The sequence below is a fragment of the Sorex araneus genome, chromosome 3 (genome assembly GCF_027595985.1).
Source record: "Sorex araneus isolate mSorAra2 chromosome 3, mSorAra2.pri, whole genome shotgun sequence".
Classification (NCBI taxonomy): domain Eukaryota; kingdom Metazoa; phylum Chordata; class Mammalia; order Eulipotyphla; family Soricidae; genus Sorex; species Sorex araneus.
Genome location: NC_073304.1, coordinates 102,395,862 through 102,537,514, shown reverse-complemented (window position 1 = coordinate 102,537,514; position 141,653 = coordinate 102,395,862). Strand labels below are relative to the sequence as shown.

The following is a 141,653-nucleotide window of genomic DNA, read 5'->3' as shown; positions in this document are numbered from 1 at the left end:
TTGCCCAAATGTATGAAAGGTGGATGAATGAGAAAAGCAATTCAGAGGGCTTGAACATTGCCCCCATGGTTAGGGTGATGTCTCATATTCAAGAGACCCCATGGTTCTCTCTATCCCCACTCCACTCCCCATCAAACACACACACACACACACACACACACACACACACACACACACACACACACACACACACACACACACACACCCTGACCTCCATCTCTCTCCCCCACCTCCCTAAAATGTTTTGGATTTGGAAAATAGCAGTCACTTAGGAAAATGGGAATTAGTGAAGACTCACTCACAAAAAACATGTAACTCCTGGAGTCTTAGAGAAATGTCAAGGACTTGATTAGAGCAAGCGTGGTCCCTGGTGATGGCAAGAAAATATGATCTGTTTGTCCTAGAGGGGGGAAAAGGGATCAGTCTTTATTTACAAACCAGCCGGGCTAATCCCTTCTGACAATATGAGAAGTCATTCTGCCCGGCTGGAGCTTTATTTCAGGGCTCCCTTAAGGAAGAACTATCTTCTAGTCAATTAAAGCAGAGCCTGAACTTGCTCTGACCCCATCCTTGCACAGCCAGGAAAGCAGGCGAAGATCCTCCGGCCGGGAGGCTGCCCGGGCGCCAGGCCGAGTTCTTTTTCATCGGGACGTCTGGAGCGTTTATTGGGGTGAGAAGCAGGGGAGTGGAAATCACCCCTCCTCAGGGAAGAGGAGGGCCCCACGGAGGAGAGTAAATAAGGCCTTCCTTCCCGCCCCTCCCTCCCCCACTCCCAGGGGGCCGCCTGTCAAACAGCTCCTGGGTGGTGGGGCAGCCCCCCAGGCTCCTCAGATGCTTTCTAGCACCCCCTGCCTCCTCAGAAACTTACCATCCCTTTAGCCCGCATATTTTCTGGTTGGGACCGCCTCTGTCGGCAGAACTGAGCAGTTTGGGTTTGAGCAGAGAATCCACTGAGATGGTGATCTCACTGGGAAAGCACACTCTGAGGTCTCCCCTCCCCCTGCATGGGCCCCACCAATCAGTGTGTATGTGGGGAGTGGGGGACGGGGTGGGAGGCGGGGGGGGGGGGGGCGGGGGGGGTTGGGGGGGGACTGCAGGGAGAGGGCTGAGCCTGGCTGGGGCTGCAGGCCAGAAACTCATCTCCATAGGACAGTGGCTTTTTCTGCTTGCGCTTTTCAATTACATAACAGTAAGATTGTTAAAACATCCCGTAGCACGTGGATGTCCATGTTGGCAGGGACAGCTGCAGGAAATCTAATCGCACCAGGTCCCCGTTAAAGATGTCCTGTGCTCGGTTTGTCTGAATTCTAAGTAGGACCAAGCATCTGACTCAAGAATAGCGGCGTGCTCCCAGACCACGCTGGTGTCCTTCTCGGTCCCTGGTCCTTTCTCCTGACTCTGGCGGGGACCTTAAGCTGCCTGTGAACGTCAACCCTCCAGTTTCGTTGCCATGTCAGAGGACCAGATGTTTTTTATTTGAGAGCAAATTGACACATTAAATTACACTGTGCAAACATTAAAGCCAGCCGCGGGTAAACAGGCCGAGATTCATTGAATTTTACGGGTCACAATAATGTTTATGTAATTTAACAAATTCCTGCCTTGCGGCGGAGTCTCTCCAAGAAGTATTAATCTAAGAAAGATGGGACCAGCCCAGGGCGGCTCCCCTTGCCATCCGCCCCCTTCTCCCTCTCGGAACTCTTGCTGAGGCCTGCTAGGTTGAGGCCTGGGCATCAGCATTTTCCAAGCAGAGTGAGCAACCCTCACGAGCTCTCACTTTGTCTTGAAGTCATCCCCTGCTTCTGTTCTCATGGGACCCCAAGTGACACCTGGCTCTGTGGCTTTCGACTGTTCAGGGTCAATCCATACCTTCCCTTGGTGACTATGGCTTTTCTCAAGGAACTACCATTCCCTCTAACCATCTTCCTGGGGTCCCATTGGAGGCAGACCCTCCATTAGGGGCCAGCCTGGACCTAAGTCTGACCAATCAGAACATTTCATTCTGTCTCTTGACCCTGGTGATTGGTTCCCACTTGGGAACAGGCTCAGATTCAGGCCAATGAGCATCTGCATAGCCCGGTGCAGAAGCCAGCCAAATTAGGAGCTGTCTTTCCACCAGTCTTGTGGAGTGGCCAATGGAAGGTACAAGTTTCAGGTACCTCCCAGTTACCACTTGAGACACAAGCTGCCTGGAGATGGGGTTAATTCAGAAGAAAATAAAAATGCGGATGGGCAGACAGATTCCATGAGGCGATTTTGAATTCCTGGATCTAGCAGTGGCTGAAGTCTTGCCCTGGGCTTTTGGGTTATGCGTGTTAATAAATCCACTGTTTGAATTAAACCAGCTCGAGCTGAATTTCTGTCACTTGCACAAAAGGGAATTTTCCATCAAAGCAGGAGATTATCTTGTCCCTCTCTGCAGGGCATTGGAACCCCTCCTCTATGTTTCCTACAGTACTGGATCTACCACCCAGAACATGTACTCTCTCCCAGATTCTGGCACTTTCTGAGGCTCCTTCCACCACCCCCCTTGTCCCACCATCCATGCATCCATGCATGCATCCATGTATCCGTCTGTCCGTCCATCCATCCAACCATCCATCCATCCATCCATCCATCCATCCATCCATCCATCCATCCATCCATCCATCCATCCCTCAAGACCAGGCTTAATACTACTCTGTGTGAGGAGATTGCCGGGGTTTGAACCTGGGTTGGCCGTGAGCAGGGCAAGTGCTCTGCCCTCTGCACTATCTCTCCATCCCTGGTTCTATGCCTTTGACCCTTAGTTGGATGGCTCAAAAGACATACTGAATTAGGCATTGCTTGTCTCATAGTATAGTTCCCTTTCTTCTGCTTCCACATAAGCTAAACAACATTTTGGATGCCATACTGGACACACAAAATCACGGATTGAAAGTATCTTAGATAAGAGCAATCACTCCATCCCCACAATTACAGTCCTGAGAGGTGACTTGCCTTGTCCAAGGTCAAGTCCAAGCTTGTGGCCAGGTTGGAGATAAAATTTCAGGAAAATATGTTGCCCACATGCCAACCTCCATCACTTCGGTTGGTCTATTTTTCAAGTTCAGCCTGGGTAGAGCTTGAGTTGGGTTGGCATCTCACCATCTGCTAATGGTACTGAGTCAGCATGCACTGAAGAAAGGCTGGTGGGCTTGGCTGAATCCAGAGATCTGGCTTCCATTCCCAGCTGGGCAGTGTGACCTTGGGCAGGTACTCTCACCTCCTTTCAGACTGGGCTCACAACTCCAATTTTCACTACTGCAAAAAAAATGAGATTCTTGACCTTTGTCCCAAACAGGTGTGTTTTTAATTGTGAGCTTTCTCCAAGGTGGAGCTATCTGCCTGGCTGTGTGCGGGAAGGACCAGAAGACGCCTGCGGAGTCTGTGGGAAAGATAGAAGTGACCTGGTGCCATTGGTTCTCAAGTGTGGGAACAGGGGGTGGGGGTGCAGGAAATGGCATGTGAGACATTGCCGGGCCTTGGCCCAATGGCTTTCTAGTCTGTCACTCTGGGTCAATCCATATCCTTATGGAACTGCAGACATAGCTCATTACCATCTTCAGGACACCTCTGCAGTGCCCCGCCCCCATGACAACTGTTATCTCTCAGTTGTGCGTTGCCCTCTCTACACATGCGTGCCTCAGATGATGTACACCTCGAGCCAACAAATGTAGACTTCAGAACCATACTCTTGAGCCACTGGGCAAGTGGATGAGTGTGTGGACTCGGAGGCTCCAGCAGAGACTGGATTCAGAACACGGGCAGGGGCCCAGGGTCACGGCGCATAGATGGTAGTCAGGAAACCTGCGGTGTGAGAATCTTTTTCTGTTTTTCTCCATAGCCGGCAGCAGGCATCCCGCCAAGACCCTAGAGGACTCAGAATCCTGGAGTGAAGAAGCTTCATCTGGCGTGGACTCCCCTAGGAGCTGGAGGGGTGGAAAGTAGGGCTGTCGGAGGGTCCTGGCTGTCTCTCTTGTTTACGGGAGAATTGAGGCAGACAATATTATCACTAACATCTCAGAGGAGAGTCTCAGCTGAGGGCCGTGCTCTGTCCTGAATAGGAAGGTTTCTCCACATCTCTCCGGTGGAGAGAATAGTCTCAACCCAGTCAGGTTAGGGTGGTCTCTATGTCGAGTGTCTGGTAGGTGCTCAGTGATCTGAATGAGGTCTCAGAATGAGCTCTTCCCTATGTGCCGAGGTAGGCGGGGCACAAACTTCTCAGTCCTCTTTCAGTTGCAGGGGACAGGTGTAAAGTCCAAAGGAGCTAACGGCAAAATAAACAGGGCCAGAGAGATGACTCAATGGGCTGAGCACATGTTTTACATATAGAAATAAGCCCAGGTTTCACCTCCAGCGCTGCATGGCCCCCTGAGCACCGCCAGGTGAGGTCCCAGAAGCAAAGTTACAGCTAAAGAAATACGGGAGAGGAGGCACTATTGGCTGGTGGTAACTGCTTTCAGGTATGGCTGCATCCAGGAAGATGACATTGGGACTTGCATGCTTCTCCTTCTCACTTCTCCTTCCATTGGCTTTCAACTAGCTTTCCCCAGGACACAGGTGAGGTGGGTAGTGAAGGCCCCAGCAGTTTTCCCCACCCTGGGCAGATGGAAGGAAGGCTTCTGATTGGCTCTCCAGGGTCCTGGGACCAGGATGGATCATGGGACTTGAGAGAAAGCTGTGTCAGGCAGTCTTCATGGAGAATTCCCTCTAGGAGCTGGAGAGATGGTAAAGCAGAGAGAGTGTTTGTTTTGCATACAAGTGACATAAGTTCGGTCCCCAGCTCCTCGTCGGGCTCCCCAAACCCTTCTAGGAGTGATCCCTGAAGACAGGAGAAAAACCTGAGTGTAGGAAAGAAGGAAAGAGAGAAGGGAGGAAGGGAGGAGGAAGGACCCTTCCCCCGTCCCCAGATATAGGACAGTTTATAATTGTCTTCTCAAGGGACCGTGGGAGATGTGATACTTTGCATGTACGTGGTGCTGGCATCCGTCCTCTCTTGCTCCCTGGCTGGAACGAGACAATCCCATTTCTTCTCTGGGACCCAGCGCCACCAGCTGCCCTGTCCAGGACAAGGAGCCACGGACATGGAGGTGGGGGCTCCGGGCTGCTGGTTTCCTCCCGAGAACATAATGACAGGGTCCCGACCACACAGGCCGTGGGCAGGGCTCAGCGGCCCAGGCTCTGCGGCTTGCGGCTTCGTTCCTGCCAGTGTCAACTCCTTTCCCGGCTAACTTTAGAAACCCATAGTTGGCTTCCCTTGCATCAAAGAAGTCAAAGCATTCAACTCCAGAGGGTGTGTATTTTTAAAGCAACAACAAAATCAAAACAAAGCCAGAGAGAGGTGGGGGGCGGCGGGGAGGAATAAAAAGAATGCAATGAAGCCTGGAAGTCGGGGGGCAGCTTGGCCCCCCTGAGCTTCAGAGCACTGACCGGTGGCTACGCATCAAACACATCGACTGTTTTTAAAGCTAAAAGGAAAAAAAAGGAAAGAAAATCAAACAAAATGACCTTTAATTAGTAGATGCCCCGCTTTCCTTGCCATCAAAGCCAAGTGTTTCTGCAGGCAGCAGCACGTCCTACAGAGGCCTGGCTGACACGGGTTCTGTGGAGCACGCGGCCCACTGGCTGGCCTGAGACCCGGCTAAGAGGCCAGCCCCTCCTCAGAGGAAACGGGGAGAGCAGCTGGAGAAGCGCAACCCGGCCCCTTCCCTGCTCTGCCGGCTTGACCAAATACCCGTCTGTGACACAGGGTCCCAGACCAGGCCGGAGGGGAGGCTGGGGTCCCCAGAACAGCGCTGGACTGCCCCAAGGCCGAGCTGGGCACTGGCCCCGACTGCTCGCTGCTCCTCTGCTCCTGCTGGTGACGTCCCTGTTCCTTTCCTGTCTTGGCCCATGTTCTTCTCTTCCTTCTGGGCCACGTCACCCGATGGTTTCCAAGCACGGGAGACCTGAGGAGGGGGTGGTACTGCACCCATGCAGCGGGCTCTGGACTGAGGCGCTGGGCTGGCTCGGGGCCTTCGGTTCTCTGTTCTTCCAGGCTCAGGGGCTCAGGAGCTGTGAAGAAGTGTTGGACCCGTTGGGATTTTGGGGTGGCCTGGCCGCAGCCTCTGCTGAGGGAGTCACGCATCCTTCCAAGGGAACGAGGCTCCTTTTGAGGGCCTGGGAGAGGAGGGGCAAGGGCTTAGCATCAAGCAGACGCGGAGCGGCCAGGAGGGCGGCCTGGCGGGCACACACCGTCTCAGCATTCGCTCCTAGAAGCCCTGGTCACGGTCCAACCCTCTTCACTTCTCTCGCTGCCATGACTGGCATGCAGTGTCCACACACGTGCTCACTGGGGGCCACACTCTCTGGGACTGGTGCCCCCGCTGACGTGAGGGCAGGGCCTGAAGCAGGGTTACACTCTCGATAGTGGTGCCCACATACTGCAGGTGCTCGGGGTGGCTCTGAGGCCTGTGAGGGCTTCCCCATACGCAGCTCTGGGTACCACCCCACGGGCTCAGCCATTGGATCCTGAGATCCACAGGGAATTGTGCTGTGCTGACTCATCGCTAAGAGTGTGCCAGGACTACAGCTAAAACACAGATGCTTCTGGAAGCGACTCCTTCAGTCAGGGCAGCAGGACAGGTTCCCTGGGCCCCCGAGGGTTGAGACTGTCCTTCTTTGGCTCCAGCCAAGGCAGCAAGAGAGAGTATTGGGCTGTTGGCGGCCCAGGGAGACTAAGCCCTCGCCCTCACACAAGGCTCCAGAATGTCAGAGTCCTGATATCTTTCCCTTGACTTGGATTTTCCACTTATTTTGATTTTATTTATCTGCTTTCTGGCTTTTAGGGATGGTGGTCAGGGCTTACTCCTAACTCAGTGCTCAGGGGTCTTTCCTGGGAGTGTTGGAAGAACCCTACGGAGGTGCTGGGGATGGGTTCCAGGTTGGATGGAAAGAGTTTTGCCCTGTACTGTCCCTCTAGGCTTTTTTTTATTTTTTAAAAGAAAAGGGAGATATGTTTTATGTGGGGGAAGGTGTCTGTCCTCAGTCCACAATTCGGTAACTTCCTCCAAATGTTTGTAGTAACCAGCTCAATTAGATTTAGAGCCTTTTCATCCCCCAGAAAGTTCTTTAGTGTCCTTCCTAGCTGTACACTCCCAAAGACACCACTGTTTCGATTTCAACCATACCTGAATGTGATCTGGTCGACATCTTGATATCCAAGGAATTGGTCTGTACTTGGTGTTTTACATATTGTTCTCTCACTACATTCCTGTTTGTGAAATCTCTGTTTACTGTGCCCATCCGTGGTTTATTTCCATTTCTGCAGACCCCCGTGCACAGATACGGCACCATCTGTCTCTTCCAACTGGGGTCTGCATGGCCTCTGCTGTGTCCAGTTTGGGGCTACTGGCCGTCAAGCTGTAGTGACATTCAGACCAAGTCACAGTGTATACTTATGTTTCCATTTCTGTTAGATAAATATGTAAAGGTGGAATCACTGGATCCTAAATAGGCAAATACCTTATGCTTATCAGATAAATATCATGACACCATTTTCCACTCTCACTAATGGTGAGGATTCAGTGGCTCCTCATTCTCACCAGCATTTTCTGCTGTTAGGAAATTTAGGCATTTGTGTGCGTGCGTGTGTGTGTGTGCATGTGTGCTGAATCCTTATACCCTAAAATCATAAATATTTTCTTCTAGATTTTATTTCTAAAATTCTTCATTTCAAACTTTAAAGATGGGTTATGCCTCTGACCTATCTTTAACATCTTTGTATGTAAGAGGTTGGGGTCCAACTTTCTTTATTTTTTAACCACAGATTTGGACTGGAGCAATAGCACAGAGGATAGGGCATTCGTCTTGCACGTTGCTGACCCACGTTTGATTCCTCTGTCCCTCCCGGAGAGCCCAGCAAGCTACCAAGAGTATCCTGCCCACACGGCAGAGCCTGGCAAGCTACCGATGGCATATCAATATGCCAAAATCAGGTACAACAAGTCTCACATAGGAGACATTACTGGTGCCCGCTCGAGCAAATCGATAAACAGCTGGATGACAATGCTACAGTGCTCATCATCACCATCATCCCATTGATCGCTGATTTTTTCGAGTGGTCTCAGTAACGTCTCCAATAGTCCTAGCCCTGAGATTTTAGAAGCCTCTCTTTACTCGTCCTTCCCAATGGTGCCACATTGGAGGCTCGTTCAGGATCAGGGGAATGAGACATATCACTGTTACTGGTGTTGGCATATGAACACGCCACAGGGAGCTTGCCAGGCTCTCCCATGTGGGTAGGAAACTCTCAGTAGCTTGCCAGATTCTCCGAGAGGAAGAACTAGGCTATAAGGCTTCCGGGAGCATGGTTTTATAGTCTCTGGATGCTGGCTGGCAGAGTCTCTTGCCCCGCGCCTGGCTGAGTGCTACAACCACAAATTTATCCAGTTGTTTGATATTTGTTGCAAAGATTTTCTTTGCTCTGTTAAACTATTTCAGAATCTAGTTTAAAAAATCAACTCACTGTATAGCTTTAGTTTTTTGTGTTTCTTTTTTTTGGTTTTGGGGTCACACCTAGCGATGCACAGGGGTTACACCTGGCTCTTCACTCAGGAATTACTCCTGGCGGTGCTCAGGGGACCATATGGGATGCTGGGAATTGAACCTGTGTTGGCTGCGTGAAAGGCAAATGCCCTTCCTGCTGTTCTATTGCTCCAGCCCCATAGCTTTAGTTTTATTTTTGGTCTTTCTAGTCTGCTTTATTAATCTGTCTTTCCCTATGATAGTGTCACCATCTTGATTATGTATTTATTTTCCAGTAGATCTTAAATCAGGCTGTATAATTTCTCTGAAGTTGTCTTTCTTTTTATATATTGTTTAGACTCTTCTATATCTTTGAATTTCTATTTGATTCTAAATGATATAGTTCTTCTCATTTTTATAAACATATGTGTTGAGATTTTGGGGGGATTGCTTTAGATTTGGGGAGAATTAACATACTAATCCTGTTGAATTTGTTCATGAATATGGAATACTTATTTATTTATTTATAAGCTTATTTATTTATTTTGCTTTGGGATAATATTCAACGTGTTCAGGGCATACTCCTGGCCTTGTATTCAAGAATCACACCTGCTGGTGCTCGGGAGACTATATGCAGTACTGGGATAGAATTAAGGTTGGTTCTATGCAAGGCAGGAGCCTTTACCTCTGTTCACTCTCTCTCCAGTCCTGAGAAATTGATTGTACCTAAGATGTTTGAATGTCTTTCAACAGGTCCAGGAGATGTCTGAAAGGGCTGACCTGTGCTTTACATGCAAGAGGCCTAGCCCTGGTTCCTGGCATCACCTGGTTTCCAGAAACTTCCAGAAAAGAACATAGAACACAGAGCTGAGAGTAGCCACTGGATGCCCCCCCATCCCCAATAAATAAAATATATAAATGCTTTGCCATCCTAGGACAAATGACCGTCTTTCATTACATTTATTCCTAGACATTTTGTGCTTGTGAATGTTTCTATTGAGGCACATGAAAGTCCCCCTCTCCAAATAGTTGCTACTGATATATAGAAATGCATTAGACTTTTATACATACAACTCGTGTCCTATAATCCTAGTCACTAAATTCACTTTTTAGCTCTAGGAGTTGCTTTTAGATTCTTTTAAAAATTGTGTTGTCAGAGCTGGATCGATAGCACAACAGGTAGGGTGTTTGCCTTGCACACGGCCGACTGGGTTTGATTCCCAGCATCCCATATGGTCCCCTGAGCACCACCAGGATTAATTCCTGAGTGCAGAGCCAGGAGTAAACCCTGAGCATCGCTGGGTGTGACCAAAAAGAAAAAAATCTTGTTGTCTATAAAGATCAACTTTACTGAGGCTGGAGCAATACTACAGTGGGTAAAGCCTTCACCTTGCTCTCGGCTGACTGGAGTTTGACCCCAGCACCCATGTGGTCTCTGGAGCCCTCCAGAAGTGATCCTTGAGATCAGGTCCAGGAGTAAGCCCTGAACACTGCTGGGTGTGGCCCCCGTACAGAGCAAAAGAGTGGTAAGAATAGACAGCCTCATCTTCCTCCATCTGAGAGAGAAGTATTTAATATTTTACATTGTTTTCATTTTTGTGAGGTGCATTTTGGGGTAGATATTCTTTATGAAATTTAGAAACATCCTCTATTCACTGAAATTTTCTAGAAATTGTTAAAGTATAGGATAACATTGGTTTGTCCTTTCTCCCTGGCCTCAGGGAGCGTGGGTTTGTCGGATTGCACCTATTCACAGTCTCCTGAGGCGCCCTCATTCCTCTGTGTTTATCTTTAAATTCTCTGTGCTCTCTTCCCCAACTGGTTAATCACCTATTTCCCCTAAGCAGTACCTGTGACTTGTAAAGTCAAACTCCTCAGAAATCAATGGATTTGTATTTGTAAGTGAAATATTGCTTTTCTCCTCCCCTTATGTTCTTTGCATAGTTTACTCTAAAGCAATGTCCTTTTTGTATAGATGGAGGAAGACAGTTAATGCTATGCTTTTGTAACTTGGGAGCTAATTGACTCCAAATAATACTCATTCCTGGCCTTCTGTTTTCTTGACTTAAGCCTCAGTTGCCCTTAGTTCCTAGAACCCCAAAATCAGGGTCCCAACAAGGGACTGGAAGGACCCAGGACAAGCTGTAAGCAACCCTGGCATGGAAATGGGCCAGGCCAAGCGCCACAGTACTTAACTATAAGTTAAGAGCATGGTCATGGACAAAATCTGTCATGATCAAAAAAAAAGTAATAACTGGATGGGGACCCTGCTAGAGTTAGGAAAGACTAATCTGGCCTGAGCACTGTAGTGAGATGTCCCCAAGAGAGCCACTCTACAAGCTTAATGTATCTCTTACTGTGTCCTTACAAAATGATTAGTATTATTAAGAAGTAGAATTAAGACAATGTTTGAATGGCTGTTGGACTAAGGAAAGGAGAAACACACCCCTTGATGGTATTTGCCCTTGAGCTGATCTCCTGGCTTCAGGAGATCTTTGTCTTATCTTAGAAGACCTTCCCTGGGAAGGAAGGGCTTTCCTATGTTGACTGTGCTACCTCACCTGTGTGTAGTTGCTACCCCCAATGCTTGGAGGTTGGGCCCTAGACTAAGTCTTCCAGAAGGAGCATGGGAAGACTAATGTGGGGGACAGGAGGAGACAGAAATGAGGAGCAGTGTGAGATGGGAATGGGGCACTTGTGAGACTGGAACAGGCGCGTGGGGAGAATGGAATACATGGCAACTGATCACCAACCAGCCTGGCGGCCCTGTTCCCTCCTTCATGAGTCTGTTGGCGGAGGCTGCAGGCCGGGGTGGGGGAAGCAGCTCATGGCCACTGAATGCACGTGGTGGGCGAGAGACACTGCACCCCCTGCCACTGCTCACTAATTTATTTTGTGATTACACATTAAAGGGCATTGCCAATTTTTTTTTCTGTGTCTATCCATCTATCTATATATGAAGATATATATATATGTACTACTTTATAGTTACATATGTATATATACAACACTTTAAAGTGTATATATACTTAATATATAGTATATATATATACACACACCCAAGTATATATGTGTGAGTGTGTGTATATACATATATACGCTTTATACTTTATTCTATTGATGTAGTAACTTGCACCATTAGCGGTTTCTAGAATGTTAAACCAATCTCACACTCTTTAGCCTCATTTCAGGGACATTTTATTAAGGATATTATGTATGTGAATGTATGTGCTCGTGAAAGACATTGGTCTCATTTGGCTGCTATCTAACAAGGCCCTAGACTACAGACATGCATTGCTCATAGCTCTCTGGGCTAGGAAGTCCGGCCCTGGTTTTGGCAGAGCGTTGTCTGATGCTGCCCATTTCTTGCTCCTGGGCTGGTATCTCTTTTTAATCTGTGGTCCCCTTAAAAATCCCATCCATGATGGTGCCCCCAGCATCACCTTTCAAGGTCATCTTTCAAAGGTCCCACCTCCTCATGTGACAATGTCCCCGCATTTCAAGGGGACACGGAATTCAGTCTATGATATTCTATTTTTCCTTATATCTTGTTGATCCACTCAGTGTCGGAATTCTGAGAACTACCTGGAATGAGTCAGGAAGTGTTCCCTCACCTTCTATTTTCCAAAATAATTCATACTTTGGAAATGTCACCAGTTGTCCTAAAGTGTCTAATGAAATTATTGATTTGGACTTTCAGATTCTGGGCATTTCTGTGTTGGAGGATTTTTATAATGAAATCATTTCCTTAAAATGATATCAGGCTGCCAATTTTCAGTACTTTGCAAATAATTGGTCATCTAACCTCAGTTGTAAAATGATATAGAAAAATGCTCATCATCTACTTATCCTTCAATTTCTTCCTTGCATTACAGATAACATTTGCAGCAGCTCTAAAATCTGTTATCTTCTTCTGATGAATGATGAATTTTACCCCCATTCTTGGTTAAATTGGTGGATGATCACTTTGCACTTGTAGGGATTTGATTTCGAACTTTCTTAGGACATAAAATATTTGGTTTGTGTTAGGTAGAGAATATAGATTTTATTTTGTTTAGCTTTCTTAGTTATGGAGCACAGATTTTATTTTGCTAACGTGGTAGGGTTTAGGTTTCGTATCCTTTGTCTGCAGCTGCACTTGGCCATAAGTGAAACTTCTGCTCAGCTCTCCATTCCTTAACTTGATGCCTTATCTGAACTTCTTGATGTCATGCCCATGTACTCACAGTTCACGGATCATGGAGGGTCTCAGGGTACTTACTTTGTGACTTGGATTTCTCTGTCTTCAGTGGTTCTCTCCAGGATTTCTTTCCTTGGATTCATCTCCTCTGATAGACTTGAGAGCTAAGCTCTGACACCTAGGATGAGAACTACTATGGATTTCTGCTAGAGTTCACCTTGTGGCATGCAAATCTAGGACCATGGTACACTCAGGGACAAAGTCATATAAAAGTGAATCACCCTCGAGGTTTTATTCTTTCAAGTGCTGATCCTATGCAAGTAGTGTCTACCAGGTTTGGAACAACTCTTTGGTGATTTCAAATCATTGTTTTCTATTTATTTAAATTTTTCAATGTATTTATTTTGGGTTTGGGGCCACACCCAGCTGTGCTAAGGGCTTACTCCTGGCTCTACACTCAGCAATCACTTCTGGCAGTGTTTGGGGGACCTGATGGGATGCTGAGGATCAAATCTGGCTCAGTCACATGCAAGGTAAAGTACCCTACCCATGATCCTATCACTCCAGCCCCAGAGAGTTTGTGAGAGCAATTTTGTCCATGCAGTATGACTTTTATAAGGAAGGGCTAGTCCAAGACAGCTCCTCTGATGTCACCACACAGAGAAGCTTCTTGATTCTGCCCTAGAAGTTTGTAGAAAGCGATGCAGAGAGAATTTAGGGCTTCCCAATGTCACTCTGAAGTGATGGCGGAACCAAGGCTTGCTGCCAGGCTGCTGCATCTGGCTGGATCTCAGTGCAAAGTGATCGTGATGCTTCCTAGTGAGCTCCTCAGTGAGATTTGTGGGGCCTTAGACTCATGCGCCTGCATGAGGTGGGAAGGAACAAGATCGTACAAGGTCCAGCCGTCTGGGGAGCAGGCAGGAGTTTCCAGAGGTCCACATCCAACCAACAGGTCTGCTGAGTGGACTTGGGTTCCGCAGTGGTTCAAGGATATCTTACCTTCAGGCTGCTACCTGCCCATCTTACACCTGCCACCCGGACCACACAACTGACTTGACAGTCTACTCAGATCCAAGCACTCCTAGTTCTCTGCATCACGATGCATTTATCCCGTGTTCTTGTGTTTCCTGGATCCATGATTCATTCATGTTTCCTGGATCCATGATGATGTGCTCACATGTTCCCTGAACGCATGATGCATTTAAGTGTGTTCCTGGATGAACGATGCATTTGTGCTCCCTGGCTCCATGGTGCATCCATGCTTTGTCTGTATCTGTGATGTGTTCACATGTTGCCCCAGATCCATGAGACACCTGTGTGTGCTCAGGCTCAGTCAGAGCCCCCGTCTCCCAGCGTGTCTGAGGCTCTGAGAACCCTCTCTCCCTTTCTGTGGGGATGCTGACAGAGTCCGTCCTGGGAAGCCCAGGAACTGTCCTGACCTTCCCAGTGCCTGAGTTAACTCAGGGTCTTCCCACTGCCTGATTTATGGCATGACCATGACCCTGCCTGAAGCCCCCAGCTGAACTCCGCTCTCCACACTCAGCCTCCCTGGGGCCACGTCTGCAGGCTTCCTGTTCATTTTGCTGCATCCTCCTTAGAGCCAACTGTGGCCCGTTCCCTCCCTGTGAAGGCAGATCTCTCTCTACCTAACGGGTGGGCGAGTGACAAAATGGTGCAAAATGATGGCCAGAACCTGTGACCTTGGAGAGCGTCTGTTCACTGCTCGCCACACGCTCTCCACCTGCAGACGGTGTGGGGACACCCCAAGGAAAAGAAGGAACTTTCCCAACCCAGCCTGGCCCTGCTGGCCCCTCACTCCCACACGTCCTGGCTTCCTACACAGATGTCAGAGCTCCCCGCGCTCGGGCTTCCTGGGGACAGATCAGAGACTAAGCTTACATTTTTGGAAACACCGAGGATAAAAACCCAAAGACACTAAAGTATTTAAGCCTTTGAAATAATCCCAGATCATAAAATCCTTTTCTGAAAACACAACAACAAAACAGGATCCATCTCCATCATCTCCAGGGTTCTCATTTTATTTGCTTTTATTGAAGTAAATCATTTGATTCTGGAAATGTGAGAGAGGAGACAGAGAGACACAGAGAGAAAGACAAATACAGAGAATCCCCCAAAGTAAAGAAATTCCACTCTTGGTGCTGGGACTCAGGGCCAGAATGAAGTGTGCCCCCAAGGTCCTCCATTGAAAACAAGGCTAAGTAAGGGGCTGGAGTGATAGGACAGCAGGGTGGGCACTTGCCTTCCATGCATCCAACATGGGCTTGTTCCCCGGCCCCCCATGTGGTCCCCAGAGCCTTGCAAGGAGCGATTCTTGAGAGCAGAGCCAGGAGTAAGTCCTGACCACTGCTGGGTACGACCCCAAGACAAGCAAACAAAAATCTCGAAAAATAAAATGAAATGAAACTGAAGTGAAAGATGGACTTAGTGTTCTCCAAACTCCAGAAAGGAAAAGGGAAAACAAGCGAGATCGGGGAGGGGACAGCCCGTCTCCTCTGGCCTCCTGTAGGAAGCAGGAACCCTCTGCATCCCGGGCTGCGTGCTGCGAGTCACACAGCCAACGGGAAGGCGCTGGACAAAGCCAACGAGCCCTGACAAAAGGAATTACGGCACCAGGCACATTTCTGCTCGCCCTGCCTCTCCAGAGAGGGGAGCTCACGCTTCAGCTCTCCCCGGCTGATTAATAGGCCAGGGGCACCATGTCCCCGGCAGACGCAAGGCGGGCCTGGAGGTCACCGGTACTTCCAGGAGGCACGGACCCCGACAGAGACCTCCCTAGCCCCCTTGAGTGGCCACTATGCCCCTGGGGCCCTGAGTCCAGGCCCATGCCCGTCGAGGGGGCTGCAGCTCCACTCTGCCCTCGCATCCTGCCGCCGTGGGCTGTGGGCACGCCCGGCTCCCATGCAGGCTCCCCTCACCAGGGCGCCCAGCGCTGGGGCAGGAGGGAGGCGGGCAGGAAAGGCAAGGCCCTCCGGTCATGCAGGCCGAGGGGATCCATGTGTGTGAGAGGCGTTTGCAAAGCTCCTGGGTCTTGCAGGCCTCGGGCAAGGCCAGGGAGGGAGGAGTGTGGCCGGACCCCAAATGCCACGCGGCCAGCAGAGCCTCAAGACTCAGACCTGCTGGGGCCCAGGTGGATGGATCCCAAAGCCAGCCGCACTCTGCCTCGCCTCTCTGCCTTCCGTTTCCACGCAGTGGGTCGGGGGAACTTGGGGAAGGAGGCGCTCTCCCTCTCTCCCTCTCTCTCCCTCTCTCTCCCTCTCTCTCCTTCTCTCTCCCTCTCTCTCCCTCTCTCTCCCTCTCTCTCCCTCTCTTTCTCCCTCTCTCACTCTCTCCCTCCCTCTCTCTCTCCCTCTCTCTCTCTCTCCCTCTCTCTCCCTCTCTCTCCCTCTCTCTCCCTCTCTCTCCCTCTCTCTCCCTCTCTTTCTCCCTCTCTCACTCTCTCCCTCCCTCTCTCTCCCTCTGTCTCTCTCTCCCTCTCTCTCTCCCTCTTCTCCCTTTCCCTCTCTCCTTTCTCCTCTCTCTCTCCCCTTTCTCCTCTCTCCTTTCTCCTCCCTCTCCTTTCTCCTCTCTCTCTCCCTCTCTCCTTTCTCCTCTCTTTGTCTCTATCCCTCTCTCCTTTCTCCTTCCTCTCTCTCTCCTTTCTCCTCTCTCTCCTCTTTCTCTTTTCTCTCTTCTCTCTCTCTATTCTCCCCTCTCCTTCCTCTTACTTCTCTCTCCCTCTCCATCTCCCCCCTCTCTCTCCCCTTTCTCCTCTCTCTTCTCTCTCTCTCCTTTCTCCTCTTTCCTCTTTCTCTTTCCTCTCTCCTCTTTCTCCTTTCTCTTTCTCCTCTCTTTTTCTCTCGCTCTCCTCTCTCCTATCTCTCTATTCTCCCCTCTTTCCTCTCTCTTACTGCTCTCTCCCTCTCCATCTCCCCTCTTTCTCCTCCTTCTTTCCTCTCTCCCTCATCTCTCCTCTCTCTTCTCCCTCCCTCCCTTCCTCCCTCCCTCCCCCTCTCTCTTTCTGGCTGGGGACAACCAGGAAAGGGAGGGAATTCTGATTCTCAGCTGGAACTCCAGGCTTTCCCCTTAATTGATTTCTTTTGTTTCCTTTGAGGCCTCCAAAAAATGTGTTGACATTCATTTGGAGCCACCTCAGCCGGCGGAGTGCACTGGAGCGGCCTCAGCCCTCGGCCCCGCGTGCCCTGGCCAACTGGCCCGCTGATTGAGCTGGACATGCCATGGACAGGCTTTTCACAGCCTCAGTGGGGGCCTGACCCTGCCTTGGAGATGAGCACAAAATGCCGGTCAGCAGGCGGGGCCGGAAAGAGCAGTCATGACTGTGTCCGCACCGTCGCAGCCGCCCCTGCCTCAACGTGGCGGCTCTTACCTCGGCCTCACCTCCGACCCCAGCTCCCGGGCGGCTGCTGCCGCCTTTGTGCGCCCAGTGCAGCACCTGGCATGTTCTCTGGCCCTTTCGCAAATCAAGGCTCGGGTCAGCCCTTTGGATTCTTCATCCTTTCAACTACCGGCCACTCTGCCGTGCTCAGCTCACCTGCCAGGCCGTTTGCAGAGCCCCAGAGCCTGTTTCACCGCGGTGCTCTAGCAAAACATGTTTTATGGGCTGGGGCCGGGAGGATAGTACATCAAGTAAGGTGCTTGCTTTGCACGTAGCTGGCCCGGCTCCAATCCCTCGGACCCCAGATGGTCCCCCGAGCACCGCCAGGGTTGATCTCTGAACACAGAGCCAGGAGCAAGTCCTGGGCACAGCTGGGTGTGGCAGAAAAACAAACACAAAAGTATCTAGTGAGGCCAGAGTGTGAGTCAAAGGCCAGGAGCACAGCTGCACGCAGGAGGCGGGGCTTCGTCCCCAACACCCTTTGCTCCCGAGCACCAACGGAGAGCAGTCCCTGAGCACTGAGTCAGGGAGCATCTCCGGACAAAACCAACAATGGCATTAGGCAAGTGGCAGAGATGTCCCTTCCTCCTGGTGCCCGGGGCCCAGACACAGATGCTGTCACGTGTGGTAGGTACGGCAGGGGGCCGTGGGCGTACCAGTGAGCACTGTTTGCAGTAGGAACTTTAGATACAGCGAGCATGAAACACGTTTGCCGAGTGACTCGTCAGCTCTCACACCTGTGCTCTCACACCTGTGCTCTCACAGCCGGCCTCTGTCCTGGTCCCTTCTCCCTGCTCCCCCTGCCCGCCCCACACGCCCGTCACCATCCTGAGAGGCAGTTTGGAGACCAGTCCCAGACAGCGCAGTCTCGTTCAGGAAGCCACAGAGGGCGGCCGCCAAGGGGTCCACGCAGCGCTGATGGGCGTGGGCGCTGAGGCCAACCTGGGACCACGGCCTGCCTCCCACACGCCGTGACCCCCGCCGAGTCTTGGGCCCACCTCCTGCACCTGCAGAGTAAGGAACGAGGCAGCACTCTTGCCGCTGCTGTGCTGATGAGATCAAGCGCGCAGAGGGCCTGCCTGAGGCCAGGCGCAGGGAGGCGGCCCTGTGACCCGCTCCTCCCCGGGGCTAGGGACACTTGGGCAGCTGGGTCCCCCTCCCAGGGCCGCTCTCCCTCCCCACCCCCGCTGCGTATGCACCCAGACGGCCCAGCTCCAGGCAGGACATTCACCTCTCCGCGGGCACTGGGGCGAGCTGTGTGCCCGCGCCAGCGCCCCTCTGGCTGACTGCCTGGTGGCTCCTCTCTGCTGGGTGGCCACAGCCCGCGACCCATCCCAGCAGCTCAGACAAACGCAGCGACGCCAGCCCGGAGTCCGGCCCGGCTGTGCCGTCTGGGGCCTGGCTGTGTGTTTACAAGTTTCCCTCTGACAATTCCGTTTTGAAGATGGGCTTCGTTAAAGGGCAATTATAGGTTAAGTAACTTGTTGGCTCACTGCCTGATGTGGAAAACTCGACTGTGACAATCAGATAACTCTGAGATTAAGCAGGACAGCAATTGCTACTGAAAGAAGAAGCTTAGAAAGAGGATAAAAGACTCTCTGAGCCATGACCTCATCCCAGCTGCCCCGTCTGGGCAGGAAGTCTGCGTCCAGGGGGCCAGTGGGCTCTGGGAACCTCTGGCATCGGGGGTGACCTCTTCTGGGAACAGGGACCTTGGACGGCAAAGTGCTTTCCCACCAGCGTGGAGGGACGCCCCACTTCCAGCTCTTCTGGAAGCTTCTTTCTGGGCACTGGAGACCAGCCCACTGGTCTCTCTCTGAGTTTCTGCCCGTTCCAGGCGATTTCCCACCCGCACAGCTTGGCTTATCCCATCCCCACTCCCAGCCTGAAATCCAGCATGTGCCTCTTTACATGCCTCTGATGTCAAATGCAGGAAGCTTCCCTGCCCCACTTAGGATGTCACACCCAGAGATTCCTAGAGTGTTTGGATCGCAGGAGAAACTTTATCCCCCAAATCAGCCCAGAATATGATTTATGCTGAAGGTCTCAATTGGCTCATGTATCTGACAAGCCTCAGAATTGCTGGCTTCAGACAAGGCTGGTTCCAGCAGCAAGAAGAAAGTCCCCCTTCTCTACTTTTTTTCCCCACAGATTCCACTCTCGTTCCAACCCTACAGGAAAGAATTCTACTCTCTGACAGCTGCAGCAAAGGCTCTCCGTGTATTCCACGTATTCCAAAGGGCTAGGATGAAACTTGATGAACACTGAGATTTAAGCCTGGGACTCCCGGCACCCCTGTGAGGCAGGCAGGGGAGGGGCGTGGAGGGATCCGACACAGCACAGAGCAACCAGCTCCCCCTGGGCTTCCTGAGTCTTCCTCCTGTTTTAGCTCCCAAAATCTCTGCTCCTGGAAACGTCTTGTTTCCTGGGTCCAACTGGTTCCATCCCGAAGGGCTGGAGGTCACAAGGTCATTCCTCTGCCTCAGAGGCCAGGACCACCCCAGCTCTGCCCAGCACAGGGGCAGGTGCACCAGAAGGAGGAAGGAATCAGGAGCAGGTGGGACCTGGACCAGGGCTTTACTGGATCCTGAAGACCCCAGGAGCCGGATGCAGAGCTCAGGAGTCTGAAGCCTGGAGTCCTACCTCAGGCAGCACCTTCTACTCACCCCTGGGCTGGGCTGCGGGCTGGGAAGGTGATCCTGACGCTGCCCACCTTACCGTCCAGTTACACACAGAGCTGTCACTTTGCTCAGGGGTGCACACACAAGACCAGCCTCTCACATGTCTGGGCCCGGGTGCAGGACAGAGACAGAGATGCTAGAACCCGCATGTTCTGAAGGGTTTTCTGGGGAGATGACCTCTGAATGGGGCAGGAGGTAGGGAGATCGCCCGAGGAGGAGGTGGGGAGGCTGGACTCAGGCCCCTGCGAGACGAATGGCATCAGGACTCCCTAGCTGGCTCTTGCTTAACATGACATGGGCTCTGCCTTCCAATCCCACACCTTCTATGTTCTCCGAGCTTCTGCCCCAGCCTCCTGGTCCTGTTTGGTCAAAGCACGAGGGCTCAGCAGTGGGACATGGGGAGGAAGGGTATGATTCTGTGATTCAATCACCTTCAAGGAACTGGAGTGTAATCCACCATAGGTCTGTGCGGGGTCCTGGCTTTGAACACCAGCACTGCATAAGGAAATCCATAAGTTGGGGGAGGTAGGGAGATGGATGGATGGGTAGAAGGGGTGGAGGGAAATGCATGGATGGATAGATGCATGCATGGATGAGTGGACAGATGGGTAGATGTGTGGATGAATGAATGTATCTATTCACGGATGGGTGCATGCACGCATGGGTGGGTGAATTCATGGATAGACGGATGGATGAAAGCGTGTATGGCTGGATCTGTGGATGGATGCATGGGTAGATGTATGCCTGGGTAGGTGCTCGGTTGGATATGTGGATGGATGGATTGATGGATGGATGTGTGGATGGATGAATGAGCAGAAGAATGGATGAATGTGTGGATGGATGCACACATGGGTAGATGTGTTGATGAATACATAGGTCGGTGGATGGATCAATGCATGGATGGGTGGAGGGATGGATAGATGGTTGGATGAATGGATGAATAATCCACCTCTGATATTAGACCCTTTTCCCCATAACTCCGATCCCAGGTGGTAAACCCATTTGTGGTACTTAACATTTTAGAATGTGGATCTGGACAGCTGAGTGAAAAGAACAAGAGGTCTTATCTCAGACCAGTTTAGGAAGGGCAGCAGTGGAGGGGGCTGGAGGAGAGACATGTCTTGTGGATTTGCTCATTGAGTCAACAAGTATTCAAACTGTTACTGAGCTTCTACTCTGGTCAAGTCCTGTTCTGGGACTACACGGGGGTCAATGTTGAACTTTTCCTTTTCTTTTCTTTTCTTTTCTTTTCTTTTCTTTTCTTTTCTTTTCTTTTCTTTTCTTTTCTTTTCTTTTCTTCTCTTTTCTTTTTATAAAGTAGCTCATGATATTTGATGACATTTAATATTGGAACACCAATTCTACCACCATTACACCTTCCCACCACCATATTTCAGATGTTTCCATCCCGAACCCCAACCCCTGCCCCAAAGCAGAACTGAAATAATTTCTTTTGTATTGTTCGTTATGAATTAATCACTGAAAATGATCCCCAAAAGTTTCCTGAGAGAAAGTGTGTGAAGATTGTTGTATCTCACCCAGGAGCCATGAACATTTGAGTTTGGGCAACCCTCATGCTTTTGATGGGAAAATATGTCAGGCCCAGGGGTTCTCCCACCAGCCAGATGGGAAGGAATCTCTCCAGGGACAGAGACGGTGCGTGTGAGCCTCTGTTAGCAGGTTGGAGAGAGGAGGGCCCGTGGACACAGCTCCAGGGACAGAGAGGCCTGAGGAGGCCTAAAACTAGTTTCCAAGAGTGGAATAACAGACTATAGCTGTTCCCACATTACTGTAGGCTCACACCTGACTCTATCACTGCAGGGCAGGAACACGAGGTGGTTGGGAAGTCAGTGGGCACTGTAGAGGGATTTCAGAGGGTCAGGATTGTGGCCATGGAGAGTCTGAGGTGCCAGGTGTGGTCCTAAGTGACGACAGAGCTGCAGCACACCTGTCTCTGAATGCACAGTGAGGACAAAAAAAAGCTTCCCTTGCGCCCCTCAGGAGTTAGAGGCCTGGACACACTTCTTGATAAGAGCCTAGTATTTCGTGCATATCTCACATGGAGAAACTGAATGTCAGGAAAATTTCGGTCCTTTCCATAGCTAACAAGGGCCTTGCTGGCCTCTGAGGCCTGTGTCTCCAACACGTCTCCCATCCTCTTCCTTCCTGTGTTCTCACTTTCCTGCCATGCATGTGTTTATACATGCAAAAGTGGAGAAAAGGGATTATTTCCATCTAGGCATTTGCCTTGCACATGGCCAACCCGGGTTCGATTTCTCCATCCCTCTCGGAGAGCCTGGCAAGCTACCGAGAGTATCCCGCCTGCATGGCAGAGCCTGGCAAGCTACCCGTGGAGTATTCCATATGCCAAAAGCAGTAACAACAAGTCTCACGATGGAGACGTTACCCATGGTGACCGCTCGAGCAAATCGATGAACAACGGGATAACAGGGATACAGTGATAGAGTGATATTTCCATCTCTGGCTTCAATGCTGACCACATTTTTCTACGTTACCTGACTGCAAACATGCTATTTTTAGGGGGGGTGGGAGTTTTTATACGAATGGGAACCACATCTGGCAGTGTTTGGGTCTGCAGCCACTCCCAATGGTGCTCAGGAGTCACCAAGGTGACACCAGGCAGTGCTCAGGGGCCAAAGAGTAGCAGGAACCGACCCCAGAGCCTTCCCAAGCTAGGCATGCTCTCCACCACTAAGGCCACACCCTCGGTCCTGAGGGGCTGGAATATTTTATTTTATTTTGGGTGTGGAGGCCATGCCTGTCAGTGCTCAGAGATTTCTCCCAGCTTACTGCTGGCAGTGGAAGAGAGATCCACTCCTGAGAAATTTTGTCGCTAGTGTTTTTCTTTGGGTCCACACCCAGCTGTGCTCAGGCTCACTGCTGACTCTGTGCTCGGGGATCACCCCTGCGGGTACGCGGGGGACCTTGTGCTGGTCTCTGGCCCCTGCTGGACTACTTTGATGCAAATCGTGGACGGGTTTCAGCACTCCACCCTCCTGTATGCACAGCTGAGGCAAGGGTGCTTTTCATTCCCATCACCATATGTCATCATCACACGGTAGCACCGTCGTCCATGGCTCTGCTAGAGTCCCACTCGGGGTCCCCAGTGTCCCCTCGATGGCTTCCCCCTTGGTCCAGGTGGGGTCCAGGAAAGGCCTCTCCACACCGCCCTTCTTTGCAGCTGGAGTAGTTCTGATGCTCAGGCGTCCACTCCCCCTGGCCCAGATCAATGACGCAGTACCCCGCTCTCTGCGGGTGGGGAACTGAGGCAGGGTCTCGGCCTCACACCGGTGCGGGGTGAAGCGAGGCCAAGAAAGCGGTCAGGTTCAAGCAGGACCCTGTGTGGCTTCTCTGCCCTTCTGGAGCCAGCGAGAAGTTAGCAAGAATGGCTTCCCCACACGCTCCGTGGGTTCTCAGGATATAATTCACTTTAATCTTTTAAGCATTTGACAGTATTTGCTGGAAAGAAGGAGCAACAAGTACATAATTATTGCACTAATTAAGCTGCCAAAAACACAAGCGTGCGGCAAGAGCACCTTTGAAAGGGAGCCCCGACGCATTAACATCTGCTGTAAGCTTATTAATCACCTAACAGGCAATTAGCAAGCTGTTACTGTTTGAGGCTGCTATGTAAATAAATTCTTGGGTTAATTTCTTCCTCTGATAATAAAGAAAACATTATGAAAATTAGCTAAGCGACAATGTAAATGATCTTCACTGTTAATTATATGACGGTGTTACATATGCAAGGACCCCAGCGCTGATAAGAGCCCTCAGCTCCCTGCCTCCCCAGTCCCCAGTCCCAGCCCCCACCTTGGCGCTGTGGCTTTAAAAAGGAAAGTGTTGACACAGGTAATGGGGGTGAGGGAGCCTTGGGGACAGGAGTCACAGCTGTTTGCTTACAGCTTGCCCAGAGCAACTGTCAACAGTTACAAACCCAGACTGGGGCATCTTCTTGGCTGAGCCCCTGGTGGCCCTGGGCTGGATCTGTGACCCCAGCTGGCAGGAGGGGAGCAGGGAAGGGGCAGAGGACCCGGCCTGGGCTTCTCTCTGCAGCACTTAATTAAAGCTCCTTGGGTTCAGTCTGGTTGCGTGGTACCGACTCCCGGGCTTCCCGGCTCAGCCTTCTGGCCAGGAAGGAGCCCCACTCTTGAGTTCAAATCCCGCCTTTCTGCTCAGCTGCTGGCAGTGTGGCCACACTTGTCCCAGCCTCAGTTTCCTCATCCACAAAATGGAGATGCAGGTAGATTCCCCTAAACAACCCAGGGAAAAAAAAAAAAACTCTCACTAGGTGTGGCCCCAGAACAAAACAAAACTATGGTTATTAAACAGCAATAATAGGAGAGCCCGGCAAGCTACCGAGAGTATCCCGCTCGCACGGCAGAGCCTGGCAAGCTCCCTGTGGCGTATTCGATATGCCAAATACAGTAACAATAACAGGTCTCGTTCCCCTGACCCTGAAAGAGCCTCCAATCGCTGGGAAAGACGAGTAAGGAGAGGCTGCTAAAATCTCAGGTCTGGGACGAATGGAAACGTTACTGGTGCCCGCTTGAGCAAATCGATGAACAACGGGATGACAGTGATACAGTGATACAGTGATTAAACAGCAAAAATAAACAAGCTGTCATTATTCACAACAAAAAGGGCAGGAGGAATGATAGAGGGCGAGGTACTTGCCTGGCGTGTGGCCAACCCTCCACCCCTGCACTATGGGTCCCCGAGTACAGAACTGGGAGGGGCTCCCCGGCACCCCACGGCCAAACCCCCCTACCAAATAAAATAATATGGGGAGCTCTCAGAATTAATGCTTAGAACTCGAAGAGTGTGGGGTGAAAGAGTATCTGCCCTAGACATACCTGTTAAATACACTGTTCAATAATGAAGCGCCATTTGCATGTGTATCACAGACTTTATGGAACAACGTCTTGTTGAGGAAATGAGGGCTCTGCATACACTCAGAACCACGGCTGGGCAGGGAGATGGTTCAAAGGGCGAGCACACGGCGTGCAGAGGGCCCGGGTCCATTCTCAGCACCACATGGGCCTGGGTACCTTCGGGAGCACCCCCCAAACAACGTGCTAAAAACATATTCAGATTGTCCTCCTCTCCCGGGAGGGAACGTAACAGGACACTCGCCATAACCATGCCGCCGGCCCCCGCGCCAGGCTGTTTCACTCGGGGCGCCTCCCCCGGAGCCCGGCGAGTGAGGCCCTCCCCGCCCCAAAGGACCCAGCTCTGGCAGCCGAATACCTCCAGAACTCAACTGCCGCCCTGCTCACGGCCGCTCTCCATACGCTCGGGCCGAGCCTCATCCACGAATGAACCTATTCCTGGACGGCACGGACAGCTCGTCCCTCACACCACCCATACTCCCAGAGTACCACCCCACATTTGATGGGGTTAAAGTAGGAGGCAACCAATCTTAGAGGGAAATATTTTTTTTTACAGATACATGTGTGTGTAAGTGTGTGTATGTATCTCTCTCTCTCTCTCTCTCTCTCTCTCTATCTATCTGGGCTGGAGTGATAGCACAGTGGGTAGGGCATTTGCCTTGCACATGGCCGACCCAAGTTCGATTCCTCCACCCCTCCTGGAGAGCCCGGCAAGCTACCAAGAGTATCCCGCCCGCAAGGCAGAGCCTGGCAAGCTACCTCTGGTGTATTCGATGTGCCAAAAACAGTAACAACAAGTCTCACAATGGAGACATTACTGGTGCCCACTCGAACAAATCGATGAGCCACGAGATGATAGTGATACAGTGATATATATGCATACAAGTCTCAGCCTCTAACAACATGTTACTGATCTCTTATAGAAGGACTTACCAGCCCCTGGGTGAAATACAACAATATTCACACATTTTCTTCTAAGGAAACTTTTTTGGAGCATTTTATGAGGTTTATCATAACAAACAATACAAAATAAATTATTTAAGTTCTTATTTGGGGCTTGGGTTGAGGTTTGGGATGCAAATATCTGAAATATGGTGGTGGGAAGGTGTAATGGTGGTGGAATTGGTGTTCAAAAATTAAATGTAATCAAATATTGTGAACTACTTTATAAAATAAAAATTTTTTAATTAAAAAAATTACATTTAGCATCAGATGCTCACTGACTCCCCAAAATAAAGCAAGTTGTGGTGACTCTCAATGGGGATAAAGAGTATTAATAACTTCAGATATATTAATGATGGTCAATTTCTTAAACTATGGATACATGTTTATCTTTATATCTTCTGCTGTAATAATTCCCTATATATGTATGGATTCTAACTCTATATTATGTACATGTCTACCTATTGTATAATTGAAATGCTATACATATACACTTTTAAGTTAAAAACTGGATAAATGATGTGTAACTTCATAGATGACAGAAAATGAAATGTAAATGGCTTTTCAATATATAGAAACAGAATCTTAATTTCTCTTTCACTCTCTCTCTTTTTTTCCTTTCTGGGTCACACCTGGCAGTGCTCAGGGGTCACTCCTGACTCTGTGCTCAGGAATCACCCCTAGTGGTGCTTGGGAGACCATATGGGATGCTGGGAATCAAACCTAGGTTGGTCTCATGCAAGGCAAACGCCCTCCCTGCTGGACTATCACTCCAGCCCCTTCATTTCTTCTTTAAGACACAGACAATAAAACACACTGATGCCCCATTTTCTACCCATTGCTCTGGTGACTTCAGAGCCTACCCCATCAAATGCACCCCTAGTTTGACCCACTGTTCTTTTCTTTTCTTTTCTTTTCTTTTCTTTTCTTTTCTTTTCTTTTCTTTTCTTTTCTTTTCTTTTCTTTTTTCTTTTCTAAAATATAGTCACTGTAAATTCATGCTTGGATTTCAGGCTTACAATGTTCCAGTACCAATTCCTCCACCAAGTCCCCATTCCTCCTCCCTTCCGACCGCACTATTTCCTTTCCAGTGTCCAGCCGAATCCCCAGGTTCACAAAGTGATCCAGAGGAGATGTAAGATGTAAGATGTCAGGGCGGACCAGAAGGGTGAGAGGTCAGAAACGTCCCAGTCTCCCCTTGGCCGCGCGCTAGCTTCAGGCAGCTCTGAGGTGAACAGGATGACGGGCTGAGCCACTGCTCAACCTCAGACGGATGTTCTTAGCAGGGCGTTTCATGTGAAAAGGGGCAAGTGGCCGGGCCCACTCTCGTTTCCAGAAAAGTCTGTACCTAGGCACATTATTTCCTCTCTCAGGTATAACGAAGATGAGACTGCTTCTGTGGGCATAGAGTCTTGCGGGAAGTCTTCCAGGAAGACTGTTTCTTCTGAAGAGGGGTTGGGTCGGAGGCAGGAGACGGAGCCGGGCCTTCTGCCGCAGGCACACACCCCCATCACCTTGATGCTTGCCTGTCACCTGCTCCAGCCTGTTTCATAGTAAGGTCCCCTGGCCTGCTGCTTCTTGCCCCGTCCTGGGGGGCCCCATTGACATTTTCACCATGGGACCACGTGAGGGTCCATGCACACCCACCTGAATGTGAGGGGCCTTCCCTCGGGCAGGTGTCCCGTGTGGAGACAGGCTCTGCTGGCTAACGCTCACGGTGTCCCCTGGAAACTGCCCTTCGAGGCTTCTCAAGTGGCTTCCCTTGGGCTCCAGAAACCCCCCAGCCCCCTCCCCAGCCCCCTCCCCAGCCGTCCCCCAGGACGGTGCCTGCTGGGTGAGCCCGGAGCTGTCTGCCACGCAGACCCAGACTGCGCCTTAGCGTCTGGGGGCTTTGATGTGTGTGTTCATGTATACAAATGCTCAAACGTGCTTTGACATCCAGGAGGGGCAGATTTTTATTTCCTACTTGTATTTGTCTCTGATCACCTCTGTGGTTGGTGGGGGGTCACATGCTAGCCCCCCCGCCCCCACACACAGTTGGGAACCATTCCACACAGCTCGGAGGCCCCACCTGCCCACTGCAGCTGGGCATAGGCCTCGATTGTATCCACCCAAGCCCACCCAGGTAAGCATGGGGCCCTGCCCCCTCTCCCTCTGCCCTGTTTCTGTGGAGAGCCCCAGCGCTATGGCAGGCTCCCGCAGCCCCGCCCCGCTCGGTCAGGCTCCCCCAGTGCTCTGTAAATCTCTCCATGCTTTTCCATCTGCATCCCCTGGAAATAAAGAACCAGAGCGGAGCAGGGACAAGCCCTGAAGGAAAGTGAGGCTGTGGCTGGGGGGCTCAGGATTTGCGCTCAGCATCTGCGCCCGGCCCCTGCCCCCCTACCTGCAGCAAAGTGTTTGTTTGCACACCAGCCCTTGGGCCATGGATTCTGTGAGCCAGAGAGATGAAGCATCGCAATGGCCCAGACTCGCTCCCTCCCACTGCCCCTTGGGACACTGGTGTGGGAGAGAAGAGGACGTTCGGGTCAGCCGAGCCAGGGACTCTGGCTGCCCCGGGTGACGTCCCCGTCAGGCGCCAGCGCTGGGCTGGCGCGCCCCATCCAGCTGGAAAGGTTCTTTCTGGACCCCCAGCCACCAGCGGCCGCAGCCAGAACTCTGTGATCCAGGGTTTGGTTCTCTTGGTGAAGCAGCAAAACCCTAAGGGAGTCCCGGGCCAGCTGACCTCTGGGCCTGGCCCCTGTTTTCTCCTGGACCTTTTCTCCTGGGCCGGCTCCACCCAGCCCCACCTGGCCAGGCCCCCTCTGCTTCCCGGCCACGTGATCCGCTGGCTTTGAGAAGTGGAGGGGAGCGTTGTGTGACGGTGTTTGCCCAGGTGTTTGCCCAGGGACCACTCTGGTGGTCTGAGGAGATGTCGCTGACCCATTTCCCTGCACCCCGGGCTGCACACATGGTGCTGGGCTCTGTCCTCCCTGGGGGATTCCACCCTGGCCTGGTGGAAGCTCCAACAATGCCCTTCCCAGGGCACCAATGCAGGCACCGTCGGGTTTTGCTAAGATAAATCTGCAAGTGCTCGCTCCAGCAGCCTTCCACCAGAGGCCGGCGCCAACGCGTCCAAAGGGGAAGAGGAAAATGCCCGATTCTCAGCCATGAAAGGACCAGACCCTTGGGGTTGCCGGGAAGATGGACGCAGCCCAAGAAGATTCCGGGATGGGCTTTTGCTCCCCAGAGACGCACCTGCAGTGATTCTGGCCCAGAGCTGGGGCGGGGAGGGGGCTGGGTGCCAGGCAGAGGACGGAGGACGCAAGTGGGAGAGCCCTGCGCTCAGTCCCCAGCTTCTAGCCAAGACGCTGGCCGCCCGGTTCAGTTCTGCCACGTGACCCAGCAACAGCCTCAGGAGGCTGATGCACTCCTGCTCTTGGAAGAACAGTGCTCCTAACCTGGCAACGGGAAGCTGACTCAGAGAGGTGAAGGCACTGGCTCTGTGTCACACAGCTGGGAGCGGTGGCAGGGCAGGACTTGGGATTGTAGGTGGCTCCCCAGGTTGGGCTCCACCTGCCCCACCTGCCACCACAGTTTCTCCCAGCAGCCTCAGAAGCAACAAGAGGGCTAAGGGGCCGCCTCCTGCTTCTGTTTGACCCCAGCAGGGTACACTCCCTCCTCGTCACAAGTAGCCACCCTCTGGCACAGTCATGCCTTCCCCTTGTAGGACTCGGAGGACACGCGCCCTCCCGTCACACGCAGGGACCAGGGCTCACGCACCCTCCCATCACACGCAGGGACCAGGGCTCACACACCCTCCCGTCACACGCAGGGACCAGGACACATGGGCCCTCCCGTCACACGAAGGGACCAGGGCACACGCGCCTACTCGCGCCCTGCAGGCACAGGCCACCTCATCTCCGAGCTCCTGTCCCACCTCTTCAGCCACACTGGCCTCAGGCTCTTCCTCGGATGTCCCAGCGCCCTCAGTGGTTCTGACCGCGCCCCGCTGTCTTCACGGACTGTAGTGCTTCACGGACTTTGATTCAGGCCTTTGCACCAAAGCCACGACCCAGAAAGGCTCCCCTGGAGCTTTTCTCGCGCCCCTGCCTTCTCTGTCATGCTTCTCGTCACCGCCTAGCGCAGATTTGCACAAGCTTGGCTGCCCTCGTCACACTCGGTCTGGCACAGGAAGGGGCGTTGCTGCTCTCAAGGCTGCACCACAGCGTCCCCCTGCACCTGCAGATAGAGGGGGTCTCTCAGCACCCCCACCCCACGGGGCTCTGGTCACCATCGGCTCTGGGCGAGCAGCAGCAGACCACCAGACACAGGGACTGAGCTGCCCCCAACTGTCAGCACCTGCCCCCACCACCTCGGGGACTGTTTCTGTGCCTGTGAGTCCTGGAGAACAGATGGGAAAGCGGGTGTGAGGTGTGTGGAGGGCCAGGGCAGCCCGGGGGAGAGGCAGTGCCTGGTTGGGGGAGGCCTGGGTGCATTCCCGCACCAGGGAGGGAGGGAGGGAGGAAGGAAGGAAGGAAGGAAGGAAGGAAGGAAGGAAGGAAGGAAGGAAGGAAGGAAGGAAGGAAGGAAGGAAGGAAGGAAGGAAGGAAGGAAGGAAGGAAGGAAGGAAGGAAGGAGGGAAGGAAGAAGGGAGGGCGGGAGGGAGGGAGGGAGGGAGGGAGGGAGGGAGGAAGGAAAGGAGGGAGGAAGGAAGGAGGGAAGGAGGGAAGGAAGGAAGGAAGGAAGGAAGGAAGGAAGGAAGGAAGGAAGGAAGGAAGGAAGGAAAGAAGGAAGGGAGGGAGGGAGGGAGGGAGGAAGGAGGGAGGGAGGGAGGGAAGGGAGGAAGGAATGAAGGAAGGAAGGAAGGAAGGAAGGAAGGAAGGAAGGAAGGAAGGAAGGAAGGAAGGAAGGAAGGAAGGGAGGAAGGAAGGAAGGAAGGAAGGAAGGAAGGAAGGGAGGGAGGGAGGGAGGGAGGAAGGAAGGAGGGAGGGAGGGAGGGAAGGGAGGAAGGAAGGAGGTGGGCAAGTCTAGCGGGGAGAGGGTGAAGGGCCTCTGGGTGCGGCCACCTGAGCACAGGCCAGGAAAGACGCTGCCATCTCGGACTTGGCTCCTGCGTTATCTCTGGCCTCCTCTTGCGGGGTCTCAGGCGGGCCCGCCGCGGCCTGGCACAAGCCCCGGGTCCTCCTACTGGGCTGGCCTCGCTGGGCAGCTGGGACAAAGCGGTGGCTCTGTGGGCCAGCCAGGGAAGTTCACGGGCGCCCTCCAGTCCGAGCTGACCCCAGGGGCCGGGGGCCCTGCCTTGTTCGGAGCATGGCTCTAGTCTAAGCAGCTCTTGGGGGTCTGGGCGGGCTCAAGGATCCACCAGTGTGTGCAGCTGGTCCTGGTCTTATGGCGGAGGGTCTGGCTCTGGGAGAGGACAAAGCACTGCCCCCATGCAGGGCAGGTGATGCAGAGACCCCGGCCTACCCCCACTGTGGGTCCCGCGGGCTCTGCTGCGCTCCTGCCCCTGCCCCATCCTCACAGCCCCGTGAGCCTGTGCTGATTGATTCTGAAACTGTGACAGTAAAACGGTTAATAAAAACCCCATCGACCTGGGGAGAGGCGCTTTCCAGGCTGCAAGGCGCGGCTGAAATGAGCGTCATTCATCAGGCCCAGCTGGCCGCAGCACCCCGGCCTTGGGGGTTGGGGGGTGGCGGGTCTCCTGCTGGGCCCTCCAGGGAGTGGCCTCAACTTCCCCAGCAGCTAGGCTCAGCATCCAGCTTCCTTTTCCTTAAGGCCCAGCTCAGTTCTGCCCAGGAAGCTGTAGGAAATGCAAATTAGCACCCACTAGCACCCACACCTCCTCTTGGGGCGCGGGGGTGTCTGTGTGTGTGTGTGTGTGTGTGTGTGTGTGTGTGTGTGTGTCTTACTCTCACAGGGCAGACAGGAGATTCTGAACTCTGACCACGAGAAGCCCCAGGGCCCTGCAGGCCCGGCCCGCAGCCTCCCTCGGTCCCAAGCTTGTGTTTTGTCTTTATCGGATACCTGAGTGCTTCTTGCGGGGATGGCGTGCCTCAGAGACGACGCTCTGTCCCTCACTGGCTGCCTCAGTGTCTCACACCGACAACAGCAGGAGCACCCTCTGGGCTGCAGCAAGCACTCCCTGTGCCCAGCCTTCCTGGGGTTCCGGGAGCCCCTGGGGAAGGGACCGAGTGTGGCCTGGCGCCGGCCCTGCCTGAGTCCTGGGCCTCTCATCATCTTAGACACGTGCTGTCACTCGGAGCTTTTCAGTCGCCTCTTCCGGAAACTGGGGGTGGTCACAGGTGTCCACTCACTGGGCGGTGGGGTAAGTTCTTTACACAGATGATGTCCCCAGCTCGGCCGCCTCAGCCACTGCCCTGGCACATGGTCAGTGTCATGCCCGAGGGCCCTATTTTGGAGAAGTGGGGGCAGATGGTGTCCGGCTCGGTCACTGTCACTGCCACATTGCCTGGGCCAGTAGGTGCTGGTCAGCTCAGCAGCTGGCCCCTGCAGGACCACAGGGGATGCTGCCCCTGGGCTCCCCCCTGCCTGCACGGGCCCTTGACTCCCCAGGGGACCTGGAGAGGAAGATCAGGAGCCACAGTGAAGACAGACAGACACAAACAGGGATGAAGGAGGGGGCCAGAGGTGACGGGAGAGAAGGGGGGTGGCGGGTACTGGAGAAAGAAGGGCCCAGGCTGAGGGGCCTGAGAGGCAGGGCAGCAGTCAGAGCACGGGGACCCGCTGCCCCTTCCCCGTGCACCCCGCAGCCCACCCCTCACCCCAAGCTGTCGGGGGTCAAGGCACGGGTCTCACCTTGGTGAGTCGTCGTGCAGGAAAGCAAGCCTGGGGGTGCTGCCAGCGGGCCGGGGGGCTGCTCATCTGCCTGCCACCTGTCTCCAGCTGGATCCCCGGTGAGGGGCTAAGCAGAGGCCGCCGAGCCCACAGCTCCCCCAAAGCGGGGTCTGCAGATGCAGCAGGGGCCCCTCCTGGCCGTGCCTGGGGGACAGGAGCCTCACTCCGCTCTGCCCAGCGGCCCCTGCTGGGCCTGCAAGTGTCCGCATCCTCCTGTCCCTCGGCCCCCACAGCCCAGTCAGCCAGGACTTGGTTGTGGTTCCCAGAGCACGAGGTCACACCGTGGCCACCAGCGGGTCCTGGGGAGTGTGCCCCAGAGCGCCAGGAAAGAGGCCTGGAGGCCACACACTTGCCCAGCTGTGTCCTGGCCCACTGAGCCTCGGGGCACCCAGGGTCCAAGCCCAAGCACCAAGCCCAGCCTCCCTTGGGGCCTGCAGCTGGGTTGCCCCTTCTGTCATCTGAACCGGGACTGATGGGTGCTGGGGCCCCGGGACCAGCAAGACCTTCACAGGAGAGTCGCTGATCTGCAGGAACGGGCCCATGAACCCCGACAACCAGCATCCCCACTCAGGTCGAGGCTGAGAGCAGAGGTCTGGCCCCGCCTTGCTCAGCGGGCGTGTTGGTTCTCTTCACACGGATGTTCTGTGCCCTGCAGCTTCCACCACCCGCAAGCAGGGCCTGAGCCGTGTCCTGGTCAAGGGCTCTGGGGAAACTGTGAGCGACCCAAGCATTTGCTTAGCCTGAGGGCTCTGGGACTCAGCCGCCCACCCCGCCCTGGCCCTGGCCCCGGGGGAAAGGGGTGCAGAGAACAGAGGCGAGATTGGGGTGCAGTGTAAGGCCACATAGAGGTTTCTAGAAACTTTGTACTTCCTAATTCTCTCTTTTTAAAATAGTTTTTAAATATATGTTTTGGATTTGGGGGGCCACACCCGGTGATGCACAGGGGTTACTCCTGGCTCTGCACTCAGGAATTACTCCTTGGAGGGCTCGTGGACCATGTGGGGTGCTGGGGACAGAATCCGGGCCAGCTGCATGCAAGGCAAACGCCCTCCCCACTGTGCTACGGCTCCAGCCCAGCCCCAGGTTCTCTCTTACCACCTCGGGCCACCTCCCTGCGGCCACATGCGGTGTGTTTGTCCTCTCTGATCCAGGCCAGAGCGCGGCTGTGTCTCCTGCAGGGCAGGGCCAAGAGGGACGGCAGGAGACAATCCTCCCAATTAAAATGGGGTGGGGGCTCTCTGGGACTGAGGAGAGCCGCCACACCCCTGCGCCTGGGGAAACAGATGCCATCACCCGCTACCTCCATCCCAGGCTCCACCCACATCTGCCATCAACTCGGGGGTGATGTGGGGCGACAGTAGGACAAAGTAGCTGCACCGCTGTCCCTTTCCTTCCCAGTCACCTCTGCCGCCCCTGAGCCCGCAGGCCCTGGTGTTTTCCAGATGGCTCTCCTGAACCTGCCGGCACATGTGTTTCCATTCGAGCTGTGTTTCTGGAGTGAGGACGAGAATGGACACATCAAACAGGGGCTGGTGGATTTATTGCTGAGGATGGGGTTAAGTTAAAAATGTTGGTGCATTCCAAAAGGTAAATTAAGGCAATACTAGTAAAGGCGGCATGTGGATAAAGCGGGAAATCGGAGTTGAATCTAAGCCCTGTGCTCCCCCAGACAAGGATGGAGACCCCCGCCCCCTGCGAGAGGTTTTTCTTCTTATCCCTCAGCTCAGCTTGAAGACTGCCCTCCCTTCCAGAGGTGGGGGAACCAGGGGTCAGCCCCACGTTCCTGGGGGGTGCCTGAGCGTGGGGCTCGCATCCACCTCTCTCCTCCAGCTCCCCCACCCTGGGGTCCTCCCATTCCCAGGGTGCATCAAGGGAGGAGCTGGTTTCCTACAGGGGGATGGGGGGTCCTGCTCCCCAAACCATAATGGAAGATGGTTGGGGAAGCCTGTTGGGGCAACTCCTTCCTTGAGAGGCAGAAGCCCCACAACCAGCTGGGGCCCCCCTGGAGCCTTGAACTGCCTCCCCTCCCTCCTCCACAAAATGAGGGTCCCATGGGTCTGGACAGTAGTGATGGCGCAGAACTGTGCAGATACCCCCAAGCTCTGCAGGGTCCGACTCTCTCCTTCCGACCCCATCCCACTCCACCCCCTGGCACCCCCATCCTCCCCAGAGAAGGTTCCAGATGGGCAGGAGCAGCTTCATGGACGCGCTCAGTGAGCCCAGGACCGCCGGGGGAGCCAGACCCCTGCACCCACTCGGCTGTGTCAGGGAAACGACTAGAGCATCATTTTTTATGTGTCTGCTCAATAAAATAATTATTGATGGCCTCATCCATTTAAGTCACAATCAAAATAGCAGGCAGGACCAGGGCAGCCCTATATTATATCACCAGAGCGAGAACTATTTTCTATCAATTCGCAAATACATTCACATTTAGGTGAAAAATTATGCCATCTCCGATCAAATATATCAGAGCTGGGAGCCGCAGTGGGCGGGGGCAGAGGCCCGGGGTCTGGAGAAGCTTCTCCATTATTCATGAGCGACTGTGGCAGGCGCAGGGGGGCAGCCCTCTGCCTGCCGGGGGCACCAGCGGAGACCATGAAGCAAGGCTGGAGCCCCCACCCCCCCGCCACCCGCCAGCTTGTGCGAGGCTGACTGGTCGCCTCCAGGAGCCAGGCAGGCCCAGGGCACCGGCTTTTAAAAATGAACAGAGACGTGTATGTGTTGGCAGATAAACCCAAACTCCCTGGGTACTTGCGGTTCTCCTGCAGTGAGCGTGTCCAAAACACGGGACCTGGGGGGAGAGGGGGCTCGCATCCCTGACGCTGAGCAGAGGGGACAGGGCAGGTAGCGGAGGAGGGGTGAGCACCACGCCTCCACCTGCCCATGGAACCCTCTGACTCTCCCAGGAAGTGGGAGTCAGCTTCCGACTGTGGGAGGCTCAGGGTGAGCACCGAAGCCCTTGGAAGGAGCACCGCAGGGAAGGACAGAGCTCCACCTCTCCCAGCCGGGACCTGGAGCCCCAGGAGCACCTCAGCTGTGTATGTCACTGCGATGGGCGTGTTGGGGTGGAGTCGGGGCTGGCATGGAAAATGAGGCTGGTTTGCAGGCTTACCTGGGCTTTTGTCGGTGTTTGGAGAGAAGGCGTTGGGCCAAGGCGCCAGGGCTCTTTGTTTCTTGCATCTGAGAAGGTCAGGGAAGAAAGGAAGGAGAGTTGGCTGTGTGGGGGGCACTGGCCAGAGAGAGTGGACACAGCCTAGCTCTCCCCACGGGGCTACTGCTCACACCCTCACTCAGCCACGGGGGCTTCCTGCTGGCCTCCCCCCACCTTCTCTCCAGAGGAGACCCGCCCCCAGGTTTCGGGGCAACTCACCCCACCCCATGTCTCTGCTGGCGATGTCCATCACAGCCAGGCTCCAACAGGCCGTGCTGGGGACTCCTGTCTGCTGTTCAGGGGGTTAGGGGGCTGTTCACTCTCCGGGCTCTGCCCTTCAGCTTGATTTCTTGGCAGGACTAAACGCTGTGAGATTTTGGGGAGTTGGCAAGGTGTATGTCCCCTAAAGTGTCATTCTATAAAGCATTACCTTCTTGGATCTACGTGGCCCAAGATGAGGGGCTCCAGCAACCCCTTAAACTTTGACCTCTCCTGCCTCATTCTTAGTGAGACCGCCAGGGGTTAGGCACTTCATTTGGAAAAGCCAGGCTGGCCGCAGAAGCACCCCAGTTCCTCCATGACCCCTGCACCCCTCTTCCCATTCCAAGAGTTGTCAGCAGCCTTCGTGGAGACTCTCTGGCCACGTTGGGAAACAGCCTAACACAATCCAAAAACTTAGAGTAGAGTCACGTCCTGGCCCAACAATTCCGTTCCCTGGTGTGGGCCTCGTAGGTTAAGACACTCCCACAGAAGCACTCAAAGGCACAGTGTTTAACAGCCAAGGAGTGGAAACAAGCCCAGGTCCACTAAACTGAGCACTGGGCGTGGAGAGGAGCAGAATCTCATGAAGCTTGACCACGTACTACAACATGGAGGGGCCTCCACGAGATGGTGCTGAGTGCCAGGACCCGGGCACAGACCCCGCACTGTCTGGCTCTGCTGTGGGAAGGGCCAGACGGGGCAGATTCAGACAGGCAGCAGGTTTGACTGTGCCCAGGGCTGAGTAGGAAGTGGGGGACGGAGGTTGGAGTGGGACTCGGGCTGGGGGTATGGGAGTGCTCCCTGAGTATGGCACATACGCTGTGGGAATACGTGAAAACCCTTGAATGGCATCTCATAAACAGATCAATTGTACATATACGGATTTTGTCGCACAAGAGCTGTCAAAAGCAGAGATGGTGACACTGCCCAGGCGCCAAGACCGCTGGTGGCTTCTTGTCCCTTCCCTGCGTGCGTCCGTGGCCTCCGTGCTACAGCCCCTGCCCACACCACCTGGCCTCAAACTCTCTGCCTGCTCTGACCTCCACCCTGGCTCTCACCGGCCACCTGCTCCTTGGTCTCCTGTGCTCGCCTCCCCCAGCCCGGTCCCCAGACAGCCTTGCTCCAGGATGAAGGTCACTGTGGCCGTGTTGAACATGTGCTTTGGGGAAGGGCCATCAGTCTCTAGATGGGCCGTTTTACTGACCTCTGTCCCCATATACATCACAGTTGAACCCAGCCCAGGGGAGAAGCCAGTCACAGAAGACCAGCTGTGTAGGGCTTTCTCCCTGAAAGCAAGTCTCGAAATCAGAAATTAGAGCAGAGAGTACAGTGGGGAGGGCGTTTGCCGTGCATGCAGCCTGGGTTTGGACTCCAGCAGCTCCTGTGCTCCTTCGAGCCTGCCTGGGGTGATTCCTGAGTGCAGAACTGGGAGTAAGCTCTGAGCACCACCAGGTGTGGCCCCCAAATAAGACAGAGATCAGATGCCAGTCGCCAGGGCTGGGGGAGCAAGAAGGGAAGTGCAGAGACTGTCTTGGCACAGATTTCCTCGGGGGATGGGGGGTGGATGGAACGTTCTGGAACTAGACGGTGGGGGTGAGTTTGTGAGAGCTGCTGACGGTGTGCTGTGAAGTGGCTCCCTTCATGGCATGTGGGTCTTCCCTGGTCTCAGCAAACAGAAGGAAGCACGGCCGGTCGGTCCTCCCCCCTCACCTCACCTGGACCAAGCATGAACACAGCCCCAGGCCTCGCTCTGCCACTCATGCCGTGACCACTAAAGCCTGTGTGCCCTCCGCTCTACAGTTAGTCCTGACACCATCCTACTGCTGGGCTGCAGTAATAATAATAGCAATAATAACAATAATAAAATAAGCAAGAAAAAAGTGTCTCTTAAAGATATTTCAGAGTGGGTTGGGGTACAAAGAGGTGATGAGGATGAGTCATCCGACCATGGCACCCAGAGGGGACGTGGACAGGCAGAGGTGCAAGGAGGACAGGCCTTAGTCAAGTCTCGCAGAGGCCTCAGAAGAGCCAGCCCTGCCCCCTCCTCCTGGGTGTCCTCGGGCAAGTGACTTCACCCCTCTGTGCCTTGGTTTCCTTTCCTGCCCAGAGAGGAAGAGTCTAGAACTTCCTTCTTCGGTTGCTGTTGTGTGAGGACAGTGTGGCAGGAGACAGCCTCACGAAGGATGAAAGCGGGGACACTGCTGTGTGACTGATCCTCGCGTCGCTGGGTATGCATCAGTGAAGACTTATTCGTACTGGCAGCAGGATCGAAGGGCAGAGCTTTCATGGATGTTGCTTTAGACTCACAGAAGGACAGCGAGAGAGCTGTGCAAAGGCACTGGGGGGTTTCCACAGCTTTATTTGAGGGGAAGATTGAACCCATCAGCAATGGACTGGTCAAATAAAGGCCAGAATCGGATAGCACAGCAGGTAGGGCGTGTGCTTTGCATGAGGTCAACCCGGGTTCGATTTCTCCATCCCTCTCGGAGAGCCTGGCAAGCTACCAAGAGTATCCCGCCCACACGGCAGAGCCTGGAGAGCTACCCATGGCACATTCGATATGCCAAAAACAGTAACAACAAGGCTCACAATAGAGATATTACTGGTGCCCACTTAGCAAATCAATGAGCAACGGGATGACAGTGATACAGTGACAGTGATGAAGAACAACAACAAGAGGAAGAACAAGAAGAAGAAGAACAAGAACAAGATGAATGAGAAGAACAAAAAGAAAGTTGCTCTAAGTGTGAGAGAAATGTTTGCGTCTGCAGAGCCCTGTGGGAAGCTATTCAGGTTGAGGAAACGGCATCCAAAGGGCTCTAGGTGGCAGAAAGTGAGACTCTCGGGGTCCTCAGAGAGACCGGGCAGGGTAAAGTGCTCGGGTGGTACCCCAGAGTCTTTGAGTCCCGCCTGCAGCCTCCTGCAGGAGCCTCCCACCTGCTCTCAATGGGGCCCCTCCTGGCTCCTGCCAGGCCTTGGCCCCACCCAGAGGTCAGGCCTGCACTCTGTCCGCCCTCCCCCATTTCAGCTGAAAACCATGGGAGTGTCCCTTTCAACACTGCAGAGGATGCACTGATGAGATTAGAGCTGCAGGGACCTTGGGGTGCTGTGGGACTTTCCTGTATCCAGGTGTCTCTGGAATGCAGTTCAGGTGTACCCACACCCATGCACCCCCATGCACACACACACACACACACACCCATGTACACAAACACACACCCATGTACACACATCTATGTGTATACAAACCACACAGACAAACTCATACATAACCCATGCACACAACCCATGTATACACATGCACATCGTGCATGATCACATCCATGCACACATGTATACATACATTCATGCATCTCCATGAACCCACACATGCTTCATTGCACACAGATGTACACATACCCATACACACATGCAAACACATATACACCCATGCACACACAAACTTATGCACACACAAACCCATGCACAGGCACACATGTACACACACATTCATTCAGGATGTTCGTGTCAAGCATTTTGCCTGCATGTCAAAGCTGCTGGGGCAGGGGTATGGGAAAGACATGGGGGTCCCTCCTGGCCTTCCCTTTGGGGGGCAGGCTGGCTCCACTTTTTGCCCCTGTTTAGGTCAGTCCACAAGGCCTCAGCTTCTCTGTCCAGCTCTTCACATGTCCAGAACCCACCGTAGCCCCTTCAGGTCATGGGCCACAGCGGGGGCTCAGCCCTGCCTCCTTCCTCCCCACCCTGCCTGCCCTCCGCAAGCCCTCACTGGGGGCTCCCCCAGGGCTCCCTCTCAGGAGGAGCTGAGCTGATGGCAGGAGCCAGCCGACCTACATGAAGCTCAAGGCAGGCTGGGGTGGGGTCCGGTGAGTTTTCTCTGTCCCTCAACATACCTGTCCCCAATTATGATGACAGTGACCTTTGCGGGGGCTTCCTCCAGACCAGCCTGGTGCACCCCCGTGAGCCTCCCCTCACCCAGTCCTCCCTGTGGCCTGGTATGGGGGTGGTGGGTGGCTCTTCACTAGCATCACTCCCGAGTGGAGCCACGGAGCCCAGGGCCACGGTGAGGAGAGACCGAACATCCCGGGAGCATCTAGGAGCCTGCAGGCCGGGCAGAGCTGAGAAGCTGAGTTGGATCCCTGCAGCTGCCCGCGCGACAGAGCGCGGTCTGGGTGGTGCTGCCACCACCCCAGTGCCGCTGCCTCCTGTGCCGTGTCCACTGCATGGGCAGGGGTGTTGGCACCACACGGGCAGATAGGTCCCGCCCTCGAGACAGCAATGGCAGCAGGAAGGACCGGGAAGTAGAGAATCTCCTTGTGCCCGTGACAGAGGTCATTAAAAACAGCCGGGCCAGGAGCAGAGCAATAGCACTGCGGGTGGGGCCCTTGCCTGGCATGTGCCTGACCGGAGTTCAACCCCCTGGAACCACATATGATTCCCCCAGAGCTCCACCAAGAGTGATCCCTGAGCACAGAGCCAGGAGCAAGCCCCAGCACTGCCAGGTGTGTCCCCAAAACCAAACAAACAAAAAGTGAGACCGAGAGAGAGAGCACAGTGCTTAGGGCTCTTGCTTAGCTCGAGGCCAGCCCCAGTCTGAACTCCAGCACCCTCTAGGTTCCCCTGAGCACAGAGCCAGGAGTAAGCCCTGGGCACCGGCGGGTGTGGGCCCCTAGTAAACAAAACCCCTAAGTGTGCAGCTCAGCCTGGCTGCCAGCGTCCCACTCTGGTCCCATCTGTGTCCCTGCTCTCTGTCTTGGTCCTCGACAGCGCCCCGTGCATCCCACTGCAGCCACCGCAGGGCCTGCCAGGAGAGCAGCTGCGCGTCCTTCACGGGCTCCCCAGGACCCCGCACTGCAATGGCGGCTCTGTGGGCAGAGCGGGTGCCAGGCAGGTGGTTCTCACCTGGGAACAGAACCAATGCAGGAGCCCAGGACCCCTCAGGCAACTGCCCCACTGTGCCTCTCACACCCCGCAACACACACACACATGCATACATACACACGCACATGCACGCACATGTACACACACATACATACACACATACAGTTCACACTGGCACATACACACATATGTACACACGCACACACACATATACGTACACAAACACTCACACATACATGTACACACATGCATACGTGCACCCACATGCACATATACACGCACACACATATGCACACAATGCACACATATGCACACACTCACACACATGCACACACAAACACACACACATACACATATGTACACACATGCACGCATGCATACACACCTGCACGCACGCATACACCACGCGCACACACGTACACTCGCACACACGCGCACATTCCAGTTAGGCAATCACACCCCCTGCTCCTTGCTCACTGTTCAGGGAGCTTGGCTTCAAGGCAAATGTTCTAGACCTATTAATTATCACAGGGTAATTAGGGTGGGGAAATCCAGGCCCAGATAAAATCAGCGCCTCCCCTCCTGCTCCCACATTCCCCTCTGCTCTGCCTGAACCCCCAGGGTGTTCTGTGCTTCCCTGTCATTTACCCCCCCACCCCCCAGCTCCCACCAGACGCTCTGGGCCAGTGAGAAGCCGCTCTGAGGACGCGACCGTGCCCGGGCTGGCCTGAGCTGCTGCAATCCTGTCGAAACCCCGGAAGGCTCCTCCCAGCAGCCCCACAGGCCCGCGCAGCCTCCCGAGGCTGGCAGCTGGCACCGCCCCCCAGGTCACTCTGCTTCCACCTCCCCACCGCCCCCACGGAGAACCGGAAGACAGATTTGTCAGGCGCTCCTGACCGGCCGTCTGGGAAGCACTTCTGGGCCCATGTAATCTCCCCCCAAGATTATTCTCAAGATCCCTCAGGCGCGAGAGTCTTCACTGCGTTTATCTGGGGAAAGTCCGTGCTTACATGAGTCCCTCCCAAGAGCCTGGTACATCGCCCGCTGACCGAAGTGCCCCATCAGCACGGGGAAGGCCACGCTCTATCGTGAGGCGTTCCTTGCCGACCTGCAGGGGTGAAGGGAGGGCCAGAGTTAGTATGAGTGATGGCTTGAGCACACTCAGCCCATCCCCAGCTGCCCGAACCAGTTTCCCCATATGAGAAATGGGTTCATGCAGGCCAGCCCGAGGTTTCGAATAAAAGATTCAGGCAGCTGCCTGCTGCACTTCTGAGCCCCTCAGGGCCCCCGCGTGTGCTCTCTGTGGTCTGTCTCCCCATCTCGGAGGGAAGAGTCCTCTCAGAAAGGCTGACGGACGTGTCTCAGCACTTGGCACTGCCCAGCTGGGAGCCTTCGGACTGAGACTGGGTGGGTGCTGAGCAGGTCTGCCTGTCTGCCAGCAGACAGTGCCCCTGGGTGGGCTTGGGGTGCCTCCTAAGGGCTCGGGAGAGCTGAGGTCCATCCTGGCGCCTTCCACAGCCCCGGGTCCTTGGGTCCTTGGGTCCCCTTGAGAGGACGAGTGGGGGTGTGGGAAGAGCTGCCCAGGTTGGCCTCTGGGGGCATCTCCCCACACAGCGAGAAGACAAGCCGGAACTATGGAAAGGGCTTCCCAGGTACCCGAATCCCTCAGGGGCTTTCAGGCACCGCGGGGTCTTCAGGGAGACCGGAAGTCCCGCCTCAGGCAGGGCACCTCTGAGTCAGAACTGGCCCAGATGAAATGTACCTCCATCCTGGGCGGGCACAGGGCAGGAGGGGTCTGGCTAGAAGCTGGCTGGTCACATGCCTCACCCTGACTGGTTTGCACATGTCCTAGATGCAGTGACACTACGGAACTTTCTAGTCCACCTGGGACCTGCTGGAAGGATCCACACATCCACCCCGCAACCCCCATGGGTCAGCTCTTGGCTTTCACTTTGGATCAAAGCAGCCTGGATCACCCCGCTTCATGGAAACTTCTAGATCATTGAACTGATCAGCAAAAGGAGGCAATGCTAGTCTAGACTCAGGAAGGGGCACCGCCCACCCCAGCCCCCCATGGTGCAGGAAGAACAGCACAGCCTGGCCCTCAGCACCCTCCTAACACACGCTCAGGCTCCTAGGAAGGCCTCCTTCACCCTGGAAACCTAGTTCAGAGCCCGGAGTGAGTCCCCCATCTGTGTTGCAGAAAACCTTTGGGGGGAGGTGGTACCCCCAGAAGGCCGCTGACCTCAGAGTATCCCCAGCTCTGTGCATCTGGAGATATGGTGCAAGTGCCCTGGCCCCGGCCCCCGGGGACTGTGAGGACAAGGAGGGGAAGAGCCAGCCAGGCCCGGTCCTCTAGAGAGGGAAGGGGTGTGGAGAGAGAGAGAAGGGAGGAGGAAGGCCGAAGGGAACAGAAGGGAGAGGGAGCAAACAGGAGGAAGGGAGCCTTCAAGCCTCTTCAAATCTCTCCATCCTTCTCTCTTGCAGGCCAAATATTCTTCCTCCAGATAAAGTAAGAAGAATAATCCCTCCTTCATCCTTCCCTCTCTGAACGAGCCTTTGTAACACTAAACGGCTGATCTGAAAATAACTGTTTTGCCCTTCGATAGAGCGGTTTTTCTTTTATTTTCTCTCTCTTTCTTTTTTTTTTAAAAAAAAAAAAACAGGAGATGCTAAGAGGGTTTGAAAGCCCCCCCAAGGCGGGAAGGCTCTGCAGAAGGCACTAATTGTCAACCCTCCCCCAGGGGCAGCTGGGAAGCCAGTGTGGAGCTGTCAGCGCGGGGGTCCCCAGGGGAGTCTACCTCGAGCGCCAGGCCAGCTTCCCGCGCCGCGGAGGAGATAAAACACAGGCACACAGATGATCTTACATAAGCGGAGCGGGACTGAACATTTTCAGCAAATTACCTCTGTTATGAGCTCTGCCATAAAATCGCCTCACAAGTGAATTTCGTTTTTCTTCCCTCCGTGCCCAATCAATTAGCACATGAGTAATACCAGGCCCATTAGGACGAACCGATGCCGGGGGAGTTATGTCATCTGCTATAGAAATGATTGCTTAATATACCAGTTGGCTCCGAGGAGCTCTTAGCCACACACAATCTTGCCATAATCAATAGCAACAGTCGGACCAAGCAGCTTCCAGCGAGAGCTGGGCTGGGCAGCGCGCTGCCTCCCCCGCCGCCCCCGCCCTGGCCTGGCTCCGCAGCAAACAGGAGAGAAGAGACTCGGGAACAAGCCCTGGGGGAGAGCGGCAGGGGAAAAATAAAGCCGACACCCCCGGGGAGCGGCAGGGATGTGCATCCAAGAGGAAGAGAGCCTGGTTGCTTTCTCCCAGATTCCCTAGCAACTGCAGAGCGGCTTTTCCCAGGGAGCGTGGAGAAGGTTCTGGCACATTCTGAGGTCAGTGGGGTGAGCCTGTGTGTCCGTCTGCACGGCGCTGCCGGGGCCTTGGCGGCACATGGGCTGGCGCGTGCGGCTCTGCAGGTCTGTGTGCGGGGGAGGGTGCGGGGGTGGGGGGGCACTGGCGTGTCTGCCCCCAGCCCCCGAGACGCGGCCCTCCAGGGCCATCAAGTCAGCGCAGCCCCTGCAGCTCGGTCCCTGGCAAGTCTGGGGTGAGGCACCCGGGAAGAGGAACACGCTGTCCCCCAGAGCATGAGGGGTGTGTGTGTGGGGGGGGGGGCTGGCCGTCAGGCCCCTGGGCACTGCAGCCAACGGGGCGGGCTTGGGAGCCAGAATTCTCAGGCATGTGCTCGGTACCGCCCCCTGCTGGGCCGCTAAGGAGGGCACGTTCCTCCCTGCCCCAAGGCCCCGGACAGCCGGGCCCAGCAGGTGGAGGAGCAAGCGGCTGTGTGTGGGGACCCCCGCCCCCAGGCTGTGCTATTCCCACCCGGACCTCCTCACGGTCAGGCTGTGCTGCCCGCCAGCTGCCTGCCCCTGGGCCCGGGGGTGGGGAGGGGGCAGCACAGACACAGAAGGAGGCCCCCTCTTTTCCAAAGGACAACCTGGGTTTCCAGGCTCAGCCAGCGAGCTCTGGGCAGGGCTGCCCCCCGAGACTCTGGGGCTCTGAGCCCGTCACAACACAGAGGGCAGACGGCAAGCAGCTGAAAGCTGGTGGGAGGATGGCCCTAGGGCCCTGGGGTTCACAGTCTAGGGGTCTCCCTAGAACCTGGGACAGAGCAAGGAAGCAGGACAGAGGTGCAGAAATGAGTGCCCAGGCTTCTGACATGCTGCATTTTGGGAAGTAGGCTGATTAGCCTCTGTCCTGTCCTTCCCTGGCCTCAGTTTACCTATCTATGAAATGGAAGCGTGCTCTCTAGGAAGGCGGTGGGGGGTGGTGGGGGCGGGGTTGCGTGCCATGGGACAGGACTGATGACAGGGCAGCTAAGAGGGTCCCGAGGAGGAGGGCAGAATGTCCAAGGCTGGGGATCCTCTCCAGTATCCCCCTCCCCATCTCTGTGGCCAAGGGCTTAGGCTTCCTCTCCTGCCCTCTACCTCATGTAGGTTGTTCCTGATGGCAGCTTGGCTGAGGCCCAAGACAGGTCCCATCCCTCACTCAGTGTCTGGGCCTGGGAGGTTCTATGGCTCTGAGCCCACGTGCCCACCAAGTTGGAACAACCTTCAGGGAGGAGTCAGCCCTGGGTGGGGGTTCAGGAAGCATCTAAGAATCACCCGACAATCCACAGGAGACCAGGCAGGGAACAAGCTAAGGGGAACGTGGACCGAAGGGTGGGGGCTTGGCAAGCATCAGTGAGAAGACCCCAGTGGGAAGAGGGGACACGCAGGGAACAGGGAAGGAGGCGAACTCGGGCTCCCTGTCTGCGGGGTGGACACACTTCCCGCCCGGCTCTGGAGAGGTTTTAGGGTGTGATTGTGAGTCCCCAGTGCGGGGTGGGGTGAAGGTCTGTGGGGGGTCCTGGGGGCCTGGAGGGGAGTGAGCAGTGCAGAAGGTGGTTCGTGACGTTGCCTTGGGGCTGGCTGTGGCCTGCGCCCGCGCCCGAGCAGACCGACAAGAAGCCTTCCCTGCCCTCCTCCCACCCCCGTGTCCCCGTGCCACTAGAGACCTCTCCCCCCAATGGCCCCGGCCAGCAAATACTGGGGACACTGAGACCTCCCAAGAGCCCCACGAGGCAAGCGGGGAGAGCACCCTGGCTGCCACCATGTCATTCAAGTCTTGGGGCCTCAGTTTCCTCATCTACCGCCTGCCCACGGCTGTGAATCCTGATTCAGTAGCTCCACGGACTCTTGGATGTTTCTGGAACCTGATTCAGCAGCTCCACAGGCTCTTGGATCTTTCTGGAACCTGCTTCTTCATGTGGGCAGTAGAAAGCGCTGGTGGTGGATGGAAAACTGAAGAGAGCCAGGTAGCTGCTCTCACATCTGCCCCCTCGCTGTTGGGGGTCCCCGAATGGGGACACGGGGCTCTGACTGTCACAGATGCCTCCTACATGGTCCCCAATGCCAGCTGGCACCTGGGGCCCCCTGTAGCCCTCACCACACTCGGCTGACCTTTGCAGTCCAGGACCCTTTTTAGGAGAGATGGACTCTGACCTTACATGTCCATACCCTTTAGGCACCGTCACTGACAGAGCTGGGAATAATCGGGTTTTAGGTCTGATATTCCAGTGTCACTTGGTGCTTTCCCAGATCTCTCCCACGGCCCTGGGCAAACTCATTTCTTTTTTATATTGAGTTTGGGTCACATGTGTGCGGTAATTGTACAATAACGTGGGTGCTTCGTAGCTACACACACAGTTACCTCACCTCTCCACCACCAAAGTGCCCAGTGCACCTGTTTCTGTCCTTCTGCCACCTCCAGTCCACCTCATCATTCCCTCTGAGCCACCAGCTCCCCCTATGGCCTCCATAGAGAGTCCCCCAGCCCCAGAGCTCACACACAAACGGCTCCCCAGGGACCTCCCCTGTGTACCTGGAACGGGTGCGTGTGTGGAGACTGAGGGTCACATGCCGAGGACACTGTGGTAATCCAGGGCCAGTTTTTGCCATCTCCTGATGCCTTCCATTCCCTTCCCATTTCTCCACGTGCCACAGTGAGTGACATCATCTGGAACGCCTCCGCCCTCTGGTTTGCTTCCCTTCACGTGACCAGCCCAGTTTCACCCAGGTTGCTGAAAGCTGCAACTGTTCATCTCTTACAGCTGCATACTACGCCTCTGTGTATATATACAAAATGCCACAACTTCCTTACCTCTCACCCTTGCTGTTGCATGTGGGGTTGTCCCCAGACCCTGGTCACTACACTCAGCGCGGCACCGGGTGCTGGTGTGGGCACGCATGGGTGTTTGAAGGAAGTTCCAGAGCAAATGAAAGTTCATTCTGCTCTCCTGAGCAGGCAGATGGGGCATGGTGCTCAAGCAAAGCCACACATGATATGGCTGCTTTCCTCCGGCTTCCTCAAACTGTTGTGTGTGAGGGGAACTAGCAGCTGTGTGCCAGGGTTCAAGCCAGTCTCAGGAAGGGACCACCTGGCAAGGAACAACACTCTCTTGCCAACCTCCAGTGTCAACTTGCCAACCACCTCAGAGAGCCATCTGGGAAACACTCGTCCGACCCTGTCAGATGTCGGTGGTGCGAGAGTCCTGGCCAACCCCTTGCCCGCCACCTCATGGAGGCCCAGTGCAGTCGCAGAGCACTTCACAGGGAGTCCCCCAGCCCTGGAGCTCAGGCACAAAGGGTCCCCCCATGAGCTTCCCCTGTGAACCTGGCACGGTTGGGCTGCTCCAGCCGTGTGTGGAGACAACGAGGGCCATGTGCTGGGGACACTTATTACCTGACCCGGCGTTCCTCAGCACACATCCCTCCAGGCCACACGCAGCCGTGTGGTGCTGCTTGCAAGCATCCTTCCACACTGACTGCTGCCGAGAAGCCGACCTGCCCCCGCTGCTCGGGTGGGCCGTCTCCCAGAGAAGGCATCTCCATCACCCAGCCCCGGCCGGGCTGACCCGCAAGGGCTGACTGGGCAGGTGATAAACGCCTTGTGCGTGGCACTCTAAGTGGCCACGTTTGGGGGACTCAGAGATCGCTAACCCAGCTGGGGGGGTTCTGACTGCTGGCACCAGTTCCGCAGGTAAGAAGAGGAAGTGGAGAGGGCCCGTGAAGGCAGCAGGCGCCGGAGATCAGCTCGTGTATCCAACCCTCCGTGCCAGGCCCCAGGCACGCAGAACGGGGGCTATTGTTCCACACAAAGGCAGGCGGTGATGGAGGGGAAACGACCCTGCAATGCAGACCACACTTGGCTCTGTTGTCCTTCAAGAACGGGAAATGCCAGTCACAAGCCCTGAGTCTAAGCTGGCTGACCCTGTGGGTGGGGAGAGATAGCGGGGCTGGGGGCTGCCGCTCACCTCGCTGGCTGCTGGTCACCCCCCCCCCCCCGCGCGCGCACACACACACACACACACACACACACACACACACACACACACGGGCTGGGTCGGCGGTGAGGAGAGACGCCTGGACCCTGATTGCCCACAGAGGGGCCCCGGAGAGCTCCTCTCCTCCCGGGGCTCGGCCCCCCGGTTTCCACAGGCAATGGGGCAGGAAATTGCCCGTGGCGAATGAGCGAGACCTGTTAGCTTGTGGGTGGAAGTGGGTAATGAGAGCTTAAACCCAGCCGCATCCCGCATCGCATTAGGGAGTCAGCTTGCAAAAATGATTAGGAGGGTTTTAATCTCCGATCCGATGGGTAACCCCGGCTCCTGCCACGCTCTCAGACTCATTAATCCCGCAGTCGGTGTGGGCCGTCGCCCCCGGGGCTGGCGGAGTGGCCAAGTCCCTCAGCCCGCCCAGAGCCCAGAGCCCAGAGCGGGGAAGTCATCAACACCCCAAAGAGTGTGTGGAGCCAGCACCCTTCCGGCACCACTGCACCACTACGAGTCCATCTTCAAGCTACCCTCCCCCCTCCCCTCTCCTCCCCCCTCCTCCCCTCCCTCCCTCCCCCGCGGCAGAGACTCTTCAGGCCCTGTGCGAGTGTGTGTAAGGCCCCAGGCTTCCTGCTCCAGCAGGGAAAGAGCGTGGGAGCAGGGTCCTGGGGGGCCTCACGGTTCCTCCCCCACCCCACCAGGAGACGGGCTTTGGGCGGAGTGGGTCGGCGGGCTGGAGCGCTGGTGCCGTCACCGCCCAGGTCCTGCCTGTGGAGATGAGAGGACCCTCATGTCCAGCTTCTGGTCCTTTGTCTCTAAGCATGCACACGTCCACGCACACGTCCGACACACAGGAAGCTCGTGTTGCACCCAAAGTCGCCACACTGCTATTTCCTTTTTCGGGATGGGCGTCTCACCCGGCGGTGCTCAGGCTTACTCCTGGCTCTGACTCAGGCTGGCGCCTGGCCATGCTGGCGTGCATGGTGCTGGGGATCGAACCCGGGCCATCCGGCGCATCATCACGTGCTGAACCGTCTCCAGCTGCTGCTTCGTGGGCCTGTCTCCTTCTGTCGCTTCAGCAAGTTCCATGGGTCATCTCCAAGGAACCCTTCCTCTCCTCCTCTCCTCCCCCCCTCCTCCTCTCCTCTGCCTCCTCCTCCTCCCTCTGCCCCTGTCTGCCGGGAGCGGAGTCCTCCAGCTCTCTCTGGGCCTGCCCCTCCCTCCGGAGAGCCCGGGAGCATCACAGGACCCCTCTCCAGCCCCCTGCACCTGCCCTGCCTGCCTTCCCTCCTCGGGCCCTCCCCTTTTTCTCTTAGCTGTTTTGTTTCTGAGCCTGCCCAGATCTCCCAGATGCCTGTGGAGTCCAGGCTTTCCCAGGGCCCCAAGCCTGCCTCAGTCAGGGTTAATATACAGCAAATGTTTCTTTTCTCTTAATGACTCAAGATAAGGTCTCTGCCTTTGAGGATATTCCTTGAGGAATATTCTACTAAATTTGTATTCATAGAATTTAGAGCTCAAAGGGGCCCAGGAGACCCCAGTCCAGATGAAGAATTAAGCCCTGCACTCACCCCACCTCCATACAGGGGCAAGATGGTAAGATAAGCAACTGTTTTTTTTTTTTTTCTGGATCTCAAACGTCAGATAGAAAACAAAAAAATCATTAGCTGGGCTGGGGGGGGGGTCTGAATTTGGCTGTTGATGGGCTGTGTGATTTTGGACAAGTTATTTGACATCTCTGAGCCTGAGTGTAGAAGCTGGACAAAGGCCACTTAATGTGTTTGTGTGCACATATAAACACATGAGCAAAGACGCATATGTTTGTGTGTCCACATACAAATATGTGTGTAAATGGAAACACATGTAAATGCATCCCGTTAGTTTGGCTGCCAGAACTTTAGTGGGATCCGGCCCTGGAGTTGAACACAGGTAGAGGGACGTGGCCGGAAGCCCCCCACATCCAAGCAGCTTGGAATCAGCTGCCATTGATCCCCTCTGTGGGCCAGCGGCCACCCGTCTGCAGTGTGGCCTGAGTGACACAGGTCACAGCGGGCGGGGACTAGGCTGGTGTGGACCCGGCTGACTCACACCTACCTGAAGCTTGTGGGAAAAGGTCAGGGGGCAGAGCTGCTCCAGACAGGCTCTTGCTGACCCTGGGTGGACAGCTGCATCCAGAGGCAGTCTCTGACAGAGCTGTCCATAGCCAGCAGGACGCCTGCCCCGGCCCCAGGCCCCCAGTCCTCCCTGAGGCCTGTCTTTTCTTACCCTTGGCCGATACTCTCCCGAGCCCCAGAGGTTGCAGGCTGCTGTGGTGACACCTGCCGTCAGGTGAGAGCAGGAGCAGAAGGTCCTGGGAGAGGGGCTGGAGAGCTGGTGCACTGGGCCGGTCACTTGCCTTGCACACACTGACCGGGTTCAGTCCCTGGCACCCCACAGGCTTCTCCGAGCACTACCAGGAGTGACCCTGGAGCACAGACCCAGGAGGAAGCCCTGAACACCTATAGGTGTGGCCCCCAAACTAACCAAAAATGGTTCTGGGAGGGCCCAGTCAGCAGACGTTTGGGGGACAATGGCCCCAGAACCAAGTTCTTCAAAGGGACTCTCAGAACATTCTTGCACGCAGGAAGCCAGCGCCACGGGCGTGTGGGAGCTCAAGGCTCCCTGCCCAGCCCACGTAGCCCCTTGTGCGCCCCCAGAAAACAGACATGATGAAGGAGCATTCCCGGGACGGGCTGCAGCTCCCCAGCAGCTCGGGGTCTCTGTCCTGAGCTCTTTCTTTGGACAGATAGCGCCACCCGTGATTAATGCAAGCAGCCTGAGCAGGGGCCACTGGTCCTGCCTGAAACAGCGCCCCGCCTCCAGAAACACAGAAGGCCATCAATTACTGACCCGCAGGCTCCCGGCTGGAGCTGCCTCCTCAGAGAAGCTGCAGGAGAGAACCCGAGGGGAAGGTGCAGGCTGCGGCCGAGGGGGGCTCTGGTGGCCCCACACTGCAGCCTGGCCCTGCCTCCCAGCCTTCCCCACCAGGCACACAGGCAGAGACCCCATTGTCTCGCCATGATCACTGGCATTGCCTGTTGCAGGAGCCCCCAGGATGGGCTGCCCGCCTTCCTGATGGGGTGCCTTATTAAATTCCCCGTGTGACCAAGGCCGGGCTGGGTGATCAAGAAAAAGTGGGAGCCCTGTGGGAACAGACACCGCCTCGTCCGTATTTATGACACAGGGAGCTTTCTATAGAGGAGAAACCGGCCATAATTTGCTTATAAATAATTGACTTCTCCTAGATTAAAATCTCTGGAGGGATTCTCAGTTTATTCACAACAAGCTGCTTCTGCCTACAGTGCAAATTAGGCCCTTTCAAACCTGTCTTATCTCTACCCCGAACGTTATGAAGAGTGATTTTTTTCCCCCTTCATCCCCTGTAATAACCTTCAACTAACCTTTAAACCAGAGTGAATAATTTAAATCTTATTTTCATATCAATGGAGGAGTCAAGCCAAGCAATTATCTTTTATCTGTATACTCTGTCGTCAGAGCGGGAATATAATCAAGTTTTCCCCAGCGAGCCAGATGAGAGAGAGGAAGAGTGAGGAAGTGAGATGGTATCTGAAGACATTAACGCAACAATGAATTATTCAATAATGAGTACAAGATCTGTCTTGACACACACACGCACACGCACGCACACGCACAGGGCTTTACATCTGCCGTGGCTGCAAGCAACCCCAGGCTGGCGGTCGGAGGGGGGCGGTGGGGGCCCAGGCAGAGGGTCTGGGCTAAGCATGACAAATCGCAGATCATTTGCCCAATTAGGGCAGAGAGCAGGTGTGTGGGGTGCTTGCGCTCCCCAGGATGATGCGTTGTGGGCCTAACAACAACACCTAATTTGCGTGACAGTGATATAGCACAGCTCTGGCTAGGATCTGGCTAAAGGGGAGAGGAGTGTAGGGGGGGAGTTACAGAAAAAAAAATTTTTTTTCAGGAAAGAGGGAGGGTGGGCCGTTGTGAGAAAATGAGAAGGGAAGATAAAAAATAAAATAAAATAAAATAAAAAGCCAGGAAAGGTTGAAATTCCCCATGGTGCTCATTAAAATTCTCCTGCATGCATTTCTTCCCCGGGTCCCCTTGGACTTGCCGTGATGATCTTTATTAATTCATAAAATAGCGCACCCGTGATTGAGGCTGATGATTAGTGGAGCCGACAAACACAAGAGCTGGTGAAATATTGCAGCAGCGACGAGCAGGTCCCTGGGAGCGAAAACACAGACGTCACATGAAAATTCATCCTCCAGCTGGGCCCTGGGCAGCGGGGCTGGCTGGGGAAGCAGGCGGGGGACGGCTCCCGGCCACGGCTCCTGAGGGGCCCCTGCTGTCTCCTCTGCTGAGTCACCCTGTGGCACAGTGGACAGCTCCCCCTCTCTCTCCTCCTGGGTTATGGGAAGAGCCTGATGGAGGCAGAAACCGCCTCTAACCTCCCGTGTGACCGGAACCGTCAGGCCTGGGGGAGCAGGATGGAAACTCAGCTGCTGGCGAGGGAGAAGGGAGGGCTTGAGATTAAAGTCAGCCCCTAGGAGAGCCGGACGCTTCTCGGTGCCCAGGGGACTCTGGCCAGAACCCCCACCCAGTGGTCCTGGAGGACACTCCCCAGTCACTCCCCAGCTTCCCGGGGGGGATGGCCCTGTCCGCCCTCTGTAGCCAGCACGGGTCTGCAGGGACACAGTGGCAGGCAGGAAGGAAGAGCAGGTCACGCTGATCACCCACTTCCCTTCTAGTTTCTGATAATGCTGTCTCTAATTTTTATTTTTTATTACTAGATACTTCTTCTGTTTCCATGGTTGTAAGACACGTCGCATGTCTGTGGTGCTAGGTTGGAAGGAAGTCTGGGTTGTTTGTTCTCAGCACTGGCGTCAGCCCAGAGATTTGCTAGATTAGAATCTCAGGGAAGGGACAGGGAACTGGTACAATGGGGAAGGTGCTTCTTGCCTTACATGTGGCCTAGCCAGCTTCAATCCCTGCCAATGCGTATTGTCTTTGAGCTCCACCAGATGTGATTCCTGAGCACAGAGCCAGGAGTAAGCTCTGAGCACTGCTAGTTGTGACTCAAAACAAACCTTAAGAATCTCAGGGATGGGGCTGGAGTGATAGCACAGTGGGTAGGGCGTTTGCCTTGCACATGGCCAACCCGGGTTCGATTCCCAGAGTCCCATATCATCCCCTGAGCACCACCAGGGGTAATTCCTGAGTGCATGAGCCAGGAGTAACCCGTGTGCATCGTCAGATGTGACCCAAAAAGGAAAACAAAAAAAGAACCTCAGGGAAAGAGAAGCTAGAAATCTGCATTGAGCCTTACTAAGTAAATCTTCTGCACTGGAGCTTGAGAATCATTGGCCCAGAGAGGTCAGAGCCCAGACCCCTGGTTGTGCTTTAGTGTCACCAAAAGATGTTCTGAACAAAATTAGAGCCTTGTTTCCCGAGCCCCAACCCATAGAGTCAGATTCTACAGTTCTGGGGCAAGATCCAGGCATCGGAACCTAGAACAAGATTTTCAGGCAGCTGGGTTGGAGGCTGGGCGGGAGCCCTTACTCGCCTCACTGCCAGCACCAACACCATGCAATTGTGGGCCACCTGCTGGGTAGATAGGTAGAACCCTATCTATAATGTGGCCATTCAAGGACACCAACTCTGGGATGGAGCATTCCATAGCAAGGTTAGAGACAATCTTACAAGGCTCTTCCCACCTGACATCATTTGTTTGTTTGTTGGGCCACACCCTGTGATGTTCAAGGTTTACTCCTGGCTTTGAATGCAGTAATTAGTCCTGTGGTGCTTCGAGGACCATATGGGATGCTGGGGACTGAATCTGGCTTGGCTTCATGCAGAGCAAACGCCCTACCTGCTGGGCTATTGCTTGGGCCCCGCACCTTGATTTCAGATTTATATCACGAACCCATGTGACTTCCTATCCTTCCAAACCAACATAAAGTTCCCCCAGGATACTTGGCTCCTCTGTTGGATTGACTTTCACACATGAAACCTGGGGAAAGATTTTCAGACTTTTCAGGATGAGCAGGATGAAGTGGTACGTAAGGCAAGATGAGTGGAGGAGCCCAGAGCGCCCTCATTCCTGTCTGACTCTCCCCAGGTGGTCACCCACCCAGAAGCCCCCTGAACTCCACCCTTCTGGGCTTTGTCAGAGGTCTCGCCACACAGGCAGCGGTGGTGAAATCGTTGAGACTTGGTTGATTTAACTCCCAGGCTCTTTCCTCTCCCCAGAGAGGTCAAGGGGCAGGACTGGGGAGGCCAGGGTGGGAAAGAAGGTTTCAGCCCTATAATCAATCATGTGGTTGGTTTCTTGGCAACCAGGCGCCATCTTGAAGGCCTGGGGTCTTTCTAAAAGTCACATCATCAACATAACAAGACACCCCTGTGGTTCTCATCATAGAAAATTCCAGACTAAAGACCCAGGAGATCCTTCTTATCGAAAAGCACAGAGCACAAAGAAGCGCTCCTGCAGGGCAGTGCTGGACAAGCTGGGGCCACCCTCCTTCCCCAGCCACTCAGTGTGTCCTTCTCGCCCTGACCCCCATGGATATGTGAAAAATAAGAGGTCGAACAAACGACTATAAAGATACTCATCATCCATTTGCTTTAGACCCTGAACACGGCACATAGGCTGACTTCCACACACAGGTGGAATAGTTCTGTTTTCCCTTTGACTGTAGCGACCTGACCTAGAATGTGGCAAGGAAGGAAGATCGCTAAGTTCTTCTCTACTCCCCTCCAAATTCCCTTTCTCTCCTTTTATCTGTGTAGACACTGGGAGTTCGAGGACGTGTTGGATATTCAACGTGTTTTTTTACTAATGTATTTGCGTAGCTTCCACTGGGATCCCTATAGGATTCTAAAATCCCAATCTAGAAGCACACAAAGGCCATGTTCATGGAAGGAACTTGATTTCAAGGTACAAAATACAGTTGTGGTTCCTCCCCTGTCCTCCTCTCCCCTCCCTTCCCCTGTGCTCCTCCTCTTCCTCCTCTCCTCTCCTCTCATCTCCTCCCTCTCCTCATCTCCCCCCTTCCTCTCTCCTCTCTTATCTTCTCCCACTGTGAATAAATTGTTTTCATACACTTAGCAGAACCATCTGCATAGGAACAATGAATAGTTCAATTATAAATAATCCTGATCTATTCATTGATCTTGGTCTGTTGGATATTCATACTTAGCAAAATTTTGTTGCATCAGAGGGGATGCTACAGCGGGGGATGGGTGTACTAATTGTACTTTTCTTGAGTAAAGTTTTCTGTTGCTTCTTTTTAAACTTATTGCCAGTCGGAATCAGTCTATTGGGCTGCCTTCTTTGCTTTCGCCACTAGGATACTCAGGGTCAAGCTTGCTGTTCCCTTTAAGCAACGTTATGGCATACGTTGTTCATGCGAGTCATTCTTCCTTAGGAAGCATAATTCAGAGAGCTGGGGTGCATTTTGGTTTCTGTTGTCCATCTATCTTCAAGACTCAAACTCAAATGCTTGCATGGCCCAAGCGAGCACCTCTAGTAACTGGGGCCAGGGGCCTGGTGAGGGACTATGGGAACCTGGAAGCCAGGTGCCTCATATAAAGGCTCAAAAGTTGGGCTGACGCTCTAGTGTATGGATAGAGTACTTGACTTACACACAGCTCATCTGGGTTTGATCCCTGGTATTCCGTATGGTCCCTTGGGCCCTCCAGGATTGATCCTGAATGCAGAGCCAGGAGTAAGCTCTGAGCATAGCCAGGCCTGGCCAAAGAACAAAAATATAACAATAAGGGCTGGAGCGATAGCACAGTGGGTAGGGCATTTGCCTTCATGCAGTCGACTCGGGTTCTATCCCCCCAAACCCGTACAGTCTCCCAAGCTCTGCCAGAGTGATTCCTGAGTGTAGAGCCAGGAGTAACCCCTGAGCACTGCCGGGCGTGGCCCCAAACCCAAAAAATACATAAAAATAGAATAAAATAAATAAAAGTTTAGAAATCAAGTTGAAATGCAACTGATTGTGAAAAATTCGATTAAACTAGCTGTGATATAGTTTTGTGACTTGTTTGCACTAATGCTGTAAACCTTGGAGCATGTGGCTTTTCCCTCCCTATTGCCCCCTCACCCCCATCCCCATACACACACTACTATAACATGTAGTCTGGGATTTTATTGTTTTTTATTCCCTTTTGCTCAAAAAGCCACAAACTAACTTAAATATACGTGTGTTTCTCATTATTGCAAATAAGCCTGCCTTCCTACTAGTTTTGGTGTATGTGTGTGTCAGTGTGTGTGTGTGTATGTGTGTAGGTGTGTCTATGCGCATGTGTGTGTGTATTTGTTCTACCATGAACTACTTTTGTAGTTCAATTCTTGTGTTATTTCTTCTACTTGATTTTGTGTATTTTCTTCTACTTGATTTAAAGGGGGAACTGGTTAAAAGCTGCAAGCTTTAAAATCAATCAATTAAATAAATAAATAAATACTGAGAAATTGAAAGGGGGCAAAAGTAACACTTGTTACCGTCAGTCAAGACGTATCTACAGCCTCATGTGGATCACCAGCAACCACCTGGCCCAACCCCAGAGGGCGCTCTGAGGAGAGTGTGTCTAGGAACTGGAGGATAACAGGACGCCCCCTTTATCCCAGAGAGATTATTTGCATCACCCACCTACTCTCCTCCTTTCATTTCACGCTGGGATAATCATTTCAGCCAGTTAAGAAGGAAAACCTACCATACCGCAGGGCGCGGAGTGTTGGGGGTCATGGATTCCTGCCCCTGGGGGCAGAACACAACCCTGGCAGGACCCCAAAAAGCAATATAAACACAAGAGGAGGTGCGCATAAAGGGAGCACGCCCGTTGCTGCTCGGGCTCCGTTTCTGCAGGTGTGTGGCTCGATGCCGGCTTTTATTTAACACACACTCTTTGGGGACCCTCTTCCTTCCAAGGAAGAGCTGATTGCTTCCCTAAATTATTTTCTGACTCTTCTAGGGAATACGGCAGCATAGACTGGGAATCACCAAATTCTTTCCAAAATCTTAGTAAGCAAAACAAATAACTAAACTACACCAAACCAGAAAAAGGTTCAAAAACATCCAAATTACGAGAAGCAAGCTTTCCTGAAATTCAGAAGGAATCCTCATCCACGTGTGAGGAGGGGAGAAAGGCAGTCCAAATAATAACCAGGCTTAGCTTGATGATGTTACTGAATTTGTGAGAATGAGAAAGGCTGGCTTGGGAAGGGCCTTCTGCTTAAGGTAGACCTCACCCTAAGAAGCAGGATCGATACCGCTCAGCATTCTTCAGGAGCCCAGACAGTGTGTGAAATATTTACAGAGCTGGGCTGGGTACGAGCTCAGTGGCAGAGTGCTTGCCTTGCATGTGTGAGGCCCTGGGTTTGATCTCCTGGGGCATATAAAACACACACACACACACACACACACACACACACTATCTATCTATCTATACATATATATAATTTATATGTACCTATATATATAATATGGCAGTGAGTAGCCCTGCCAAGTTTTATATCTAGCAAAATTTCCATTCATGTATCAAGACAAAATATTGCCCCCAATCAGAAATTAGCATACAGTAGATCCTAGGCCTGAATGTAAGAACTACAAATTTTCTAGGAGGAAATTCTTTTCTTAAAAAAAATTTTTTTTTATTGAATTGCAGTGAGATATACAGTTACAAAGTTGTTCATGATTGGGTTTCAGTCATAAAATGTTCCAGCACCTGTCCCTTCACCAGTGCACATTTCTCACTACCAATGTACCCACATTCCTAGGAGGAAATTTTTATCATTTTGTTGTAAAGATTTTTCTTAGATTTTCTTTGATAAATAAGAGCTCATACTCATAAAAAAAATCGCTCACATATTTGATGGGGAGAAAAAAATAGTCTGAAATTTTGTTATTCCAGGTGATTGCCAGTTCTTCTTTTAAATATTTCTTAATAATTAGGGAAGCCTTATTAGAATTAAATTTCACAGATACAGGTTTATTGATTATATGATATTTACACTAAACTGTAGTGTTTTATGGGCTATTTTCTTATCATTGTGGCTGGTATTCTACAGTATCCTTCTTGGATTTGGGGGATTTGAATTAGTATTATTTCACAAAAGTAATTCTTAAAGTTTTAAGGAAAAAAGTGTACAAGTGTACTCAAAAATTTCCTAAATAACTATAGATCTGAAAATAGCTTCATTTTCTTTCAAATTTGATTATAACTTTGATTAAAAAAATTCCAGGTTCAAACTCTTAAAAATGTTAAGGCACGTTTATCTCATTGCCATTGGGTAGATTAGGTTTCCAGTCTGACACGATTCTTATGCTTTTGTAGACAGTATATTTGTTGTGGAAGGGAGGAAGGAAGGAAGGAAGGAAGGAAGGAAGGAAGGAAGGAAGGAAGGAAGGAAGGAAGGAAGGAAGGAAGGAAGGAAGGAAGGAAGGAAGGAAGGAAGGAAGGAAGGAAGGAAGGAACCCGAGTTCAATTCCCAGCATCCCATATGGTCCCCAAGTTCGCCAGGAGTGATTCCTGAGCACAGAGCCAGGAGTAGGCCCTGAGCACTGCCAGGTGTAGGCCCAAACAAGAAAAACAAAAACCTAAAAGACGTTTTCTTTAGTCATAGGTAAATGCAAAATCAGATGACAAATGAGGTAGTATTTTCTATTGCTATAATGTCAAAAATTTAAAAAAATTAAAATAAGTATTGGCAAGAGCCTGGCAAGCTCCCCGTGGCATATTCATATGCCAAAATCAGTAACAATGATGGGTCTTATTCCCTTGACCCTGAAGAGGCTCTAATGTGGCATCATTGGGAAGGACGAGTGAGAGGCTGCTAAAATCTCAGGGCTAGGACGAAAGGAAACGTTACTGGGCCCACATGAAAAAATCATTGATCAGCAGGATGACAGTGACAGTGACTTTGGGGGCAAGATAGAGACCAAATAAGTGTTGTCAGTGGGAGCAAAAATGGTATGTACAGCAACTTTGGAAAACACTAGGATTTCTTACAAAACTAAACACACATCTGTCTGATGACTTCGCCATCCTTCCACTTGCTATTCACATAGGAGAAACGGAACAAGTGCCCACAAGAGACAGTACAGACATGGTCATAGGTCAGGACTTCCTCGTGACCCCAAATCGTGATGCAACATTGTCATAAGATGCAACCCCCGTAAGAAGGGAAAATTTCCTGATAAATGCAACAGGATGAAGACAACTTGAAGATACTAGCTGAGCAAAAGACATTGTATGCAAAACGGTGCAGCCTTGGTTGCTTTCATATGGTGTTTTATTGGCATCGTTTTCACGAAAAGATAGTTTATTGATATCATTTTCATGGAATGATGTTATATTGTGTTTTATTGACATCATTTTTATGCAACCACAACAAAGTTGCTTGGAGTAGATTTGGGGCCAGGGGGGACTGACGGGGAACAGATACTATGAAACTCAGGAGGATATGGAAACGTTTTCTATCTTGCATCTGGTAATAGTGATTCCTATTATGGCTATGTAGTGATTATAGTATGTGTATAATCTACATTCATCAAGTCAATCTCTTCTATATTAAAAGTAGAATGTGAAATGTACTGTAGCTCAACAAAGGCACAATTAAGCAAAAGAAAAGTTGGAAATATAATACATAGTAAGCTTAATAAGAACTATTTTCCTTAAAATAAAAAGACCTGTTGCAAATCAATTATTTTTAAAACACCTGTCCAAAAGGCCATTTGACAATAAATGCAAAAAAAGTCAATGAAGGACTGATAAATCAATTATAAAATGCTTAAATTCATTCTTAAAACATAAAAATATTGGGCCCAGATAAGATCCAGAGCTGCTGCTCTCGAAACAGACCCTCTGCTCCTAAAGACTATGATCCAAGAGGTCTTCTAACCCATTTTGGCACCCAGAGCGGCTTCTTACAGAAATGCTCCTAGACTGTGAACTGAACTAAAACATCAGAAATCCAAAATCGCACGGCCGTGACAGCTCATAGAATCTTCATTCTCAGCAATGAAAAGAAATTATTAAATGATGCCTTTTCAGCAGGCCTGATTGTTGGGGGGAAATTCCAAACAATAATAGTAAGTTCTTTGAATGTATTCAAAGTATAGAGAATAAAATGAAGATTACTAGCTACTTAGGTGGGGGCTGGGTGGGAGGGGGGTATATTGGGATTTTTGATGGTGGAACATGTGCACTGGTGAAGGGATGGGATTTCAATCATTATATGACTGAGACTTATACCTGAAAGCTTTGTATTTTTTTCACAGTGATTCAATATAATAAAATAAAATTTAAAAAAAGCCATAAAAATATGGAGATATCCTTTCTTAGCCATTGGATCTACCAAGATTAACAAAATTTATAATAAACGATATTTTTCAAGATATGTAAAAGCAGAAACTCTTATATTTTCATCATTTTACAATGAAGATGATTTATTTTTTAATTAAAAAAAAAACTCCTCCCCAAACCAGTTCTTTCCACTCTGATCCCAAACCACTTCTTGAGTAATGACAGCCAACCTTCACGGGCCAATTAAACAGCACGGATATTAGTTAATAAATAGGGCCCTGTTGGTGCCGAACTCCCAGAACCTTCCCTAGTACCTGGCACCACTGGTTGCTCAAGCAGTATCAGTGACAGGTCACCTGAACACCTTACTACTTTGTTCCATTCCTATGTTGAGCCCTAATTTCTCATCTTTCCCATGTACAGTGCTATCTGGGTAGAGCAAGGAGACAGGACACCAGGATGACGTTTGATGTGCCAAAAAATGACACATTTCTTGCCCTGTGTCTGCAGAAGGCAAACGTGACAGCTATGGGAAAGTCTTGGCACACTTATGCCAACACTCCTGCCTCCGGTGCTGGCAAAGGATAACCAGGGCCTCAGTTCCTCTTGGCTTCCTCCCTCTTTCTTGAGCCCCTCTCTTGGCTGCAGGCCCTCCCTGCTTTTGTGCTCATCAAGACTTGCATTAGGTCCCAGCTATGACCCCAAGGGGCCACGGGAACCTTAGTTTTCTCAGCTTCCAGTCTAGTTACCACATGTGGACCTAGAGTAGAGGTGGTAAAGCCAGGCACCACTCTCAGGAGGTCAGTGGAATTGGGGAGCTTTGTCTAGGAATCACATTTATCTCCCATATTCTTGCGGGCAGGAGGCATCTTTGACCTACCACAGCTGTTCACACCACCTAGCACTGCGGGAGTGGCCTGAACGGTTGACAGTTACCCGTCACTCCCTCTCTACCCTTACGGCATAGAGCCCAAAGTCTCAGGGAGCTGGGCAGGCCCCCCTGAAGCTGGATGCAATGTCAGCGCTGCTGCAGAAGAGCTGGTATGAAGTAGGCTGACAGTCTCTTCAACTGGAGGAGCTCACCTGGGGCAAAGGGAGCTGCCAGCGCCTCCCAAATGCCTCCAAACCTACTTGGGAAGCTCTTCTGGATCTCTGAACGAAGGAGCACCCAAGAGAAGGCACCAGAAGTTTCCAGAACAAGGTAGCAGTGAGCACTGTTGACTCTTAAGCCCTAAAATTTGTAAGACCAAAAGGGTTTTTTTTTTTAAGAATCATTTTTAAATGCTCCTCCCCTTGTTTCGCTGCTCCTGCTGTTATTATTGCTGCTATTGTTGACTTTTCTGGTGCTGCTGTTGGAACTATTGGTTTTTCTATTGTAGCTGCTGCTGTTTTTTCTGCTATTGTTGCTGTAGCTGCTGGTGGTGGTGTTGCCTTGGCTCTCTTACTGCTGTTGCTGCTCTTGTTGCTGTTCCATGCTGTTGTTGCTTCTACTACTTTGTTGATGTTATTGTTGCTACTGCTGTTGCAGCTATTGCTGCTGAGTTGCTATTGTTGTTGCTGTTGTTACCCGTTGTTGCTGTTATTGCTCCTCCTATTGCTGTTGCTGTTGCTATTGCTGCTTCTGTTACTGTTGTTGCTATTATTGTTGCTCCCATCACTGTTATTGCTGCTGTCATTGTTGCTGTTGCTGCTTCTGTTACCGTTATTGTTGCTGTTGTTGCTGTTGCTGATGTTAGTGATGTTGTTGCTGTGACTGATGTAGCTTCTGCCACTGTTGCTACAGTTGTTGCTGTTGCTGTTGCTTCTGTCTTTGCTGGTGTTGCTACTGTTGCTGCTCTTGCTGCTGCTGCTTTTGCTGTTGTTGCTGCTGTTATTGTTGTTGCTATTATTGCTGTTGCTGCTGCTGTTACTGTTGTTGCTGCTGTTGTTACTGTTAATTCTGTCATTGTTACTGTTGCTATTTTCTTTGTTGCTATTGTTGCTGCTGTTACTGTTGTTGCTGTTACTGATGCTGTTATTGCTGGCTGTTGTTCCTACTGTCATTATTGCTGTTGTTGCTGCTGCTGCTGTCATTATTGCTGTTATTGCTGCTGTTATTGCTGTTGTTGCTGTTGTTACTGATGTTACTGCTGCTGTCACTGTTGCTGTTACTGCTGTTGTTATTGCTATAGTTGCTGTTGCTGCTGCTGTCACTGATGTTGTTATTGCTGTAGTTGCTGTTTTTGCTGTTGCTGCTGCTGCTGTTATTGCTGCTGTCACTGCTGTTGTTATTGCTGTAGTTGCTGTTGTTGCTGCTGCTGCTGTTGTCATTATTGCGGTTGCTACTGCTGTCATTGTTGCTATCACTGCTGCTGTTATTGCTGTTGTTGCTGTTGCTGCTGTTGCTGTCATTGTTGCTGTTGTAGCTGCTGCTCTCATTGCTGCTGTTGTTGCTGCTGCTGTAACTGTTGCTGCTACTGCTGCTGTTATTGCTGTTGTTGCTGTTGCTGCTGCTGCTCTCATTGTTGCTGTTGTTGCTGCTTCTGTCATTGTTGCTGCTGCTCTCACTGTTGCTGTTGTTGCTGTTATTGCTGTTGTTGCTGGTGCTGCTGCTGTTGCTGTTACTGCTGCTGTTATTGCTGTTGCTGGTGCTGTCATTGTTGCTCTCTCTGCTGCTGTTATTGCTGTTGTTGCTATGGCTGCTGCTGTCACTGTTGCTGTTACTGCTGCTCTTATTGCTGTTGCTGCTGCTGCTTTCATTATTGCTGTTGTGGCTGCTGCTGTCACTGTTGCTGTTACTGCTGCTCTTATTGCTGTTGCTGCTGCTGCTTTCATTATTGCTGTTGTTGCTGCTGCTGTCACTGTTGCTGTTACTGCTGCTCTTATTGCTGTTGCTGCTGCTGCTTTCATTATTGCTGTTGTTGCTGCTGCTGTCATTGTTGTTGTCACTGCTGCTATTATTGCTGTTGCTGCTGTTGCTGCTGCTGTCACTGTGGCTGTTACTGCTGTTGTTATTGCTATCGTTGCTGTTGCTGCTATTGCTACTGCTCTCATTGTTGCTGCTGTTGCTGCTGCTCTCATTGTTGCTGTTGTTGCTGCTTCTGTCATTGTTGCTGTTGTTGCTGCTGCTCTCACTGTTGCTGTTGTTGCTGTTGTTGCTGTTATTGCTGTTGTTGCTGTTGCTGCTGCTGTTGCTGCTGCTGTTACTGCTGTGGTTATTGCTGTTGCTGGTGCTGTCATTGTTGCTGTCTCTGCTGCTGTTATTGCTGTTGTTGCTATGGCTGCTGCTGTCACTGTTGCTGTTACTGCTGCTCTTATTGCTGTTGCTGCTGCTGCTTTCATTATTGCTGTTGTTGCTGCTGCTGTCATTGTTGTTGTCACTGCTGCTATTATTGCTGTTGCTGCTGCTGTCACCGTGGCTGTTACTGCTGTTGTTATTGCTATCGTTGCTGTTGCTGCTATTGCTACTGCTCTCATTGTTGCTGCTGTTGCTGCTGCTCTCATTGTTGCTGTTACTGCTGCTCTTATTGCTGTTGTTACTGTTGCTGCTGTTGCTACTGCTCTCATTGTTGCTGCTGTTGCTGCTGCTGCTCTCATTGTTGCTGTTACTGCTGTTGTTATTGCTGTTGCTGCTGTTGCTGCTGCTGTCACTGTGGCTATTACTGCTGCTGTTGTTGCTGTTGCTGCTACTGTCACTGTGGCTGTTACTGCTGCTGTTATTGCTGTTGTTGCTGGTGTTGCTGGTGTTGCTGTTGCTGCTGCTGCTGTCATTGTTGCTGTTACTGCTGCTCTTATTGCTGTTGTTACTGTTGCTACTGCTGCTCTCATTGTTGCTGTTACTGCTGCTGTTATTGCTATTATTGCTGCAGTTGTTGCTGTTGCTGCTATTGCTGTTGTCACTGTTGCTGCTATTGCTGCTGTCACTGTTGCTGTCACTGCTGCTGTCATTGCTGTTGTTGCTGTTGCTGCTGTTGGTGCTCTCATTGTTGCTGTCACTGCTGCTGTTATTGCTGTTATTGCTGCAGTTGTTGCTGTTGCTGCTGTCACTGTTGCTGTCACTGCTGCTGTCATTGCTGTTGTTGCTGTTGCTGCTGTTGCTGCTCTCATTGTTGCTGTTACTGCTGCTGTTATTGCTGTTATTGCTGCAGTTGTTGCTGTTGCTGCTGTCACTGTTGCTGTCACTGCTGCTGTCATTGCTGTTGTTGCTGTTGCTGCTGTTGGTGCTCTCATTGTTGCTGTCACTGCTGCTGTTATTGCTATTATTGCTGCAGTTGTTGCTGTTGCTGCTGTCACTGTTGCTGTCACTGCTGCTGTCATTGCTGTTGTTGCTGTTGCTGCTGTTGCTGCTCTCATTGTTGCTGTTACTGCTGCTGTTATTGCTGTTATTGCTGCAGTTGTTGCTGTTGCTGCTGTCACTGTTGCTGTCACTGCTGCTGTCATTGCTGTTGTTGCTGTTGCTGCTGTTGGTGCTCTCATTGTTGCTGTCACTGCTGCTGTTATTGCTATTATTGCTGCAGTTGTTGCTGTTGCTGCTGTTGCTGCTGTCACTGTTGCTGTCACTGCTGCTGTCATTGCTGTTGTTGCTGTTGCTGCTGTTGCTGCTCTCATTGTTGCTGTTACTGCTGCTGTTATTGCTGTTATTGCTGCAGTTGTTGCTGTTGCTGCTGTCACTGTTGCTGTCACTGCTGCTGTCATTGCTGTTGTTGCTGTTGCTGCTGTTGCTGCTCTCATTGTTGCTGTTACTGCTGCTGTTATTGCTGTTATTGCTGCAGTTGTTGCTGTTGCTGCTGTCACTGTTGCTGTCCCTGCTGCTGTCATTGCTGTTGTTGCTGTTGCTGCTGTTGCTGCTCTCATTGTTGCTGTCACTGCTGCTGTTATTGCTATTATTGCTGCAGTTGTTGCTGTTGCTGCTGTCACTGTTGCTGTCACTGCTGCTGTCATTGCTGTTGTTGCTGTTGCTGCTGTTGCTGCTCTCATTGTTGCTGTTACTGCTGCTGTTATTGCTGTTATTGCTGCAGTTGTTGCTGTTGCTGCTGTCACTGTTGCTGTCACTGCTGCTGTCATTGCTGTTGTTGCTGTTGCTGCTGTTGCTGCTCTCATTGTTGCTGTTACTGCTGCTGTTATTGCTGTTATTGCTGCAGTTGTTGCTGTTGCTGCTGTCACTGTTGCTGTCACTGCTGCTGTCATTGCTGTTGTTGCTGTTGCTGCTGTTGCTGCTCTCATTGTTGCTGTTACTGCTGCTGTTATTGCTGTTATTGCTGCAGTTGTTGCTGTTGCTGCTGTTGGTGCTCTCATTGTTGCTGTCACTGCTGCTGTCATTGCTGTTGTTGCTGTTGCTGCTGTTGCTGCTGTCACTGTTGCTGTCACTGCTGCTGTCATTCCTGTTGTTGCTGTTGCTGCTGTTGCGGCTCTCATTGTTGCTGTTACTGCTACTGTTATTGCTGTTACTGCTACAGTTGTTGTTGCTGTTGCTGCTGTTGCTGCTGTCACTGTTGCAGTTACTGCTGCTGTTATTGCTGTTGTAGCTGTTGCTGCTCTCATTGTTGCTGTTACTGCTGCTGTTATTGCTGTTACTGCTACAGTTGTTGTTGCTGTTACTGCTGTTGCTGCTGTCACTGTTGCAGTTACTGCTGCTGTTATTGCTGTTGTTGCTCTTGCCGCTGCTCTCATTGTTACTGTTACTGCTGCTGTTATTGCTGTTACTGCTACAGTTGTTGCTGTTGCTGCTGTTGCTGCTGTCAATGTTGCTGTCACTGCTGCTGTCATTGCTGTTGTTGCTGTTGCTGCTGTTGCTGCTCTCATTGTTGCTGTTACTGCTGCTGTTATTGCTGTTATTGCTGCAGTTGTTGCTGTTGCTGCTGTTGGTGCTCTCATTGTTGCTGTCACTGCTGCTGTCATTGCTGTTGTTGCTGTTGCTGCTGTTGCTGCTGTCACTGTTGCTGTCACTGCTGCTGTCATTCCTGTTGTTGCTGTTGCTGCTGTTGCGGCTCTCATTGTTGCTGTTACTGCTACTGTTATTGCTGTTACTGCTACAGTTGTTGTTGCTGTTGCTGCTGTTGCTGCTGTCACTGTTGCAGTTACTGCTGCTGTTATTGCTGTTGTAGCTGTTGCTGCTCTCATTGTTGCTGTTACTGCTGCTGTTATTGCTGTTACTGCTACAGTTGTTGTTGCTGTTACTGCTGTTGCTGCTGTCACTGTTGCAGTTACTGCTGCTGTTATTGCTGTTGTTGCTCTTGCCGCTGCTCTCATTGTTACTGTTACTGCTGCTGTTATTGCTGTTACTGCTACAGTTGTTGCTGTTGCTGCTGTTGCTGCTGTCAATGTTGCTGTCACTGCTGCTGTCATTGCTGTTGTTGCTGTTGCTGCTGTTGCTGCTCTCATTGTTGCTGTTACTGCTGCTGTTATTGCTGTTATTGCTGCAGTTGTTGCTGTTGCTGCTGTTGGTGCTCTCATTGTTGCTGTCACTGCTGCTGTCATTGCTGTTGTTGCTGTTGCTGCTGTTGCTGCTGTCACTGTTGCTGTCACTGCTGCTGTCATTCCTGTTGTTGCTGTTGCTGCTGTTGCGGCTCTCATTGTTGCTGTTACTGCTACTGTTATTGCTGTTACTGCTACAGTTGTTGTTGCTGTTGCTGCTGTTGCTGCTGTCACTGTTGCAGTTACTGCTGCTGTTATTGCTGTTGTAGCTGTTGCTGCTCTCATTGTTGCTGTTACTGCTGCTGTTATTGCTGTTACTGCTACAGTTGTTGTTGCTGTTACTGCTGTTGCTGCTGTCACTGTTGCAGTTACTGCTGCTGTTATTGCTGTTGTTGCTCTTGCCGCTGCTCTCATTGTTACTGTTACTGCTGCTGTTATTGCTGTTACTGCTACAGTTGTTGCTGTTGCTGCTGTTGCTGCTGTCAATGTTGCTGTCACTGCTGCTGTCATTGCTGTTGTTGCTGTTGCTGCTGTTGCTGCTCTCATTGTTGCTGTTACTGCTGCTGTTATTGCTGTTATTGCTGCAGTTGTTGCTGTTGCTGCTGTCACTGTTGCTGTCACTGCTGCTGTCATTGCTGTTGCTGCTGTCACTGTTGCTGTTACTGCTGCTGTTATTGCTGTTGTTGCTCTTGCTGCTGCTGCTCTCATTGTTGCTGTTACTGCTGCTCTTATTGTTGTTGTTGCTGTTGCTGCTGTTGCTGCTCTCATGGTTGCTGTTACTGCTGCTGTTATTGCTGTTACTGCTACAGTTGTTGTTGCTGTTACTGCTGTTGCTGCTACTGTCACTGTTGCTGTTATTGCTGTTGCTGCTGTCACTGTTGCAGTTACTGCTGCTGTTATTGCTGTTGTTGCTCTTGCCGCTGCTCTCATTGTTGCTGTTACTGCTGCTGTTATTGCTGTTACTGCTACAGTTGTTGCTGTTGCTGCTGTTGCTGCTGTCACTGTTGCTGTCACTGCTGCTCTCATTGTTGCTGTTGCTGCTGTTGCTGCTCTCATTGTTGCTGTTACTGCTGCTGTTATTGCTGTTACTGCTACAGTTGTTGCTGTTGCTGCTGTTGCTGCTGTCACTGTTGCTGTCATTGCTGTTGTTGCTGTTGCTGCTGTTGCTGCTCTCATTGTTGCTGTTACTGCTGCTGTTATTGCTGTTATTGCTGCAGTTGTTGCTGTTGCTGCTATTGCTGCTGTCACTGTTGCTGCTATTGCTGCTGTCACTGTTGCTGTCACTGCTGCTGTCATTGCTGTTGTTGCTGTTGCTGCTGTTGCTGCTCTCATTGTTGCTGTTACTGCTGCTGTTATTGCTGTTATTGCTACAGTTGTTGTTGCTGTTACTGCTGTTGCTGCTACTGTCACTGTTGCTGTTATTGCTGTTGCTGCTGTCACTGTTGCTGTTACTGCTGCTGTTATTGCTGTTGTTGCTCTTGCTGCTGCTGCTCTCATTGTTGCTGTTACTGCTGCTCTTATTGTTGTTGTTACTGTTGCTGCTGTTGCTACTGCTCTCATTGTTGCTGCTGTTGCTGCTGCTCTCATTGTTGCTGTTACTGTTGCTGTTATTGCAGTTGCTGCTGTTGCTGCTGCTGTCACTGTTGCTGTTACTGCTGCTGTTGTTGTTGCTGCTGTTGTTTCTGTTGCTTCTGCTGTCATTGTTGCTGTTATTGCTGTTGTTGCTGTTGCTGCTCCTGCTCTCATTGTTGCTGTTACTGTTGCTCTTATTGCTGTTGTTACTGTTGCTGCTGCTGCTGTCATTGTTGCTGTCACTGATGCTATTATTGCTGTTATTGCTGTTGCTGCTATTACTGCTGTTGCTGCTGCTGTCACTGCTGCTGTTATTGCTGTTGCTGCTGTTGCTTCTGTTGCTGCTGCTATCACTATTGCTGTTACTGCTGCTGTTATTTCTGTTGTTGCTGTTGTTGCTGCTGTCACTGCTGCTGTTATTGTTGTTACTCTTGCTGCTGTTGCTGCTGCTGTCACTGTGGCTGTCACTGCTGCTGTTATTGCTGTTTTTGCTGTTGCTGCTGTTGCTGCTGTCACTGTTGCTGTTACTGCTGCTGTTGTTGCTCTTGCTGCTGCTGTCATTGTTGCTGTTGTTGCTGCTGTTGTCACTGTTGCTGTTACTGCTGCTCTTATTACTGTTGTTGCTGTTGCTGCTACTGTCATTATTGCTATTGCTGCTGCTGCTTTCATTGTTGCTGTTACTGCTGCCGTTATTGCTGTTGCTGCTTTTGTTACTGCTGCTGTCATTGTTGCTGTTATTGCTGTTGTTATTGCTGTTGTTATTGCTGCTCTCATTGTTGCTGTTACTGCTGCTCTTATTGCTATTGTTACTGTTGCTGCTGCTCTCATTGTTATTGTTGCTGCTGCTGTCTTTGTTGCTCTTGTTGCTTCTGTTGCTGCAGTTTGCTCTGCTGTTGCTATTGTTGCAATGGCTGGGAATGTCTCCCACACATACGCTTGGTTGCTGTGCATTCAAGGAAAACATCTTTTGAACACCAGCCAGGATCTGATAAAAAAAAAAAAAGTGATTCTTCAGAAGCACTGTGGGGGAGTCTGGGTGACTTAGGGAACATACAATGAAAGCCCCCCAGCTGGGACCTCACAGGACTCAGAAGCGGAGACCCCTTCAGTGCGTCAGGGGCTGGCACCCGCAGGAAACAAAAGCATAGCCCCGAACTCCTGACTGTGCTGGGACAGACAGGGACACCTGGGCACACGGCAGCTCCCTCGCTCTCAGTCCATGTCCCCTGAAGTCCCTTCGGCCAGGAGATCTTGACTCCAGACTAAAGGGTTCCCTCCAGGGACCCTGGGGTCACACAAGCCCCAGCTGGTGCACGCCCTGACACCAGGGGGCAGGGACAATTGTCATCCTCCTTGGCAGTCTCAGAAAACGCTGAAGAACTTGCCTTGTAAGAAGGTGTGAGCCTAGCTCTGCTCAGCTCTGCTGAGGCTACCCCCAGGAACCGCATCTGCGAGGGAGCAGGAGGCTCTGGGAAGCTCTGTTCTCAGAGATCTCTGTCCTCCCTCTGGGCTGGTGGTGGGCAGTGAGCAGCCCCGAGACGGCTGGAAGTTCACAAACTCAGCAACCTCGGGCTCTGGGAGCTTAGCAAAGTCCCCGAGAGCTCCCCTTCTACCTCAGGGTCATGCCAATTCTTACTCTAAGGAGTGACAGCCCACAGCATCCCAGCTCCAGGTAAGTGCTTTCAGAAGCAGGGACTTCCTGTTCCACCAGACCCTCACCTGTGTCAGGAGGAGCCCTAGGCTAAGAGGGAGGAAGGGGAAAGTATCTGAACCCAGACAAACCGGAACAATAATTGGGTGGAAGATGTGAGCTGAAAGTAGACTATAGACCGAACATGATAGGCACTTATTACCTGTATTGCAAACCGTAACACCCCAAAGGAGAGAGTGGGTAAGAGGGAATGCCCTGCCACAGAGGCGGTGGGGGGGTGGGGGGGTGGTGGTGGGAGGGATTCTGGGAACATTGGTGGTGGGGAATGGGCCCTGGCAGAGGGATGGGTACTCGATCATTGTATGAATGAAATGTAATCACAAAAGTTTATAAGTCTAAAAATAATAAAATAAAATAAAATAATTTTTTTAAAAAAGTTTATAAGTCTATAACTGTATATCACGATGATTCATTAAAAATAAATAAATAAATAAATAAACATAATTTAAAAAAATTTGATGGAGGCCTGCCAAGGCAGATCCAGCAGAGAGAGAGAGAGAGAGAGAGAGAGAGAGAGAGAGAGAGAGAGAGAGAAGAGAGAGAGAGAAAGGGAATGAGGTTCATTCCTCTCTCTTACCTCCTATCCTCAGATCAAACTGGGTCATGGCCAAAATACAGCCTCCTAGAGAGTGGGGACCAATCCAGGAATGACAGATTAGATGGACTGATGATATGTTATCTCCCAAAGAAGAACCAAGGGAGTCTTTCCCCAAGGGGTCAGAGAGAAGCCCCCTAATTGGATCAGACACAGCAACCTAGAAGAAGATGGGCGGCGTGGGGGGAAGGGTAGAAGGCCAACACAGCATTCCTGGCAGCTAGCATGCGATGTCAGATCTCCTCCTATCAAACAAGAACCAACTTAGACGCTGCGCGAACAAGCCAGAAGGGGAGACAGTTTTCACCTCCTTGAGCACATGCCCAGTCTCCCGATCTTCCCAGTTTCTTAGGGAACAGTCCCCACGCCAACTTAAATATTGCATTTGGTTGGGAATGGAGCACCCCAAGGCCAGAACGGAAATCAAATTATTCCACAAATGTTGCTTATTTAAATAATATTTTAAAAAATAGATCATGTTCAGCGGCAAGAACTACTAAATTATTGAATTCCCCGAAGCATCCTGTAGGCTTTTAAGTGTCTCTCCAAGCCCCATAAAACAGCATCATAAACAGTCCAGCAAGGAGCGTGGGACCCCGTGTGTCAGAGTGTCTCCTCGAAACCGCGCTAAACATCTTCATGTCATCTTTCCACTTAAACCAATGATTAAACAGATTAAACAGATGATTAAACAAATAAAGATTAATGAAACAAGTAAAGTAATCAAATCTGTATGGGTGTAGAAACGAACGATTCGAGACAATATTAGAATAAATTGTCTAAAACTAATAGCAAACGAGTCAGCTCAGTCCAACAGCTTTTGTTGGGCTCTCACTTGGATGTAATCACAACATTTGTTTAAACCAAGATGGATATGAGGCGCTAAGATGGCAGTTTCTTGAAAGACAAAAATAAAACAGAAGCCACATCTTCATCTTCGGTAAGGACTTTGGGGCTGTCCCAGGGACTTGGTGGTGAGGAACCTGTGGGCAGCCCTGGCAGGATGGGGTGGGGGATGTTGGGGGTCACATGAGACTTTGGTCTGGGGTCAGTGAAAACAAAATCAGGTTCAGCTAAAGGAAGAGAGAGTGACCTAAGTACTTGAGAATTTGATGAGGGCCAGAAACTAGCCCTGGGCCCTTAGACGCACTTTCCCCCCAATTATCAGGCTCTGATAGGCTAACTACACCCTGTCCTTATCTATTTCTCTGCAGGAGAGGTCCTCTATTCCCTGTGCACTATTGAGAAGAGTAAAATGGTATTTCTTAGCAAGGTTCTCTATTCAGATTTTTTTAGATTTTTTCATTAATGGAGTCAAGTGAAAGTGTTTGTTCTCTGTACCCCTCCTTAGGATGGTGACCTGATTTCAGCCCCGCTGGGCCCCCAGGGGCCACTTGTGTAAATCCCAGCATGGGACCTTGAACCCCATCCTGCTAGCCCATGTCTGGCCCTCTGCCCCCATATCACACAGGGGTCCCAGCCTGAGTCAGGCAGAGTTTGTGGGCCACGGAGGGGCAGAATTTGGGCCCTGAACTTTCTCCTAGGTTCTCCTTGGTAACTGGGTGGGGGCTGGGGAAGGGTCCTCAAGATCAACAATCTGCTGCACAGTGAAAATATCGCTGGGCAGAGTGGCTGGTAGAGAGTCGGCTGGCAGGGTCCAGGGGCCGGGGCAGTGCGCGGCATTGGCAGGTGACCCTATGCTTGTCCCAGAGCCCCCAGGTGAGAGCTTCAGGGCACAGCTAGTGAGAACGACAGTTCTCTCTGTCCTCTCTCTCCTCCCCCCTCCCTCTCTTCTTGCTTTTTTCTCTTTCCTTCCCTCTTTTCTCACCCCCCTCCCTCTGTCTGTCCATTCTCTCTTCCTTTTCCTCTCTCCTTTCTCTCCTCGTCTTTCTTTCTCTTCTCTCTTCTCTTCTCTCTTCTCCTCTCTTTTCCCCACCGCTCTCTTCTCCTCCTACCACCGTCCACCCCCTTCCCTCCTCCCATAGTATGGATTTGATCAGGGCTGGGACAACCTTTGAGTAGCCTGGCAAAACCCAGAACGGAAAACCCTGGGGATGAGGGGCAGGAAGAAAGTTGGCCTTCCTTGGCTAAAAGGGGGCCACCATGCCTCCTGCAACACTTACTTAGCACCACCAGGGGAGGCAGTAAGGGTCGCCAGATAAACCTGGTTAAGTCTGCTCAGAACTGGTCGCCCTCAGAGTCAAAGCGAGATGTGGAACTCAGATCTCCCACGACACCACGAGGGCTTGGCTCTCGTTCCCTGGGGTGTCATCCCAGGGAAGGGCAGAGGGGAAGCAGGAGGTACCTCTTTGGTAACCACACACAGAAAGGAGTCTCTGAATCCACAGGGACCTGAAGAGTGGGGTTGGGGAAGTGCTGGAAGGACTAGGGCAGCCACAGACAGCCAGGACGCGTTTAACACACTGGCCAGCATCCAGTCCTTGTCTGCAGCCACTAGACTCTAACTCATGTTAAGTCTATTCCAATGAGCCCTTGGTCTTGGATGCTTTGCTCATGACTCAGAACATAGGCAGAAGAGTCTGACGGATGGCCTGGCCACGTGTCTTCTCTGAGACCCCTCCAGGGAGGAAACCTCTTGCTCTATTTGCTGTCCAGAGTGAAGGAAGAATGTTGCCCCTTACCCAGAACTCATAAAGGGGAAGTAGATTTGGGATTCCACTGCCCAAAGAATGAGAAACCACCAGTTTGACCCTCCACACCCCCGCCTGTGAAATGTGCTCATTCCAGAGGCCAACCTTGATAGGTGCAGGATGAACAGCAATCACGGCTAGAATGAAAATATTGCCCCAATTTTCTTGGCTTCGCTCTGATACCTGTTCCATTCTTCTCCTTGAGGAGGGAGCAGCTGACCTCACAAGCCCCCAAGCCCAAGGCGACACTAGGAAAACTGCAGGCATGAGTTCCTAGATGCAGATACACAGCTTTGCATCCTGAAGAATATGCTTTGGGTTTGGAGGCCCAGAGAGACGTTGGTGTGTCTTGGAGAAACCTTCTCACCTCTCAAGCAGCATAGAGACTAAGGTCGGATGGTGACTCGGAAGGGAGGCACGGCCTTACGCTGCTGTGGTTGGTGGCCTCGGAGAGCCAGAAGGGATTCTAGAGTCTCCACATTGGACAAGAGTAGTGAATCCAGAAAACTCCGCCTGAGATCTCACAGCTCACAAACAGCGGTGCAGTGTCCTACCCGTGCTTCCCTTTGGCTCACTCCGCCGTCCACGCTTTATCCAGTCACATCTCTGGAGTGATAGTATAGCGGGGAGGGGGTTTGCCTTGCACGCAGCCCACCCGGGTTCAGTCCCTGACATCCCATACGGTCCTCTGCGCACTGTCAGAAGTGATCCCTGAGCAAGAGTCAAGGGTAAGCCCTGAGCACCACCAAGGGTGGCCCAAATACCAAAATCTAGCAAAAGGATCAAGAAGCTGTGGTCTATCTACACAGGGCAATTCTGTGCAGCCCTAAGAATAAAATTATGCAATTTGCAGCAAGATGGACGGGAGTGAGTGAAAACAGAAGGAAAGAGATCGATAGAGGATGATCTTTCACAGGCAGGACTTAAAGATACACATAGAGGTAGCAACAAGGAACAAAGGCAACATAATGACAAAACTGATCCACGGTTGAGCTATGTGTGGTGGTGGTGGAGGTGGTCATGGGGGTGGTTTTGAGAAGGAAGGGCGGGGATTTTGGAAGAAGTAGATGGGTACTGGTGATGGGTATGGCTATTGGAATTATGTGCAAGAGAAACTGTTCTTCTTTTTTTAATTTTTAAATTTTTTTCTTTTTGGGTCACACCTGGCGATGCACAGGGGTTACTCCTGGCTCTGCACTCAGGAATTACCCCTGGCGGTGCTCAGGGGACCATATGGGACGCTGGGAATTGAACCTGGGTCGGCCGCGTGCAAGGCAAACGCCCTACCTGCTCCAGCCCCGAGAAACCATTCTTAATAGTACTGTAAACCACAGAATATCAATCCATAATTTCTTTAAAAGTATTGAAAAACTAAAAAGAAGTCTATTAGAGCTTGAGGAAGCCACTCAAAAAATGTGGAGCACGTGCCTGGCACATGCAAGGCCCCGAGTGTGAGCCAGGCACTGCCTGCTTCCCGCACATGGACAGCGTAGCCCTGGCAGGCCCCAGACACAGCAGGGTCCACACTGTGCCCCCCGCCAGGCCAAGCACTCAACTTCCCATCAGGTCTGCATCACCCAGCTGGACATCACTGGGCGTGGCCCCCAGGCTCCAAATCCAGCTTGAGAAGCCTATAAAAGTAATAAAAATAATAAACTACATAAAAAGTTGTCCAGTTGTTCCAATGCCAGGTAGGTCCCTCCCTTGCCCCACCTCTCTGTGGAGTGCGAGTCGAATTGCTTTGTTTTGCCAATGAAGAAAAGCTCAGAGAGGGATAGCGACTTTCCCAAGGTCACCAGTCAGGGGCAGCCCCAGGCCTAGAAATTAAATTCTGCACTCCAAGTTTGGCACTGAGAAAGAACAGTCTTCTGGAGAACTCTGCCCAGCCCCAAATTGCTCAGCAGTTGAGTCATCTTTGGCAAAGTCCTCTGGCAAACTTTCACCCTCAACTTTGTCCTCAAAAAACAACATCCTTTCATTCTGCTTGCAATCAACCATTTGCTGTCCTACAGTTGCAGAGGACTGATTTTAGCTACAATGCGTCTAAGTTTGCAGGAGCTTCTCCAGGCCAGAATCAATCTCTAGGCATGCCTGTCTTTGAATGGAAACCATGAAGTGCAGACACGCCAGGGCCAGAAAGAAAGAAAAAAAAAAAATAAGGAGGAAGGATTTAGCAAGCTTCGGCCCTCTCCACATTTCCTGGGTCACTGAAGAAGCTACTTCCATTAAGAATTCTCACTCGGCTGTAACCCAAGAAATAAATCAGGTGCTCAACTGAACCACACTTCCAGGGTGATCGCCCATCAAGCATCAGAGCGCTGGCACTGTGGGCACCAATATTTATAGATTGGGTCAAGCAGTGACACATTAAGCATGTTTGAAGAAACCGAGGTCAGCAGGGGAGGAGAGGAGGAAATGGAGCATTGGAGAGCTGTAGAATGTTCTAAGCGGCCATTGAGACTCTGCAGGGAAGTGTGGGCGGCGGATGGGCATTCCAGTTGGGAGAGAAGGCTAGCCCTCACTTCCTTAGCTGGTCGAGCCGCCGATTTTAAGTGGTCGTTGAAAACCTGGCTGTTGTCTGCCACTAGCGTGCCCTCTAGCTTCACTCCAAGTTTGCATCTTCCATGGTGTCTGACATGGGGCAGGGATGCAGGAATTGCCTGCTAAAGAGAATTAATTAGGAGAGCTACAAGCATATCAACTTGTGTGTGTGTGTGAAGGCATACTCCCTCTTGGAGAGCCCGGCAAGCTGCTGAGAGTATCCCGGCAGAGCCTGGCAAGCTACCCGTGGTGTATTCAATATGCTGAAAACAGTAACAAGTCTCACAACGGAGACGTTACTGGTGCCTGCTTGAGCAAATCGATGAACAACGGGACAACAGTGCTACAGTGCTGCAGGCATGTCGGCCCTTCGCAATACAGAGGGCTTGGAGTCTTACTCGGAAAGCTCTCTCGAGACAGGGAACGCTTCACTGAGTGCCAGCCTGGCAAGGGACAGTGTTCAGGGTGCCGTGGCGAGTCCAAGTGGCTCCTGTCTTGAAACAAAGGGGGGTTGGCAGAGGGAATAAATGGTCCACAAGTAGAGATAATCCTTCATTTTAAAAGTGCTTTCTCTTTGCCTTCTTGGAGGATAACCTTATTGATTTAGCCCAAGGAACTGTTTACCTGGAAAAGATTAGACTGTTTCAGAAGGAATGTGGAAAGGAAAGTGGAAACACTATTCAGGAATGAACAAAGTAAGGTTGTGTGTGAAGACAATAGTTCTGGGAGCCAAGCCATTCTCCCAGCAGAATCTTCTCAATTTTCTGTCCTTCATTAGCCCATCAACCACCTTAGCAATCAGAGTCCATCCAGTGAGGGGGCAAACTTGCCTATTTGCTATTAGGATTAGAGATGGGAAGAGGAAGATGTGCATGCGGAGAGTTCCCATTCTCCCCTGCCTTAGGACCCGCTGCAGGAAGGAGAGATGAGCCTCTCAGCCAGGGCGGAAGGGGACTAGGGCCAGGGAGATAGAAATTCAGACTGATTGCCACCATCCACCCACCCCCTATGACATCCATGGGGTCAAAGAAAATGGAATCAGCCAAGTGGGTCATAGCCAAGTCCTGATCCTCTCCTGCCACTGGTGCTGGATGTGATTGTCTCAGGACCAACAGAATTAAATGAACAAGACAAGGTGTAATGGGAAAATTTTCCCAAAGTGTCAGACTGGTCCTCTTGTCACAGGAATTTACATAGATGTATAGCCATGGTTCCCATCTTTGTTCTTGTAATTTTACCCAAATGAGCAAACAGTCTTTAAATAGGATGATTATCAAAATCCAGCTATTTGGCAATTGTTGATTACTTTGCCCCTACTCACCAATATTTGGAGTAAAATCTGGTTAGGAATGAAAAAAACAAACCAGTTCATTGGTATATCTCTGTATGCAGTCTTCTCTATCTATAAATTGCAGAGCAGTACGTGATATGTCCAAATGAACAGGAAGATGGAAGCAGAGGAGATGCAGAGTTGGGTGGGGGTTCCTCTTTTGTCTGTCATTTTCCGTTTCTCACTTCAGATCCTGCTGCTTTTTCTGATAGGACTGTATCACTCCAATCTGTTGAGCAGGGAAGATTAAAATTTGCATCACTTACACACCCTGGTGACCAATCAGAGACTGGCTATCTAAATGCGGCGATTGGGTGAACGGGTATCCCTTGGCCAGTTAGAGAGAAGTACCTATCCGCTCGGCTGCAGCGATTGGCCAGGCTGGATACAGACACACGCAGAACTATTCCACTCTATTCTTTAATGCAGAGATGCTGAGAGAGAAGAGACTTCCTTCTTAAAAAATATCAAGCTATTTGTGAGACTTCCTTTTTAAAAAATATCAAGCTGTTTGTGACAACCAGGAGCAATATGTATCTTCTCCCTCACATGAGGAAGGACTTAGCTTCCTGAGAGACAGAGAGCTGGCGAGGGAGAGGCAGAATCCCAGTGACGTGATTCATTCCCACAGTGCATCTGTTCCTAAAGTTAACCTTAGATCCTACAGTTAGATAAATCTTGACTTTCATTTTGTTTTCCTGCTAGTGTGGGCTCAGGGTTTTGTTTTGTTTTGGTTTTTTGCTTGCTTGGTGGCTGTTTGGTTTTTATTACTCACAAAGGAGTGTGTAATTCACACAGACAGGCCCCAAAGGATGCCTACAACAGCTAGATCTTAAGCCTTGGAGTTCTGTATGCAGAACTGCTTGTATATTGTATTGATAACAAAGTTGGAGAAAAAAGAAAATGGAGAGAGTGAATGGTGCAAAGACCAGTGGCTGTTGTGTGTACATAGGGGAGCCAGTGGTACAGATGGGAGCAATGGGATCAGAAATTGAGCTTGACACAAGTTATTGAGACCCCAAAAATCAAAGAAAGGACAATCTCCCTTTACCCCACGGGCAATAGAGATTCAGAAAAGGTGTTTGAGCAGAATCCAGTCCTGATCCGAGCAGGCTTAAAGATCTCAGCCCCGGGTCCCGCACACCTGGGGTCCTCTGCCAGTTCCTTCATGCGTTAGGCTAGTCCGAGCATGTGGAGAGCGGCCTTGAGCATGGCTGTGACTGGGTTCTGGAGGTCTTCAGCTGCTGGGGCTCTGCTCGGGGCGGGGAGGGAAACTCAACCCGCCCCCCTTCGAGGGGCCCCAGTGAAGACAGCCAGCAGTGGGGGAGGAGACTTTATAACATCATATAAATGAAAATAATAACTTACTATTGTCAACAATAATTTGTGAGTCATCTTATTTATTGTTTATATATTCATTTTGGGCTTGGGAACCACACCCAGGAGTACTTGTCAGAGGACTACCCCTGGCTTTGTCTCAGAGCTTCTCAGTGTGCCCCGGAGGGAACCGGGTCTCCTGCCCCGTTGATTTATCTCTGCCCTTAGCCCTTCTATTTTAGAGGAGTTTCCTCTTTGAGTTCAAGAGGGAGCGTGACTTCCCAAAGATCACTAAGCACGTCAGTGGCAAGGCCTGGCATAAAGTCAAGATCCCTCGGTGTTCCGTTGCTAAAGGAATGGCAGGGAATCTCTGCCCCTTTTCTCATGCGCCAGTGGGAGTGCTACCACTCTTTCCCTTTTCTATGGCTGTCGTACACATGACCACAAAGGCAGACGCTTCCAACAGCTCCTGTTTATTAGCTTGTGGCTCTGTGGGTCAGAAATCTGGCACCACAGGGCTGGGTTTTCAGCTCAGGGGAGGAGGCAACTGACATCAAGGCACTGGACAGTCTGAGCGCTGATCGGGATGTTGGAGAGGAAATCCACACTCCAGCTCATTCTTCTTGTTGGCTGAATTCAGTTCCCTGGGACTCCGTTCTCCGTGGCCCTGGGGCTGCGCTCGGCATCTGAAGGCCACTGAAATGTCTTGCCCCGAGAGCCCTGCCAGCTGGAAACACTGTGTGAAATCAAACACTCCACTCCCAGCCACAAACTGGAGTTGACACCCCCTGGAATTAGGCCAGACCCTCGCAACCATCTACTTTATTTATTGACTTATTTATTTTATATTAGAAATGTTTGACGTCTTTAGAAGCTTGGTAATAAAAACAATTATTTTTTATTGATTGGCATTTTGTAGTTTACAATATTATTAATATTGGTTTCTCATGTACATAATTCACTGGCCAGGGTTTTAATCCTCTCTGTAAATATCCTTTCCAACTGCCACATGATTGAGAAGAGGAAGTGTGGGGACACGAGGGGCCAGGAATCTTCAGGTGCCTTCTTGGGTTTTACTTCCCAGATTAGCCCCGGAACCCCAGGTTAGGCCACCCCTGTTCTCAACATGCATTTCACGACACCCACAGAGTGTGTGTGTGTGTGTGTGTGTGTGTGTGTGTGTGTGTGATACAGACACACAGAAGGCAAATCCATCAGCTCAAATGAAAAAGCAGAATTAAGGGCCAGAGCCAGGTCCCCTGGCCCAGCAGGACTCCAGCTGTGTGCATCTTGTCCCTCGGGCTGTGCCCTTGCTCTGACATGCGGGCACTATTGCACCCATGGCACCTGGCTCGGCACCACGCCCAGGTGTGTAACCCTATCCAAGCTTCCCAGGTGGGTTCTACTGGCTCCTGCTCCTAACTCCTGGGCCTCTGAAGAAATTGCACCGTTATCTGTCACCCTCCTGGGCTGGTCTTGTATGGCGTCTTGGCAGCAGAGGAACCCTGGATTCAGGCCAGGTCCTCACCACCATCTGCCGGGGGATGGACTCTCTGCTGAGTGATCACCCTGCAGCCCTATACCCGTGGCCTCTGCCCAGCTACAGGCCTGGACCCTCCGGGTTAGTCCGATCTTGTCCTCGTGAGCTCCTTCTATCAGCAGGCTGGCCCAGGAGGCAGGTGGCCAGTGGCCAGTCAACGGTCAGCACTGCATGGGTTTCCCTGGCTCCTTTAGGAGTCTGAGCGAGAGGACCGCAGAGACAGTACACAGGAAAGGCACTTGCTTTGCATGCAGCCAGCCAGGGTTCCATCTTCCGAATTCCTCCAGGAGTGATCGCTGAGCACAGAGCCAGGAGTAAGCCTGAAAGCAGCAGGGTGTTCCCTCCCCCAACCAAAGAGTAAATAAAATAAGGAGCCGGGGCAAGAACGGAGGGAGCAGGTCTGAAAACGGGGTGCTGAAAAGGGCTGACAGAGCCGGGGACGGTGCTTGTCTCCTACCGGCTCCTGACTGTCCTTGCCCCCAGCAGGTGGGCTCACCAACATCCTGCCAGCCACCCCCTCCCTGTGGAAGGTCAGAGCCCCTGGGGGGACCCAGCCAGCGGGAGCCTGAGTCTGGGAGAAGCGGCCCGGGTGCAGCGGGGGGACGCCTGAGTCTGGGACTCGCAGCCTCCAGCACGTCGGCTCTGTTCCGAGCAGTTTGTTTTTTTGAAAGTCTCATAAATTTCCAAGAAACTTCTCCAGACAACTGTCACGAGGCTGCACCTGCCAAACAAACACAAACAGAGCTCTCCTTCACCAGATTAGTTACTTAATTAAGAAGAGAAAGAGACAAGGCACATAATGTGGAGATAATTACCCTTCTTGCCAAGTCTCCGAGTGGAGCGTGGCGCGCGCCGGCAAATTGCAGTACCGGCGCTAATGCATATTCATCCCGAGTTGTAACTGCTGCGAACATTTTCCACACAGACAGCAATATGTTCAACCAGCCATCTGAGCGCCTTCTCGGATTCCAGCGCCTTCCCGCCCTGCCTTGCCTGACTCTCTGTGAAGGAATTTACTAAACAAAGCAAAGAGCAAACTCCACGCAGGCGAACGTGATCAAAACTCACTCCGGGTGGGGGAGGGGGGAACAATCGACGCAGAACCCCAGGTTGAGGGGCCTGGGGTTTTGTCCCGAACCTATGGACTCATCTGATGTACTTGCATTTAATTCAATTAGCAGGAGTTATTGAGTGTTTCTGGGGCAGGCCCCCTGCCAAGGCAGTGCGCGGGTGTCGTGCAACTGAATGAGAAGGGGCCTCGGCCCGAGAGGCGGCCAGTCAGGGCTGAGACGCCCTGTGTCCTGTGAACTAGGTAAACAGTTGGTCATTCTTTCAATCCCCTTTGACAGATGAAGAAACCAGGCCCGGGAGGCCGAGTAAGCTTCCAAACTGACATCGTGACTAAGTGTAGCATGCATCTTGAGTCTGCATCGTCTGGTGCCCGGCCAAACAAGGAGAAATCCGGCCTTGGGAGAACGAGAAGTAAATCAGCATGGAAGGTTTGTGCTGCCCTCAGGCCAATGCCCCAGCTACTAAGGTTACTGCCATTGCAAAGGACAGGTGGCAAGAGAGATCTCAGAAACAGAAGTTTCTCCATGATTTTTATGAAGAATGAGGTATCATAGTTGACTGTGACACTGAAGTCATTGTTTTGAGTTTGCAGTGTTACCACATCAACCACCAGTGTTTCCAAGAGGCTCCATCATTATCCCAGAGTCCCTTGCCCGGGCCCCCCAGACAGAAATGTGAACAGCATTTGATACCGCTGGAGTCCTGCAGTGCCTATGGCTGGCAGCAACCCTTGGAGAGGCCTGAGGAAGTCTGCGAGGAAGAAGAAGATTCAGCAACTGCAGTGTGGCCCAAGGAAGTCCTCAAGCTGGGGAAGAGCGTGATGGGCAGCAAAGAAAGATCTCTGGTGGAGACCCAAGAGACCAGGCACATTCAGAGCCATTCATGGGGCGGCTGGGACCCGGGGCTGGCTGCAGGGGGAAATGAGGCTAAAGGCTGGGCCAGGAGGGGTGGGGTGGTGAGTACCCAGAGGACATGGACAAGAAGAGGTGCTGGGAACATAGTTTAGAAAGTGGAGCTGGGCCGGGGAGGTGGCTCAGAGGGGGGAGCATACCCCCGGCAGGCACAAGGCCCTGAGTTTGATCCCTGCCAGCCCTGTACCCCGAGCATCACTGGGTATGATCCTTGCAGCTTCTAGTACAATGAGGTTCAGGCATCGTGATGTCACTGGACTTGAGCACTGAGAATTCTCTATCTGGTGAGCCAAGAATCATCGACAGTGACCCTGGATTTTTGAGCACTGCTTTGGAGTCTCCCCCAAATAAACAAACAGATAACTGAAGGATAACATTTTTTAAACAATAAGAAAAGGGTGGTGAAGGTTGATTCGTCTGTTACTAAGCTGGCTGCCAGGCCTTGGAGAGGAAAAGCCATAAGGAATGCGAAGAAGGAATGGGGCTTGCTCGAGTGGAGGCAGCAAACTGACAGAGCTTTGAAACAAAGCCGACAGGCCACCCCCTTCTGCTCCCTAACTCCCTACACTTGGCCTTCCTTGCTCCAGGCCAGCGAGAGAGCCAATGAGAGACCACATCCAACGCCCAAGAAAGATGGAAAAATGAGTTCATTTCAAAGGAACTCAGCCTTTCTCATCTCAGGTTAGGACCCGAGGACCCCAAAGGACATTCCTGGGATGCTTATGGTCAGCCTCCACGGGGTAGCCTTAAAAAGACGAGGGCGAACACTTCCCTCCCCACTCCTACTTCACCCTATGGCTCTGTCTCTGTAGTCAGCTCCAACAAGAAGGGCGCTGCTAGGGTGCCAACTGCAATTGATCGGAGTTGCCTGGAGCACCCGGTGGTCAGATGCTGCGGGCACTTCTGACAGCAGATCTGCTGAGCTGTGACTGATGGGCGATGCCTGGTGAGGGCGTGGCGTGGGGAGAGGACACAGAGGTATCTTTCATCTTGCTGATTGTCCCTTTGTCTTGAACTGGTCTCCAGTTTCATTAATTCTCCGATTATCCACCCTCCCCCCCCAACAGCGATAGGAGGAGGGCTCAGACGCAGAATAGTGAAAGCTGCTAAAGCTACTGCACAGCCTCGGAATGCAGGGAAGTGGTTCCGTTCTCTCATGGCCCTTGCCGGGGAGCAATAAGGAAGAGCCTCATACAGTCCGTGGCTTTCAACCTTCCCCGTGCATGAGAATAACCAAGGGGGAGAGGGGCTGCCATGACTCGGCTGTCCCACAGAGGGCTGGCTGCCACCATCGGATGTGGGTCAGGTACAGGCCTTTCTTAAGCTCCTGAGAGGGTTCTGATGTGCAGCCAGGACAAGTTCCTGCGGCAGCAGACAGGGCCCATGGCTCGGGTTCCACTGTGAGGGTCCACTTCCTCCAAGGCCCTCGGAGGGCTCTGGGCCTGGGCCAGGGGGTGAAGGCAGTTCCTTTGCAACTCCAGGCAAGATTATGGGAGCTTTGATGGACGATAGAAAGAGCGAGTTCTGCCTGTGTGGCCTGGTGCAGCCCCACCAGGTCTGAGGTGCCCGGGGAGGAGGGGCAGAGTTAGGGCAGTGCAGGCGGCAGCTGGAGACTGGCTGGAGCAGAGGCCCAGAGGGGATGGCGAGAGAGCAAAGCAGGGAGGGTCTGGGACCCAGCCCAGGTGGCCGGAAATGAACTTGCACAGAACGGAGGTGGTGTCGGTCTGGGTTCTAACGGGCGGGAGTGCTCTCCAGCTTTACCTGCCGGCTCCCTGGGGGCCGCGCCCAGCCGGTGGCCAGCCTCCAGGACTGCTTTCGGCGTCAACATTTCCTATTCAAATAAGTTCTTCAATACCACATTTGCCTTCTGACCACAACTTCTTTCAACCAAGCTGAATTCCAAAATTAGCTTCACAGACAGACTTTCAGTGACCACCCCTGACGAGTGAGTTCCAGAAGGTTCCGGTTCCTTCCTGCAGTGGCTTCCTCAGTCCAGGTTTCTCTCTGCCTGAGCCTTAGGCTCCTCCCCTCCAGCCTGTACTCCTGGGACTGCCAAGCGCCTGTTGTTTCAGCTTGGCACCTGCCCAGGATGTTTCTTGGTCCCTTCCTCACTCCCACCTGTTCACAGGGACTTCTAAATTAGTCATTTGTTGTCAAGGAAACTCAGCTTCCTTCAAGCGTGGTATCCCCAGGGACTCACTCGCAGGGGAGGGCAGGGTTTGCTGGGACTGGCCTGATACATGCATTCACACAGGGATTCACTTCTCGGAATCTGGCTGGGGTCATGGTGAGCATCACCAGAGCAGTGCTGCGCGGGCTTCAGGCCCACGGTTCGACCTGACTCAACACCTAGAGGTTGGGCTGGGCACTGAGAGATCATGATCCCGTGAGATGGCAATGCCTGGTCCAATTTGACCACATTAGAAGATTTCCAATGCGCTTCATCACCTGACATTGTTAGAAGTGTGTGTGTGTGTGTGTGTGTGTGTGTGTGTGTGTGTGTGTGTGTGTGTGTGTGTGTAACTTAGATGGAGAAACAGACACAATATCCAATAGAACCAAGAGCCAGACTCGCGCTTCACATTATTCTCTCTGTGCCCATGAGCAACTTCCGGTTTCTGGACAAGCCTCACAGTGAAAGGGGCATTTCAAAGTGGTGAAAGACTAATCAGCCTTTAATTACAACTCCTGCCTAATCGAGCCAGAGGGACTGGGAGAATGACTGTGGCCAGAGTCATTTTGCTCTGAGGTCAGACATCCCTGAAGAGCGACAGGTCCATCCCCAGGGGCCCGCGTGCTTCTTCTCTGTTTAAACATCTGTTCACCGCTGACACATAAGCCACCCCTCTCGGACACTGCCTCGGAAGCTGCCCAGCCCGGTTGGAATAGAGGAGACAGTCATCACACGCATTCATTCTTGCCGCTAACACGGCTTAAGCCCAGGACATGACATTTTTTTGTTTGTTTTGTTTTGGGATCACACCTGGTGATGCTCAAGAGTTACTCCTAGCTCTGCGCTCAGGAGAAACTCCACATAGGATGCCAGGGATCAAACCTAGGTTGGTCGCGTGTAAGCCCTACCCAAGGCTGTGCTCTGCTTCAAGCCATCCCGCCCATCCTTCAGGAGGTGTCCGGGTGCTCATCCCGTTTCACAGGTGCAGAGACACCCACGAGCTGTCCAGGCTCCCAGTGCACCAGGCTTCATGCCCTTCCTGGTATTCCTCCTCCTCACACACCTCGTTTTTTTGCTTTTATTTGATTGGCTTTAGTGCTTAGGGCTTACTTCTAGCTCTGTGCTCAGGGGTCACTCCTGACAGTGCTCAGGAGACCATATGGGGTGCTGGGGATCAGACCTAGGCCAGCCCTGTGCAAGACCACAAGCCTAAACCACTCTGTTTTTCTGACCCTTGAAATTCTTGATGCAGGAGACCCTGGAGACAGTTTGGACGGGGTTGCAGCAGCGTCAAAGGCAGTGACGGCTGCCATCTCCCTCCTCCCATACCGGCTTCTCTGGCCACCTCCCGCGCAGGGTTGCAGCACCCAGAGGAGAAGCAAGAGCACTCTGTGAGCAGAGCCCAGCGGCGAGCATGCCCTAGGACCAGTTCCCGAGCTAGGCCTGGCACGGTGGAAGGGGCAGGCTCTCAGGGCCAGCATGGGGCGTCTTTGTGACCACACTGCAGGTGGGGGAGTGCCCGTCTGTGGTTCTGGGGCCACGGCTCGGAAGGCACCCCAGCCTGCAGACTCGCTTTTGAGCCAATCACCCGCAGGGGGGAGGGACAGGGCTTGAGGACAGGAGGGATCCAAGGCTGGAGGTCGCCCTGCACCCTCTCAAAGGGAACCCAGAGCTGCTGGGAGCCTGCAGTAGGGTCTCTGTTCAGGCACCCTGCCCCACCCCTAGAGCATGCCCGAGGGAAATAGCAAACCTGTTCTGAGGATGGGTATTAGGGTGCACCCTGACAGGCTCCCAGCCTGGAGGCAACACAGCATGACTCCCTCCCTCCCTCCCTCCCTCCCTCCCTCCCTCCCTCCCTCCCTCCCTCCCTCCCTCCCTCCCTTTCTTCCTCCCTTCCTCCCTCCCTTTCTTCCTCCCTTCTTCCCTCCCTCCCTCCCTCCCTCCCTCCCTCCCTTTCTTCCTCCCTTCTTCCCTCCCTCCCTTCCTTCCTTCCTTCCTTCCTTCCTTCCTTCCTTCCTTCCTTCCTTCCTTCCTTCCTTCCTGCCTTCCTTCCTGCCTTCCTTCCTGCCTTCCTGCCCACCAAACAGTGCTCGGGGCTTACTCCTCACTCTGTTCTCAGGGATCACTCCAGACAGGCTTCAGGGAACCATATATGGTGCTAGGGATCGAACCCAGGTTGGCCACGTACGAGGCAAACACCCTCCCTGCTGAGCTATGGCTCTGGCCCCACGGTAAGCTGTGACCTTGAAAGGTGCCGGAGGAAGAGACGTGGCCCAGCTCCTGGCCCAGGGTTGAGAGGTCTCGCCCTGCACTGCTGTCACTGTCCTGAACCCGGAGAGGCCCAGTGGTGTGTCCATGAGACACAGGAGAGCTGGACTTGACCTCAGCTCTCTCAGTGCAGTTTCCTCCCGCCCCCCGAGGACAGCCCGGGCCTGCAGGGCTAGCCTCCTGCCTTGGCAAGTCTCCGAGCTGCACCCAGGCTTAGGGACAGGGAGGCAGCGCGGGGCCAGAGCAGGGGTGCAACGCAGACTTCTCTGGATTCTGGCCCAGGCTGAGAATGCCTGGTTTGGTGGTGGTGATGGTGGGAGGGGGCTTCTGGGACACCCCTGCAGCCCCCCGCCCCCAGCCTGACTCGGGCAAACCTTCCGAGCGGCACACAGAGTGAAGAGAAGGGCCAGCAGGCAGAGTCGAGAGATGAGCCACTCAGCGGGGGCCGGAGTTGGGAGGAAGTCGGTGCCCAGCGGGAGCTCAGAGATTCTGGAGTTGTTTTGGATCAGAACAACAGCCTAAGGCGACACCTGGCTTTCTAGATCCACAAAGCCAGCCCCCCCTCTCTCTTCACTGCCCCCTGCCTCGGCTCCCCAACCTGCCTGAAACTGGGCACCTTGAGGAGGGGGTCGTCACCGCCACGGAGAGGTCTGCTAACGGAGAGAGGGAATGCCAGTGGCAGCCTGGCCAGGCATGAGTGGGAGGCTGTGCCGCCCCCTCTGTCTTGGTGACAGACTAGGAGGGTGCTCAGGAGAGACTTTCTTGCCCAAGACTGTGGCCTTGTAAAACACGGGGTGCCGAGTGCCGCACTGTCCTGTCCTCATTCCTGCTCCGCACCCAACCCCCTTACCTTGACACGACCCGCTGTTTCCCCCAAAGCGAGTCCTGGAGTCTGGACCTTGCTCTGCATCGGTTGGAAAGAGGCGCCTACCGTGGTGGGTGCCCGCAGAGCTCCGCCAACACCTGCCCTCGAGCCTCGGGCGTCTCAGCACCGAGAGCACAGCCCCCCTGGGACCCCTGCCCGGGCCTCCCAGCTGCCAGGAGGCGCCCCCACCCCCCGCCAGCTGCTGGCCTGTGCCCCCAGCCTTGCGGCTCCTCTGGCAGCAGCAGGTGGGAGCCCCCCGGGAAGGCAATGAAACTCACAGCCATAAACGGGTTTATTATTGTTGTTAACTCAGGAAATAAACGTCTCGAGCACTAATAAAACACTGTGTGTTCTGACGGTGCAGCCGGGCTGGGCCTTCCCCAGTTCTGGGGCTGTCCCGGGCAGGGCCTGGGGCCTGGGGTCCCTCTCCTCGAAGCCCGTCCTGCAACCCTTCTCCGCTTGTGAGGGCAGCAGGCGCAGCACAGGGACGGGTGAGAGAAAGGAGGGTTTGGAGAAAACACTGCGCGTCATCTCTGCTCCGTGTGTGTGTGTGTGTGCCTGGATGTGTGGAACCGTGTGTACATGCGTGTGTGAATGCACTTCTGTGTCATTTGAGTGTCTTTCTGCTGCTGGCTTAGCACCACGGCTGGTGCGGCAGGCCGGGCACCAACCGTGCACGTGGCAGACCAGGTTCTACCCCAAGTTGCCTGTGGCCTCCTCAACACTGCTAGCAGTGAGTCCTGAGCACAGAACCAGGAGTACCCACTGAGCACCATCAAGTGTGCTCCCCCCAACAGTAAAAACCAAAATGAAACCAATCAGGTAGCACGGGGGGAGGACACCACCGATTGTAGGCAGTGGCTATGCCCTGAGCTGCAGGTGACTGGCGGGTACGGCCCGTGACCTGGGGCCTGTTAGTCCTAGAGGACTCTAGGGTGCTGGGACAGGCAGCAGGGACGGCCCCGCAGAGCTCTCCAGCTGTGCTTGGGTCAGGCCCAACCTAGCTGCCACCACAGATAAACAGGAAGTCCTGGGGGTGAGTTCCACTCGGCTCATTCTTTACTCCCCACGGATGCTCTCTTCATGCAGTCCTCCAGGTGTGCAGGCTCCTCCCCAGAGCTCCTCCTCCAGAGGTGCTCTGCAGGCTTGCAGGCTCCTGCCCCTTCCTGCCCTCCGGAGGAGAGGCACAGGCAGCCTGGCCTTGCAGCCGCTCATGAATGGTTAGTGTGCCAGGATTGTGCGGCGCTTTCTGCACCAGCTACCGTCTCCGCCAGGCTGGACGCTCTCTGCTGGACAGCTGAGCACGGCAGCTGGAGGCAGGCTCCCAGGGCCCCAGTCTGTCACCAGGGGTGTGGAAGGAAGGAGAGGGTGGCTCTCGGGTGCCTTTGTTTCTCCAAATGGGGCTTGTAACTCTCGACTCCCCGGGCCGTGACCCAGGGCAGATGCGACCCTTGGGAGGCCGACGAGCTACTGCAGGCGGGAAGGGCTCACTCCGAGCCAGGGAGAGAAGTGGCAGGAGGCGCTGAGGGTGGGTGAGGGGGACATCTGCTGAGCCCTCTGTTCCAACAGACGCCCCCAGCCCACGCGGCACAGACATTCAAGCCCAGCCGAGAACCTGGGAGTCAGAACTGAATGTGTGTGTGTGTGTGTGTGTGTGTGTGTGTGTGTGTGTGTGTGTGTGTGTGTTTTGCTTAAAGTCACTCAAGCAAGAACAAACTGACACCAGACACCTTTCGGTAGACAATGACTGTGTACACGTACAACCACAGAGAGATGGGAGGAATAAATACAGACTTATCCAGAAAAAAAAAAAAAGCCCTCCTGATGCTACGTGCTGTAGTTAGTATAGATTTAGCCCAAGCATACACTGCCTTATGTTATTTAAGGGTTTACGTATGTTGATTCCAAACAAAATTACCTTGTTTAGAGAGAGAGACACACAGAGCACGGGGGTAGCTGTGATGGTGTGCAGGTCTCGGGACAGAAAGATGAGAGAAGGGGTAAGATAAGAATTATCTTACCACTTAGATAAGAATCCTGTCCTCGGGGTAAGGGAGGTAGTGCAGAGGGTAGGGTGCTCGTCTCACTCGCAGCAGACCTGGGTTCTACTCTGGGCACCCATAGGGCCCTCAAGCCCTGCCAGGAAGGGTCCCTGAGCACAGAGCCAGGAGAAAGTCCTGAGCACCACCAGGTATACCCCCCTCAAAAAAACTTCCTCGTCCTTATAATAGCCGCAGCACCCCATAGCAGCTGAGGAGGGCCGGGGACGCTAGCGGGTCTCCCCAGCAGGTGATGACATGCACCCGTCCTCAAGAGGAGGCTGTGAGTGGAGCTTTGCCACATGGGCCCCTGGACTGGGCGTCCTGGACAGTAGCTGTGGGAATGAGTTAAACCATGTAGAGGAGCCGGCCAAGGGTCCTGTGGGTGGCTTGCCCTCCACAAGCTGCATGTCGTGGGGTGACACTGCCCGCCAGTGCTCAGGAGCGGCCCAGAGCCTTCCCCTCTGAGGGGTAGACGGGCCTTGCAAATGGTAAGTGCTCGATGCCTCCAGGATCAAGTTATGGAGTTCAGTGACTGACGGGTTCCTCCCCTTTGCCTCTTCCCATTCTCCCCCTTCTCTCTGCCCCTTCCTTCCATCTCTCTCACTACCCCAGCCAGCCCTGATCTCCCTGCAGTCTCCGGGGAGGGCTGATGGGTAGAAGGAGCACAGACTTGGGAGGGAAGTGGTGAAAGTCCCAACTGTGCCACTTCGGGTAAGTTGTGGACCCCCAAGTCTCTTGCCACCCTGTGTTAAATGGGGGGTGAGCCCTACCGGAAGAATCGAAGTAAGCACTAAAAAGGACAACTGAGGAAAGCCAGCAACCCATTAGCCATGACCGTGCCACTGTCAACTGTGTCATATTTCTTTTCTCTCCTATCATTCTTGCTAAAACCCAGGGCACCTGGCAGCCCCATTTCTTTGCTCTGCCCTTGAGTTCCCCCAACCACTGGGAGCCCATCTCTGATGCCTACGTGAAGATGAAAGAGCCCTGAGGAACAGCTAGGGGCTGTGTGGTGGGGGGGGGGTGCAGAGAAAGAGGGAGGAGGAGGTGCTGAATGGAAGCCCAGGGGAAGAGAGAGGGAGGGCTACAAACAGATGCACAGACACACGGGTAGGTCTGTCCGTGGGCAGGCGGGAGGGAGGGAAGCAGAGGTGGGAGCTAGTTGAGCAGCATAATAGATGGTGACAGAGGTAGTAGACACATTATAGAGATGGAGAGACAGATAGATGGATGGATAGATTGATAGGAGGGTGGATGGATGGATAGATATATAGACAAATAGAGGAGTCGATGCCTGAGATGGATGGAGTCACAGGCCCACACACTGGCTGGTGGTCATCCTGTGTCCTAACTCTAGTCCATAAATAGAGGCGACCCGGAGCCCAGTGTTGAAGGGGACTCTGAGGTCACTTGTAACTCAAAGGGCAGGTGCTCACTTGGTGTCGCTGTGAGCCAGAACCTGAAAGTCCTTGGACCTTCTCGCACGTGGGCTGGGAGGGCTGGCAGCCGCCTGGGTGCGTCTCCTTGGGGGTGTATCCCCCCACAGCCACCCTTGGATGCTGGCGCCTCCACGGCGCACTGGCCTCTCTCTCCTCCCTGCTGCCTCCCGGCTCCTCGGCATTGGTATTCTTCACAGCGAGCCCCGCCACTGCCAGCCAGAACGGCTTTGAGCATGCAGCACCACGCCTCAGCATCCTTCTCCCCGAGTCTCATTACGATATTGTCGATATTCCCCGCGAAAGGGCATCTCTCCCGACACCTTCGCTTTTTTATTAATGTGTGTGAAGGCAAGTCAGGCCTGATTATCATGAAGACAATTGCCGAAATCCCTCCTGGAGAAGGCTCAACCAGACTGCGTAGGCGGTTTAATTTCAGAGACCCATTAATTGGCAAAATTGCTTAAGCAGCTGCTCTTGGTGTCATTTCAGGACCACTTTGGAAGAAGCAGAGCTGAAGGGGGAGGAAAGGAAGAATGTGGGCATCTCAGAGGCCAGCCCGGTCAGGTCTGGCACGTGGGACCCACTCCCAGCAGCCCCCAGGGCGAGCCACCCCTCAGGCAGACAGAGGCCAGCACCGCAGCGAGATCCAGGATGGATGAGCCCGGCTCCCAGCGGGGTCACTCAGCCCCACGCCGCATGCACCCACACTCCATCTTCTTCTCCCCTCTGCTTCCTCTCTCCTCTTCAAGAATTGCCAGCCGGTAGCACCTTCCTATTCATTTTCAACACTCAGCTCACAGTTACAAGGAGGCCTTCCAAGGTTTGGGCCCATAAAGTCAGTGTTCTCTTTCTCCCCCAAATTTCTGGTAGTTGGGACCTGAGAAACAGCAGATAAAGTCCTTGCTATGCATATGCTGTGCATATGGCCTACTGGGGTTCGATCCCTGGCATCTCATACGGTCCCCCAATCTTGCCAGGAGTGAGCCCTGAGCACAGAGACAGGACTAAGCCCCGAGCACTGCTGAGTGTGGCCCCAAATAAGAAAAGTCTCTGGTTCCTCAATACTCTGTTGTTTTCAAGGAAGTGGGGGAGGGAGGGAGTACAGGAGGGAGGAACGGATGTAAGGAAGTAAGGAAAGGAAGGAAGGAAAGAAAGAAAGAAAGAAAGAAAGAAAGAAAGAAAGAAAGAAAGAAAGAAAGAAAGAAAGAAAGAAAGAAAGAAAGAAAGAAAGAAAGGAAGGAAGGGAGGGAGGGAGGAAGGAGAAAGAAGAAAGAGAGAGAAAGAAAGAAAGAAGGAAAGAAAGAAAGAAAGAAAGAAAGAAAGAAAGAAAGAAAGAAAGAAAGAAAGAAAGAAAGAAAGAAAGAAAGAAAGGAAGGAAGGAAGGAAGGAAGGAAGGAAGGAAGGAAGGAAGAACGGAAGGAAGGAAGCAGAAAGAAGAAAGAAAGAGAGAAAGAGAGAGAAGAGAGAAAGAGAGAAAGAAAGAAAGAAAGAAAGAAAGAAAGAAAGAAAGAAAGAAAGAAAGAAAGAAAGAAAGAAAGAAAGAAAGAAAGAAAGAAAGAAAAAATATGTGTGCGCGGGCGTGTGTGTATGTGTGTTTGTGTGCATGCCCGAGTGTGCATGTGTCCTCATTGATTCCTAGAAGACAGAAAAATCCTGGAATAAACATATATTTTACAAACAGTGGAATACCCCATGTATGTTGTGAGAACATACATGTTAAGTAGAAACCTTAATAAATCATTACAATGGCATCAACCTCACAACCACCATCTACACCACCACTAAGAGTAATGCCAACTACTCAGAAATCTTCTCCCAGTGCCCTATGTCCCCCAAGTAACCCTTGTATGACCCACCGTAGACTAGTTTTGCCAGGCATCACAGAATCTTTCAGCTGTGCCTTCACTTGCTCCCCCTACGTCGGCGAGACTCACTGCATGTGTGCAGCGACTGGAACAAATGGGCTTTTAATGAATGCTCTGTGAGCCCAATTCTGCTGAAGACCCTTGCTGCCCGTCCTCCAGCCCCTCCCTTCCTTCTCCTAACAGACCTGCAATAGGTGCAGGGGTGAGGTGAAGGCTAACCTCTGCCTTCTCAGGCTCCTAGCAGCCCTGAGCCACCAGTGAGACAACACAGAAGACGTTCCTTCAGGCTCCCAGGAAGTAAAATCCCTCCTTTTGACACACGGGTGTGACTGGAGCTTCAGAAACCCCCTTGGGCCAAGAAAGACACTAAGAATAGGGTCATGGAGTAAGAATAACCCAGTAAGGGCTGGAGACACAGAGCAGAGATAAGGCACTTGCCTTACAAGCCCTGCAGCCCCCCAGACCCCCCCTGCCAGGAGTGACCCCCGAGCACTGAGTCAGGAGTCAGCCCCGAGTCCTGCTGAGTGTGGCCATCAACCAGCAAACAAAACCTCTGGAGCAGACTCCCAAGGAGCACTTTTGGGGTTTGTTTTGGTTTGGTGTGGGTCACACCCAGCTGTGTTCAGCGCTGACTCCTGGCTCTGTGTTCAGGGCTCACGCCTGGCAGGCTCAGGGCATGGTCAGGGCTGCCAGGGATCATGCCCAGGTCGGCTGAAGCAAGGCCAGCGCCCCACATGCTGCACTGTAGCTCCGACCCCTCCTGGGCGTGGTGCTAAACCTCAGGCAATCATAAACCTGTTCATTCCCGATCACCCACCCCCACCCCCTTTCCAGGATGGCAGGCTACGCCATGGGATTTCTCTTTCCATGCCTGGGGGTGGGGGGGCTGATGTCACATACGTGAAGCGTGTACTCTCTCTGCTGAGGCACGCCCCAGGTCTATTTCTGTTGTTGTATTCCCTTTGAGATAACCCCCCCACCCCAGTACATGCTGGGGTGGACCCCACCCAAGTACATGCTGAAGTACCTGAGAGAGGCTAACTACTTCGTAAATAGTTGTGAATGAATAAATCTGAGGGAGGTGCAAAGGAAACTACTACGCCATTAAGAGAGTGCAGGCCTCAGCTCTACAATAAAATAAAAACAATAATAGATACAGGTCACCAAGAAAAATAATATAGAGAGCTGACGGACCAAGACCAAACTGTGGGTGAATTAGGAACTCATGCAAGGAGCAGCGTTCTGAGAACCCAGAAGACAGAATGCAGGATAGGGACAATTTAAAACATAAACTGACCAGGCTCGAACCCAGGCACCACACAGAGCACCGCCGGGAGTGATCCCTGTGTGCAGAGCCAGGAGCAAGCCCTGAGCATGGCCAGGTGTGACTCCCTCTCACCCCCACCAAAACCCAACACTAAAAACAATTAGAAGGAAGCTGAAAAGTCATCAGCATAGGGAGGAAAGTGAGTTCAACTGTGTGGAGCAAAAACATCGAATCACAATAAAGAAAGTAGGAGTTTATCTCACATATAAAAGGTATTAAGTAACCAGAAAAATAAGTACCCCCCCCTCCATGTTCCTTTGCTGTCCTCAGCCTGGTGGCTAATAGGGCTGCTGGTGCTCCAGCCTTCTCACCCAGAATCCATGCAGCAAGACAAGAGAAGAGAAAGGGATGAGGGGTGTAGGCCAGGTTCTGGTCCCGTTTCATTGGCCAGTCTCTAAGTATATGGTCTGTGTTAGCTTCAGGGAAGTCTGCAGCTAAGTTCCACGTAAATGCCAAATGGAAACAGCATGCCGAAGAGACGCTCTGCCCGGTCTTGGCTTCCTGTGAGACGCATCCAGTCTGGTGCCCACAGTCACCTCTGCCCTTTGACATTCCTTTCAACTTCCCTTTCCTCTTTCAGGCTCTCATGGATGGGATCGACTGAGCCCTCGGCTGAGTCCTCAAGTATCATCCCCCAGGCCCGGAGTCAGAATTTACACAAGGCTCTTGCCGGCCCAGGGATAGCGTTTAACCCAGAAGAACACACCGGCCTGGAGTTCATGACCAGGGGCAGGAGCTGTGCAGATCATCCAGTCTCTCAAACATCATCAACCTCCTCTCTGGAGAATTCTGCTTCCTGGCCAGAAAAACCAGGACATCTGCTAGTACACAGGTGCCCGCCTCCTCCTGTCCTCGCCCGGTGAGGTGGAGGCAGGCTTGGCCTTTGCAGAACTGAGAGCAAGCAGGCCCCTGCGAGGGGAAGCTGCACTGTGCCCCATGGTTCCACAGGACTGGGGTGACCTTGGGCCCAGACCCCCGGGCTCTGCTTATAATCTGCAGTGACGACGTGGGTCCGGGCAGTGGGCTACACTGGCAAGGCAGGGGATCATGTGCCCGGGACAGCAGGAGTGTGGCAGGTGGTGTCAGCGGCCGTCCGGGTCCACCAACTCTCTCCCGGGGGAAGTGAGGGCCTCCTTCCCCAGCTTGGCCCAGAACTGGCTTCTCAAGGTGCCAGGTGGAATCCCAGCGCCTCCCCCGCCTGCCTGGGCCTGGCAGGCAGAGCCTGAGAACAGACGCCCAGCACCTTGTTCTTGGAGAGGATGACAGATTTGCGGGTCCCCTTCGAGGCGCTGCGCTCACTCCCCCGGTGCACGCTGTGTCAGCCTGTCCCGAGCTGGTGAAAATAAACAGTGTCATTATCCTCCACTGACTGCCAGTCTATTTATACCACTTAAGACAGGGGATAAATGGCTTCTCCGTTTCATAATGAAAGGAATATTTCATTTTGCAGAGCTGAGGAACTGTTTATTGAGCATAAAAACAACATTTATACTGTGTTTTGATAATAAACTGATCTGGAAGTTGGTTCATTTAGACGGTGGCTTACATCTGACTGAGTCATTCCCTCTGAAGTTGGTGTGGGCAGGGAACAGGAGGCCCATGAAACACAGAGTCCTGGATCCTGAAACGGCCATTCCATGGACTAAATGCATTCACTAGAGGCTGCCCAAACCCCAGATGGCCACCATTCTGACCGCCCCAATTCACAGTTGGGGATACTGAGGCACAGAGAGATACTCAGTTACTTTCCTGAGTGATTGTGCTAGTAAGTGATGGGTCTTGAGTCAAATGCAAGTTGGCTGGCCCCACTGTCCACTGTAACCAACCTCGGTGCTTTGGAAAGGTCTAGAAAGTTAGAAGGAATGCACCAAGAGATGGTGAGAAAGAAAACTGCAGCATTTGGGAAAATACGTGTGCAGCATTGGATTCCTGGCATTGCGTGGCCTTGCCAACTGTGCTCCTGAAAGTGAAGTCTGTGTAGGACTGGGGCTAGTGCCTTGACCATCAAGGCTCCTTCTTTCAGACTCTTTGGTGTCACTAAACATTTTCTTCCCAAAATGCCCCACTCAAAGGTCCTGCTCCCGTAGTTCCATTCCACCAACAGCCTGCAATAGTGGAGCCTGCCTGTCCTCAGCAGGAGAGGTGCCCTACACGCGTCCTCCTGGCATGCAGGGTCCCTGCTGGGCACTCAGCTCACCTCACCAGCCTGCATCTCCTCCCTCGGGGCTCTCACCCACCTGCTCTCAGGGAGGATATTTGGGTCCTCTCCTATGTTGAGGCCTAATCGCCAAAGTCATGGCATTTAGCATGGGGTCTTTGGGAGATACTCAGGCTTAGATAAGGCTAGAGAGGAAGGAAGCTGGCAACCTTCCTGCCCCTATTTGTCAACAGAATTAGTTTCCCTTAGTTAAAAAAAAAGGAGGTCTCACCTGGACTTCTTTTGCACCAGCTGAGGTCACACCATAAAGTAGCTGTCTACCAGCCAGAAAGTCCCTTAACCAGGAGCAAAATCCTCTGGCACCTTGACCTTGTACCCTGGCCTCCAGGACCATGAGAAATCCTGATCTCTCTGGCCATAGGCACATGCAGAAAAGTCCAAGATGGACTTGTAAGGCACTGGGCCCTGTCATGCGGTTCCCTCCAGCCCTGCCGGGAGTGATCTGAGTGCAGAACCAGGAATGAGCCCTGAACTTCTCTGAGTATAGCGCCCAAACAAACAAACAAATACTAGGGTTCGTGTAGCACTGTAGCACTGTCGTCCCGTTGGTCATCGATTTTCTCAAGTGGGCACCAGTAACGTCTCCATTGTGAGACTTGTTACTGTTTTTGGCATATCGAATACACCACGGGAAGCTTGCCAGGTTCTACCGTGCGTGAGGGATACTCTTGGTAGTTTGCCGGGCTTTCCGAGAGGGATGGAGGAATCGAACCCAGGTCGGCTGCATGCAAGGCAAACGCCCTACCCGCTGGGCTATATCACTCCAGTCCAGACTATAGTTCATAAATTGTAAAAATATTTCCTTTGCCTTTTCAGAAATCAAGATGCTTGTTCTAATCCAACAGCAACGCATAATGAACAGAGTCTGTGAAGAGTGCTCTCTCCCGCCCCCATGGCCTATCCCTAATGGTGTGTCTCAGATTAAGTAAAATATAGCAGCAATGTGGTTGGAATCAGCTCTGAGAGAGCACTCTTCTATCCACTAGAAATTTTTATGTAGCATTTAAGAGTCTAAGTACTGTTAAGATGGCAGGCACTAAATCCCTGAGGATCAATGCTTCTTTCCGAAACCAAGGGACGTACAGGACCGTGGCAAGGAACACAAGAACTGCCGATGCTTGATGCAGGTGAGCCTGGGGGTGGGGGCAGGAAACGGCCAGGACAAAGCCCGAGTGTGGCAGACTCAGGTGGGTCGTGGTGGAACTCAGTAGCTTCCGGGATGAACGAGTAATCTTTCTTTAAATCTCCTTCTCTCCGATGTTTCTCTCCCTTGCCCTCTTTTTTTTTTTTTGCTTTTTGGGTCACACCTGGCGATGCACAGGGGTTACTCCTGGCTCTGCACTCAGGAATCACCCCTGGCCGTGCTCAGGGGACCATATGGGATGCTGGGATTCGAACCCGGGTCGGCCGCGTGCAAGGCAAACGCCCTACCCGCTGTGCTATCGCTCCAGCCCCCTCCCTTGCCCTCTTACACTTTCCGCATTTCCAACCACGGAGATGTTTGGGAGACACGCTCACATTTCATAAGTGTTTAAAGAAAGCCCCCAGTGCTTCCTCCAAGACTGCCCCTTTCCTGTACCCAGCATCTCTCTAAGAATCAAGAGGCGTACTGGGGCGTGAGGGTGCTGAGTGGTAGAGCAACTGTCTTGCTGGCGTGTGGCTGCGGGTTTGATCCCCTGCCTGCACCACGTGCCAAGTGTGAGCCCAAAAGCACTGTCATTGGATCTCCCCGTACGACTGCTGAGTTTGTGAGCCTGTCACCAAATGTCGGAAAGAGACATCACAGCAGAGGGAGGGGAAATCAGTTAACAGCCATTTCCAGGGTCCGGAACAATAGTACAGTGGTAGGGCACTTGCCTTGCAGGAGACCAACCTGGGTTCAATTCTGGGCACCACCTATGGTTCCCCTCATCCCTCCAGGAGTGGAGCCAAGAGTAAGTCCTGAGCAAGGGAGGCCCCAAGAGGGAAGAGAATAAAACTGTTTTTGTTTTCAAAACACAACTTTTGAGTTTTTAAAAAATTTTTTGGTTTGCGGCCTATGCTTGATGATGCTCAGAGCTTCTTCATGGCTCTGTGCCCAGGGATAACTCCTGGCTGTGCTCAGGGGTGCCTGAGGGCAAGGCAAGTGCCTTAAACCCTGTATACTTTCTGTCTCTGTCTCTGGCCTCTTGCGCTTTTAGCTTTGACTCTTCAAAAAGATTCCCAGAATTGGGGATGGAATCCAAGGCCTCACTTGCTCTGGGCATATGCTCTATCACTGACCATATCCTGGGAAAAAAACACGTGTTTGTGATGTGTCAGATCTAAACTCTATGCTTCTCAGGCACTAATGCATTGTTGCTACTTTTTTTTTTTTTAATCTTTTTGGGTCACACCCAGCAATGCATAGGGATTACTCCTGGCTCTGCACTCAGGAATTACTCCTGGCGGTGCTCAGCGGGACCATATGTGAAGCTGGGAATCGAACCCGGGTTGGCCATGTGCAAGCAAACGCCCTACCCGCTGTGCTATCGCTCCAGCCAGCCCCTGTTGCTACTTTTCTTACTGCTCTTAACTAGCCCTTTCTTGAATTCCAGCTGCTGCCTGCTTGTGCATCTCTTAGGCCACGGGGCCCCTAACTTTGGGACCTCTTAACTATTTATCCTTCCCAAAGGGCTCTAGCTGATATGTCCCCAGAATTCATGTCATGGTAGGTGCCGGGATAGACTGTCAAATAAAATCTTTTGCATTGTTAATTTTCTGGATTCATCGAGAAACAGGCCCAAACAGGGAGGTTCCTGTAACCTTAGAGGGTGACAGCTCCAAGGCCTGACAAGGCCCAGACAACTTACTTATTCAACAGTGTTAATGATCAAAAACTGATCCAGTTCTCCCCCAACTCCAGAAATCCGGATGGGTGTCTGCCCCTGGCCAAATACGAATGATCTATTCTTATTAATAAAGCCAGATGACTGTCCTCAAATTATCCAAGGAATACATTTGCCCACCCACCGCGCTGGGGGAAGCGATTACTTATTAATAAAGCAATAGCTAAATCTAATTATATCCCCATCAGAGGCAGCTGGTAATAAAACCGGGCTGGTCTTCCAGAGCTCGCTGACCTCCCTGACCTCAAATCAAAGTTTAAACCATCTGTCAGCTTCCAATACATTCCCAGCACACCTACCAATTACCAGCACCCTGGAGCCACTGTCTGCCGGGGGTCAGAGGTCACCGCATGCACCAGATAGCTGGGAGCTGGGATGGGGCTTTAGAAATCTCATTATCCTGTTAACCATACATTTATCTGACAAGATAAAAGAGACTAGGTGACCAAGCTATCATTAAAGATTAATAGAAAGTATAAAAAATTCAGCGGCAACCAGCATTGCTGTTTAGAGCTTGTGATCGGCGTGACAGGGTTATTAATCAGGCAACCCAAAAAGATTTAGGGCTTTGCTCTTGATATTTTCTATTTTTATTTTTCGTTTTTTTCCCTTGCCTCAGTCTCAAGTTGTCCCCATCTTCTCCTGCCACCCCTAGCTGAGGTCAGAGGAGACTCTGGCTAATTGGCTTTTTCTGGTTCCACATCAGGACCCACTGGGCCCATTGGGCCAATTATAAGATTGCTGATTTCAAAGGCAAGGTGGGACGTAACGGAGGGACACTGGTGGGCTGGGACCACAGACCTGCTGCGGCCAGAGCCGTGGCCTTCCCCTCGCCTCTCTGGCTGGCTCTGTTCATCGGTAGGGAAAATCAATCAATCGGCTTTTCATTTAATCCAGTTGGATCAGCTTACCGGAGCTCCCCCTCCTGCCCCCAACGATTTCTCCCCGTGTGTGATTCCGTTTCAGCCTTGCCTGGGCCATCCTCTGTCCGCGCCTGCCCAGGAAGCAGGAGGCAGCCTCAGATTCGAGGCCGAGACTGTCCTTGGATTCCTCCTTGTCCTATTTCTCATCACCTGCCCACTTCAACCCTGCCCCTGGGCAAGGTGCCCCCAACCCCGAGGCGTCCAGCATGGCTGTGGCCCTCGGCCCAGCCCCCTCTGGGAAGTGTGTGGCTTCCCTGTGTGCCTTCCCGAGCCTTGCATCCCGCCAAGACAGAGGAAGCGAGGGAGGAGCAGGCATCCAGAACCACCTGTTGTTCCCATTGCCTGGGAGGGGCCCACAGCGGCCCCCCCACACCACCCTCCAGCCCCCAGAAGGCTGTGCCAGAGGTCAGCGGCCTCCCCAGAAGCTGCTCAGAGCCTGTTTCCCAGGCTGGAAAATGGGGACAACTCCGCCCTCTCGAGATCAAAGGGATTCTGGAGTACAATCTCTGCTATTGTAATCACTTCCTGGCCGGCTAGGCCTTCCTCAGAGTTCCATTAAAGCTAATCTGATAAATCAATTAAGGATAAAATACCACTGACTGGCCTCTGGCTAGTTGCCAGAGTTCAAGGACAACATTTTCTTCCTCTGGGCAACTGAAGTCTCCCACAGGCCTCCCCCCACCTCCTGCCAAGGACAGGAAAAGTGAGTTCTCAGTGAGGGCATTGTTGCCACGCACAGCCACTGTCTCCTCCCCCGGCCTCACCAAACACCTTCCTCAGCCCTTTGGGTAAATCAGAGTTTCCCTCTGGGAGTCCAGACCAGCTCAGAGGCAAGTCTAAGGACCCACCACTGCAGCGAAAGACCCTGCAAGGCGGGTGGGGAGAAGAATCTGGCCCAGAAGGGAGCCTCGGGAAGAGGCTGGCAGGTGAGCTGCCCAGGGCTGGCCTTCCAGAGTGATCTCTGCCGTATTCACCGGAGAAAGAGACGTGGGGGAGGGGAGCAGGAGAGCTGATCTCTGGTGGGAAGCTTGCCACGGGGGGTGGGGGGGGATAGGCCGGGAAAGGTATGACAGTGGCGGATGGGAGTGGCCACTCTGGAGTAAGGAAGAAGCTCTGAAAGGACGTGAAAGATGCCTGTCATCAAGGCAGGAGGGAAACTAGGGACACTGGTGAAGGGATGGGTGTTGGACTGTTGTACCCGAAACTCAATCATGAATTACTTTGTAACTTTTCAATTCATGGTGATTCAGTAAAAAATAAATTTTAAAAAAGAAACTGTGACCCACTGTGGCCCTGGGGCTGGACCCGGTGTTCTAAAAGAAATGACGGTTCTGGGGTGTCTGGACGCAGTGCTGCCCTGTTGCTGGGAGAGCAGCTCCCGTGGGCAGTCGGTGTCCTTGGAGAGAGCGGCAGGGGGAGATGGCAGAGGGAGGCAGCAGTGAGCGGCATCGGGGATGTTCCGTGAACAGGTGGAGGAGGAAGAAGTGGTCCAGGAGATGAGGAACGCAAGCAGGCCTGGCTCGGGGCAACGAGACCAGAGGATTAGCTTCCTCCGCTGGTCAGGGGTAGACCCACCCCTCCTTCCCACCTTCTCTGCGCCTCCAGCCCCGCCAGAACCTGTCCCCACATCTCGGCCGTCTCGCGCCCTCGCCTTAGTTAGGCCCAAGTACCCAGGTCCACAGGGAGAGAATGCTCATTTCCTCTCTGATGTTCCTCCTGGCTTCCTCTGATTGCTCAGACCTAGCAATCCAATTTGCCGAACAGGACTGTCTTACACTTAAAGCAGCATACCTCTATTATTGGTATTATTATTGCTATTTTGTGTTTGGGGCCAGGCCCAGCAGTGCCCAGGGCTCTGTGCAGGGGTCACCCATTGGGGAATGCAAGTGGAGTGCCCTGCTTCTAATAACTCCTCTGTTTGGTGTCACCTGATGTGTCTGAGGTGCCTTTCCTGCCCCAGCTAATAGCTTTCCTATAAGCGGGCGGTTTCCAGTTGCTGGTCAGGAACGGTGACAGTCCCTGAAATCTCCTGCCAGTTCATGAAGAATCGATTGCTCCCCAAGGGACAAAGGGGCAGTGTTTTTCATCCTCCATTCCACAGTCGGTGCTGGTCTGCAGGTGGGAACCAGGCTGAAAGGTTGAAAACCATGACTTTAAGCGGCAATGCTCTTTGCCACGTCTACGTGTATTTGGGACCTAAACACAAGGATGAAGAAAGACCCCCATGGCAGGAACCAAGTGAACCAGCTGATCTCATAGACGGGGGCTGACTTCCTCTAGCCCGGCCTGGGTTAGACCTCTGGCCAAGCATAATCCCTGTAGCACCTCCTAAGAGCACCAAGCAGGGCATAGCCTCTGAGCACTGCAGTGCACAGCCATGAACAAACCAACCAGCAACATTCTGGAGCTAAGGGAATTGTGTGCCTGCGAGCATGGGTTGACAGTTATCAGCATATCCTCAAAATGGGAAAACTCCTGCTGTACTGAGAGGGAGTACAGAGGGAGGGCAGCTGACCCAGGCCTGACCACCCAGCACTGCTGAAGGTTTCCTGAACCCCACCAGGAGTGATCGCCCAGTGCAGAGCAGGAGTGAGCGCCGAGCACTGCTGGGTGTGGCCCCAAACCAAAAAACCAAAAAGAAAACCCGAGGAACAGCTCCGGAGGGTGCCCTCCTCACTCCCAGGCCCTCGGCGCCAGCTTAACCTAGGCAGACGTTCACGCCAACCTTTCAGCTCCAGGAGGTGTAGCAAAAGCAGAAGGGAAATCCCAGGTGGGATTTCCTGGGGGCCCGGGGAGGGGCCAGCTGCCAGCCCCTCGCTCTGGGCTGTGCATTAGAGCTCTGCCTCTGGGCTTGCTAGAGAGAGAGCCGGGGCCCCACCTGTGTGCGTGGGGAACCTGGAGAAAGATTGGAAACTAGCCCCGGGGCCTCTCCAAATCCCTAAATCTTTCCGGGTGAAGAGGCTTAAGTGGCTAGGTACACAGCCCTGGCAGTGCACAGCTCAGAGCGGGCCAGGGGGATTTCAACCCCTCCATGCAGCACGCATTTGTCCGTTTTTGTGGTTGGGGCTACCCTGAAGCCCTGCTGTGGGCTTTCAAAGGAGATTGCCAGGGAGAGTGAACAGAAGTTAGCCGGCCAGGGCGACACCCCACACTGTCCGACCCAGCCCAGATTTGCGGCTGAGCCCTGCGTGCCGAGCTTGCCTGGTCTGGGCTCCAGGTATTGGGGGTGGGGGTCAGGGGGACAAGGGGTTTCCAGAGAGCTGACAGACTCAGCCATGAGCCTGAACTCCTCCCACAATGCTGTTCGGCAGTGTCTGAGCCCCACCCACGGGTGTCCCGGGGAACCCTGAGAGAGGAGGAGAGACGTGTCCCTCCAGCCAATAGCCCCATCATCCCCACCCCCTCCCCGTGCCCAGCCGCAGGTTAAAGTCAGGCTATGAAGCAGTCACCTGACCTCTGGTCCTGGTCACTGGTCAGCCTGAGCCGCGCCCCTTCTCTCTGAACCCTGCTTTCCCCAGGCACGGAGGAGCCTCAGATCTGTGGGCCGTCTACTCCCCTGTCCTGAAAGCATTACGAGAAGACCCCCATTTCCAGGTCTCAGCCCCCATGAACAGGGAAGAGTGGAGGGGGTCGGGTCACACACGCAGTCCAGGGCCTGGCCCAAACCTAGCGCCCCTGTGCTGCTGGCTGACCGAGGGGCTCCCTGGAGCCCACCCAGCTGGCCCCATCACTTCCAGTACTGAGCACCGAGCTGGAGCTGAAAGGGACACAGCGATGTGTCCGGCCCCCAGCCGGCAGCAGTCGGAGGGGAGGGTGGGGGGACCCTGCAGGATCCGCCTGAGGGGCCAGGATGCGCCTCCATCCACCCGTGCTCCTCACCTGCAGAGTTTGGGATCCTTAGGGACTTTGGGGGCAGAGATACCCCCATCTTTTCTGCTTCCTGTTTCCCTCCCAGTAATCCCACATAGGAGACCACCCGCAGGTCTTGTCCCAGCTCTATGCCCTAAGCCAGCAGCCTGGGGCATGGGGACCCCCACACCAGCTCGCCATGCTGATGCTAAGTGAGGGGGGAGTGCTCTCCTCCCTGGCCCCACAGCGCACTACAGGGCCTCGGGCTGGTGGTCTCCTGTGAGCTCTGTGTGTGTGTGTGTGTGTGTGTGTGTGTGTGTGTGTGTGTGTGCAAGCGCGCGCGCGAGCGCTGGGGGGCGAGGGGGAAGGGCGGGCAGGAGGGGGAGGGGTGGCCACTGAGGGGAAGCCACAGTTCAGGATCCAGCCTTGCGCCTGCCCTTCCCCTCCTCCACTCCCCCCTGCCAGGCCCTGTCCCTCGCCCACTGCCACCCCTGCACCTCTCCCGCAGGGGAGGGTTCCCTGTCTGCCTTCTCCCGGCAAGCTGCACACTCGGGAGAAACTGCTCTGGGCAGTTCCACTCAGGGCCCAGCAGACTGTGGGCCTGGCATCCTGGCAGTTAGGCCCAGCTGCCCTGCCCCTGCCCTGGGGAGCCACCAGAGAGCCCCCGGCAGAGCCAGGAAGCCCAGCCGGTCCCTGCTGAGCTGGCCTGGTCTTGGGCTTCCCCACACGCCGTGGAAGGTGCAGACTGTCCCCAGGGAAGATGACAACCCTGAGTCCTGCTCGTGGGGACTGCCCAGGGGCACGGGAGCCAGTGTGAGGCTGGCCTGGGGCGCTGACCAAGCCAAGGGCTCCCCGGACACAGCCGCCGGTCCACGGTTGTTTCCGTATCTGCGCATTGTCTCAAGGCAACTCGGTTCATGCACAGGAGCGGACCACAGCTGGCAGAGGAAAGCTGGGAGAGGAAGTAGGGCAGAGTGGGGAGGTGGGTGCTCACTGGGCCCCGACAGAGCAACGGTCTGGCATTAACCAGCAGGGAGGAGGCCAGAGACGCACTTAGAAAGCGAGGTGGCGGGCCCAGGAACTGGGAGGGGAAAGGCCAGAGCCAGAAGTAGAAACAGAGTGGAGGGTGGGGCGCCAGGTCTGGGATTCACTGTCCAGTGACTCTGGGGCTAGGGTAAAGCCTTGGGCCCCATCCCGAGGGGGCAGGGCTCCCCAGTCTCTCTCAGCTGCCTTAGATGCAATTCTCTTTAGTTGCTGTGGACGGGTGTGATGGCTAGCCTTGGCCCTCGGTGTGCGTGTGAAAACTTTGAGGAGGAGTGTTGATGAGAGAAGTTCTTTCTACAGCCTCCCCCACGGCACCCAGAACATGGGATCAAGGGCCGGAGCGACAGTCCAGTAGGTAGGGTGCTTGCCTTGCACGTGGCCCACCCTGGTTCTATCCCCAGCACCCCAGACGGTCTCCCCAGCACTACCAGGAGTGAGCCCTGAGCACAGAGTTAGGAGTAAGCCCTGAGCACTGCAGGGTATGAGTCAGATACCCTTTCCCCCCTAAAAGGTACAGGGCCAAGGGGGTCGAAGAACAGGATGGTCCCAGGGCCTACATTCAGGACATACATAGGAGGAGAGATCCAGTGGGAACAGCCGAGCCCAGATGGGTGGGACTCGCCCGGAGCAGGCAGCTCCCTCCTGCCCTCCTGGGCTGTGCGATGCGGCTGCGGCTTCTGCCCACAAGCTCTGGAGCAGAGGCGGGGGGTGGGGAGAGGCTGGGTAAGGCCCAGGAAGTGTGATCTGGACTGGGGCGCGGAGGGGCGGGCACGCTCACGGTCAGCAGGCCTGCACCGCCTCCCCCTTGGCCACCCAAGTGGCCCGTGGCCGAGGAAAGCTGTGTCACTGATCGGCAAGTGCTTCCTCTTTGCCTGAGCCGCTCCGTCCCCAGCACGAACATCGACTTCACTTCCACGTTCCAGAGCGTGCGTTGGGCTGGAGCTGAGGGGAGAATGGGGGGTGACAGGCCGGCCCCCCGCCCCTGCCCCTGCGGCTGAGAGCAGAGGGAGAGAAGGGCTGCCTGGGCCTTGCTGCCTGCTCCGTCTCCTCCAGAACCCTCCTAGGGGTGCTCAGGGGCCGCTCCTGGTGGGGCTCAGGGACTCTGTGTGACGCCAATACTGGGACCCGCAGGGCAAGCGCCTTCCCTGCTGGCCTGTCTCCCAGCCCCCCTTTCTCCACGGGGCACGCCCAGCAGTGCTCAGCCTCGCAGTGCTCAGCCTCGCAGTGCTCGGGCCTGACTCGTGTCCTCGCTCCCTGACCTCCTGCTTCAGGGCGAGGGTGAGGGCTGCTGGCGGGGACACAGGTGTCGCCTGTTGCATTGCTCGGGACAGGACTCGGGGCTTGGCACGTCCAGGCCTGCGTTCTGCCATGTGACTCCGCAGCAGCCTTCTTGGGTCAACACTTGCTCATTTTTCAGATCAGGAAAACTGTGGAGCAGACGAGGGGCTTCTTGTCACTCTCCAAAGGCATCCGACCCCTCGGGGCTGCCGGCCTGAAGGAGATGAGAGGATGCTTTGGTGAGTTGGGATTTTATAAAGACCTCCGGGGGCCAGAGAGAGATCTCGATGGGCTAAGCACAGGCTTGGTATGAGGGAGACCTGGTTCCACTCCTGCCCCCGCCCGACACACACACACACACACACACACACATGCACACACACATACATACGCACACACATGCACACACACACGCGCACACACACACACACACACACTGGTGGGGGGCATGGATGAGGCTCAAGGGTCAGAACACAAACCCTGCATGCGTGAGACTATGGGTTGGACTATCATTGTGTGGACCCTCAAGCATCCCTGGGGGTGCTCAGGGGTCCCCTGGGTGCTGTCCCTGGGGAAGGAGCACCTCCAAGGCAGCCTTGGGTGGTGTCCATCTGCCTAGGAGCAGCGGAGCGGCTTGGAATGGCTCCGTCTTCGAGTCTGCGCATCTTGGGCAGTTCTGAGGGATCCGGGGCCTTTCCTGAGACAGGCTCTAGAGCCAGCCTGTCCCACGCAGGTGACGGGCCGGGGCTGAGGGGAGCCACGTGACTGTTGCTCTCTCAGCCGTGCCCAGGGCGCAGGAGGGCGAGGAAGATACTGTCGCTGCTCAGCAACTCGGGCAAAACTTAATTGCTTCCCTCAACCTGCAAAACATCAAACTGCATAAATAAATGTGCTTTAAATGATTAATAAAGGCATTTACATCTGAAGCTGGAGCATGGAAATTAATTTAATTTCTTATGCTAAACCGGCTGGTGTGCACGTGTTTGAGGACTCAGAGTACAAAGGAGGGGAGGGGGAGACAGGACATGGCGGGCTCCGCGTGGCCTTGAGGACCCCGGAAGTTAGAAGACAGGTGTGGAAAGAAGGGGTGGGAGAAGGGTCTCCGCAGACCCAATTTGGGCAACTTTCCGAAAGCACACCCGCTCCTAGTCCTGCGGGCACCTCCCTTAAGCGCCCTGGAAGGTTCTGAGGCACTGGGGCCTCTGTGAAGTGTGACTCCGTGTCCTTCTCAAGGGCAGTCGGAGTGAAAGCTGGGCTGGGGGTGGACCCAAGACGTGGCCAGAAAGCAGGTCCAGGAGTACCAGGGAGTGCCTGTGAGGTGGGCGGGGGAACCCCGAGCCCTCCACCAGCCACAGCCCACCTGACACTCTCCGGGCTCTCATTTGTGGAGGGCGTCCTCCAAACAGCCCTGCCTGGGCCACCCGGGGGTGCCTGGTGCTCAGGCAGTGCTCGCAGCAGTATCGGGGGGCTGTTGGTGCCAGGGATTGAACTCGGGGCTTCATCCCCAGGAGCACATGCTCCACGCATTCAGCTGCCTCTCCCGCCGGGGCACCTGCACAATGCCCACCTCACAGCCTCGGTGCCAGGATCATGGGTGGCTTCAGGGAAGCCCCTGCCTGAGTCGAGACCAGACACTCCTGGCTCGGTGGGCCCCAGGCACACCCCCCAGTATCACTGACTCCAGCCTATGTGCCCAGGGTTTGTTTTATGTTTTTGTAAGAGTGAGAAAAAGGCTGTTGTTGGATTGAGAGCCTGGCTGGGAGAGAGCAGAGGAAGAGAGGAAACAGGATCTGTTTCCTGAGCCCAAATGGGGGGAGGTCTGAGGTCACACGTGTCCTAAGTCAGACGTGAAGAGTTCTGCAAGGCCGCAACAACTTATTCTAGAGCTGGAGCAGTAGCACAGGGGTTACAGCACTTGTCTCGCTCCCAGCTGACCGGGGTCTGTCCCTGGCTCTCCATACAGCCCCTGAGCACCACCCGACGTGATCCCTGAGCACAGAGCTAGGAATAAGCCCCGAGCACAGCTGGAAGTGACCCCCAATTTTTTAAAATTAATTTTTAAATTGAGCTCGCTCCGGTTTGTAAGACTTATGCTTTAGGGGTACAATGTTATCACGCCACCAAAGTGCCCAAGTCCCTACCACTGACCACAGGGCCCTTTGGTCAGCCTTCTGCTCCCTTGCTCACTTCTGTTTTGTGACCAGGGTCTCAGGGTTTGTGTTCATTGGACAGTATCTCCCCTTCGCTCTGTTTATCTCCCCGTTGTGAGTGGGAGCAGTCTGTCTGGTCTTTCTCCTGCCGACACACTCGCTCAGTCTGATCCCCTGCAGGGTCATCTACGTCAGAGCCAAAGGCCAGGCTTCATCCTTGCTAACAGCTGCAGATTTCCCACAGGGATATAGACCTTCTCTTCTTAGTCCACTTCTTTGTCAGTGGGCCCGAGGACTGTTTCCAGGTCTTGATTATTTATTGTAAATAGTCCTGCAATGAGCTTAGGCATTCATACATCTCTTTGAATCCCTGTTTGTGTGTGTATTTTTTTTTTCTTTTTGGGTCACACCTGGCAATGCACAGAGGTTACTCCTGGCTCTGCACTCAGGAATTACTCCTGGCATTGCTCAGGGAACCATATGGGATGCTAGGAATTGAGCCCGGGTTGGCTGCATGCAAGACAAATGCCCTCCCCACTGTGTTATCACTCCAGCCCCCTTGTTTGTGTTCTTCAGATCACTGTGTCACTGTCATCCCCTTTCTCATTGATTTGCTCGAGCGGGTGTCAGTAATATCTTATTCGTCCCTGTAGCGTTCGGGGTCAGGGGAATGAGGCCCATTATTGTTACTGTTTTGGGCATATCGAATATGCCATAGGTAGCTTGCCAGGCTCTGCCATGAGAGATTCTGCATCACTCTCTTCCGGGAGCTTTGTTTTATAGTCTCTGGATCTTGGCCATTGATGAGATTACATGGCGCCGGGGGTGGGTTGTGTGTGTTGCTGCCAAGCTACTGGAAAACAGGGGATCTGGGTGGAGGAGTCTCAGTCCTGATCCGAGCAGGCTTGGAGTTCTCAGCCATGGGTCCTGCATACCTGGGTTCCTCTGTCAGTTCCTTCATGGATGAGGCTTGTCTGAGAGTGTGGAGCGAGGCCTTGAGCATGGCTGTGGCTGGGTTCTGGAGATTTTCAGCTGCCGAGGCTCTGCTTAGGTAGAGAGGGAAACTCAATCTGCCCCCCTCTGAGGGGCCCCCAGTGAAGATAGCCTGGCACAGGGGCAGAAGATTCTTCAGATAGAGACCTAAACAGTAGGATTGTTGGATCATTTGGGAGCTCTTGTCTTCGTTTGTTTGGGCATTTTTTTGTTTCTTTTGGGTGTGTGGGTTTGGGTCACAACCAGCCCTGCTCAGGGCTTACTCGTGGCTCTGCACTCAAGAAGTATTCCGGGCGGTACTCAGTGGACCATGTGGGAGGCTGGGGATCTAACCTGGGTTGGCTGTGTGCATGGCAAGTCCCCTACCCACTGGACCCTTGCTCCAGCCCCTCTCTCCTTACTCTGCCCTGGACTGGTTTCCATGGAGACGGAAACCAGTTTCTATTCCCACTGACAGTGACAAGGCTCCTTCCTCTCCACATTCCATCAGCTTCTGCTCAGCTTCCTGGACTCTGCTCTTTCCCTGGCTGGCCTGAGTCCCTGAAACGGACCTGAACCCCAGAGGCCTTTTTCTCATGTAAATGGAGCTTGAACCTGCCCTTGCCTAAGCCTGTCCCCCAACTGTCTGTTGGTGTCTCGGCCCCCGGCTTCCTGGTCTCTGTCCTTCTCCTACTCAGATGCAGTGGGTGGAGTTGATACCCCCGCCCCCTGCCCGCACACAGCATCACCTAGATGAGTTACCTCCACCCCTCATCTGTAACACAGGCCCATTCACGTACCCCGGGGCTGATGGGAACTTGTAAGTGAGCCCCGTGGGGAAGGGTTTACGAAGCTGGAGGGGCGGTTTGGATATCATCACCACCACCCTTGAGGTCAGCAGCAGCTCCGGCAACAGCTTGAGGGCTGCAACCGTTTCTCTGGGGTGTGGGTGATCCCGCTCTCTACAGAAGCAGGAGTTCATGGTTTGGTGATGGTGGAATTGGAGAAGACGCTGGACCCCCTCAAGCATGCCTTGTCCTTCGGAGATGAGTCAGGGTGGGGGTGGGGGCCGGTATTTCCAGAGAGTGTTGAGCCCCCGGTGGTCCTGGACTCGACCGCACCTGGGCTGTGGAAGGACTCACTGTCTGTGGGGGGCTGGGCTGGGAGCATGGGGGCCCTTCGGGCATGGAGACCCTCTCTGGGAAGCCACGCAGGCCTCCTCCACAGGCCACCGGTCATGAGGGCCAGCTCCCAGGCGTCTCAGAGTCTGCTCACTTCCTGTCATCTCTGTCATCTCGGTGTGGACGTGACTGTGGCCTGCAGTGAGGCCCGAAGCAGAGGGAGGGCGGGCCCAGCAGCAGGCCAGGTGGGCGCCCAGACCCACTCAGGGCAGAGCGAGAGGCAAGAGCTGGGGCTGGGGGCCCAGCTGGAGTTCAGCAGGTGGGCAGAACGGGGCCTGGGACCTGCAGCCCGAATGCCTCAGCCTCTCTGGTCAGATTGAGCAGCAGGCGAGGCCGCCCACAGCCTCCTGAGGCCGGGCACGGGCCTACGAGCTCTAAGGGGATGTGCACTTTCTGCTCTATCCCCTGCAGCTGCCGTCCCAGCGGGCACTGCCAGTCAGGGAAGGAGAAGGGAAACTGAGACACAGGCCCTAACCCGCCCCGTCTCCGTCTCTCGGCCTGCGGCTCCTTCCTGCACAGCCTCTGGCGCATGCAGCCCCGACTCTCTGGAGGGCCCTGGGTGTGTCCTGGCGGAAACCAGCGCAAGGGAGAACAGCGGACTCAGCCCACAGACCACCTGGCCCTGTTCCCCTTCCCCTCCCCAGCCCCGTGGGCGGGCTCTGATTGGTGCTTCTGCCGGCGGCCCCTTGACCTCTCCCTCCTGCCCTCCGCTTCCGTTTCTAATATTCAGAAGAAGGAAAGGAGAAAGGGAAGCTGGGGGTGCAGGGGAGGGGCCCGGCGGGCTGTGGTGGCCCTGCGGTCCAGGCCGGGGGCGCTGCAGGGGCCTGGGGAGGGCCCTCGCCGAGGAGCCAACTCGGAAAAGCTGAAGGTTTTGTAATAAAAGGGCAAAGATAACCAGCGGCCGGGGCAGGGCTGCGGCGGCGTGGCCGCAGGGACGCTGCTTGGAAGGACTCGCCGTCTGTGGGGGGCTGGGCTGGGAGGACGGAGGGAGCACGGGGGCCCTTTGGGCATGGGGGCCCTCTCCGGGAGCCACCAGGTCGCCTGCACAGGTCACCGGCCATGAGGGTCCCAAGCATCTCAGTCTGCTCACTTCCTTGTCATCGCGGTGTGGACATGACTGGCCTGTAGTGAGGCCAGCAGCAGGCCAGGCGGGCACCCAGACCCACCCAGGGCAGAGCGAGGCTGGAGGCAGGCCTGTCTGGGCTCCGCATCTCTCCTGAGCACCTCGTCCCAGCCGCCTCCTCCCGGCCAGCTCATCCTGCTGGCATCACTTCCTGTACTTGCCCTGCAAAGATGGTCGTCGTTCCAGACTGACCACACACTCCCTTCTCTCACCACCAGGCCTTTGCACTGGCTAGTTCCCGGGCTCAGGAAGCTCTTCCCTCTCCTGCCTGCCTGCCGGATCCTTCAGGATCCGTCTCAGAGAGCTGCTCTCTGTAAAGACTGCCTGGAGCCCCCTGGCAGGACTCACTCCAGGCTCTGTAGTGGTTTCACGAGGCGGTCATTTATTTTGCCCATTTGAGAACATTTGTTTGCCCTTCTCTCTCTCCCTTCCAGGTCATGATTTATCCCCTGCTTCCAGTGCCGAGGTCAGGTCTGGCAGAGAGCAGGCTGTGTGGCAGGCCGTCGTGTGTGGATGAGAGAGCTGCAAGGATGAGTGGATGCATGAGTGGAGGAAGGGAGCCAGGACGAACGGTGGACGAGAGGTTGGACAGGCAGATGCGTAGAGAGAAGGAAGCCGGGGTGCGTGGACAGTGGCATGCACGGGTAGGTGGATAGACAGATGCATGCACACACGGGGTCATGGCTGGACTGGGTGCACACGTGGATTGTCTGCGTGTGTAGGCAGAAGATGCGATGGTAGATAAGTGAATGGGTGCATGAGTATGTGGATAAAAGGACAGACGCACAGACCGATGGGTGGGCAGGTGCCTGAATGGATGGATGCATGGGCAGTCAGAAGACAGATCGATGCACGCATGCCCAGATGGATGCACATACTGGATGCACGCAGGCATGTGATGCATGGTGCATGGGCAGAGGGGAGCAAGGATGGGTGAATGGACAGCAGCCTGGGTGGGAAGAAGGGAGAATCTAGGCAGGTTTCCCTTGGGATCTTCTCAGTCCGTCTCTGATTCAGGCCCGACTCTGAGACTCTTCCTCCCAGACTGGAGGCCTGCGCCCCACCCTCCCCTGCCTCTGCCGAAAGCCTACTTGCCGCCTGTCTCTCATGTCAGAGGCCCAGGCTCAGACCCTCTTTTCCATTCTCGTATTCTCTGACCTCAGATCCCAAGTCTTCGATTCTTGCAGAGTTGTTTGGACGCCCCAAACCCAGAGGAGGTCCCGAAAACCCCAGTGTTTTTTTTTTTTAATAAATCCATTAGAGAATAAATCTAGCCCCTTGACGAGGTCCAGGCTGGGCTGATCTACCCAGAAAAGGAAGTTGGGAGATTAATCAGAGATTTACCAGGCCCAAGTCAGTGCTGTGGGCCAGGGCCCCGAGTCCTGAGCTGGGAATCCCCAGGTCCTCCCTTCCATGCTCACTCCAAGTGCTCCTTCCCAGCACAGGGCTCCTACACCCTTCTCCTGAGACTTGAGCTTTCCCAGAGCCCCAGAAAGGGCCCCAAGAGTGCAAACACCAGCAATATCCCAGCCAGGTGGTCTGGGGCTGATGCAGAACTGGTTTAAACCAGACTCAGCAGGTTTTTCTCTCTCTGAGCATTGGCGGAAGTGAGTGGTTCACACCTGGCTAGGTAGCGTGGCCGGGGAGTGCGGGCTGCGGGGAGATTATCTAGAAGCCTGGGCGTTTTCGGTAGCTGGATTTTTATTTTATTTTACTATTTTGAATACTCAGGAGAGGCAGTCCTCAGCCTTTTGTAGGACAAGGCCCAACATGGACTGACAAGGAAGAATGAAAGCAATGAAGCTCTGACTTCCTGTCTCCTCACTCACATCTGGCCCAAGCCTATTTGGCAGGGTCTTCCTTTTGCCCCAAGAGAAGGGGTCCTCAAGCAACTGTCTGGGCACATCAGGGTAACCAGAGACCCCTGTGACCTTTCTCTGGAGCCCTGCAGAGCTGTGGGCGGTGGGCAGTGGGCTTCCCAACTGCCCGGGGTGTCCCCCCTTCTGGAAACTAGCCTCCTTCCTGGGACGCCAGGCCAGGTCACTCTTCTTCCAAGGCCGTGGGATTGGCAGCCGGGGTCCTGGTTGCCGGGCTTGGTCTCCCGGGCACCAAGACGTAGCTGGGCATCTGCTGGGCGGTGGCCCAGGCCCATCAAACCTTCCCATTCCGCATGCCTCATGAGACTGGCATGCACCCCAGAGCAGCGATCAAGAGGAACCCCAGTACAGACACCTCTGGGCCCATCGGAGCCGAGGAGCCCCCACACGGAGCTCTGCTGGGTCCTGGCCCTCGCTCTCTCCCTCACTCTGTCGGTGAGCTGCTGGTCCTTCCTCCAGCAAATGGCTGAGGGTGCTGTGGGGCCTCAGGGTGGCGTCTGGGCAGCGGGACTGCTCAGCCGTTTCCTTTCTGGCACTGCTCCCTGTCCGGGGAGACTTAAGGGTTCTAGCCTAGAGAGCTCAGGGCCCCGGCTCACACCTGGAGTCTCTGGATGCCAGCACCACCTCAGGTGGGTCTGAGAAGCTCTCCAGCGGCTTCCGGTGACACGGAGCCCAGGAGAGCAGCTGTGTTGGGGCCGTGAGCTGGAACGCCACACTTGGGTCCTCAGAGACTAGCATCCCCATTACCACCTGGCTCCCTCTGACCTGGGGCCTCTCCCTCAGATCTTCTCGCTGGCTGGGTGGATGGAGGCGGCAGACACACCCTCTCTCTGAGTCTCCATCCTCCCAATCTGTGTACAGCGATTACAAGGGCTATCTGTGCATCTTCAAGCTAGGGTGAAAGTTTCTCTAATATCACTTAAAAAAAATTAAATTTCAGAACAAAGGAGGAAGAAGATGTGAAAAAACAGTCTGGAGAAACGTTACACTTCTTTTTGTTGGCTGTGGGAGTCCCACCGAGCAGTGTTCAGGGAACACCAGGGACAGTCCTAGGGTGTTCCAGGACTATCAGAGCTACTGTGGCCAGAGAGCCATGGTGGAAGGGGAATGTGGCAAAAGGGGGGGAGGGAGGAATTTTAAACCCAGGGCCTCAAACCTACAAGGGATGTGATTTATCACTTGCTTCAACCACAGGCCCAGACTACACACTTTTCGTGTGCATGGTGTTGGTGGGGGGTATTGTCAACACTCAGAAATGCTCAAGGGTTACTCCTGGCTCTATCCTCAGGGATCACTCTTAGTGGTGCTTGGGGACATATGGCATGCCAGGGATGGAACCTAGGGCAGCCACATCAAAGTAAATGCCCTGCCCCCTGCACTATCTCTCCTGCCCCTGCTGGAACATTTTCAATTAAAAAAGAAACTTCTCTATGCAAGATATAGGCCTCGGGATCCAGAACAGACTAAAGTGACTTCAAAATGCAAAGATTCTGGCAAGGGAGCCTGCCCAGAGGCGACTAGCATACTTGGGAGAGAGCCGTCCAGACCCCAGTTGGCTGGAGTGTGCCCCTGGGGGTCCCCTAGAACACTTAGTGCTCAGCACCAAAAATTCAGCATATCAAGGGCAAGCACTGCCTGGAGTGGCCCCGGCCCCCTGCCTCCACTCTGACATCCACAGGATGTTGCTTCTGCAGCAAATAGTAATTAAAGAACCTAACAGCTAGACAAGGTGAAATAAGGTGATGGTATTCGCAATATATTTAAAACACATCAGGTAAAATTATTCTGAGAAACTGCCCTGGCACTGTCTACCTGGTAATTTCTAATAAAATTTAATCATACACCCAACCCTCTAACCAGTTCTTCCACCCAGATGTTTGCCCGTGAGAAGCCAGACCGTGTGTCTGGGGAGGCCATGTGGAGAGCGTTCCCTGCAGCATGCTCATGGCAGCTGGACCCCAAGCAGCTCTGTCCACCCGCAGGACATGAGTGGCCAGTGCATGGCCTCTTCACATCACTGGACATAGTTCAGTCATGCATCTTAGCACCATGAGCCCCAAAGAGGACGTGTTGAGCTAAGGGAACAGGAAAGAATCTACTTGTAGGATTCACTAAACAGCATTAGGAGAGACGATTCTAACAACTGAGAGAAACTTGAACAACAGTTGCCCTTGGAGGTATGGCCCAAAGGGACGTGGAGGAACTTTCAGGGGGTACTGGCAGGGCTCTCTATTGCTATTTGCGCTATAGTAACAGAAATATGCAGTTGTTGGAACTCTTCAAGCCCTACAATTTAGCGCTACCTTTCAACTGTCTATAAAATATACGTCAATTTTTAAAAATGGCTTAAGTAGGACACATATGAAGAACATCTAAATATGACTAAGAAAGGCGAGGCACTATAGAAAAATGCACAAAGACTAGAAACCAGCAAATCATTGTCAGGGAAATGAATATATGTTGCATATAAAAAGAGAAAGATGAGAGGTTCAGCCTTACAGGTAGACCTGGCAATGCACGCTCAAGTATTAACATTTATTTTGCCCATCATGTTGGCAAAGGTTAAAAAAATGAATATCAAATGTTGGCAAGAATCACTTCTTGGGGAACAATCAAGGGAAAGTGATCACTTTTACATACTCATCCGCTTCATGTACTATAAATTGGTGGAGGTTATTAAAAGAGAATTTGGCAGTGCCTATCAAAATTCAAGTTATGCATGCCCTTTGACCAAGAAGTATGAGTGCTAGAAATCTATACAAAAGAGGAATTAATTGAAGTCACAGTTTCTCTGTACCACGAGAGGAAGTAGATAAATATGTAGTAATGCAGAGAAACATAAACTGGGCCAAGGAGCCATTCTGGGGGCCAAGGGAACATGCCACGCACACACAGAGTGCTGAGTCCCATCCTCAGTACCACACAGTCCTTGAAGACCACTGCATGTAGCTCTGGAGGTCCCCGATGCTGCCTGGTATGGTCTTGGTGGCCCCCAGCATCACACCGAAGGGTCCAAGCATTGCACTCCACAGCCTGGTGTCACGGGAAGTGGCCACAGGTTGCTCTGCTTGGGAAAAACCCCCAATAATATAAAAATCACTATAGCACTGTATTGCTGTATCGCTGTACCACTGTATCACTGTAGTTCTGTATCACTGTATCACTGGAGCAATAGCACAGCAGGTAGGGCGTTTGCCTTGCATGCAACCGACCTGGTTTGATTCCTCTTCTCCTCTCGGAGAGCCCAGTAAGCTACCGAGAATATCTCGCCCACACGGCAGAGCCTGGCAGGCTACCCGTGGTGTATTCGATATGCCAAAAACAGTAACAAGTCTAACACTGGAGATGTTACTGGTGCCCGCTCGAGCAAATCGATGAGCAACAGGATGACAGTGATACAGTGACAGTGATACAGTGACCACTGTATCACTGTCATCCATTGATCATCGATTTGCTCGAGCGGGTGCCAGTAACGTCCTCACTTGTCCTAGCCCTGAGATTTTAGCAGCCTCTCTTTACTCGTTCTTCCCAATGGCACCGCATTGGAGGCTCTTTCAGGGAAAGGGGACCCATCATTGTTACTGTATTTGGCATAATAAGAGAACAAAAGCAAACAGCATGCAGAATGGCACACAGCGTGATCCTGTGCATATTTAAAGACTGGCTAAATACGTACAACTGCATGCGTATGCAACTGAATATGTCACAAGTATACAGAAAACCTTTTTTAAGTGCTGGCAGGGTTTTTCCAGGAAGGAAAATGGGGGCAGGGCAAAGGATCTTGGTAAGAAAGATGCTTCTTGTATGTCACTGAATATTTGACATATTCTTAATAGTCTACTCTTGGATTCTTGGTATAATTTAAAAAGCAAACACACAAGGTTTTTGACATGTGGAGAATCTGGGAGGGAATCATGAAGCATTTATTCTTAGTGACTTTAGTACGCTAAGCATTTCAGGTGTCCAGGGCTGATTGAAGAGAAAAGGAACACGAGAAACACATGCCTACCCCCAGCCCCCTGCCCCCTCACCTCTTGGCAACCACAAGGTGCCAGTCAAGTCATGCACAGTCCCGTTGTCGTCCGATGCACATGGAGACACAGTGGACACAGTAGCTTGAGTGCACAGTGGTCTGTCCCTTACTGTGTGGTGGGTATAAGAGTGGAAGCAAATGGTCCTGTCCCTTAATATAAAAAATCTCCAGCCGGAACTGTGGGGCCAGAAGCAGTTTGAAAGCCAGAAATCTAAGGACTGGAGTCAAATGTGTGTGTCGTCTCAATGCCGAGCAGAGTCTGCCTAGGGCTTACAGCCTAACCCAGCCTCTACAGCGACACTTATGCAGAGTCCTGCCACATCTGGAGCGAACACAGTCATGGGCCAGCATCTCTCTGTAATTGGGACAGAGGGACTGGATTGCAAGGTGATCCCTAATTAGGCCATAGACTCTGTTTTTTAAACAAATTTAATTTAATTTTTATAAAGTAATTCACAAGCTAGAGCTATAGCACAGTGGGTAGGGCGTTTGCCTTGCACGCGGCTGACCTAGGTTTGATTCCTCTGTCCTTCTCGGAGAGCCCAGCAAGCTACCGAGAGTATCTCGCCCACACGGCAGAGCCTGGCAAGCTACCCGTGGCATATTCGATATACCAAAAACAGTAGCAACAAATCTCACAATGGAGACGTTACTGGTGCCCACTCGAGCAAATCGATGAGCAACGGGATGATAGTGATACAGTGATACAGTGAAAGTAGTTCACAATATTTGATCAGCACCAATCCTACCACCATTACACCTTCCCACCACCATATTTCTGACATTGCCATCCTGAACCCCAACCCCTGCACCAAAGCAGAACTGAAATAATTTAGTTTGCATTGTTTGTTATGAATAAATGGCTGAAAATGATTTTAAAAGTTTTCTTAGAGGAAACTATGTGAAGACTGTTTTATTACACTGAGGGTCATTTAATTAATGACCTCCTATATAGACGTGTATATGTAGCACTGTAGCACTGTCGTCCCATCCCGTTGTTCATTGGTTTGCTCGAGCGGGCACCAGTAACGTCTCCATTGTGAGACTTGTTGCTACTGTTTTTGGTATATAGAATACGCCACGGGTAGCTTGCCAGGCTCTGCTGTGCAGGTGGGATACTCTCAGTAGCTTGCTGGACTCTCTGAGAGGGACAGAGGAATTGAACCCAGGTCAGCCACGTGCAAGACAAATGTCCTGTGCTATTGCTCCAGCCCATACCTATATACATATATATATATATACATATATATGTAAAAATATATTTCCCTCTCAGATTGGTTTAGGCCGTAGACTCTTTTTGGTTTGTTTGGGGCCACCCCTGGTAGGGCTCAGGGGCTAGTCCTGGCTCTATGCCTGGAGGGCATCTTGGTGGTGTCAGGGGGCCATGTGGTGACAGGGCTAGAGCCTAGGTCTCCTGCATGCAAACCATGTGATGAACTATGATGGCACAGCCTCGTACAGGACACAGGGACTGGAATAGAGCTAAGCAGAAGCCTCCCTCTTCTGTGTTCCCACTCAGATCTTTATTAACCAGTGTTGGGGATCCAAAATCAACATGTGAATGTCAACCTTAGGTCATCCTGGCCCAATGCACCACAACTCACACGACTGGTTCTCCCAGGAGCCCAGGCCTTGGATGTTTGTTACACATGTGCAGAGGGAATTCCAAACGGGAAAAGAAAATGGTCCCAGGTGGGTGATGCCCCCTAGTGGCTGGAAGAAGAAAGTACAAATCCTCTCTGGTGTCAGAGAAGCTAAGTGTTCTCGGTCTGATTTATCAAAGAGAAGCTAGCTACAAAAACACACCCAACGCAGTGAGTCACCACGAGCAAGAACGAGCAGACAACAAACAACAGATTTCAGCCAGTTTGTCAACCTCAGAGTTATTGACATTTTTGGACTAGATAATTCTTTTCAGTGTAAGTTACCCTCGGCATGTTTACCAGCCTGCCTGGCCTCGGCCCACGAAATCTCTCTCTCCTCTCTCCCTCTCTCTCTCTCTCTCTCTCTCTCTCTCTCTCTCTCTCTCTCTCTCTCTATCCCCTCTCTCTCTCTCTCCCCTCTCTCTCCTCTCTCTCCCCTCTCTCTCCTCTCTCTCCTCTCTCCTCTCCCTCTCTCTTCTCTCCTCTCTCTCTTCTCTCCTCTCTCCTCTCTCCTCTTCCTCCTCTCTCTCCTCTCTCTCCTCTCTCCTCTTTCTCCTCTCTCTTCTCTCTCTCCTTTCTCTCTTTCTCTCTACCTCCTCTCTCTCATGCACGCAAACACCAGTTTTGACAGCAAACATGTCTATATATTCCCCACTGTCCCCAAAGAGAAAAGTTGTTCCCAGTTGAAAACCACCCATTTAAACCCCAAGTGACTTATGATTCAAATATTATAAAAATAACTGTGTGTGAAATTGTTAAGGAAAAGATGGAACGGGAAGCTGATTATGGATTGAGCGACTACCAAAATTCAGAAGGAAATGTCTCAAAGGCCCAAATTCTGGGAATGAAAAGATAAAATCTCTGCAATCCAACAGATGTGTTAGATATGGATGAAGAAAGAATCAATGGAGTAGAGGAGAGATTTTAAGAACTTGCCCAGTTGCAGCAGAAGACTAAAATAAGTGATGAATTAAAAAAGAAAGATTGGGGGTTAGAGAGACAGTACTGGGGTAAGGGGTTTGTCTTATATGTGGAAAAAATCTGGGTTCGATCCCTGGCACCCCACATGGTTCCTTGAGCACCCCTGGGAGTGACTCCTGAGTACAGAGCCCAGAGTAAGTCCTGGGCACAGCTGGATGGGGCTCCCAAACCAAGATAAACAAAACACTAAAAGACAAATAAGATAGGCTAGAGAGCTTGAGGTACAGTTAATCGGCGCTCCAGAAGTCAAGGAAGCAGAGTCGCAGCACGGCCGCTTTGAAGAGCTGTCCCTCAGCTTCCAGAATGCTCCACCCACAGAGGCAGCATGTCTGCAGGGGAACAGGAAGCACCAGGAGTGTGCCGGGTGCAGGGCGTTAATCTGGCAGGCTGAGCACTGAGCACAAGGGCTCCTCACTGAGGAGAGGGAGTCCCCAAGCCGGAGTCCCCAGGAAGGCCGCCTGGGGGACAAGGACCTTGGGGTGTCACATTCACGGGCACCTGAGCGAGTGGGCTTTGAGGGCCTGTCTCCTCCAGCCCGTGTCTGCTGCCTGTCCGAGGCCGGGCCTGCTCACGATGCTGGGTCTGGGTCTGGAAGGGAAAACCACATGAGATGGGTTCCAAAGTAGGGAGGGAGAACGGGGGCCGTGGCAGGAAGGGGGAGTCACCGATGAGGGACAGAGGAACCAGAGTGTCCGCCGTGGGCACCTGGCTCAGGGTGCAGCACCTGAGGGGCCATCACGGACCCTCAGGACACACGTGAGGACACACATGAAGAAGCATGACACTCTCGCCGCCCCTCGTGTGGCCACCTGTCAGGAAGTGGGTTTTAAGGAAACGGCAGCGCGTGTTCACTCACGAGTTGTCCTTGTGTTGCACCAGAAGAGATAAGACACCCTGCGGCCCACATGCCTGAAATAGCTCTGTCCAGCCCCTTGCCCAGCACCGTGGCTGGTCCCTGTTCCCCGGCCACAGTGGCCAGCGAGGACCCAGCCACGACTAAGATGCTGAGCAATGGGGAGGCTAAGAAGGCTTCACCCCGACTGAGCACCCCCATCCTTCCCCACCTCCCTCCTGCGCCCCATTTCTCTCTCTCTCTTCTCTCTCCTCCCTCCTTCCCTCCCTCCCTCCCTTCCTCCCTCCCTCCCTTCCTCCCTCCCTCCCTCCCTCCCTCCCTCCCTCCCTCCCTTCCTCCCTCCCTCCCTTCCTTCCTTCCTTCCTTCCTTCCTTCCTTCCTTCCTTCCTTCCTTCCTTCCTTCCTTCCTTCCTTCCTTCCTTCCTTCCTTCCTTCCTTCCTTCCTGTGCTCACTCTTGGCTCTGAGCTCAGGGATCTCTCCCTGAGTTGGGGTGGGGTTTGGGAAACCACATGGGGTGGGTCATGCTGAGGATCAAACCTGGATCAGCCACACGCAAGGCAAGTGCCTTGACCCTATACTGCAGCTCTGACCCTTCGTTACCCTCTTACTCCCACCCCCCAAGATGCCGCCAGACGCCCGCTTCTGAGAGGAGTCTGAGTGACATGCCAGAGTGCCCCGTGCTTCAGGGCGGAGTGGAGACAGCCCCTCCGAGGTGTGGGAGGCCTGGACTTGGTCCTCAGCACAGCACAAACAGCGTCATCAATCATAGCCGCAACCCGCCTCTGCTCACCAGTGCCGCCCTGCCCTGGGCAGGCCTCCTGGCCACTGGCCGGCCACATCCTCCCTCAGCTCCTGTCACGGCGTTGGGCGATACCATCTCCAGGCTCGGCGCGGTGCTGCGCCACCCACGGGAGATGACCCAGTTGATGAAGTGAAGTTGCGGCACAGCCGGGTCACGGCCCGCAGCAACCACCCGGGCTTGCGGCTGGTGCCCGCCCCCGCCCGCCCCGCCCGCTCCTGCTCCTGGGGTGACTCACTTGGAGCCTCCTCTGACAGCCGCGGCCGCCACGGGGACCACACTGCCCCCCACGGCCCCGCAGGCCCGTCTCGAAACTTCCCCAGACTTGCAGCCGTGTGGGGGCCCCGTGGGAGCCGCTGGGCTCTGAGAGGCTTAGAGAGGGACTCTGAAGTCGAGTTCCGACCCCTGGTGGGGGGCGCTGCGTGTGTCTCCCCGGGAGCCCCCTGCCCGGGCCGGAGCAGGCGTTGCCCAGGGGCCGGTGCAGAACCTCTGAGCCCTGCACGTAGGTGAGAAGTACAGACACTGGCCCAGAGGCTCCACAGAGCAGATGGGAGGAGCCCCAGGCCCCAGGCCGCCCCCAGGACCGGGAGATGCTGTCCCTGGGGCACATGTGTGGGCGTAGCTCAGGGGACCCTCAGCCAGGGGCTCCCTGGGTGCTGGGGAGAGGGAAGGGCTGGGCCGACTGCCGCCTGAGGCATTGTTCCTCAGACCCACATCCTGGCTGGGGGCTGAAGCCTCGTGCTACAGGGTCCAGAGCACAGCCTAAGGCGGGGTCTCGCGAGCGGCTCTTTCTTGCTGAGGTCCGGGCGGGCACGCGCCCCTGCATGCCCTCATGCTGTTCCCCACCCTGGGGACGGCGGGGCTGCACTGCACGGAGGCGGGCGTGTGGGGCGGGTCCCCGCTGCTACAGATGGCCTCGGGCCCAGTCAATTCATCTGCAGTCGGGCACTGCAGGTCGTCGTTCCGTGTGGTGGCTAAAAGGACTCGGGGCGGGGGTCATTCGTAGGAAGTACTGAGACACGGGAATGCAGTGTGGACGGGGACCCTGACTCTGAGGAGGAAGACAGAGGCTCGGGGCCCCTAGCCAGGGTCTGGGGACCTGGCGGGCCCTGCTCTGAGCAATGTGGAGGGGAGAGGAGAAGGCTCTGGGGCCGCCTGGCACCTACTGAGGCACAGCTCTGGGCTAGGCGGTTTGTGGGCACGCCTGGGGTGCCGGGGTGAGTGCCAGGTCAGGAAGGAAGCCAGGGGCTCAGAAAGGGGGTCCCCACACTCCCGGCACCTCGAGGCACTGTGCGCTGTGAGTATTGGCATAACCGCAGGGACGGGCACTGCTCCAGGGGGCAGCTGTGTTCCGGGCAACAGGAGCGTCTCAGACCCGGGGGAGGGCTGTGCCTGGTATGGGTGGGCCGCCGGCTCAGGCCTCTACACGGCATGTCTCTGAGCACTGCTGGCCCCGAGCACCGAGCCCAGGAAGCCCCTAGAAAGAAAAAGCAGAAGCACGCCTGAAGTCTCTTCCTCTTGGTTTTACAGACCCGGAGGCACGGCCGCACGCCCAAGCTCTCACCGCACCAGCTGCTCCGACGGGCAGGAGGGGCGCGGCGTGCGGAGCAGGAGATGTTGACCACTCCCGCTCTCTGGGGCAAGTAGCCCCAGTGCCCTTGCAAGGCCCGTATGGAGAATGGGGATGTCCAGGACCATGGAGGCTATGATGGTTTTTCCGTGTTCCCCAGCAGGGCCCAGCTAGCTGGGAGAATCCTGGGGTGAGAGGTGAGTGGAGAGAGAGGGAGAGGGGAGCAGAGGGGAGGGAGGGGCGGGGCGAGGGGCAAGGAGAGACTGGTAGAAGGCGCAGAGACAGGAGGAAGGAGGGAGCGGGGGAGCTGACCCTTCTCGGGTCAGGCTAGGCCTTGGCCCTCTGCGGCCCTGGGCCTTCTGCTTGGTCCCATGCAGGCCCCTGCTTCTCACCGGTCTCCGCATAGTGTCCACCCGACCACAGCACCGCAAAGTGCCCACTGAGGGCACTTTGGCCACATGTCCTGTGGGCAGCTTCTCCTCACCCAGCCCCCAAGGGAGAGGAGCAGCCGCGGCTGGGGCCACCCGGCACGCTCAGGCCTTCCCGAGAGCGGAGCCCATGGGCGGGGCTGGGGCAGGGGCCGTGGGGATAGATCAGGCATGGAGGGAGGCTGGGAGAGGGCAGAGGCCGTAGAAGCCTCCAGCCACGGAGAGACCCCGTCCAAGGGACCTGGGAGCAAGTGTCCGTCTCCCCACCTCTTTGCCAGGCTGAGCAGGACTGGGGCTTGGACCCCTCTGGAGAGTTCCAGGCACTTCCGGCATCAGACCACACCCCCCACCCCGAGGGTGTCAGGGAGGTGCAGGACCAGCCCCGGCAGCTGCTGCAGGGCCACCCCGCTCCAGCCCTTCCTCTCAGTCCTCTTCCCTCAACAGGCGGGACCCGCACTCTGCCTGCACGGCCCCACACCCCTCCACCTGCCACCTTCCCGCTAGGAGTTCTCCCCAGTCAGGGAGCCCCGATGTGGGCCCTCCCCTTCCCGCGCCCTTCCAGGACGTCCTCCTGCAGGGCCCAGCCTTTCCACTGCCCGTGCCCAGGGCCCCAAGTCTGCCCAGTGCTGTGGAAATGCTGGACAAAGCGGGCCCTTCTGTTCCTGTGTGTGTCTCCGGGCGGGTGGCACAGGGACCGGCATGTGCGGGGCTGGGACTCCACTCCTGGGGCAGTGTGGCTTGGAGGGCCCGGCCTGAGTCCATGGGGGCTCCTTGAGGGAGGGTGGCCATGTGAGAAGCCTCGGGGCTGGTGCCGCGGCGACAGACTCCTGCCAGGCTAGGCCAAGCGACTTCCTGCAAAAGTTCCCACTTTAGAAGGAAGCTGAAGAGACAGCACAGTGGGGAGGGCACTCGCCTGGCACGCTGCAGACCCGGTTCAGTCCCTGGCATCGCCCACTCCCCTGAGCACCACCAGGAAAGATCCCTGAGCATCGCTGGGTGTGATGCTAAACTAAAACAAACAAACAAACAAACAAACAAACGAAAGACTTCCAGGATGTTTGGGCCTAAAATTCCATGACATTTCAAGAGCATGAAGGCCCAAGGAGTTGTAGCCCTCCTCACGCTGAGGGTACAGCCAGGGCAGGTCATTGTAATGGCTCTTGAAGGACCTGGACGCTCTCCTGCCTGTGCCTCCTTTCAATCACGTTCTGCAGGTGCTTCTAATTGTTTCCATCAGTACCAACGTCACGTCGAAAAAAGGAAACAGCTCCATCCCCCAGTTTGTACATCATAGCCCGCGGGCCCCACTTCACTTTGCCATGACTTACCTATGTCGGTCTTTGTACTCTAGGGGAACCTTAAAGTTTTACATCACATTTAAAATAGAAGAAACACTTGGAACATTAAAAAGGAGAGAGAATCCCAGTGAGCTCCTGCTCAGGAACCTGCCCCTTTGACATTTCCTGCTGGCCCGGGCACAGTGCCAGATGCGCGTCATCCCCTGCTCCTCCGAGTGGCCCGGGCCCACTGCCTGCTCCTGGCTGCCACGGCCCCCTCTTCTCTCCAGTCTCTGCACAGGGATCTAAGGCCCCAGAGCAAGACAGAGAGACAGAGGTGGACATCAGGCAGGACTGGTTCCCGTGCCCACCTCCTGGCTGCCTCTCCTGCCTCTTCTCCAGCGGGCACATGCCCCTCCCTGACCGTGCTGCTGCGTGGGATACACCAGGTAATGTCCAGGCCGTGCTAAGCTCGGCTTCCCCCGCAGAGCCCAGGGAAACTTTGCCTGTAATTATACGCTGTTATAAAGCACTTGGCATGGAGTAGCTACTACTCCACAAATAAGCACCGTACAAGTGTAAATAATTATTAATTATGATGATGACTAATCATCATCATTGTTGATGATAAACGTGGAAACTTCTTACCCGTATGCCTGCTCCCCCCAGCCCACTTGAGCCTTCTTCACTTCTCAACCACAAAGAAGTGTGCCAGGACCCCCCAAAAGCTGCAGGTGACAGGGAACCCTACCCTGAGCCACACCACAGGAGACCCCAGTCAGGGGTGTCGTCCCAAACAGGCCCCATCTGGCTACTCAGCTTGTGTGGTCCTCTTCCACTTGACACCTTGGCCTCGGGGTGCCAAATATCTAGGGTGTCCCCCACACAGCACAGGTGGGCTTGGGTGCAGAGAGTGACATCCTGGGAAGACCCATAGAGCCTGCCATGGTTTCAGGGCACCAGGACACACACACACACACACACACACACACACACACACACACACACACACACGCAAATGTCACTGCCATGCTAGAGATTCTTTTGGGGTGGGGGCGGACTGGGCCGTACCCTGAAGTGTTCAGGGCTTACTCCAGGCTTGTTCTCAGAGATCACTGCTGGTGGAGTTGGGGGGCCCTATGGGGTCCTAGGGATGGAATCCAGGTCGACTGCATGCAAGATGAACACCCTACCCATTATTTTGTCACTCTGGTCTTTGTTTCTTCCTGTCTCTTGGGTTTTACTGAAGTTCAAGGACGTGGCTGCAGGGGCGAGGTTGGGGGGAGTGTGTTCACTGGGCCTGTTGACTTGTCTTCATGATGCTTTGGAGAGGCTGCCCCCACCCAGCCGTGTGCTCTGAGAGATCAGGAGAAGCCCAGAGAGCACAAACACCAGCCTTCCACGGGCAAACTTCCCTGTGCCCAGACCGGGCCCTTCCAACGCCCAGCTCACATCCCGGGCCACCATCCCCCACCTGTCACCTCAGGGCCAGGTCAGCCGCCCTGTTCCCAAGCCCACTGAAGTGACTCAGACCCAGCAATTCTAAGCCCCTCACCTGCCATAAATGCCCCTTTGCTGGGAGCCACGGTCACGGTGCGTGCCCACGTTGTCCCCAGTCCCTGCTGCCTACTGCCTCCTCCAACTCCCTCCCCACAGGCCCGTGGACATGACTGCACCTCCCCTGGGAACAGGAAAGAACAAGTGACCACCAGCTGGCCGCCATGTCTGCGTCCAGGTTCACTGACCTTGCCATGGCTAAATGCTAATCAAACCCATGTTACATTTTTTTTCTGTATCAATTAAGGAGCTGTGACTTATAATACTATTAATGATGGTTTTGTGTGTCCATAATTCCAACCCCATGCCCATCACTAGAGGACCCGCTTCAGGGCGGCTCAGGCTTCTCAATCCCCTCCCCCATTCCCACCCTTTGTTGCTGCCTTGCTGTGTATCTTTAGTCCCGTGTATGGAGGCGATTATTCTTGCCCCTCCCTCCTCTCCTGACTGACTTCACTCAGCGTGATACCCTCATTTCACCCATGTCATGAAGAATCGCATGATTTTGTCCTTTCTGAGAGCTGCGTAGTATTCCATTGTGTATGTATGCCACGACTTCTCGATGCATTCATCCGTGGTGGTCAAATGGACTTTATTTTTTTTCTTTTTGGTCACACCCAGCAATGCTCAGGGGTTACTCCTGGCTCTGCGCTCAGGAATTACTCCTGGCGGTGCTCAGGGGACCATATGGGATGCTGGGAATCAAACCCGGGTCAGCCGCGTGCAAGGCAAACGCCCTACCTGCTGTGCTATTGCTCCAGCTTCTCAAATGGACAATTTTAAGAATGCGGAGGGAGTGGAGGAATGCGAGGAGAGGAGAATTTACTAGGGCTCTGAGTTCCCTCTGGGACAGTCTGACCACTCGTCCGCTTTAGAGCTTGAACAAAGCCGCCTCCCTCCGGGCAAACCCTAGAGATGTTTGCGAGAAGGCGGCTCCCAAGGCCCAGGCCAGCAGCAGCTGACATAGCGTGTTCTCATTCTCCGTCCTGGGTGTGGGTCACGGCCCTGCATTTGCTGACTGTGACACTTCGGACAGCTGGCTTGACCTCTCAGCGCAATTCCCCAGCAATCACGTCCACGAGCTTGCCTCTCTGCAGGCATTTCACACGTGCCTGCTCGGGGTAGAGACTCCATGCATGTAGGTCTGCGGCTGGATGGGACCCTCACAGCCGTCCATCCACACCTACCGACGCATGTCTGCACAGACCCACTTACCTCGCAACTGCTTTGCTACTAGCAGAGAGGAAGTCTGCGTAGCTCAGAGACCGCCTCCCCCGAACAACAAACACGGTTCCTGATACTCCAAAAGATCCTTCTGCTTGAGCGTCTGTGTCATCGTAAGCCCCCAGTTTGGTCTCTTGGGCCGTCCCTCCGGGTCCCTGGCCCGGAGCTGGGGCTCGGCAGGTAGAGGGGTGCCCCCGGCCCACGCACGATCCTGCAGGAGCGGAGTCTGGAGTGGCGCTACTCCCTCCCTTGGCAGCCAGGGTCCCTGTTCGGCTTTCCCTGCTGAGTTTCCGGGGACGTGTGGAGGGACCTTTCTACGCTACCCGAGTCCCGTTTCGACCCCCGCGTCTCCCCACGTACCGTCACTCGGGAGAAGGAGCTCATTTTAAAATGGCTGCTCTTGTGACGGACGAGATTAATGGGTCTCGAGGCGCAGCCGCGGTACCAACTGCTCCTGCAGCCATGATGAGAGCTAATAATGTAGAAAATTCTGCCAATTCCTTTAATTCATGAATATTTAAGCCTGTGAAAAATCTGTCAGATTATATCATTTTTTTCTGGTGATTTTCCGCCTAAGTACATTCGTGGCGGCCTGCCAGTTGCTTAAGAAACCTGGGGGAGAGCTGGACTATTTGGTGGTGGTGGCGAGGGGCCGGGTGGTCCGCTGAGCCGCGCCCCTGTCACGTGGAGACTGCCCACTGACCCTGTCAGGGGCCTCCCAGGACTCTCCTGACGCGAGGGCTGCAAGGGCCTGGGAAAAACAAAAGTCCGTGGTTTGCAAACAGTGTTCCCCGGTACCTGGGGCTGCTCCACGGCACCCCGGGGTGCTCCCAAAGGGCTTGGGCTGGAAATGCTGCAGCCAGCTGGGCCACGGCCCCCTCCCTCCCCTCCCACCAAGCGGTCCTGGTTCCGAGTCGGCCTTCCCGGGGAGTCTCCTTCCAAAGAAGTGCGGCCCCAGTAGGAAAAAGAAGTTGAAAAGGGGCTTGCCCACGGAAACGCGGCCTTGGCTCTCACCACGTCACAGGCGGAGGGAAGGAGCCCTGCCAGGGAAACGGGGCTGGTCACCGAGAGCATCAGGGCCGCCCCCGAACTGCTGCCAGGCGCCCCCACCCCCGGTCTCCGGCACATTCTGGACGACCTCCTGCGAGCATGGCCGCCGCTCAGCCCGTCTGGAGGCAGCAGGAAGTGGGGCCGAGAGGGCTCGGCTCCCCAGCCCCCCCCCCCGGGGAAAGGACCTTTCCAAGCCAAGATGTTTCCTTCCAGAGACAGTGAGGAGCTCAGAGCGGTGGTGGGGGCTGGGGGCGGCCCGCCGAGATGAGTATCCTGCAGGAACTTGGCTGCAGTGAGCCGCTTTTTATAGGAACTCTGGTTCCTCGTTCTCTGGGTTTTCCGGGGGTTTTCTCCAAAGTAAGTGGCTGGAGTCAGCTGGCGTGGTGCTGGCGGCTGTGGCCCCGGTTCAACACTCGCTCCAGCTGGTCACGTCCTCACCGGGCCGGCTGGCTGGCCTTCCCACACTCCACGGGGAGCCCAGGTCAGCGCCCGCCCCGCCGGGCCAGCCCCCGTCCAAAATCAACAAGTCCTTTGTTCCTCTCCTTTAGACACCGTCTAATTACAGCAAACATGTACTGGCGGGGAGTGGCGGCCGCGAGGCAACTGCTGAAGGCTCGCAGACGCGCTTGGCATCGGGTCCTGGAGAGCGAGGCGAGGAACCGCAGCGCCACTTGGCTCGCCCCGGCCGAGCAAACAAGAGATTTTCAGAAGTCAGGAGCAGCCGCTGGCACGGCCCCCCACGCACGTCTCTCATCAGCTCTTCCCCTGATAGTGGGTTGCGTTTGACCGCCGAGCCAAACAACTGACTCATAAGTCAGTTCCTTGAAAAATAAATAAAGACTCAGGACTCAACAGTGCTGCCCGCCCCCAGCAGAACATGGCAGGTTGCTGAAGAAAGAAAGAAAGAAAGAAAGAAAGAAAGAAAGAAAGAAAGAAAGAAAGAAAGAAAGAAAGAAAGAAAGAAAGAAAGAAAGAAAGAAAGAAAGAAAGAAAGAAAGAAAGAAAGAAAGAAAGAAAGAAAGAAAGAAAGAAAGAAAGAAAGAAAGAAAGAAAGAAAGGAGGGAAGGAGGGAGGGAAGGGAGGGAGGGAGGGAGGGAGGGAGGGAGGGAGGGAGGAAGGAAGGAGAGGAGGGTCCTTCACTGCTCTCTGGGTGCTAGCTTTCATGGTTTCCCCTCTTATCCTCTGGCTTGGAAATGGCAAACAGGAATCTACACCCTCCCCCCAGCCCCCCAAGCCCCCTGCCAGCCCTGGACGTGGCAAGCTCTTTCCCCTTCTCCATGGGAACATGAGGGAAAGATTCTATCTCTGACTGATGGCAAAGGAAAGGAAAGGGAGGGGGGATTTAAGCTGGTTCCCACTTTAAGTGGAGGGTTGGGGTTCGGATCCAGGTCTGTCTCCTCTAACACCCTCCTCATTGGCCAACCTCAACAGCCCTCCAGCCGCTCGTGGTGGAGGGGTCTTCGGGCGGGGCCCAGGGCTCAGGGATACTCACATGGCTTTGCCCGGCTTTCCCACCTCTGAGGCTGGCACTCAGGTGTGTGGGCACAGTCTTCACTGCATTTGGGGGAGAGGTGGAGGCTGGGGGTGAAGCCTGAGGCCCCTGAATGGGGGCCAGGGGCAAAGCACTATGGAAGCAGGAACCTGAGGCCAGGACAGGGGACACGGGACCCGGGGCCGTGCAGAGGGCGGGACTGTGAGGACGGGGCCTTGACGGTGGGTGACAGTGAAGGGCTTCGTGCTGACTGAGGGGCAGCCCTCGTGGCACATCACCTTTGGCCCTGGTTCTGTTCTCGTTGCTTTGAGGGGCTGGGGACCCAGCACAGAGGCCAGCGGGTGCAAAGCCTGCCTTCTCCCTCGCAGTCCCAGCCCCCGGCCGGCCCAGGTCCGTTAGGTTTGGTGTGGAGGGGTGTGTGTGTGTGTGTGTGTGTGTGTGTGTGTGTGTGTGTGTGTGTGTGTGTGTGTGTGTGTGTGTGTGTGTGTGTGTGTGTGTGTGTGTGTGTGTGTGTGTGTGTGTGTGTGTGTGTGTGTGTGTGTGTGTGTGTGTGTGTGTGTGTGTGTGTGTGTGTGTGTCGGGAGGGAACAGCGACCCCTGGTGGTGCTCAGAGGATCAGACGGGCTGCAGAAACTCGAGCCAGGACCTCGGCCCCAAGACCTGGTCACTGCAAGCAAGCCAAGGGCTCACTCCTGGACTGTCCCTCCAGTCCCCAGATCTTTTTTGTAAGGGCCCCTTGGTCACTTCCTGAACGGTGGAGCAGAAAGGTAAGAAGCAGGGGTGAGGACAGTCTGGGGCACCAAGGGTTCCAGCTGAGTGCCACCACATACACCCGGACCCTGTCCTCCACCCCACCTCACCCTCTCCAAAGACGCACCTCTGCATCGAGCAGGTAATGCGGCAAATCCCATGTTAAGAAATCAGAAGTGGGCAGAGGTGCAAGGGTCACCGTAAGGGCCGGGAAGACGAGCCTGTGGCCTCGGAGCTCGGGTGTGGTCGTGTCCCCGAGGCCCTCAGGTCTGCACTCCCCTTCCCCACAGCACTGCCCGCCTGGGGAGGCCCCGGGATAGGCACCCACCTGCCCAGGGTGGCGGAGGAGCCCCTCCTCTCTCACGACTCTTCCTGCCGCTAATCACCCTTCTCTTGTGCTCTACACCCCTTCATGCTGTTTGATTTTAAACTTTTTTAAATTTTATTTTGTGTTCACACCTGGCAGTGCTCAGGGCTTGCTCCTGGCCCTGAGCTCAGGGATCACTCTGGCAGGGTCAGGGAACCAGACCTGAACCTGGGTTCCCGGGGGCTGAACCCCGGCGAGGCTGCGTGCAAGACAAGTGCCCTCCCACCCCCACCCCGTGCTGTACTATCACTCCAGCCCCCATTTCTGGCTCTTAAGGCCCACGTCAGCAGGAAACAGACTCCTGCTCCGGCTCCTCCCCAGGGGGTCTCTCCTGGGTCATCTTTGCCATCCGTGCCCGGGGGCTGATGCTGTGCCTGGTCATCACTGGGGACCCTTCCCCAACTCCCAGCCCCTCACCCTTCACCCCTGGTTCCAATTTGGTCTCTGGGGTGAAGGAAGCTGCTCAAGTCTGTCCTTTACAGCCTATGGGCTGGACTTCTGCATGATGGAGAAGGAACGGGGCTAGCTGGGCCTGGTTTGGGGACCTCTCCTGCCCCCTGCAGACGCCCCTCTGCAAGTGTCTCCCCCGGCAGTGCCCCATGGAAGTGAAGAAGTAGAGGTCCCCAGCCCCCCTGTGCCCTGCACCAGCGTCCACTTCTGTGGCACGGCCCTTGGGCTCTGCTATTCCTTTCCGGGGGGTGGGAGAGTGAGCGTCAGGGGTCTGGGAGTGCCCTATACCATGCCCCTTGTCAATGCCCCAAGATAGTCTCAACCCCCATTCTACTTCCCTGAAGCATAGGCTCCACGGAGGCAGTGCCCTATTTCATCATAATCATTGCATCTAAGTTTTCAGTGATGCTAGTGCCATTCTTAAGAAGAAGAAGGAGAAGAAGAGGAAAAAGAAGAAGAAGATGGTGATGAAGAGGAAGAGGAAGAAGAAGAAGGTGATGAAGAAGAAGAAAGAAGAAGAAAAAAGAAGATGAAGAAGATGAAGAAGAAGAAAGAAGAAGAAAGAAGATGAAGAAGAACGAAGAAGAACGAAGAAGGAAGAAGGAAGAAGAAGAAGAAGAAGAAGAAGAAGAAGAAGAAGAAGAAGAAGAAGAAGAAGAAGAAGAAGAAGAAGAAGAAGAAGAAGAAGAAGAAGAAGAAGAAGAAGAAGAAGAAGAAGAAGAAGAAGAAGAAGAAGAAGAAGAAGAAGAAGAAGAAGAAGAAGAAGAAGAAGAAGAAGAAGAAGAAGAAGAAGAAGAAGAAGAAGAAGAAGAAGAAGAAGAAGAAGAAGAAGAAGAAGAAGAAGAAGCAGCAGCAGCAACAGCAGCAGCCTCGTATAACGGTAGCACTCCATTTTTTAATCCCCCTCCAAAATTAGCATAAAAGCTGCCACAATTATGCAGTGAAATACGGTAGCTCCCTGATTGCTGAGTGGGCGGCAGATGGGGCCAAGCCTTCTCCTCTAGCTTCCTCTCTCCCACGAGTGCCCTGACTCCCCTCATGCCCACTTTCGCGCCTCACCTTGGTCAGGCTCCCACTGCAGCCCTCAGACAGGCCTGGTTTTCCCTCCCGCCCAGCAGGGAGGCTTGATTTAAATCAAGGCGCTGCAGGATGAATGTGCCGGGGCCAGTAGGGCAGCCTCCGGGCGGAACACACGTCAGGAGAATGTTCTGCTCAGAAGACTCAGGGCCACCCCACGCCCTCGCCCATATTTCACGTCCTCACAGGGAGGTGCGAGGGGCAGAGGGACACACGTGCCCCTCCCCTACCCAAGCACAGAGCTGCTGCCTCCCCCGCCAGGGAACCCACCCTGCCCAAGGCGACCTTAGCTCAGAGGGCGCAGGGGAGGCCCGAGGGCTGGCGCTGTCCACCCAGCCGTGAGAGCGGGAGAGATGGGACAGACGGAGGACCCAAGCGCCAAGCAGCTACTGGGCACAGCCAGCCTGTCTCCTTAGGGTGGGCCCCACCCCAGGCTCCCCGCAGCCAGCCCTGCACCCCCAGTCCCTACAGGCTGAATTCTCGCGGCAGGCAGACGGGCTTCTGGAGCCGACAGGCCTCAAAGGCTCAGAGGCAAAGCTCTGGCCCGGGATCTGCTGGCGTGTCTTTAAAAAAAATAATTTTTTTTTCTCAGTTACAAAGTTGTTCATGATTGGGTTTCAGCCATATCATGTCCCAGCCCCCATGCCATCACCAGCGTACATCTCCCACCACAGAGGTCCTCAGTGTCCTTCCCATCACCCCCCCCCTCCTACAGCCTACCTCTATGGCAGGACCTCCCTCTCTCTCTCTCCTTTCTCTCTCCTCTCTCTTCTCTCTCTCTCCCTTCCTCTCTCTCCTCTCTCTCCCTCCCTCCCTCTCTCTGTCCCTCTCTTTCTGTCTCTCTCTGTCTCTCTCTCTCTTTCTGTCTGTCTCTCTGTCTCTGTCTCTGCCTCTCTCTCTCTCTCCTTTTGGTCACTCTAGTTTGCAATACAGATGCTGAAAGATTATCATGGTGTGATGTGCGTCCTTTACCTCCCTTCAGCACTCAGTTCTTGTCCAGAGTGATCATTTCCAACTGTCATTGTCGCAGTGACCCCGACTCTGTCCTTACCGCCCTCTGCCCCCTACTTATGGCAAGTTTCCATCCATGGACTGTTCTCCTGCTCTGGTGACGTCGTGTCCCACGGTGACAGGGCTGGCTTACGCTGGGTCTCCAGGAGCAGAAACTGGCCCTGAGATCACCTGAGGGCCCCCAACTCAGGGAGGCCAGAGGGTGAGAGGAAGGTGACCATAAGGGGCGTGGCCGCCCCAGTGAGCGGCCTTCCTCCCCCGTCTGTCATGATCCTCCTCGGGCCCCAGGTGCGATGCCGTGAGCAGAGCTCCCTAGGCACCTACCGAAAGCATCCTCTGACTCCCTGCATGCTCCTTGGCCCTGCCCAGGCCCGGCCAGCACCAGGAAACCATCCCAGGCCACCTCTGCTGCCTCAGAATAGTCAAAGTAACCTGGCAAACGCCACAGAGCGTATTGCCAAATATCTCTCCCATCACGGTTGTTCATTCAAAACGTATTTACGGAGAGCCCGCCGCGTGCCAGGGGTGAGGTGAGCCCGGAAGCAAGCAGGGGCCCGGCGTGGGTCTGACGCAGTGTTCTCTTCCCGAAAGCTACAGCAGAGGCTCCCTGCGGCTTCAAGGGCAATGCTCTGTGTTCTGGAAGGTTCTGGGCAGAGTGCTGCAGAGCGCGTGGGCGGGATCAGCATGCACTGGGGGGGTCCCCAGGAGCACGGAGAAGCCATTGGGACTGGGGCCATGTGGAGCTTGGGAGATGAGGATCCCGGTAGCTGGACGGGACTGGGGTGGAGGGACAGCGGCCAAGGCTTGGGTTGTCAACACGCCCGTCTGAATGAGCTCGAGGCATTCTTGAGGCAGACGAGGAGCTACGTGAGCACAGAGTTCCCAGACAGGGGAGTGGGGGCGTGAGATCTGCTCAGGGTTTGGAGCAGAAACTCCCAAACACCAGGCCGAGGGGCAGGGACGCGATGACCAGGGGGACAGGAGAGGATGCAGCCTGAGGTGCCTGAGTGTGTGTGTGTGTGGGGGGTGCAGGCAGTGCCTGCTGGGCAGAGCTCCAGGGGCAGTGGAGCTGTGTGGGAGGCAGGTTGGGCTGACGTCCTTCCTCTCAACACTTGCTCACCGTGAGGGGTGCGGCCTGGAGCCTCAGGCACTGCCCAGTGCCCCGGGAACGCTGCACTGCAGGGCCTGAGCCACACCCGTCCTCTGGCCGAGCACTGAGCAGAGGGCCCGGTCAGTCGAGGATCCCCAGCCCTGTCCCTGCACTTTTCCTCCCTCTGAGCCCCTTCTGTGCCGACGGAGGCTCTGGAGGCCCCCATGCTCCTGGCGCCCGGCTTCTCGCCAGAGGGGCCACCAGCCAGCTGCCCGCGAGGTGTGCGCAGACCCCGGGAGGCAGCGGAGCGCCAGGCGGCAAGGGCGGGTCCGTCAGGCTGCAGAGGGCTGCTCACAGGCCGGGCTTCCCGGGGGGGCGCAGAGGAGCAGCGCCCTGCCCCTGCCTTCGGCCCCGTCAGCCCTGTCAGACGCCGGGCTCAGCTGGTCTCTCCTCCTGCCCTACACCCCTTCAGGCCTGTCTGGTCCTCTGCGACCCGTGGCTGCGAGACCAGTGGGTGTCACCATCACTCTGCCATCCCATCGCCCCCACAGCTCGCCCGGGTGTGCAGTGCTGAGTGACGCCGGCTCCCACACGCCCACCACGGAGAGCCCCGTGCTCAGGGTCTCAGGTCAGCCCTTAAGCAAGGCACGGAGGCTGGATTTGCCCTCAGCTCCTAGCAAAGCATGGACTTCTCTCGCAGTCTGTCTCTCGCTCTCTGTCTCTCACTCTCTGTCTCTCGCTCTGTCTCTTGCTCTCTCTGTCTCTTGCTCTCTCTGTCTCTTGCTCTCTCTGTCTCTTTCTGTTTCTCTCTGGTGTCTCTCTGTCTCTCCCTGTCTCTCTCTTTCTCCCTCTCTCTGCCTCTGTCTCTCTTTCTCTCTGCCTGTCTCTGCCTGTCTCTGTCTCTCTGTCTCTCTCTGTCTCTGTCTCTCTCTCTTTGTCTCTCTCTCTCTCTCTCTCTCTCTCTCTCTCTCTCTCTCCCTCTCTCTGTCTCCACTGGAGTCCCAGCTCCATCGTTTTCCTCCTCGACCCTACCGTGACCTCCCTGCAGGGATGCAAATGCTGGCACAGGGTTGAGGCTCCCCGAGCCCTCCCTGAGCAGAGCAGAAGCCATCATGAGGCCCTTTGCGAGGGTGAGACGCAGCCCTGGTCCTTACACAAACTCCAGGCAGCCACCGCCAGCCCCTGGCGCCCTCCCCATCGCCTGGCTTCCTCCCTCTCTGGACACCGTGACCAGCCCTGGGCTGCAGCACTCCCTGGCCCTGCAGGCCTTCCCGCTGCTCCGTAGTCCAGCGCCTGTGCTTGGGGAATCAGGTCCTCTCGACCACTGGACCTGGCGCGGGCCCTTCGTCCACCCGCCCACCCCTACCCTGTGCCAACCCATGCTCCTGGTGAGATGCGCAGTCCCGCGTCCCCAGACAGTGCCCTCCGCAAGCTGAGGATCTGGGAAAGCCAAGCCAACCGTAACCTTCTCGTGTTAAAATGCTTCCCCACCTCCTCTGGAACTGCCTGCTTGCCCCCTAGAGATGTGGGGCCCCCCAAAAGAAAATAAAACAGAAAGGAACGCAAAAGGAAATGCGGGGGAGAGCCGAGATGTGGGCACCCCCTCCATCCATACAAGTGAGTAAGAGTCTTACTGGGGGGTGGGGAGAGAAAAAGAGAGGGGGAGGGAGAGAGGGAGAGAGAGGGAAAAGAGAGAGAGGAGGAGGGAGAGAGAGAAGACAAGAGGGAGAGAGAGAAAGAGAGAGGGAGGGAGAGAGGGAGAGAGAGGGATAAGAGAGAGGGAGGGAGAGAGAAAAGGCGAGAGGGAGAGAGAGAAAGTGAGAGGGAGGGAGAGAGGGAGGGAGAGAGGGAGAGAGAGAGGGATAAGAGAGAGAGAGGGAGGGAGAGAGAAAAGGCGAGAGGGAGAGAGAAAGAGAGAGTGGAGAGAGGGAGAGGGACGGAGAGAGAGAGGCGAGAGATAAGGAGAGAGAGAGGAGGGTGGGGCAGAGCTGGGTGAACCCCCTGGAGGAAACTGGGTCCTCAGGGAGGGAGCAGCGGGTGGTCGCAGGACAGGTGGGTGGGAGGCGAGGCGGGGTGAGTGGTGGGTCCCGCATCCAGGCCCGTGCCAGCCCAGGGCAGCCAGCGCTGAGGGCGGCCGACTCTGCTCTGTGGGTCTGCTCTGAGGGGGGCTGGTGTTCCCGGAGCTCGGGTGCAGAGATGCCTCCTAGGGCCCACTTCTCTCCAGCACGCAGCCCTGCAGGGGGGCTGCAGTTGGCCAGGGTGGGTCCCGTCCGTGAAGGAACTGCAGCCCAAGTTTCTGGGCTCCCAGGTGTGTGCCATTGGGGGTCCGGACGGCACCGTCCCCGGGGCCCTGTGTCTGCGGGTGCTCCATGGAGGTGTCTCCTCCATGTGGGATGGCACTTTGCCGTTCGGCTCGGGTTGGGGAGGTTGGGACCCCCATCCTGGACCCGCAGAGGTGACACAGCAGCCCCCACCCCCACCCAACAGGCTCCTGCTGACAGAGGCCTGAGCATGTGGTGAGCAGGGTGGGGTGGGGGTTGCGAGGGAGAGCGGGGGAGCAGGCACCCACCATGCTTCCTTGAGGCCTCACTTGTTCCATCTGAAAAATAGGCTAAATCTTTGCTGCCTTGGAGGGGGAGAATAAGGCCCGTCCCGGCCGCAGGGGAGCCGGCAGCACCAGACTCACACAGCGGCCTCCACCCTCCTCTCCCAGGACATGTCTCTGCCGGGGCTGTCCCAGGGCTGGCCTGCGAGGCGAGAGGGAGAGATTGGACTCAGGGCTGGAACGCCTCCAGCTTGCGGCCCCGTCGGGTTGGCAGGAGGGGAGGCAAGCCACAAAGTTCAAGCGCCAGAAAGAGGAAGAGCGGAGGCCAGCTCAGCGGCCTGCTTGTCCTGGGGGTGACTCGGCCTGGGGGGCCGGTGCTGAGTCAGCCCTCTGGTTTCCCAGTGTGGGGGCGGTCAGCGCCCCGCTCCAGCCCCTCTCCCTGCCAGAGTGCTGCCTCCCCTCCTGCGCGTCTATTTCCACCTTGTTAGAAGCCCCCACGCCCGGGCCGGCCAGCTGCTGGGCGAGTCCAGGACACCAGCACCCCGCGCCGTGACTCCCGGGCCCGCGGAAGGCCTGATGCAAGAGTGGGCAAGGGGCCCTCCTGTGGGTAAGGGACCCACAGCTGCCGCGGGAGGGGGAGGGCGCGGTTCCTCTTGCGGGGTCGCGGGCCCACCCAGAGCTGCAGAGGCCCCACCCAGAGCTGCCCTCGGCCAAGCAGAGGCCTCCCCCTCTCTGGGCTTGGTGCTCCCTCCCCGGCCCCCACACCTGCAGCCAGGGGCGCCCTGGGCTCAGCTGAGGAAGGAGCCCCGAGTCACCGGCTGTCACGCAGCTGAGCAGGGACTCGGCGGGCGGACCCGGCTCGCAGACTGCCGGGGATTCGCCTCCTCGCTGACCAGAGGGGCGTGCGCCAGCATCCTGGGCAACCCTGAACAGGAAAAACCTCTTTTGGCCCGGGTCTGCCTTGGATCAGGAAAAACCTCTTTTGGCCCGGGTCTGCCTTGGATCGGGCCACCTGGGGTTCCCGTGCTGTCCACTACGGGAGAGGGCGTGGCCATGGCTAGGGCTGGCTGGGTCTCAAGTCCTGGGCCCACGCGTCCCTGCTCCCGCTCGCCAGCCCGGGCCGCCCTCGGCCAAGCAGAGGCCTCCCCCTCTCTGGGCTTGGTGCTCCCTCCCCGTCCCCCACACCATGCACAGGATGGTCCAGACTGGGTCCTTCGCCTGCGCCTCCGCCAGGTCACTCGTGTCACATCCCTTGCACAGAGACAACCTTGGGTGTGGCAACTTTGCACAGAGGCCACACTACTCCGAGACGAGCCTGGATCCATAGTTGCCCGCACCCCAGCCCCCCAGATCGAAACCCCAACACGCGCACATGGGGAGGTGTACCCCTGCTCTCCAGGAAGGAAGCCAAGCCCCGCAGACTCAACGAGGGCAGCCACGTGGCCTCCCTACGCCCGCCCAGGCTTTGTGCTCGACCCCAGCCCGACTTCCCCTCGGGGGTCCTGACAGCCTCGGGCCCAGGGCCCCTCCAGGAGGACAAGGCAGAGTGAAGAACAGTTCACCTTCCCACTCTGGTCTGTGCGACCCTCGAAAACAAGTGCGCAGAAGCCCCCCAAGGGCCCCTGGACCAGGAGCAGAAGCTGCTTCTGGCCACCAGTGTGCAAGTCTGACCCCGAGTGACCATAGCCACGAGCTGGCCCTGGGGCAGCCCAGCAGGCCTGGGGTCACGGGCTGGGCCTGGAAGCAGCCACTCGTGGCTTCACTTCATCTTATTTCAGTTAACTTTTATTTACATGGTGACGTCGTGGGCAGGGCTGGTTCTCACCCCCACAGGGCTCAGGGCAGAAGCCCAGCCCAGCCCTCCACTCCCGGTGGCCTGGGACAATAGGGTTTAATTCCAGACCCGATAAGTACGGCAGGAGGGCACAGACCGGGCAAGGCTGTGCCCAGTCAATGGATCCCGCAAGCCCAGCAGCGGCAGAAAGTACTGGTCCTTCCTCACTTCTTTCCACACCTGTAAGACAGAAAGCGTGACAGGGGAGACGGGGCAGCGGGAGTAGTCTCACCTTGTGTACGGCGCATCCAGGTTCGATTCCCAGCCCCGCTGGCGTCCCTTCCAGCCCTACAAGGAGAGATCCCTGAGCACAGAGCTGGGAGTCAGCCCCGAGTGATCCCTGAGCATGGAGCCAGGAGTAAGCCCTGAGTGATCCTTGAGCACGAAACCAGGAGTCAGCCCTGAGTGATCCTTGAGCACAGAGCTGGGAGTCAACCCTGAGTGATCTGTGTGACCTAAAGTCAGTGGGACGGACTCTCTGGTCATCTGCTGCCCGCAGATGAGGGTTTCCAGGACCTCCTCCTGCTCTAACTGTTTAATACGGGGCTGGGGCGGGGGCGGGGACAGCGAGTGGGACAGGGCACTGTCGTCATCATAGGGCAGGCACGGTGCATCTGCTGCAGGAACAGGAGGGGAAGCTGGGGTTGTTCCGCCAGGACACAGGAGGCATCGCCGACGATGCAGGGGACGGTGACAGACACTCCGACAGGGGCCCCAAGCCACTGCGTGGTCACACCTTTGCTCTCTGGAGTCAGGCCTGTGGAGGGCCCTGGGTCCCGAGAGGCACTCAGGTCCGTGCCTGCCTTCAGGCGGGAGGGCAGCTGTCTCAAGCAGCACCCCGTGAGGACAGCTGGCCGCTGTGTCCCCGGGCCACTGCTGGGGTCGAGCCCTCAGCGGGCATTGAATCCTCCGACAACCTAGCCCAGCCGCTCCTGGGCCCGTCTGCGTGCAGTGAAGCAGAGAGGCCCAGAGTTGGGGCTGGCTGGCCGCAGGTGGCAGCAGAATGGGGGAGGGTTCAGGCCAGGCCCCCGGAGAGCAGGCGTGAGGCTGGAGGCCCCCGGTTGCCAGGGAGCTGGGAGGTGTCTCAGAGGGGTGGGCATCTGAGCGGACGGCCCAGCAGACCCCTTGTTAGAGTGCCGGCCGAGTGCTAACAGAGATGCCCCTTTCCTCCGGGCTCCCGGCCCCTGGCTCAGCACCCGCCTGTCTGCAGGGCAGGAGCAAAGGCAGGAGGCAGGGGCGAGCGGCGGTGTGGCCTACATTCCCATCGCAGAGAAGGGCAGGGCTGAGAAAGGCGGCAGGCAGGGAGGGAGTGGGTGGGGCAGCCCCAGCAGGCAGAGCCAGGGGTACATCTCACCTCAACTGGGCGCCTGAACCCAGCACCCCCTCCTGCCTGGACCCGAGGGGGCAGCTGTGAGTCGCCCTGTCAGACTGAGCAAGCAAGCAGAGCCAGAGCGTGGCCCCTAACGGGCTCACACCCAGAAAGCTGGGAGCGGTGGGGCTGCAGGGGACCCAGAATCCATGCCGTCCGGAGGAGACACCCAATGCCTGACCATAGAGAACATGCCACTGTGATGCGGCTTTGCAGACACCAAATGAACGAGCCGGGGGAGACTAGATCTTTGTTTCCACTCTGAAGACAGAAAAACAGGCTTGAGAACTCTGAGGCTCACTTGGAGAAGACAAAATTAGGGGCACCTTAGTCTCGCTATCCTGCCAGAGTGGGGGGTCCTGCACATGAGGCGAGGGTCAGGGACAGTCACCTCCTGGCTCACAGGCTAGGGAGCAGCCTGGAGGGAACTCACAGGAGTTTTACTGGGGGAGCAGGGGGTTCTTCCAGAGGACAGACAGGTGTGGAGAGGAGGAGGAGCGTCCCAGGGGCCTTAGGGGACCTGTGGACGCAGTCCTTCCTTCCTTCCTTCCTTCCTTCCTTCCTTCCTTCCTTCCTTCCTTCCTTCCTTCCTTCCTTCCTTCCTTCCTTCCTTCCTTCCTTCCCTTCCTTCCTTCCCTCCCGCCCTCCCTCCCTCCCTCCCTCCCTCCTTCCCTCCTTCCCTCCTTCC

The 141,653-nt window shown here is 54.1% G+C and overlaps 1 long non-coding RNA gene across 1 annotated transcript; it reads left to right on the top strand.

The window, feature by feature from the left end:
• The first annotated feature begins 43,992 nt into the window (after nt 1-43,992).
• LOC129403632 (uncharacterized) lies at nt 43,993-95,435 on the top strand. The gene is made up of 3 exons (XR_008629343.1): nt 43,993-44,161; nt 91,380-91,710; nt 94,663-95,435. It is a non-coding gene; the product is annotated as an uncharacterized LOC129403632 (long non-coding RNA).
• Nucleotides 95,436-141,653: the final 46,218 nt, after the last annotated feature.